The 138,492-nt window shown below is 36.2% G+C and overlaps 18 protein-coding genes and 1 long non-coding RNA gene across 32 annotated transcripts; 9 read left to right on the plus strand and 10 right to left on the minus strand.

The window, feature by feature from the left end:
* Positions 1–7,655: 7,655 nt before the first annotated feature.
* Positions 7,656–18,500, plus strand: LOC133859916 (golgin candidate 6). Its single transcript, XM_062295497.1, has 20 exons — positions 7,656–7,811; positions 8,069–8,122; positions 8,714–8,766; positions 9,784–9,911; positions 9,997–10,049; positions 11,742–11,888; positions 12,030–12,103; positions 12,191–12,260; positions 12,586–12,639; positions 12,734–12,829; positions 14,056–14,106; positions 14,181–14,267; positions 14,377–14,490; positions 14,581–14,652; positions 15,069–15,254; positions 15,365–15,468; positions 15,648–15,696; positions 15,881–15,946; positions 16,709–17,476; positions 17,727–18,500. Exons 2-20 carry the CDS (start codon positions 8,099–8,101, stop codon positions 18,276–18,278), a joined length of 2,748 nt encoding a protein of 915 aa, XP_062151481.1. The 5' UTR covers positions 7,656–7,811; positions 8,069–8,098; the 3' UTR covers positions 18,279–18,500.
* Positions 18,501–19,736: 1,236 nt separating this feature from the next.
* Positions 19,737–23,682, plus strand: LOC133859917 (glucuronokinase 1-like). Of its 2 annotated transcripts, XM_062295498.1 has the most exons (6): positions 19,751–20,074; positions 20,683–20,832; positions 21,494–21,682; positions 21,770–21,886; positions 22,934–23,094; positions 23,256–23,682. In XM_062295498.1, exons 1-6 carry the CDS (start codon positions 19,844–19,846, stop codon positions 23,497–23,499), a joined length of 1,092 nt encoding a protein of 363 aa, XP_062151482.1. In that variant the 5' UTR covers positions 19,751–19,843; the 3' UTR covers positions 23,500–23,682. The 2 variants fall into 2 exon arrangements, with proteins under 2 accessions (XP_062151483.1, XP_062151482.1); XM_062295499.1 differs by lacking the exon at positions 20,683–20,832 and having other exon boundaries at positions 19,737–20,074.
* A 2,032-nt stretch (positions 23,683–25,714) lies between these two features.
* On the minus strand, positions 25,715–27,704 carry LOC133860965 (uncharacterized). The gene is made up of 2 exons (XM_062296651.1): positions 27,177–27,704; positions 25,715–26,434 (listed from the first exon to the last, which is right to left on the minus strand). The coding sequence occupies exons 1-2, from the start codon at positions 27,570–27,572 to the stop codon at positions 26,276–26,278; spliced, it is 555 nt and encodes a 184-aa protein (XP_062152635.1). The 5' UTR covers positions 27,573–27,704; the 3' UTR covers positions 25,715–26,275.
* A 918-nt stretch (positions 27,705–28,622) lies between these two features.
* LOC133859918 (uncharacterized) lies at positions 28,623–35,188 on the plus strand. Its single transcript, XM_062295500.1, has 9 exons — positions 28,623–29,673; positions 30,327–30,382; positions 30,469–30,551; positions 30,717–30,795; positions 31,468–31,578; positions 33,154–33,263; positions 33,982–34,065; positions 34,257–34,294; positions 34,903–35,188. The coding sequence occupies exons 1-9, from the start codon at positions 28,722–28,724 to the stop codon at positions 34,971–34,973; spliced, it is 1,584 nt and encodes a 527-aa protein (XP_062151484.1). The 5' UTR covers positions 28,623–28,721; the 3' UTR covers positions 34,974–35,188.
* Positions 35,189–35,512: 324 nt separating this feature from the next.
* On the minus strand, positions 35,513–41,700 carry LOC133859919 (uncharacterized). Of its 6 annotated transcripts, XM_062295502.1 has the most exons (16): positions 41,469–41,699; positions 41,278–41,348; positions 40,599–40,761; positions 40,335–40,446; positions 40,077–40,232; positions 38,260–38,364; positions 37,328–37,411; positions 37,129–37,244; positions 36,909–37,010; positions 36,700–36,813; positions 36,505–36,628; positions 36,322–36,396; positions 36,184–36,237; positions 36,009–36,083; positions 35,888–35,923; positions 35,513–35,739 (listed from the first exon to the last, which is right to left on the minus strand). In XM_062295502.1, exons 3-16 carry the CDS (start codon positions 40,616–40,618, stop codon positions 35,626–35,628), a joined length of 1,287 nt encoding a protein of 428 aa, XP_062151486.1. In that variant the 5' UTR covers positions 40,619–40,761; positions 41,278–41,348; positions 41,469–41,699; the 3' UTR covers positions 35,513–35,625. The 6 variants fall into 6 exon arrangements, with proteins under 6 accessions (XP_062151486.1, XP_062151488.1, XP_062151485.1 ...); XM_062295504.1 differs by lacking the exon at positions 41,278–41,348 and having other exon boundaries at positions 40,335–40,506; positions 41,469–41,700; XM_062295501.1 differs by lacking the exon at positions 41,278–41,348 and having other exon boundaries at positions 41,469–41,698.
* A 2,482-nt stretch (positions 41,701–44,182) lies between these two features.
* LOC133859921 (SAGA-associated factor 29 homolog A) lies at positions 44,183–58,480 on the plus strand. Of its 4 annotated transcripts, none has more exons than XM_062295507.1 (9): positions 44,183–44,480; positions 47,962–48,055; positions 48,178–48,272; positions 55,322–55,431; positions 55,548–55,633; positions 56,386–56,439; positions 57,473–57,626; positions 57,797–57,810; positions 58,218–58,480. In XM_062295507.1, the coding sequence occupies exons 1-9, from the start codon at positions 44,363–44,365 to the stop codon at positions 58,318–58,320; spliced, it is 828 nt and encodes a 275-aa protein (XP_062151491.1). In that variant the 5' UTR covers positions 44,183–44,362; the 3' UTR covers positions 58,321–58,480. The 4 variants fall into 4 exon arrangements, with proteins under 4 accessions (XP_062151491.1, XP_062151492.1, XP_062151494.1 ...); XM_062295508.1 differs by having other exon boundaries at positions 55,325–55,431; XM_062295510.1 differs by having other exon boundaries at positions 44,184–44,480; positions 48,196–48,272; positions 55,325–55,431.
* Positions 58,481–60,175: 1,695 nt separating this feature from the next.
* LOC133859922 (SAGA-associated factor 29 homolog B-like) lies at positions 60,176–64,404 on the plus strand. Of its 2 annotated transcripts, none has more exons than XM_062295511.1 (7): positions 60,176–60,334; positions 61,167–61,276; positions 61,398–61,483; positions 62,098–62,151; positions 63,257–63,410; positions 63,581–63,594; positions 63,996–64,404. In XM_062295511.1, exons 1-7 carry the CDS (start codon positions 60,280–60,282, stop codon positions 64,096–64,098), a joined length of 576 nt encoding a protein of 191 aa, XP_062151495.1. In that variant the 5' UTR covers positions 60,176–60,279; the 3' UTR covers positions 64,099–64,404. The 2 variants fall into 2 exon arrangements, with proteins under 2 accessions (XP_062151495.1, XP_062151496.1); XM_062295512.1 differs by having other exon boundaries at positions 60,181–60,334; positions 61,170–61,276.
* Positions 64,405–71,753: 7,349 nt separating this feature from the next.
* LOC133859926 (uncharacterized) lies at positions 71,754–73,313 on the plus strand. Its single transcript, XR_009898825.1, has 2 exons — positions 71,754–72,686; positions 72,958–73,313. It is a non-coding gene; the product is annotated as an uncharacterized LOC133859926 (long non-coding RNA).
* Positions 73,314–73,315: 2 nt separating this feature from the next.
* Positions 73,316–75,489, minus strand: LOC133859925 (GDSL esterase/lipase At5g14450-like). Its single transcript, XM_062295513.1, has 5 exons — positions 75,159–75,489; positions 74,832–75,041; positions 74,586–74,758; positions 74,223–74,496; positions 73,316–73,889 (listed from the first exon to the last, which is right to left on the minus strand). Exons 1-5 carry the CDS (start codon positions 75,427–75,429, stop codon positions 73,642–73,644), a joined length of 1,176 nt encoding a protein of 391 aa, XP_062151497.1. The 5' UTR covers positions 75,430–75,489; the 3' UTR covers positions 73,316–73,641.
* A 1,845-nt stretch (positions 75,490–77,334) lies between these two features.
* Positions 77,335–79,256, minus strand: LOC133860989 (GDSL esterase/lipase At5g14450-like). Its single transcript, XM_062296680.1, has 5 exons — positions 78,971–79,256; positions 78,664–78,873; positions 78,411–78,583; positions 78,053–78,326; positions 77,335–77,798 (listed from the first exon to the last, which is right to left on the minus strand). Exons 1-5 carry the CDS (start codon positions 79,239–79,241, stop codon positions 77,542–77,544), a joined length of 1,185 nt encoding a protein of 394 aa, XP_062152664.1. The 5' UTR covers positions 79,242–79,256; the 3' UTR covers positions 77,335–77,541.
* A 3,408-nt stretch (positions 79,257–82,664) lies between these two features.
* LOC133859927 (uncharacterized) lies at positions 82,665–85,464 on the plus strand. Its single transcript, XM_062295514.1, has 5 exons — positions 82,665–83,009; positions 83,466–83,563; positions 83,754–84,101; positions 85,044–85,092; positions 85,203–85,464. The coding sequence occupies exons 1-5, from the start codon at positions 82,768–82,770 to the stop codon at positions 85,282–85,284; spliced, it is 819 nt and encodes a 272-aa protein (XP_062151498.1). The 5' UTR covers positions 82,665–82,767; the 3' UTR covers positions 85,285–85,464.
* A 1,977-nt stretch (positions 85,465–87,441) lies between these two features.
* LOC133860591 (uncharacterized) lies at positions 87,442–87,837 on the minus strand. Its single transcript, XM_062296168.1, has one exon. The coding sequence runs from the start codon at positions 87,835–87,837 to the stop codon at positions 87,442–87,444; it is 396 nt and encodes a 131-aa protein (XP_062152152.1).
* Positions 87,838–91,968: 4,131 nt separating this feature from the next.
* Positions 91,969–92,588, minus strand: LOC133860592 (uncharacterized). Its single transcript, XM_062296170.1, has 2 exons — positions 92,090–92,588; positions 91,969–91,976 (listed from the first exon to the last, which is right to left on the minus strand). Exons 1-2 carry the CDS (start codon positions 92,586–92,588, stop codon positions 91,969–91,971), a joined length of 507 nt encoding a protein of 168 aa, XP_062152154.1.
* An 8,567-nt stretch (positions 92,589–101,155) lies between these two features.
* Positions 101,156–101,554, minus strand: LOC133860593 (uncharacterized). The gene has a single exon (XM_062296171.1). The coding sequence runs from the start codon at positions 101,552–101,554 to the stop codon at positions 101,156–101,158; it is 399 nt and encodes a 132-aa protein (XP_062152155.1).
* A 629-nt stretch (positions 101,555–102,183) lies between these two features.
* On the plus strand, positions 102,184–106,150 carry LOC133860594 (uncharacterized). The gene is made up of 2 exons (XM_062296172.1): positions 102,184–103,384; positions 105,948–106,150. The coding sequence occupies exons 1-2, from the start codon at positions 102,184–102,186 to the stop codon at positions 106,148–106,150; spliced, it is 1,404 nt and encodes a 467-aa protein (XP_062152156.1).
* Positions 106,151–109,492: 3,342 nt separating this feature from the next.
* Positions 109,493–110,362, minus strand: LOC133860595 (glutathione S-transferase T3-like). The gene is made up of 3 exons (XM_062296173.1): positions 109,931–110,362; positions 109,776–109,839; positions 109,493–109,668 (listed from the first exon to the last, which is right to left on the minus strand). The coding sequence occupies exons 1-3, from the start codon at positions 110,360–110,362 to the stop codon at positions 109,493–109,495; spliced, it is 672 nt and encodes a 223-aa protein (XP_062152157.1).
* Positions 110,363–120,109: 9,747 nt separating this feature from the next.
* Positions 120,110–120,664, minus strand: LOC133860596 (uncharacterized). The gene has a single exon (XM_062296174.1). The coding sequence runs from the start codon at positions 120,662–120,664 to the stop codon at positions 120,110–120,112; it is 555 nt and encodes a 184-aa protein (XP_062152158.1).
* Positions 120,665–122,695: 2,031 nt separating this feature from the next.
* On the minus strand, positions 122,696–127,706 carry LOC133859929 (probable methyltransferase PMT9). 2 transcript variants are annotated; one of them, XM_062295516.1, is made up of 8 exons: positions 127,180–127,696; positions 126,605–126,769; positions 126,333–126,515; positions 125,482–126,076; positions 124,300–124,412; positions 123,939–124,159; positions 123,447–123,780; positions 122,696–123,040 (listed from the first exon to the last, which is right to left on the minus strand). In XM_062295516.1, the coding sequence occupies exons 1-7, from the start codon at positions 127,417–127,419 to the stop codon at positions 123,465–123,467; spliced, it is 1,833 nt and encodes a 610-aa protein (XP_062151500.1). In that variant the 5' UTR covers positions 127,420–127,696; the 3' UTR covers positions 122,696–123,040; positions 123,447–123,464. The 2 variants fall into 2 exon arrangements, with proteins under 2 accessions (XP_062151500.1, XP_062151501.1); XM_062295517.1 differs by lacking the exon at positions 126,605–126,769 and having other exon boundaries at positions 127,180–127,706.
* A 3,377-nt stretch (positions 127,707–131,083) lies between these two features.
* LOC133859930 (E3 ubiquitin-protein ligase RGLG2) lies at positions 131,084–136,736 on the plus strand. Of its 3 annotated transcripts, none has more exons than XM_062295519.1 (12): positions 131,084–131,273; positions 131,807–132,085; positions 132,685–132,769; positions 132,857–132,997; positions 133,100–133,213; positions 133,314–133,411; positions 134,507–134,586; positions 134,667–134,772; positions 134,896–135,023; positions 135,117–135,348; positions 136,007–136,063; positions 136,170–136,736. In XM_062295519.1, exons 2-12 carry the CDS (start codon positions 131,819–131,821, stop codon positions 136,248–136,250), a joined length of 1,389 nt encoding a protein of 462 aa, XP_062151503.1. In that variant the 5' UTR covers positions 131,084–131,273; positions 131,807–131,818; the 3' UTR covers positions 136,251–136,736. The 3 variants fall into 3 exon arrangements, with proteins under 3 accessions (XP_062151503.1, XP_062151502.1, XP_062151504.1); XM_062295518.1 differs by lacking the exon at positions 131,084–131,273 and adding an exon at positions 131,434–131,674; XM_062295520.1 differs by lacking the exon at positions 131,084–131,273 and adding an exon at positions 131,434–131,646.
* Positions 136,737–138,492: the final 1,756 nt, after the last annotated feature.

A 138,492-nucleotide genomic window follows, 5' to 3' on the forward strand; every position in this document is an offset into this window, starting at 1 on the left:
ACTGGTTGGTTCGTAAAGAATTTCTGTCCGTTCTTATTTCTAAAACTTTACAAACAATTTGAATAATTTTAAATGTAATCAAACCCCCTATCTTATCATATATTTTAAACATGGAAAATATTACTTGCACTACAAGCCCACGACACGGGCACAACAACCCCTCACATGAGGGTGTGTCCCAGTGTGTGAGGTCAATCCTCATGTGAGGAGTTGTTGTGCCCGTGTTGTAGGCTTGTAATGCAACAATCAAATCTCTTTTAACATTCATCTCGAAATCCATTCGCACCTTTTCTTTTAAAAAAAAAAAAAAAAAAAAAAAAAATCTCAGAAAGAATAAGATGAATGCCTCGTAATCAACGGTCATAACTAACACTGACACGTGAACTTGCTTAGCGCATACAAATGTACAAATTAAACTGCTCTTGCTTGTTTGGCAGTCGTCGTTGCTACTATTGCCATATGTTAAGAACATCGCTGAGGATCAACTCCTTTTTACGACACCTCTTAATTTCTGAATCAAGCCAAAACCCAAGGTGGTGCTGTCCAAGACAGCTGAAGTCATCGCAACATTAATCTCAACCGTCTTAAGTCATCATTATGCCTAATTAATTGGATACGTTTGTTCATCGGAATTTGTATAAATCCCACCTACATCCCCCCGAGTCTTTCTACGCAATCATCCCATCACCCACCAAATTGGAAGGGCTTATTTGTGTGCTTCCACGATTCATAATCTTGAGAAGGTTCAAGCAACTTCAAGAAACTGTTTTGATTAACTCAATTCATACCCATATTACATATACAGCAGTTTAGTAAATAATAGTAGTCTTCAAATCAATTATGAATGTATTCTTCTATATTCCTAAACCTTCGACGTCAAATTAATACAACAAGTCAACAGCTTATCTTATCTTGAAAGCAGCAATTGGAATGAACCAAAAGACTGTGTGGAGGTCATCGCCGGCGGCTGTATGTATATATATATATATATATATATATATATATATATATGGACATCTACGCCCCCAGCTTTGGCTTCTTTTCGATCGTTTTATATATGTTTTTGTCTCAAACAAATATAAAAGGTCATGCCGTAAATTAACAACGTAGTACGAATGTCAAAGTCGTTTAGGACAGCAATGGCCACCCTGTCCTGTTACTAAACAATATCTTTCAACTGTTAATCAGCAATTAATAAACTTTAAACAATCTAATGAAATCGCCTACCTAGTTGTGTACTATGTGTATGTGCATGAAACAAGCCTTCGATACCATATATGCTTAGTGATTAAGTAAAGGAGTTGCACAGCATGTTGCCAATTGCGCTTGCCCTTACACAAAGAGCATGGCCGGTCAACTTGAAGAATAATAGAATATGTATGTTTGTTAATATATTTTAGGGAGGTTTTTTTTTTTTTTTTTTTTGTTAAAAGTGTTCTGATGTGGGAGGCTTAAGCCGATTATAATGTTTTTTTTTTTTTTAAAAATAAAAATAAAAATAAAAATACATTATTCTTGTTTTGTGAGATGCAAAATTATTAATTAAATTTTTATTTGGTTATACAGCACAAACTGCACTCACAATTTTCATCAACTAATATTTAAGGCCTTCTTCTTCTTAGTTAATTTTGAAGACATTCTTTTTTTTTTACTCTTCTATTTGGGGCCTTGGGCAATGACCTAAGTGACCTACCTATTGAGCCGGCTTTGGATACGAGATAATAGTAAAAACCGTTTTTGTATTTTCAGGAATAATTTTGTATTTTGAGTATACAAACGTGAGTGTATAAAGATTGAATTTTACAAATGTAAAAAAATATCAAAAGTATAATTGATTAATATAGTATAATAGAGCTTAAACCCATAAGTTTAAGCTTTTAGATGAGTGATATCTTGGAGTCTCTCCAAAATGTCGATTTCCTTCAAATCTGTATACAGAAAAACTAGTACACATGCATTCAGCTTTTAGATGAGTGATATCTTGGAGTCTCTCCAAAATGTCGATTTTCTTCAAATCTGTATATAGAAAAACTAGTACACATACATCCAGCTTTTAAATGAGTGATATTTTGAAGTCTCTCAAAAATGTCGATTTCCTTCAAATCTGTATAGAGAAAAACTAGTACACATGCATCCAGCTTTTAGATGAGTGATATCTTGGAGTCTCTCCAAAATGTCGATTTCCTTCAAATCTGTATACAGAAAAACTAGTACATATGCATCCAGCTTTTAGATGAGTGATATCTTGGAGTCTCTCCAAAATGTCGATTTTCTTCAAATCTGTATATAGAAAAACTAGTATACATACATCCAGCTTTTAAATGAGTGATATTTTGGAGTCTCTCAAAAATGTCGATTTCCTTCAAATCTGTATAGAGAAAAACTAGTACACATGCATCCAGCTTTTAGATGAGTGATATCTTGGAGTCTCTCCAAAATGTCGATTTCCTTCAAATCTGTACACAGAAAAACTAGTACATATGCATCCAGCTTTTAGATGAGTGATATCTTGGAGTCTCTCTAAAATGTCGATTTTCTTCAAATCTGTATATAGAAAAACTAGTATACATACATCCAGCTTTTAAATGAGTGATATTTTGGAGTCTCTCAAAAATGTCGATTTCCTTCAAATCTGTATAGAGAAAAACTAGTACACATGCATCCAGCTTTTAGATGAGTGATATCTTGAAGTCTCTCAAAAATGTCGATTTCCTTCAAATCTGTGTACAGAAAAACTAGTACACATGCATCCAGCTTTTAGATGAATGATATCTCGGAGTCTCTCCAAAATGTCGATTTCTCTCAAATCTGTATATAGAAAAATTAGTACACATGCATCCATCTCATTAATTATTGGTCCCCCTTAGGAGCCTCGACCATTATTGTGATATGTTAAAGGACAAGGGTTGGAAAATAGGGGGAGACCATTGTTGTCAGCAGTGTTAGTTGACTGCGTTCGGCCAAGAATGGGATTATTTTCATTTCACTTTAAATTGAGAAAGAGTCATTTTATTTTGCTGTATATAGACCATTAAATGTAAAATCTAATCTTGACCGTCAAATACATTAAATGGGAATGGGTATTTGAAATGGAGGGGATGAGTAGACAACGAAAAGTGTGTAGAGATGGATGATTTTGGGGATGGGCTTCCATCAGATGATTGTCCATTTAGCCCTCTACCATGGGCTTCAATACTATCAATTGTTCCCCAGCCCAAATGCTAATAAGGCCTTTCATGCAAATTTGCTTGTTGAATATACACCATCCCACACCCGTTAATAGACCATTTGGATATAAGATACCCACCATGATTGGATGTGGATTTCTCTTGAAAGGCCTTAAATAAAAAGGACACCAATGAACCTCAAAAAAAGGAAAAAAAGAAAAAAGAAAAAATCAAGCCCATGCGAAAAGGGCTGCCTAACTTCATGGCAAAACATAAAAAAGCCCATAAAGTTCTTAGGAATCGGGTTCAATTCGGTGCTTGTATGCCTCACATCGAGCAACCAAGATCTTCTTCGGTTCAGATGAACTTGAGAGTATTCAGTTCCTTTTAGTGTACATTCATTTTTGTCCAAAAAATTATGAAAAGATAAAAATACCCCTACACTATAAGGATCTGAATAATCTTCGATTCATTTGAACATGAGAGGATCCGTTTCCCACATCGAGAGCACCTGCTCCGAACAAGTGAATCCCACACCACCTTCTAGCAGTTAATTGCACTTGCTCCTGATCCAAAGACCTCAACGACCCAACCTCTCATATGATCGAAAGTAGGGGTGTAAATGAGCCGAGCTCGAGCGAGCCAGTGCCGAGCTCAAGCGAGTCAGAACCGAGCTCGAGCTCATTCATCACGAGCCCGAGCCGATCTCGAACTCATTCATCACGAGCTCGAGCCGAGTTCGAGCGGTAACAATTAAGCTCAAGTCGAGTCGAGCCAAGTTTATACGAGTTTAACATTTGTTCGTTTACCATTAATTCTACTTTCCATTAAAGTTATAATTAATTAATAAGAAACATTAACTTCTCGTAGTTAATTAACCAACACTTTATTAAGGTGTATTAATTAACCATTAACTAACAATTAATAAAGGATGATTAATTAACCACATTAAGATCGAGTCTAATAAGTTGTCTTATGTGTCAGGTCTGTGGGATATTGAATTCTTACAAGAAGCACTTGCTATTAAAACAACATGTGATTCTCACATGTTAAGGGACGCATGTCAATCTTATATGTGAGTTGTATTAAATTTCCTACCTACTGGTTTGTAGGAAATTTATGTCCTTTAATTATATCTTGGAGTCTCTCCAAAATGTCGATTTCCTTCAAATCTGTATACAGAAAAATTAGTACACATACATCTAGCTTTTAGATGAGTGATATCTTGGAGTCTCTCAAAAATGTTGATTTCCTTCAAATCTGTATACAGAAAAACTAGTACACATGCATCCAGCTTTTAGATGAGTGATATCTTGGAGTCTCTCCAAAATGTCGATTTTCTTCAAATCTGTATATAGAAAAACTAGTACACATACATCCAGCTTTTAGATGAGTGATATCTTGGAGTCTCTCCAAAATGTCAATTTCCTTCAAATCTGTATATAAAAAAACTAGTACACATACATCCAGCTTTTAAATGAGTGATATTTTGGAGTCTCTCAAAAATGTCGATTTCCTTCAAATCTGTATACAGAAAAACTAGTATACATGCATTCAGCTTTTAGATGAGTGATATCTTGGAGTATCTCCAAAATGTCGATTTCCTTCAAATCTGTATACAGAAAAACTAGTACACATGCATCCAGCTTTTAGATGAGTGATATCTTGGAGTCTTTCCAAAATGTCGATTTCCTTCAAATCTGTGTATAGAAAAACTAGTACACATACATCCAGTTTTTAAATGAGTGATATTTTGGAGTCTCTCAAAAATGTCGATTTCCTTCAAATCTGTATACAAAAAAACTAGTACACATGCATCCAGCTTTTAGATGAGTGATATCTTGGAGTCTCTCCAAAATGTCGATTTTCTTCAAATCTGTATATAGAAAAACTAGTACACATACATCCAGCTTTTAGATGAGTGATATCTTGGAGTCTCTCCAAAATGTCGATTTCCTTCAAATCTGTATATAAAAAAACTAGTACACATACATCCAGCTTTTAAATGAGTGATATTTTGGAGTCTCTCAAAAATGTTGATTTCCTTCAAATCTGTATACAGAAAAACTAGTACACATGCATCCAGCTTTTAGATGAGTGATATCTTGGAGTCTCTCCAAAATGTCGATTTCCTTCAAATCTGTATACAGAAAAACTAGTACACATGCATCCAGCTTTTAGATGAGTGATATCTTGGAGTCTCTCCAAAATGTCGATTTTCTTCAAATCTGTATATAGAAAAACTAGTACACATACATCCAGCTTTTAAATGAGTGATATTTTGGAGTCTCTCAAAAATGTTGATTTCCTTCAAATATGTATACAGAAAAACTAGTACACATGCATCCAGCTTTTAGATGAGTGATATCTTGAAGTCTCTCAAAAATGTCGATTTCCTTCAAATCTGTGTACAGAAAAACTAGTACACATGCATCCAGCTTTTAGATGAATGATATCTTGGAGTCTCTCCAAAATGTCGATTTCCTTCAAATCTGTGTACAGAAAAACTAGTACACATGCATCCAGCTTTTAGATGAGTGATATCTTGAAGTCTCTCAAAAATGTCGATTTCCTTCAAATCTGTGTACAGAAAAACTAGTACACATGCATCCAGCTTTTAGATGAGTGATATCTTGGAGTCTCTCCAAAATGTCGATTTTCTTCAAATCTGTATATAGAAAAACTAGTACACATACATCCAGCTTTTAGATGAGTGATATCTTGGAGTCTCTCCAAAATGTCGATTTCCTTCAAATCTGTATATAAAAAAACTAGTACACATACATCCAGCTTTTAAATGAGTGATATTTTGGAGTCTCTCAAAAATGTCGATTTCCTTCAAATCTGTATACAGAAAAACCAGTACACATGCATCCAGCTTTTAGATGAGTGATATCTTGGAGTCTCTCCAAAATGTCGATTTCCTTCAAATCTGTATACAGAAAAACTAGTACACATGCATCCAGCTTTTAGATGAGTGATATCTTGAAGTCTCTCCAAAATGTCGATTTTCTTCAAATCTGTATATAGAAAAACTAGTACACATACATCCAGCTTTTAAATGAGTGATATTTTGGAGTCTCTAAAAAATGTCGATTTCCTTCAAATCTGTATACAGAAAAACTAGTACACATGCATCCAGCTTTTAGATGAGTGATATCTTGAAGTCTCTCAAAAATGTCGATTTCCTTCAAATCTGTGTACAGAAAAACTAGTACACATGCATCCAGCTTTTAGATGAATGATATCTTGGAGTCTCTTCAAAATGTCGATTTCTCTCAAATCTGTATATAGAAAAATTAGTACACATGCATCCATCTCATTAATTATTGGTCCCCCTTAGGAGTCTCGACCATTATTGTGATATGTTAAAGGACAAGGGTTGGAAAATAGGGGGAGACCATTGTTGTCAGCAGTGTTAGTTGACTGCGTTCGGCCAAGAATGGGATTATTTTCATTTCACTTTAAATTGAGAAAGAGTCATTTTATTTTGCTGTATATAGACCATTAAATGTAAAATCTAATCTTGACCGTCAAATACATTAAATGGGAATGGGTATTTGAAATGGAGGGGATGAGTAGACAACGAAAAGTGTGTAGAGATGGATGATTTTGGGGATGGGCTTCCATCAGATGATTGTCCATTAAGCCCTCTACCATGGGCTTCAATACTATCAATTGTTCCCCAGCCCAAATGCTAATAAGGCCTTTCATGCAAATTTGCTTGTTGAATATACACCATCCCACACCCGTTAATAGACCATTTGGATATAAGATACCCGCCATGATTGGATGTGGATTTCTCTTGAAAGGCCTTAAATAAAAAGGACACCAATGAACCTCAAAAAAAGGAAAAAAAGAAAAAAGAAAAAATCAAGCCCATGCGAAAAGGGCTGCCTAACTTCATGGCAAAACATAAAAAAGCCCATAAAGTTCTTAGGAATCGGGTTCAATTCGGTGCTTGTATGCCTCACATCGAGCAACCAAGATCTTCTTCGGTTCAAATGAACTTGAGAGTATTCAGTTCCTTTTAGTGTACATTCATTTTTGTCCAAAAAATTATGAAAAGATAAAAATACCCCTACACTATAAGGATCTGAATAATCTTCGATTCATTTGAACATTAGAGGATCCGTTTCCCACATCGAGAGCACCTGCTTCGAACAAGTGAATCCCACCACCTTCTAGCAGTTAATTGCACTTGCTCCTGATCCAAAGACCTCAACGACCCAACCTCTCATATGATCGAAGGTCTTGGATAACCACGGATACACAACCATACCCGCAATATCTGCGAATCAGGTAAACCCGGGTGTCCGAGTTTACATGTCATCCTGACGTTCTAATCAATGGGCCAATCCGTACGGGTTGGTAAAGTTTATTGTGGTACTGAAAATACCCTAGAACTCCAATGGATCCAAAAATAAAAAAATAAAAAAATGTTAAGCCCACATGGAAAGGCCCGATCTAAATTCGTGATCCGACACAAGCAAGCTTACCAAGTTCTCTCGGTTCGCCGGTTTACTCATCAGCGACAGCAACGTTAATTTTGGCGAGCTCTGTGGCTTGCGTCTGAGGTCAAAGCTCGAATACGCGAATTGGAAACAAAACCTGTCATTCAAAACGACGTGAAAGCAAAGCACAGTAAGATCTTTACGCTTCGTTTTGATCACTTTAATCGATTATCATCGCAAGCGAGTAATTTTTGAGTGCTAATTTCCCTGCATTACTAAGGAACTTTCAATTTAGGGTTTCGTTTCTTTAGTTTGTGTTTTCTGTGAGCTTTTTTTTTTTTTTTTTGGTAAAAAATCTAATAATCCATGATTGTCTTCTCGATTTTGATTTGAATAAGATTGTTTGAAATCTTTGGGCCTTCTTTTTTCTTTTTTCTTTTTTTTCAGGATTTTCTAACAATTTGGTGACCTAGGAAGATGGATTTGGTGTCTGGTTATAAGGTCACCTCTCTCTCTCTCTCTCTCTCTCTCTCTCTCTCTCTCTCTCTCTCTCTCTCTCTCTCTACAGTTTAATTTTGATTATTGCTGTAATATCACATTTATTATCAAACTTCCAAGCCTAAATTTGTAATGCATGTTCTACAGGATGTAAATTTAACACAATGAATAAGTAATCATAATATTTAGATGTTTTAGTTTTTCCTTTTCGTATTTTTCTTTGGCTATTCTACGATTAGGTCTTATCATTTTTTTCCCCCTTCTATAGCATGTTAATTAGCTGATGATTTTGTCTATAAGATTACTGGTTACTATAAATGATTGAATTTCTCTTAGTATCATGGGCAGAAAAGTCTTGAATGAGATGTAATAAATTCATGATTGGTTGTTTACTTTCTCTCTCAATCGTATGATTTTACTGTATTTCAAGTCGTGGGCAAGCATAGGTTTTTGGGTTCTATAGAGGGATGTCTTTTGGTTAGTGGGGCATTCCCATTTATTTTGAGTCAATGTATGATTGAATAGATATCGTCAATGGTATTTGTGCTTTGTATTTTATATTTGTTTGTAATTAAGCTACAAATTATCATGCAGGGGGTTGTTGGGCTTGTTTTTGGAAATGAGAATTCTGCTTCAAATGAAGACAGGTAATTTTCTCTTCTGTAGTCGTGATATTTATGAGTTTGAATAAAGTGTATGCAACTCAGATGCGCTTCGACTCTTTCTTTCCTGCCAGTCAAAGCTAATTCTAGAAGAACTTGTTATACATAATATATATATAAGGATTTGCAGTTTCAAAATGTGCGATTTAAAAAATAGTGATTTCAAAACGTGCAGTTTGAAAAAACAATTTTTAAAAACGCAGTTAAGCATTTGTAAAATCACAATTTTACCTTTAAAATTGTAGTTTAACCTTTAAAATTGTGCGCTTTTTAAAAATGCACTCCCTTGCCTACGATTTGAAATCGTAGATTTTTCTATATTTTTAAACCTCAATTTTTTAAAAATGCATTCCCAAATGATACACTTTCCACGATTTCGTTTAAAATCGCAAACATACTCTTTGACTCAGATATGCTTTGCCTTCTCATATTATATTTGTTTGATCGAATATTTGTATTCCTGTGTTGCTGTTGGTGCTTCATTAGTGTTAGGAGAGATATTGTCCATGTAATATGTCTGAAGGCTTAGGATGAGCCGTAGACTTGGACATTCTCGGTTCTGCATTGGGAGTTCTCCTGGATTATCTTATGCACGGATCTTGTTCTGGCGGTGGGTGGGGTCATGTATCCAAGGTTTACTCTCCAAGGGTGGGTTCGAAGGGCCTTGCCTTGGTGAGGTAGGCTTATATACATTGGAAAATAATGTATTATCTCATTAGAATGGGTGGTGGTTCTGGTCAGCAGTTTTCAAGAAATATGCATTTGGCTGGTTTATGGAGCTGGTAGCCTGTTTTGTATTGTATTCTTTGCTCAAATCAATTTAGTTGCTACCTTTTGCCTTTCTTTCAATTTCATTTCGTACATCCTTCTTTGCTTCGTTACTTATTTTCATGCTTTTGATTAGAAATTTGGACCATCCATTTTTATCATCACTATGCAATATTATATACTGGGGAAGTATTTGCTTATGTAATCAATCCACTGTGTGCTTTATATTGCTAGCTATGTTGAGCGGTTGCTCAACCGTATAAGCAATGGTCAACTGGCAGAAGACAGGAGGAGTGCTATGATTGAGCTTCAGTCTGTTGTAGCGGAAAGTCCAGCTGCCCAGCTAGCATTTGGTGCAATGGGTGAATGCTTCTCTCTTTTTTGATAAAGTGGGTTAGTCTTTGTGCTATGATAGCAATGTATAATATATTTGGTTTACTTTTTCAGGGTTCCCTGTAATTATGGGGGTCTTAAAGGAAGAACGTGATGATGTTGAAATGGTGGCAGTTCTTTCTTTCCTTCATATTTGTACTTGTAATTTCTTTTTCTTCCTGTTCTTAGTTCAATTTCATCACTCAAAAAATTACGTATGAAGTTCTCCATTTAGGAGAAAGAGAGTGAAAACTGAACTGTGACTTCCAGTTTTGCCCAGCTTCCTGATATAAAGTTTCTTGTAAGGCCTTGAATATTGAGGTTTAGGTAGTTTAAAAACTATTCTGATATGTTCTTCAGTATCAGCTGTCTTCTATGCTGAAACATTTTATGGTTTAATGGTTAAATTCTACAGTTAGGCAAAACCCAATGGCCTGATCCATATTTCTTTTCGTAAATTCATCTTTTGGTTTCCTCTAGTTAGGGTTAGCCTTTTTCCTCGAATTGATTGCCAAAATTCTAATATGCTATATTTTATGAAAATACCACTTATGACCATGATAGAGGAACCGTACAGATTTTGGTTCTGAACATGGACAGAGGTTGTGAAGAAAATACTCGACTATAATTTTATAAGTCCTTTTTGAAGTATTCCACAATCTACTTACAAAGAAAAAAAGAAATATTCCACTTTCTAAGAGCATTCAGATAATTGAGATGGTTCTCCAGCTGTCTTGATGGAGAATCAGATATTTTGCTCTGCTGAAGCTCTTTTGTGGCCATTAGTGGAAACTGATTAAGTGGGACGTAAGGCTTTTTTCTCTGCTCTGTTTTTTTTTTGGAAAAAATGCTCTAGAGGTTTTTGAGGTATGACTTTTTATCAAATCAATCCCTGAAGTTTAAATTTTATTGATTTACTCCCTAAGGTTTCAATTGTTATCAAATGGATTTTTCCGTCCACCTTCCATTAAATTTCTAACTGTGTTGTCATGTCATATCCAATTAGAAAGCGACTCGTGTCCCCTTTAATAAAAAAAATTAAAATTACGTATATATTAAAAAAAAACACTATAGGTGGGGTGACCACTCGAGCCACCCCCATTTGCCCATGGCTGTGCTGGCCACCCCCACCTCTAGGGGTGGCCCGAGCGGCCACCCCACCATTGGTGTTTTATTTTTTTATTTTATTAAATGGGACACATGTTACCTTCTGATTGGGTATGACGTGGTAGTACCGTTATAAATTTAATGGAAGGTAGCAAAAGGATCTGTTTGATAACAATTGAAACTTTAGGGAGTACACCAATAAATTTTAAACCTTAGGGAGTGATTTGATAAAATGTCATACCCCATCGCTTGGTGTGGCTGCAACCTCAGGTTTTTTTTTTTTTTTTTCTTCTAGAATATGTATTTATACTTGTAATTTTTTTCATTAAAGGGTTCTAATTGAGTATGATGTGGCGGCACCGTTATAAATTTAACGGAAGGTAGACAAAGGGATCTATATGATAAAAATTGAAAGTTTAGGGAATAAATCGATAAAATTTAAACCTTAGGGAGTGATTTGATAAAAAGTCATACCTCAGCCTCAAAGACCTTTGGAGCATTTTCCCCCTTTATTATTATTGTTATTATTGCTGATGAATAATAATCCACTCTTACTGCAGTGTGTTTAATTGCTTAGTCTGCAATATTGGTTGTTATATCCTATTCCTTCTTCTATGACTTTATGAATATTCCATTCTGAACAAATGCTCTTTAGTTTTATCATGTTCCAAGACTGAGTAAGACGGTGAGTTCATCCATTCTATTTGTGCCAGGTTCGAGGTGCTCTAGAAACTCTTGTTGGTGCCCTGACTCCTATTGAGCATGCAAAAGGGCCAAAGAATGAGGTTCAACCAGCTTTAATGAACACTGATTTGCTTTCCAGAGAAGCAGACAGCATTTCTCTTCTTCTAAGTTTGTTGGTGAGAACTTAAAGGGTTAAATTTTGGATCATCATGAAAATGTTGTTAATTGCATTTGGCTGGTTTATGCTTTTTCTGCTTGCTTTATGCATATAGCTGCATGATCTTTTTCATTTTTCTTTTTCTTGGGTGTTTTGACAGTCGGAGGAGGATTTCTATGTACGATATTATACTCTTCAACTTTTGACAGCGCTCCTCACAAATTCTCCAAATAGGTATTAGTTTTTTAGCTACTATCTTGCCTTTGTGCCTTAGCTTTTGGATTCTTTTAAGTTGTGCTGGTTTTCTGAGTTCCTCTTCAGGTTACAGGAAGCCATTCTGACCATTCCTCGTGGTATAACTCGGTTGATGGATATGCTAATGGATCGTGAGGTAGAAAACATGTTCATGGGATCTTGCTCATGCTACTTTTTTCTTCTTCTCAAATTTATAGTTTAGCTTCATCATAGGCATATTTCTCCACAATAGAAGCTTTTAGGTGTGATCTCATTTGGTAGGAAAAATTAAATTTTTACATAACCTCCCGAGCTGATTTTTCCATTTACAATTTCTGTCTATTACACTTTCACTTTAAAATATAACTTGCTGGAAACCTTTAAAATTTTGGCTGCTGTATTACTTTATGTAAAGGGAACACCAACATATCTTCAATGGTTTGGCTTTGTACTTTTATTGAAAATGATTGTGGTTGTTTTAGGTCATTCGAAATGAGGCCTTACTGTTGCTTACGTATTTGACCCGTGAAGCTGAGGTAAGATTTTCCTTTTACTTCTTCATTTAATTATTCTGTTGAACCTGCACTGTGTTTTATTTCCTTTCTAAGTAAAATAGTTTTGTGATTTTAGGAGATTCAAAAAATTGTGGTATTTGAAGGTGCTTTCGAGAAGATTTTCAGCATCATCAAAGAGGAAGGAGGTTCAGAAGGTGGTGTCGTTGTGCAGGTGATTCATTACTCATTATATAATGATAGTTTAATCAACTTGTTCTTGTTTGTTTGTTGAAAACCATTTGTTTATACTGGCAGCTTTGATTGGTTGGGCTTCTACAATTGAAACTTCTTTTTGGTATTTCATATTTAGTACTCTTTCTTTTTATGTGAATAAGTTGAGCTGCTTGTCTTGGATTACTAAATGAGCTTCATCGATAAAGTTATAACAGAGGTTAGAGGGAGGGCAGGGCAGAGGCCTTTGGTATCCCCTCCAGTCAAGAATTGGGCCTCACAATCACTAGCCAATATGCTTTTCTCTCATGCCTTTCTTCGTTCATGGTTCGATATTCTGGTGTCCTAGGCGTAGAGGAACCACACCAATCCATCCCGAACTTGGTGGTTAAACTCTACTGCGGTGACGATACTGTCGGGGAGGTCCTGCGAAAAATAGCTCGACGCCAGGATGATAAAAATAAAAAGCTTAACACCTCTCATTCTTATTACTTTTCAATACGAAAAAGAAAAAAAATGCCTCTAATTTGTATTACTAATTTGCTAGCTAAATGAGACAGCTCTTTATATGATAAAACTAATCAACCATATCCATCAATGTTAGATTTTGTTCCAAACACTTTAGTTCATCATGGATTTCTATAGTTATGATTCTACTTGTTGCCCAAGTGAAGGAGAATTTTGGTTTCAGCACTTTTTTTTTTTTTTGAGATTGACAGCCGCATGCTCTATATTATCTTTTGGCAGTCCTCTTGGTTACTTATTATGTTGCTCATCTGCCAAGTACTAGTTAAATATTTAGGTGAGGAGAAAGCGCGCGCACACACACACACACACACACACACATATATATATATATATATTGATAAGTGATGTCAATTCATTAATAACGGTGAGGAGAAAACATATTGAAAGACATTGGTCATCTATCATCATGATTTTGCTTTCTCTATGATTCTACTTGCTCAGACACACACTTAAATGTAGAGAAGGAAGTTTATTCTTTGTAGAGAATTTGTTAGAATAAACAGAGCCATATCCTCGTGCCTTTAAGGTCCATTTTCAAGAATTTTTGTCTGTGTCAGAACTCAGAAGAAAAAATGGTCATTAATCAAAGCTTCCATGGGTGTTTAGTTATTCCTCCATTCAGTTCTACTTTTCTTTACAAGCAATTGAAAATTTTATGAATATCTTGGTTAAAAAACTATCGTACATGTAACTGTGCAGGACTGTCTTGAATTGTTGAACAATCTTCTCCGGAGTAACGCATCTAATCAGGTTTGCAGCCTCTGCTGTCTTATTATTTATGCATGAGGTTCTTTCCTGCTGCTAATTTTTTAAGTGTGGTTCAGATACTACTTAGGGAAACTATGGGATTTGACCCCTTGGTATCAATTTTGAAACTACGGGGAAGTACTTACAGTTTCACCCAACAAAAGGTTAGATACTCAAATGTATATAAATCTATGTCATAGACCTTTGGATATGCTGCCACAGAAGCCTTACTGGTTTTTCTTCTTGTCCTCGAAACAAACGCCATGCCAGTAGACAATTATTCTACTCAGTGCATTGGAAACCATTAATTTGTTAATGATGGGAGGTCCAGAGGCTGATCCTGGAAAAGATGCGAATAAGCTAACAAATAAAACATCGTTGGTTCAGGTTTCTTACTAACTCTGTATCTGCTACAGTTAGTGCCTTAGATCATTCTTTTGGCTGTATCTTATCCTGCATTTTGTGCATTGGTTGTAGAATAAAGTATTGGATCATCTTCTGATGTTGGGTGTTGAAAGCCAGTGGGCACCAGTAGCTGTCCGTTGTGCGGTACGATGACTATTCTGAATGCTCTTCTCTCCCTCTCTCTCTCTCTCTCTCTCTCTCTCACACACACACACACACACACACACAGACTTCGACAGATACACATCACATATAGAGAGAATTAAAAGATGCGATATTACACTTTAGTAGGCATTTAGACTTCTGTTTTGAATTTCCACTACCTTGTTACTTATAAAATGGAAGGATATTGCAGATGATGTCCATATGATGGGCCTTCTCATTTGGCAGTTGCAGTAGCATAGCGTCAATTATTTTTGTGTTTGTTTGGTGGATTGCATTTTCACCTCCATGTTTTTTTTTTAACATACGATGGTGACTTTAATAGGCTATTGTTTGATTATGAGGGAGTACGAAGGTAGATCTCTGTATTACTCTTTTTGGTTTATTCACTTTATCAGGCATTAAGATGCATTGGTGATCTGATTGCTGGACATCCCAAGAATCTTGATATCCTTGCAAGCAAAGTTCTTGGAACGGAGCCACAAGTAGAACCTGCTATGAACTCAATTCTTCGAATCCTTTTGCGGACGTCTAGTATGCAAGAGTTTATTGCAGCTGATTATATTTTTAAGAACTTTTGTGAGGTTGCGTATTTTATAAGATTTTGTTTTGTACATTATTGCTTCTTGACCTTGTATGTGTAAGCTTCGTTTTAATTTGCTTTTGTTTGTTTGTTCCATCTCATTTGAATCAGAAAAATGCCGATGGCCAAACAATGTTAGCATCCACATTAACTCCTCAGCCACATTCAATGACTCAAGCTCCCCTTGAGGAGGATGTGAACATGTCATTTGGAAGGTTTGTCTGTTCTGTGTGCATTGAGGATTGCATTTTACCTTTGATTTCTCTGTTTTGAGTTTGGTCAGTATATTAGATTATCTTACATGAATTAAACATTGATCATCACATTCTTTTCATTTTAAGTTTGAAAAGGCTACTTTTGATGAATAAACCTTAAAAGTGTTTTTCTCCTGCAGCATGCTATTGCGCGGTCTTACATTGAGTGAAAATGATGGTGATCTTGAGGTAATGTGATTCTTTAGTAATTTAACATAAGTTCTAAATACAAAACTAGTACTAGCTGAATTGTCAGATCATCTAATCTTTATGTACAAAGATTACGATCTTTTTATGAGCACTAATAGAACTTAGGCTTTTATTTTGGGTGCTTGCTATGTGAGAACTGTCTAGCTAATATTTTGAAGTGCAGACTTGTTGCAGAGCTGCTAGTGTTCTTTCTCATGTATTGAAGGACAATTTCCAGTGCAAGGAAAGGGTAAGCGATCACATTTCCTTCTTCTCTTGCAGTTAGTGCTAGTATGATTAACAGATGTATCTTTTGTATACTCATGTACATGGGTGCATCACTTTTTGTGATTTAGTACTTCTTACACCTAACAAAAGAAAAAAAAAATTATTGTCGTGAGATTAAAAGTTATATGGAGAATGATTGCATTGGATTGAGACATATTGATTTCTGTTACTAATTATTTGTTTCTTAAAAGGATAATAGAAAATGTAATTTTTTTTGGCTAAACAAATATGATAATAGGTTCCTTCATCACCATTTATACTTAACTACTGTAAAATTTAATGATATTTCTATGTTAACTTTTATTTCTTTCATCTATTCCATTATGATTGCATGATAAATTGGTTCTAGTTGGGGCTAACTATCCTTCATACTTTATATGATAGCTGCAGAACTTAATATAAATTCTTTAAAATGGTATGCACCTTTAGCCTTACTGTTGAACTTTATTTACCTCTCACCATTGGTCTCTTTGCTTTCCACCTTGTAAGGCATTGACCATTAAAAGAAAATATGTTTCTGCATGGGATATAAAGTTTTGAGGTTGGTAAATCTGTGTCACTAGAGGGTGAAGATGACTATTGCACTTAAGCTATTGAAAAGGAGAAGTGTCAAGAAAAACAAAAGGAAAACCAAGGAATTTTGTTTTCTTTGTTAAAACTTCTTTGGATGGGAAAAAAACGACCCTTCACTTATGTTTATCTAATCTTATTAGAAACTTTTCAGGTTTTACGAATTGAACTTGAGGAACCGATGCCATCCCTAGGAGTGCCAGAGCCACTAATGCACCGAATGGTAAAATACATGGCTCTTGCTTCTTCTATGAAAAATAAAGATGGAAAATCAAGGACATCAGGAGATCTGTATGTTCAACCAATCATCTTGAAATTGCTGGTCACATGGCTAGCTGATTGCCCTAGTGCAGTGCATTGCTTCCTAGATTCACGTCCTCACCTTACGTATCTGCTCGAGTTGGTATCAAACTCATCTGTAACAGTGTGCACAAGGGGTTTGGCAGCAGTTCTCTTGGGAGAATGTGTGATTTACAATAAATCCAATGATAATGGAAAGAATGCTCTTGCAGTAGTTGATACAATAAACCAGAAACTCGGGCTTACATCATACTTCTTGAAGTTCGATGAGATGCAGAAAAGCTTCCTTTTTACCTCTGCAAAGTCAGCTCAGCGTCGTAAACCATTGACAAGATCTACTGCTGCTAGTTTGGCAGAGATTGAAGATGTTGAGGAGAATGATTCGTTTGATCAGAAAGATGTGGATCATCCAATTCTTTCAGCAATCTTTGATGATCAATTTGTGAACCTTGTTAAGAGTTTGGAGGCAGATATCAGAGAAAGCATTGTTGAGGTCTACAGTCACCCAAAGAGCAAGGTGGCAGTGGTGCCAGCAGAATTGGAGCAGAGAACTGGTGAAAGTGATGGAGAGTATATCAAAAGGCTGAAAGCATTTGTGGAGAAGCAGTGCTCTGAGATACAGGTATTGTTCTATGTACAACTCATGCTTTTCTATTCTTTATAATATTATTCTTCTGCAAAGCATCACATAATAATGGGAAGAATACCAGTAGGATAGTAATATAAATCAGCCATAGGTTACTCTCTTTTGTTTGTCAAATGGATGACTGGTGCTGAAAGATTTCTGTAGAACTGCACTTCATTATGCATATTTAGCATATACGGGACTAAATTGGACCTACTTTTCTTCTTCCCTTTCTCTCATCTTTCAGGACCTTCTTAGTCGAAATGCACTTTTGGCTGAGGACCTCGCAAAAACGGGTGGAGGAGGTTCTTCCCAGCCTGGGCAGAGAGTGAGTGGGGGCTTGGATAGGGTCCAGGTGGAGACACTCCGGAGAGATCTTCAAGAAACATCTCAACGGTTGGAGATGCTGAAAGCAGAGAAAGCACAGATCGAATCAGAGGCGTCCATGTATCAAAACTTAGCTGGGAAGATGGAATCTGATCTGAAGAGCCTATCCGACGCTTACAACAGTCTTGAACAGGCCAACTTCCATTTGGAAAAGGAAGTGACAGCTTTGAAGAGTGGAGAGGCCTCAACATTTTCAGATGTTGAGGCAATAAAGGCCGAAGCACGGGAAGAAGCCCAGAAGGAGAGCGAGGCAGAACTGAATGATTTGCTTGTGTGCCTTGGGCAAGAACAGAGCAGGGTTGAAAAATTAAGTTCAAGGTTGCTGGAGCTAGGGGAGGACGTTGACAAACTGCTTGAAGGTATTGGAGATGATACTGGGCTGCCTGAAGATGGTGAAGAGGAGGAAGACTGAATATATATATATGGGGAAGAGGGGGCAAATCACCCCCTCCCGAGCCACTCATCAAAGAATCTGCCTTAATCGCTCGTTGTTTTCTTGCATTTAGGTTTGCTTTTGTTTTCCCCCTTCCTTTATATGTGTTTCCTTCTCGAGTCGAAGGCAAAGCTCAATTTGCACGCTAAAACTAGTGTCTCAATGTGTAAATTAATGTGACTAATGTTAATGATTTGATCATTTTTCATGCATTATGCCATTTCATGTTCAATATTTTATTTTATTACATTTAACAATGTACATAATGCCACGTTAGTTAAAATTGTTAAATGATGTGGTAACATATTTACCACCTGGCATCATGTATATTGTTATGTACAATAAAATAAATTTTTGACCATAAAATTGCTTTTCTCCATTTTACTTGAAATGGAGAGGACCATAATCCTTGAAGAGGTGTGTGTGCCTCGTTTGGTTTTTCTTAATTATCATCCTGCATAAGCATTATTAAGTATCCAATCGTATGCTTGTTGTGCTTCATGATTAGCAAAAATAATGGATTAGTTAGTCAATCTTTTTACGTCCTTGTAAACACTACATTAGTCAATCGCTAATGTGAATGAAAAGAAATTATTTCATGGTTTGAATTTTGTTTTATTTTATTTAATAAATGTATATAGTGTCACATTATTAAATAACGTAACAAAATATACACCATTAAATCTAATTTAGACTATAAAACAATTCTTTTTCATTTTAAGTAAAATGAAAGGGACCATGATCCAGTCTACCAGAAAAATAATGGATTGACCTACCTATGGGAAGTGCTACACTTATCATTTTATTTTATTTTTTTATAAAAGTTGATTTTCAAATAATATGTATTTGAAAAGTAAAGCATTTCCTATAACAAAGTGTAGATATTTTTTATTAGTTTTGCTTTGACACTGATGTGTTGCGATAGAATAAAAAGAAAACTTAGTCTTAGCAAAAATTATATAGTACTTAAAATTACAAAAATGGACAAAAATTTGATAAGTGTAGCACTTCTCTTTTGTTATTGTCTAGTCATGTCAGTATAAGGTAGGGTTTGATTTTCACCACTAATAGTATCAGTGTGGCAATAAAGATAGCGGTTAAGGTGGTAACAGTAAATGCAGGGTTACACGAGTTGAAATTTTGTGCATAATTTTTTTTTTTTTTTTTTTTTTTTAATGAAGTGTTTGATGCACAACACTTTGCATATGTCCTATTAATGAGTCTTATTGTGTGTAAATATTATGCACCAAAGTGGTACGTAAAAATCCTTTTCCATTTTTTTTAACGGGACATGGTAAAAAAATTTAGACTTGTTATTTACTCAACTTATATACAACGATTCATATAAGGATTGTTGTGAACAACAGCACAAGTTATGCAGAAAAATGATTACACAATCCAATGAACTCCCCACAATCCAAACGGAAGCTCAATAAGAGTCAGACGATGACGTGGCACGTTAACAGATAAGACGTACACGTATACATTCGCTCACGAGGTAGCACAAGCTGGACAGAGACGTCACAGAACAATCGGGATTTTGAATGGATGCAAAAGGAGCTTCGCCGGATTCCACTTCGTCGGGTGCGATCGAGCACAGGGCCCATGCGAGGGTGGGACTGCTCGGGAATCCTAGCGATGTGTACTTCGGCCGTACGATCTCATTCACGCTCGGTAACTTCTGGGCCTCCGTGCGATTGGAGCCGTCCGATGAGCTCGTCATCAGGCCCCACCCCACCCACGATTTCGTCCACTTCCGATCCCTCGATCACCTGGTCCACCCTCTCTCTCAAATTGTACCTACATTTGCGTAATTGTGTATGTATGTGTCTTTGTTTTGGTTTGATGAGCTTGATCTGCAATGTTCTTGCTTGGAAATTGGAAGATCTATGTTCTTGAATTATGGATAATTTTGTTTTTGTTAAGGGATATATTGATTTTGGTATTGCATGCAATCTATAAGAAGCTCGAATTTATAGCTACATTTCGCTTAATGAAAGTTTCATTTTTTTTTTTTTCTCGCAAAATCGTGCTTGCGTTTTTGTTTATATTCGAATGCGTTTTAGACTCGATGAGTAGCTCGTATTTGTTATTACTTTTTATTTTGTTTTATCGAATTTGATCAAATTCCAAGTTAGATCTTGATGCGTGGGATTTGAAATGATAGAATTAAAGGTCCATTTTTTGATTTGGTGATGATTTTGATATTATTATGGGTTTGAGCGTATAGTTTTTTTTTTTTTGTCTACGAGTGTGTAGGCTTTATACACACATACATATGAAGAATATTGTGGCAGTATACATTTGTCTTAGTCCTTGTACACGATGCAAATGATTGTGAATTTTATGAGGGTTAAAAATTTGCTCTTTCCTTTGTTTACAGGTGAGTCGGTTGAATAACGAAGGTTATTATGGAGGTGTACGATTACTTATGGCAATTTGTAGAGTTTTCCATAATTATTGCAAAGATAACAAGATTGATATTCATGGGGGAAATTTCACTCTATCATATGACACTAATATCCCACGCCAGGTAGAGCTTTAAACCCGTTCTACAAGAGATCACTTACCACTTTTTGTGAAAATCATTATGTGAATTGTCATACACAATTCTATGTTTTTTTTTTCCTTGTATTCCTATGTTTGTGAAATTTACTGTTTTTTACATGTCTTTTCTGTTGGCATTGAGGTTTATGATCCATTTATTTAATTCTCCTGCTGGGTAAAATGATAAGGAGTAACAGGTATACGCCCTTAGAAAGATTGCTCGTGTTGAATAAAATTCATCTTTGTTGCAAATTCTGATTTTCTTTTGCCATGGCATTTGGTTAGGGAAGTCCAATATGCCCTGGCATCGAGATTCCCAGGAATGTGATGCCTATGAATCTGAATGTCCAGACATCTAATCATGCCATGTTTGGTTTGATTAAAAATTTGATAAGATACCATCCATACCTCAAGAACTGTTATTGACACATATTTTTGCTTGTGGAGAAAACTAAACTGCAAGTATATTTCCCTTCCTGATTTTGTTGCAAAGTTTGTAGATGACTTTTTTTTGCCCGTATGTCTTGTATTTCCTTCTGTTAGTGTAATTACTATTCTTTTCAATAGGAGTAGTAGTTGTATGGGCTTTATATTTGACTCTTCTGATATTGCAACATGTGGCTTAAGTTATAATTTTGACATTTCAGACAGGACTTTCAGGTTCGAGTGCTATTGTATGTGCTGCCCTAAGCTGCCTCCTTGACTTCTACAGAGTTAGGCATTTGATTAAAGTAGAGCTCAGGCCTAATCTTATCCTCGCTGCAGAGAAGGAACTTGGAATTGTTGCCGGTCTCCAAGACCGGGTGGCACAGGTTTATGGGGGCCTTGTTTACATGGTACGTGATTTAAATTTTTAACGCAGGTCATGCACATCTGATGGATAAAAATTGTAATGAATGGGATATTTATATTTCCTTCTGTAGGATTTTAGCAAGGAATACATGGATGACTTGCGGCATGGCATCTATACGCCCATGGATATTAGCCTTCTCCCGCCTCTTAATCTGATCTATGCTGAGAATCCTAGTGATTCAGGGAAGGTTAGCATCGAACCATAGCTTTGTTTTCCTTTCTAACTTATATATATATATATATGTAAAAATTATTATTATTATTTTAAATATTTTTTAATATGGGTCATCATTCTCATCCTGATGGATGGGGGTGGAGCTAGCATTTCAAATTTGGGGGTAAAATTTTAATTTGCAAAGGATTATAATAGTATTTTTTATGAAAAAATTGGGGGAAAACATGGTAGCTTGGGGTGGGCCCCCCAAGCTGCCATGTAACTCCGCCCCTGCATGTGATGGAGTTATGCTTAATTTCCAAATTCTCAATTGCACCTGAGATAGTCTTCATGCTAAAGAACGGGCATGCTATAGTTTTTCTTTTCTGTCACTTTTTCAGACAAGTTGCATATCCCACATTTTTTCCTACATCGCTAAGTATCTGGTTAAAGGGGAGCAGTAATCCTTGCAACTTGGTTTGATGGTCTTATCACCCATTTCAATGCTTAAAAAGGAAAAGAACTTCCGTCAAAACAATAAGTTTAATACTTTTCACATCTTAACTACTTTTTGTTTCAGTTCTCTATAATTTCGTGAGATTTCTATTTTTGTTTGTTTATTGTCTATTTTCATGCCCAATATGTAAAGAACATACAATCTTTCTAATTGGTTGATAATATCCATTGCAAACATATGCTTTTCCAGTGTTGCACTATCTTTTGATTACTTACCCTCTCTTTGGGATTTTTTTTTGAGAGAGCACAAGAGAGTATGCTATGGTGATATAATGTTAAAACTCTTGCAGATAACCTTAATGTGTAATATCACGCATTGGTTTGGTCAAGGGATTACACTGCCATCTTTCTCTGTCAACAATTTCAGTTGAAAGCTAGTTCATTAGGCATTAAGTTATAAACTTCAACTACCATTATAAGAATGCAAAGTGGAGAGTGTACCAGAAGTGAGCTAGCTGCTTCATGAAAGTGAGGTTTCTAAAGAACCCACTAGTCTATAACAGGAGTGCCTCCCCTTATGACCGTCCTGCAATTGTAATCATAGTTAACACATTTGTTAATGCAGGTCCACAGTACTGTGCGCCAAAGGTGGCTTAATGGTGATGAGTTTATAATATCATCAATACTAGAAGTTGCAAATATAGCAAAAGAAGGAAGAACAGCATTACTAGAAAAGGACTATTCCAAACTTGCAAAACTCATGAATCGTAATTTTGATATTCGAAGGTAAGAAATTTCTAAAACTCGACAGTTAAAATCACATGTGAGAAGCCACTGATTATTATAATTCTGACTCGAGATTGCCCAATTCCACCCTATTGATGCACTTTTGTTTTCATATCGGTACGGATGATGAGAGTAATATCATTATTTTGAATATTGTACAGGAGCATGTTTGGTGATGATGCCCTTGGTGCTTTAAATATAAAAATGGTGGAGGTTGCTAGAAAGGTGGGTGCTGCGTCGAAATTCACTGGTAGCGGAGGAGCTGTTGTTGCATTATGCCCTGATGGACCTTCACAAGTAAAGCTTCTGCAGGATGGATGTCAGAAAGCTGGTCTGATTGTTGTACCAGTAGAAGTTGTTCCTTCTTGTCTAAATGCTGATGAGCTTCAAACCCTAAAAAAATAGGGACTCGGAAGCAAAGGCTACCTCTAGCCTCTCCCTAAACCCTAAAATTCGTGTTGAATCTTCAATATTTTTTTTTTTCATGTTGATGCCTCATTTTTGACATATCCAATAATGAAAGAGCATCAACTCATTTCAATAAAGTAACTTAAGTAAGGGGAGGATCTCCCCCCTCCATCTGGATAAGGATTCTCTACAATTTCTTTGAAATTGTAGATTCTCAAATTATATTAATTTAAATCATTTCATGTATCACTCGACATGAAAGATGTTACCTATTAAAAATGCGACATGTTAACAAGAAGAATTTAATATATTTTACTTTGAATTTTAATCTCATTCATCCTAGTTTTTCTAAGGGGCGCATCTTCCAATGTAAATAGATGCCAAACTTTTGGATTGAAATTTCCTATTGCAAGGTTCACTTACTTTTAGCAGATGGGCCCTATATCCTAGACTGTTAGAACAAGTATACTTTGGCTGTCAGCCCTTGTGTTGGAAACGGGTCCTCTCCATTTCATTCCGGTTAGGGAAATAACAAGGGGTTAAATTGTCATTTTAATTTTTTAGACAAATTTACACCTTGTTTTTTCACTAATCGGCTCCTTTTCATTTCATTTGAAATAGAGATGATCCGTTTGCTATATCTATGGGGTTGTCAAGCAATTCGGACAACCAAATTGTAGGCTGTCTTTATCCCAAATTTTGCAGTCCCAACTGTTCAATTAACTTTCTAATTATAACGCCAAGAGGTCCTTTCACCATACAATAGCACGGAATTAAAATACTTTCCCTTTAATATAATTTTTTTTTTAATAATTATTAGCACACACTAAAATCCCCTGGAGTATGCAGTTTCACCACCGATAAATGAATTTTAGCTCAAGTAACCTTACAAATACAACGACGCAACAATCAAGGTCGTGAAAATGACACCACCTTTTCCAAACGTGGTGTTCAACAATCATGGCATTCTGAAAGTTGGAGCCAGAAATTGTGTTGAGTGAGGACAATTTTTACTAGGAAAAGAAAGGCCATTTGGAAGCATCTCATTATGTCTACTTTTCTACCATTTCTCCATTTTATGGGTGTAGATCTCCTGCAATTTGAGCGCCCGGGTTGTAGTGCTGCCTAGGATTAGTAGAACTCGCAACTTTCTTTTAATTTTGAAATGTGGATTTAAATCCAATGCTGACAAAGCAATAAAGCTACTCTATTGCACGGATCCTTAATCCCTGACGGCTGACATGGACAAGTAGTCAATACAAATCTCTCTAATGGTGTTCAACGTTGAGATCATAACCTGTATTTTACAAGAGTCACAGCACATTCCCAAAAGAATTTGTTGGGTTCCCAAACTTGCGCAAATAATCGATGGTGCCTCAAAAATCAACCTCTGATCAACATGCATTGGAAGTAATTTGTTGTGACAATAAACTTTTATAACTGGCCTCTCAATTCACAAAGTGACACCACAAATTAGGATGTTGAGTTGTAGGATATAGACGACTGTTGTTGGCTAAACAATTACTTGTAATTAATTTACTCCTCTCAAAATTGATTCTTCCACCTCTTTATTTGCTTTCTATAGAAGTCAGGCCAACGAAATTAGGATCTGAATCCCTAACAATTTGCTGCCTAGATTACTTAACAAGTGGTGGATTGCCCAAGACTTGCTCGGACAAGTGAGACTTATAGGAGGTCCCTCACTAGCAATTCGGACAACAAAATTGCCGAAAATTTCTATCCAACAAGTTCACCTAGAGATCCTTCGACATTACCTCTCTTCTTTGCATGTGTCTGCATACTTTTTGTATAGCCTTGTACTCATTTTGTCTCGGTCTTTTAGTTATAAATAAACTATCGTCCCTTTCGAAGGAGAGAGAGAGGGAGAGAATCCTTACGTCGAAGGGTTTTTTTTTTATTTTATTTTTATTTTATTTGGATTTGACCAAAGACAGATATAAATTGGAGTATGATAAGAATTCTGAAATCCCAAAAAACTGCAAAAATTACTTAATTAGTTAAAATTGAACTAGGTATACAATCTTTCACACCATGATCCAGGGAAGGAGTTCAATTTTTAGTTAAATGATCGAAAAATAAGATATGGCTTCTTATGCTTCAGTAGCAAAGATTAAGTATGCCAATTTCATAATTGTAAGGAGAAAAATTGGTTAGCCTATGGTAGCCAAACTTCCAACAAGGCAACAAGAGCTAGGAACCAATCACCATATGCCTTTTACACTATAAGATCACCAAGGAGAAAATCAAGCTGTTGCCATGAAACCTCCAAAGAACCTTATTCAACAATCATATCCCTTTCCCCATGGACTACATTGACCTTTCTAGAAAAAGAAAAAGAACCAAAACAAAAAAGAATATCTAAAAAGCTTGATCAAAACTCCTATAGAACTCATAAACCCATAAACAGCATACCACAAAGTTTGATGAGAAACTATGCTTCATTTAGGTTACTTCAGGACACAATTTTCTCACCCTAGTCTCTAGGCATTCTCCATCTTCTGTCCATTCATTAGATGGTTAATTCAATTACCAACTTCTACTAAATCACATGATCTAAAAAAAAAAGCAAACCAAAAAATCACCCTATCTGTCTGAAACTAGAATATTTCTACATGACAACAAATTACAGTAGTATGGCCTTCTTGGAGCACTAAAGTTACTGTTACAGGTGAAGATCAAACATACCAGAGGAAGACCCGACTTCAATTTTTTTTCTTCTTTCCAGAGAAGATGTTAACCATACAGAAGAAATTCAATCATCACAAAGTGATGCAATGAGCTCATGCGGTGCAGCCCAGATTGGAAGATTGATTAGAGACTGATTCAACTGCTCCTCTTGTGCATTGCACATTGCTTCTGCTACATCACATAAATTCGATACATCACGAACTATCGCTTCCTGGGCTTCTACCTGCGTTGTCAAGACCCAAGGAATTAGGATATTGTCAGAATCGAGTTCAACCAAAGAAGCCCCGGTTTTAGACTTGAACAATTTGAAAAGCCTTAAAGCAGCTCTGTGTCTTTATCTCAAAAAGACTAAATCTCTCTTTGCACAACTTTTTATCTCTGTTCTGTGGCTAACATGGTGTAAGGAAAAGAAAAGGGCTTATTTTTATTTATTTATTTATTTATTTTAATTTTGAAGAATAGTACATAATCTTGAAACTCGAAGGCAATTATTCTTGAGGCACATTTATGTACTTGAATATAAGATTCAAATTCTTGTATGACCAACATCTAACAAAGGTTAGATTTAGGGAAAATAGGGTTTAATAAAAAAAAAATTAACTCATTAAGAAAAGGACCTAATATAATAAAGAGCTCTAAAAGTGAAGGAATATGTTATCTTAAGCAGCAATTCTTCAACAAGAACAAGAAATTAGGAGCAAAATTAAACAAAACCCTAAAGATCGTGTTTGGTTGCTCAGGAACTGAAGAAAAGTAAAGAAAAAAGGGGAACCCTTTTGAATCGTATTCTCAATTTTGTTCGGTTTTCCAAAGACAACAAAAACTTCGGCTTAACTTAGCCAAATAGTAGCAATTCAAAAAACCTACAAGACCCAAATTTTCAATTTTCTTCTTTTTTCCCACATTTTCGCACCAACCAAACAACCCACAAGCAGATAACCTAACAAAAACATGAACCCTGAAACCTGCAAGAGAAGCTCGTCCACCAGCGACCCATCAACGAACTCCGGCAAAGGCAAAGCACCCAACGACGCGGTTTGCTCGTGTCCTTCTCGTTCTCTTTGTTCCTGCTGTCGAATTCGACTCTGATCCTGACTGACACGGGCTTTCTCCTCCATTGCACGTAACATGTTCGACAAACGTTCCCACTGGTCGATCTCCCTCTGGTATTGTGCTTTCAGCTTCAGCAGTGTCCTCCTCTTACGCTCCCTCCGGCTCCTTTCATCCGCCTGGGGATCCACGTTGGCTTGATCCGCCGCCGCCGGGTCGAGTCTGCGCTTCTTGCGCTTGTAGACGAAGCCATCGTCGTTATAAAGCTCCCACTCCTCGTCGGCATCCCGAGACGTGGCCGCCGAGTCCATGGCCCAAGCGCGCGAATTATAGACAAAACTACTCCATACAAGTGAAAAAAACGAGTACCCAAAATGGGAAATTCAAAAGAATAGGAATTGAGAGCGAGACCGAGAGCCCGCGGGAGTGGATATTTTGGTGTGCTTATATAAATATTAATCGCGCTTCACTTTTTTCAGTTGATAAGGCCCCCACCACTTGTACGCACCGCAAGTTTTGAAATTTTGTTTAAGAGTTAAGTAGAGTTTTACTACTTACGGTAACAAATAGTAGCTCCAGCCTTCGGGTATAAAAATTGATTGAAATTTTTTTGTGCTAAGAGAAAATATAAATAGGTTAGGTTTTTAACTCAATTTTCGTTTAAAACTTTGAGGAAACCCTTGCCACACCGCTTACTAAAAAAAATAAAATTAAATACTTTTTTTTATTTTGTGTGGTTTAAAGACTTTATTTTTTATTCTTTGTGGTTCATTTCATATCGTATATAGTATCTTGTTCATGGCTAAAGACGGAGATGATACATCTGTCCAACTTTCTTCCAAAAATTGACAGAAGCTCACGTCGCACACCTTAAAAAATCGACACATGTTTTTTTGCATAATTAAAACTAAAAAACCAAAAATAAGAGAGTTTCAAAAAAAAAAAAAAAAATTCTTGAAACAAAAAAATTAAAAAATAAAGAGGAGGGATGAAGTCACCCTCATAACCTCATAACCTGTCTGGGAGTAATCAAACCACCTTCAAATAGCAAAATGAGAGTGGCCAAAACCAACCCCAATATAGAGATGGTTCGGCCACTCTAGATCGGTTATAGAATGGTTCAAATACTCTTATTTCTTTTCTTTTTTCAAAAAGTTTTTTTTTTTTTTTTTTTTTTTGTATTTTAATTTTTAATTATACATAAAAACACATGTCGATTTTTAAAAGCATGTAACGTGAATTTGCGTCAATTTTTAGATTGAAATTGGATGAATGTATTATCTATTTCTTTAGCCATAATCATGATACTATCTATCATACGAAATGGACCACCGTGAAAAAATAAAGCGGCACCAAACGTACAATACAATTTACAAAGCATCCATCCACTGCAAAAACATGCTAAAACCCACACCCCAGACAACACCAACCTGACATTAGCATCATCATCAATCACACCAATGGCGAAATCGCTCTCTGTAATCCGCTCCAGACTCATGGCCTCCTCCTTAACGCGAATACTCTCTCTTTCACTACCCAAACCTCTCAACAAAGCCTTCTTTTCACCAACTCCCTCTTCGCTCTCTTTCTCCACCACATCCACCCCATACCCTCTTCAGTACGATATGATCGTCAACCGCCCGGCAACTCAGTCCCAGCCTCGCCGCCGACCAGCCCGAGGCGGAAAATCCGACTCACCCAACTCGGACTCACCCGAAAGACCCGTTTCGGAATTGGGCTTTGAGGACTGGGTGGATAGAAAGCTGTTATCAGAGAGTGAAACAAACCGCCCCAGTTCGGAAAACTTGGAAATGAATAAGTCTATGAGGAAGTACTACAATAAGAGGAAGAAGAGAATGTATGGGTCGGAGTCGGATGAGGACGATAAGCGAAACGAGGAGGGGTTTGTGGAGCTGAAGCCTGAGGTGGTGGAGTTCAATACGTTGCATAAGAGAGAGGAGGAATTGTATTTCTACGATACGTTTGCCTACCCGTGGGAGAAGGAGAAGCATTACAAGATGGTGTACCAGTTGGAGAAGAAGTACTTTCCTGAGCAGTGCCTCGACAAGGCGTTTCTTGAACCCGGCGAAGAGAATGCGAGTAGTGTGAAGGGGAAGGGGAAGGTCAAGGTCAAGGTCAAGGTGAAGAAGAAAGATGGGGATGGCGATGACGGAGTGGATGGTAAGAAGTTGGTATTTTTTGAAGAGGGCAGGGAGGAATTGACGAAGAAGGATGCGAGTAAGGATGTTACGGAGAAGAAGGTGGAGGAGTTCTTTAAGTGTTTGAAGAAAGTTCCCAATAAGGATGGTGAAGTTGGGAATGGGGAGCCGTTCCTCGTGACAAGGAGTGCTGGGCTTCCGCCGCGATGGGATGGTCCGTGTGGGACGGTGGTGTTGGTGAACAAACCCAAAGGTGAGTCCATAGCTTCATTGTGGCATTGGAGATATGTATGGTCATTAATTATTATTTGAAGAGTTTGAAACATGCTGTGATTGACAAAAATGTTGGAAGTAAAACTTTTGAACTCTAGTATATTTCCAAGTTAAGGGTGGTAAGTTATTGGACATAAGAAATGATAAGAGCGCTACTAATTATAGTGGGGAGTGAGAATGATTATTGTTATTGAAGAAAGAAACTATAGGGAAACTTATTGGGAGTTACAACAATTGGCCTACAACTACAAAAGTTTGAGATATATAAATCCAACTTATTATTAACAATAAAAGGTATTGGCTTCAGTTGAAGGTGCTGCGAGTGCAAGGGGAAGATGGAATGGATGTTCGTTGGGATACTAGGAAATCTCATTTGCCTATAATTTACAAGAAACTAAGGCCTCCATAGAATACGCAATGGATTATGGTCCATTCATTGTTTACCCAATTGGGGATTAACAGGCCGATTCATCTAAATTCTCAAATCTCTTAATGAGCCTGTTCTTGAAATTTTCTTTGAAGTTACAAGTAAAATTCTGAATTTAGGTATCTACAAGTAAAATTCATCTAAAATTCTCAAATCTCAAAGTTCTTTCATTATTCAGAATATAACAATATCATATTGCAAGACAGGATGGACTTCATTTACAGTTTGTGGAAAGCTGCGTCGCCTAGTAAAAGTGAAAAAGGTGCATTTTTGCTAGTACATCTACATGTAGGTACGCCTTCTGTGAATGCTCCTCTAACATCTTCTTTTTTTTTTTTTGAGTTGCAGGTAGGGCATGCTGGAACCCTTGATCCAATGGCAACTGGTTTGTTAATTGTATGTGTTGGTAAAGCCACTAAGTTGGTAGAAAGGTAAACATTTTAATGTTTCAATTTAGAATAGTATATTGCTTATTACCCGAGGGATTTTTTGGACAAGCTCCATACTTGGGTGCTGAAACCTATTATTATTTTTTTCCTCTTTTGAATTTACACTGATGAAGTTTCTCAGTAGGCTTTGGAATGTTTGTACGGCAGATATCAAGGTATGATTAAGGGTTATAGTGGAGTATTCCGCTTAGGGGAGGCCACTTCAACTTGGGATGCTGATTCACCGGTGTGTTTATCTCTTCTGGATAACCACTATTCATTATCTTCAACTTATATGCACGGTGGTATTATTTTATGAAGAGGTTGCTTTTGTTGATAAACTGCCTACTGTGTCAGCAACATAGAATGAGTGTGAGGTATAACTGAGAAAACAGAGCAAATAAAATATAACTTGTTTTTAGCTTCCATAGTAACAGTGTTCTCATGTAACTGAAGCATGTGTATTCAGTAGCAAAGAAGCCTTAAGGGTCTGCTAGATGCTTCATAAGCATATAAGACCATCAACATTAGAGATAGGAGCACATGCAAGGTAAAGATAAAAGATTTTGCACTGATTTTGTGTAAGCATACAAATGATTTGCAACAAGGACACTGTTGTGAGTTGTGACTTTCAATATAGGCAACAAGGTATTTATATGCATATTCACATTGAGAAATGGAATTCATGGACAGCCTATAATGCAATGATATCATCCAGCATGCAGAACCAATTTCCATTTTACCCATGTGCATAATTGCATCTCAACTGTGGTTAGACTCTTTCTTGAGATGCTCTGGTGGGATGATCTTCTAGTGTTTCTATAGAACATTAGAACTGTTCTTGTTTATCACTTATTGAGATTTACTTCATACTTGCATATGGTCCAGATTTTAACTCATGGATCACGCTCTTGTGTAGGTCATTCAGCGGGAGCCTTGGGAGCACATCAAAGATGAGGACATAAAGAAAACTGCTGCATCCTTTTGCGGAGAAATTTGGCAAGTTCCCCCAATGTTCTCCGCCATCAAAGTAAGTGTTTCTGCCAAAATCAGTAATGGATCTATATGCTGACAGATCCTTGGTTTTCTATTCTTATCTTGTCTTTGTTCAGAGGATATTGGATATATATGTATCTTACAAAACAGTTTGCCAGCAAGCTGAAACTTTAAAAGAATAATGCAATTATGTATGGTACAGGAAGGTGGCAGAATTTGGATAATACATGTGAGGCTGAACTGCTGACAGCATCCTCTTTATGCATCCATTAAATAAACCTGTTACTCCATTTCATGTCTGGTTCTCATGGAACTGAAAAATGTGCAGAACACACTAAAGATTCTGGGTCCTCTTCTTTGTTTTTTCTCCAGAGTTCTCAGCCCACGACTTTCAGTGGGTTTCAGCTTTTCGGGGTAGGACTGTCAAATGGTCGGAGTGAGCTGGCTCAGGCTCAGGCTCAGGTTCAGGCTCAACTGAAAACTCAAAAGTCTCCTGGGCTCAGCCCATGACTGTGGAAGACTTATGGGCTGAGTTTAGGCTTGCACAAAATTGATGGTTTCTTAAGGAATATAAAGGATTCCGAAACAACTGACAAAAATTGAGCTCACAGCTTTGATGTTTATAAGATCTACTTGACCACTAGACCAGCAGCTCTTCTAAAGGAACAAAATATTATGGAAATAACTAAGTTGTTGTATGATAAAATGGGCTGAATTTAGTGCAGCCAAGCTTCTCCCAAACTGAAGTTCAGGCTTAAAGTGCTGATTAAGCCCAGCCCAAAAATTTTCTTCGGGCTGAACAATCAGGCTCTGGGCTAGCTCACCCTGTTTGAATGTCCTATTTAGGGGAGATCTGATATGAACAACTTAGATAGAAATTCCCATACAAATGCAACAGCAGTTTACTGAATAGTATCATGCAGACTCATTTTAGCTTAACTAGCTGGTCTACACTTGCAAACTTAATTCCATATTTCTCTCCTATTATGCAATTAATTATCACAAGAATGTTAGTTCATATGTCTATTATAAAAATTCTGTAACATTATGAAACTCTCTTATGTATTAAGAGAGAGTGGTGTGTTATGTGCAAGAAGCATGGGGAATCCGTAGATCACCTTCTTCTACATTGTGACGTGGCACGGGTTGTTTGGAGTTATTTTTATAGCTTATTTGGGGTGGAGTAGGTTATGCCTAGTAGTGTTTTGGATTTATTGTGTGGTTGGGGCACCTTATGTGTTTTGTGAGGCTTGTGGCGTGAGAGAAATTCTAGGCTTTTTGAGGATGTGGAGGTTACGGTTCGGGCTCTTTGTAGAAATGCGCTTAATATGTTATATTTGTGGGTGTCGGCGCATAGCCCGGGTCGTATGTCGTTTGCTATTTTTTACTTTCATGTTCGTTTATCTCCTCAAATTAGGGGCTCTTTTGTATACTTCCTGTGTACTAGGGTTGTGTCCCTTTGCGCTTTTTAATGAAATTATTACTTATCAAAAAAAAAAAATGAAACTCTCTTATGTATTGGAGACTTTCGTGTCAATACATATTTTATGCAAATAACCTCTATGTAGACTCATAGTACAATGCTTACAAGTTTCAATTTCTTTTATAGGTTGGAGGAGAAAAGATGTATGAAAAAGCAAGAAGAGGAGAAAGCATTGAGCTTTCACCTAGAAGGATTTCAATCTTCGAGTTTAATATTGAGCGTAGCTTAGATGACAGGTAACAATAGTTTTGTTTGGATGTAGACAAACTGTGTCCTATGTGGTCCATTATAGTTGACATTGTAAAAACATTTTTGTATTTTCATGGATTCAAGGTATATAGTACACCTGGAATGTACTGCATTATTTTTCTGGTCTTATTGATGTATGTTTTCTGCATCCTAAGATGCTGAATCAAAGTGAGCTTTGCTGCTTTGTGACTTATGTGCGCTATATTGCTTCTTCTATGGAAAATCTTCTTGACATGAATTACATAATTATGGTTTTGCCATAGTTAGATTTTATTTTGCTATTTTCAAGGGGTCAAACCCATAGAGGTAGGATGCTGGTTAGATACTGTAGAATTTTGAAGGCTTGATTTTCTTATAAATATAGATGAGTAAACAATAAACAGCATGATAATCATGAACTACACCAATATAAGCACCCTTTGAACGTCTGAGTCAAATACATCCAGAAATGTATTTCTACTTTTACATTTAAGAGCTTCCTGACCTTTTGCTTTCATATGTATGGGGTGATTAGATAAAATATGTTTTTGTTGATCATGGTTTAAGAAAAAGTTGATGGCGTAAGAGCAGCCAACATAGATTTGAAGGATGTGTTTTCTAAATCATCCCAGAGAGAGATGTGCTTCATCTATTATTAATCATGAATTAGTGATATTTTCACATGTTTTAATTTTATTTATTTATTTTTGTGTTGGATCTTTACAGACAAAATCTGATTTTCCGTGTGACATGCTCGAAAGGCACATACATACGTTCACTATGTGCAGATTTTGGGAAGGCTCTTGGCAGGTAATCACTATATTATTAAGATGCAAATTCGCTACTTCCACAGAACATGCATTTAAGAGTTTTGTGTAAAGAAATGCTAAAGATGAAGGGAAGATAGTGGGAACTTAAATCTCCTGAATGAAAGTTGATGTTGGTTTTGTAATCATTAATTTTGAGTTTGAAGTTTCTCTAACATACTTCTACTCTTGCAGTTGTGCTCATTTAACTGCTCTTCGGAGGGATTCAATTGGTAAGTGCCCTCAACATTTTTACATTGCGTTGAAGACTTCTACAAGTTCAATCTGTTATGTTGCATGATATTGAGCATAATGCTACCCAAAACAAATATCTGTGAACCAGTTGGTTCTTAATAACTTATATGTAGAATTTTGATTACTTCTTCAAATTGTAAAGCTACATATGATGCCATGTCAAAGGAAAAAAATAACTTAAAATTACAAAATCGATTTCAAACCGAACCCATTGAATATCAAGTTTTCATCTCTATTCTTGTGATTTCCTAGCAATGAAAGACATAGAGCCATAGAGGGAATTTGAACATGAAAGGAAGTCTGTACTACACAAATTTTGTTTCCTTAAAAGGTAGAAATAGATTACAAATTTCTAAGAGCCTGTTTAATAGATATTTTTTTTTTAATGAGTAAATCAATTTATTAGAAAGCGCAACCTAAGTACACACGAAATATAAAAAAAAAAACTTCCGATTAGGGAGAAATAGGAGAACACAAGTCCAAAAAATCAGTAAAACTAGAAAAACGACATGTTTAATTGAAAATGATCACAGTTTTAGATGTGTGGCAATATCCATTAGCAAATTGATGACACTCTCCTCTGCAGGGGAATATTCAGCAGATGATGCATGGGACTTCAAAGAGCTGGAAGAGGCAATTACGAAAAGTTATTTCTAATTGCCAATCAAACCTGTTGCTCCCTCACAAAAAGTTTTGGAGCAACAATGATGAGCAGGTCACAGGATAGGATAGAACATTTTTAGGGCGCACAGTAACATAAGAGATTTTCTTAGTTTTCCCACTTTTGCTTTTTTGGGCGCACAGTAACATAAGAAATCTGTTGTAACATTTACAAGATATTTATGACATTCATTGCTTGCCCAATTTATCAAGGTATGCCCTTGTTACAAAAATTGTTGCCGACTCTTGGATCAGGATCCTCCAAAATTTACTGCCTAAATTGCGTGCAATATGGGCAGCCTTGGCAGGTGCGGCTGCACTCGGACTGCCCGGGTAAATGAGCCTTGCACCTGCTCATCCACAACTCTACCGTGTCCATGTGTTATTGTCCTAGGCTCCATGGCCAGAACATGTCCGTATCTCAAATGTTGCTAATTTTCAAATTTTTCACAAACTAATGAGATAAAATAGAATAGTGTAACATCACTAGCAGTCCAAACTAATTAACCAGCATACAAGGAAGGAATCAGTTAAGATGAAGTATCCAAAAAGATGAAAATATAATTGATAAAAAGTACACTGAATGCAAGTAATTTCTTCGTCTCTAAGTACAATGAATTGTTAAATTTACATGCTACTATTGTCTCCGCTAGCGAGCTGTTGAATTGGGGGGATCAATTCCCATTGCCTCAAAATAGGCTTTTTCCGCATTAACCATTCTGCCTTGGAACATTGTCCATTCTTTTCTACACCTCTCCCTTACCTGACACAATGGAAATCAGGCTTTCAATTCCCTTGTGTTAAAAAGTGACACCTCAAAATCGCCACAAGTACATGGGGGTGCGCGCACAGAGAGAGAGAGAGAGAGAGTTAATAAATTATGGATGAAGAATTCATTAAATGTTACATACCCCTTGCCAAGGTGGCTTCCCACTCTCTGCCTGTCCCTGTGTTGAAAGAAGAAAGAGGTGATTACAATATCTTTCACAGCAGATGAATTGGTGACTAGCAATTAAAAAGCTTTGAATTTACCTGGTTCCCAAGTGAAGGAACACTTTGATGAACAATCCATTGAGCATCAACAACTCCTATTTTCTCATGAGCAGGCTGTTTCCAAGCAATGATACAAAAGTGACAAGAACCCAATTATATCCTGAACAACAGCAAGGAAAATGCATGAGGCAGAAAAAGAGAAGATGCCACCAACCTCGACACATTTCCGAAGAGCAAAATCTAGACCCCATCCATGAACCAGATCATTCTACAGCAATGGGACAAAAAAAATTAAACTAGCTAGAGAGGGATTAAGTTAGAAGTGGCAACAGCTACAACAGATAATCCATACCTGAATCATATGCCAAACACAACGCCATGCATCCCGAGAAAATACAGGTGCCATGATCTCAACAAACCTGCACATCTAACAATTCAAGTAAAATTACTTTACCCGCGCTAAGGATTCCTGAAGGGGAGATTGAAGAAGTGAAACAAATCTTTTTAGTAATTGATCAGGGTCAGTTATATTTACATACGCTGCACATGGTGGCAAATGTGGATCACTACACCAACCAGGTTTCTCCTCTGTATCCCTGTAGAGGGGAAAAAAGAGAGGATATATGGTCCAGCTAAAGTGTTGGCAGAGTAAAGTCAAGCTGCAATTGGCTAAATATATCTTTCATAAGCAGTCAACAAAACCAGATGAAAAAAGTTCTGCCGCTCTTACTTGTGAACTTCACTGTCACCTCTCCTCTTTGTCATTTGCCATGTTAATCCTTTATTTGGTTCTAAACCAGGCTGCGAAATCTCCAAACCATGCTTCCTCACTAGTTTTATATATCTGCAATAAAAGAAAATCTGAAACTTTAAGAATCCTAATTCATCAGAACAGTGTTTTTCTTTTTCTAAATCAGGACGTGAAATTTCAACACTTACTCCTCTGCATCAAAATGCTCTACACCAAGATCCTCATCCCAAATAAAAATGTAGTCATAGGGAGCAACAATGTCAGGATGCAGAAAACGTTTGGCATACCACCTTGGACCAATTTTCAGGGATTTATGTGAAAACACGATTAAGTTGGCCTTAACAAAAATACATGAAAGCTATTGAATAACTTAAAACTGACAAACTGACAAAGGAGCTAATTGCTAACCATTTAGTTTGCTTCTGAGCGCTTACATGGATAGCTTGCCTTGACCATTCAAACTCATCCCATTCACTTGTCCGATTATCATAGTGAAACAACAGAATCGTGAAGTTCTCTGAGAACTGTAAATATAAATTCAGAGAGAGAGAGAGAGAGGGAAGGAGGACTGCAAAAATAAATAGAGAGAGTGCAAAAGCAGACTGACCTTTTTAACTGCTGCATTAATGTTGTTTTTCTGACCATAACCAACGGTAAAGGTAACAAGATACTTTGGCTTGATGGTGAAGTCCTGCGAGTACCACCTCCATCAATAAAATATTCAGATTAGAGAAGGAAAATGAACCCTTACAGAAATTAATCATTAAGGAACATGGAGAAGTCTTCATCGTTGTTGGGGTAAAGGGCAAATATTCAGAAGTCGTCCAATAGAAATCTTTCTTTTTTTGATAAGTGAATAGAAATCTTTCTTTGTTCTGCTGAAACCTATTTCCAAGTGCTTTTTATATATTGTGTATTCTTGGTCTTTGCTTCTGGTTTTTAAAGAAATTTTGGGATAACCCAAAATTCTTTTAATTCTAGATATCTACAAATTCTTTTTTTAGCAGTTCAGATACTTCATATAATTTCTCACATATCCATTGTCAACCTAATCTAAGCCAATATTCTTCATTAATTTTTGCTTGTACTCTATAAAAACTTAAAAAATGGCTTCTTCCTATTAAATCATTAGTTGTCCCAAAAGTTTAAGATAATAAAAAATAATTAATCAATCATTTATTTAACATTCTAACACTCTCCTTACGTGTGAGTCCAAACTCTCTCTCAATAAGTGAGACCTAACACGTAAAATGTTAATTGAAATAAGAGAATAAAATGTGGAGCCAGGATTCAAATTCAAGACCACTACTTTGATACCATGTCAAATCATTAGTTGTCCCAAAAACTAAAATTGTGGAAAATAATGAATTTTGTTGTTTATTTAACATTTTACTACTCCCTTCCCAACTGCCCCTAGTGTAATTTGCTATTTTCACGTCATAATAGTATGACTGCACATGACCAAAGTCTCTGACTTTTAATAGGGAATGACAGGCTAAATGTGCCTTTTACATTGAAGTTATGGTAGAAGATGCACACCTCACTGGGCTGACCCCATAATCGGCGGAGAAATAAATCTGACTCAGATTCTATGATACCAGGGGGTAGTCTTTCAGCCCCTCGAGGATTTGTCGGAACCCAAATCTGCATTAGAATAAAAGGTTAGTAGCTGGTGCTAGAACATAACATCAGAAGGAGCACAGCTGGTGATGTTCCTGAAAAAGCTACAACATTAGATACTAAGAATAATAAACTCTTACATGTACGTTGCGTTGTGGTCAGAAACAGAAATTAATCAGATTGACACAATACACTAGATGATACAGATTGCCACTAAATTATTTAAAAGGTGCACCTAAAACCAGGAGTCTAAATCAATGAATGCCCTGCTTCCATGCACACCAACCCCTCCCCCCCAACAACCCCATCCCCAAGGACAAAATGAGAAACTTGACTTAGATAGTTTATATGTGTGCTTGTATTCCAGTAAATACAAATTGCCCCAAATTGAAGGATGTTAAATCCCAAGGGAGGAGCAAGGAGAAAATGGATTGAGACCATCAAAAACACATGATGACTTGGCTCGTAGATGTAAGAGCATGACATTGCTTTAAGATTTACTAGGCAGTTGACCATAGAAAGTTGGGATAAAGCTTCTCTGAGTTGATTATTATTATTTTTTTTTGGATCAGTAATCGCAAGTTCATTAAAAAGTGCAAAGGCGCAACCCAAATACACAAGTATACAAGAGAGAAGACAATCAAGTAGCAGAGAAGAGATTTAAAAAACATGAAAATTCGAAAAATTACAATCCCAGTAGCCCAAAGAAAGAGTCTTAAAGAATAAATCATTTAGTTCCACTAAAGTCCTTTCGAGGTCCTCAAAACTACGACCATTTCTTTCCCTCTATAGACACCACATTTGGCAAGGCGGAATCAAAACTTTGGGTTGAATTTTGAAGTGTACTAAAGTCACAACAGCTTTGTTGAAGCTACAATATGTCAAGAAAGACGAGATTCGTGTGTGTGTGTGTGTGTGTGTGTGTGTGTGTGTGTGTGTGAGAGATAGAGAGAGAGAGAGAGAGAGTTCTACGACTTCACGAAAATGGAATAAATCAAAACTGATGAAGAGAGTAGTCAACAGCTGAGGAAGTGGGATACCCACGGTTGAAGAATTTTACTTCCATCTTTTTAGAGCATAGATTGAAGACATCACTTTTAGAATACAGAGTATAACTGAGTCCAAAAACTAAAATTATCCAGGGTAAGCTTACTGGATATTCGTTTAAGGTTAGACTGAGAAGAGCATGACCCCAGAACTATGAAGAATTTATATTAGACTTTGTGGGCTAAAAGGATTATATTTTAGCAGAAATAGACTTTGTTGAGTTTTTTAGACTACTAACAATTGTGTATATTATCAATAGTTCAAATTCAACTCATAACATTATATTTGCTTAACACTTTAAAAAATGACAGTTTTTTAGTGCAAGTTGAAAAGGATTGCTATCATTGTATTCTTTTTCCATGAGTTCTTCACTGAACAATCATTGGAATCAGGGATTATCTAGCACCTTACCCTATGCATTTTCCTCTAATATTGGATTTGAATCCAACGAAAGAGTGTCTTAATTCTATTCTTTAATAGGGAAAACACTTTTCACTCACTATTATCACAAGATGGACCTCTAGGAATGGTTATGGGCTGTTAACCCCAAAGTGCATTTGAAAAAATAGCACCATCTGAGGTTGAGATGAAACACTTGTAAAGCATCACAATTTCAGGAAAGAACAGCCTGGAAACAAGCTAAAGCCCATATCTAATGGCACAAGTAAAATGAAATAGAGATTACCTACCTTTGTATCATTATATTTGTGAAGTGGAGTGGAGCTGACTCCATCACCCTTCAGAGAAGACACAGCCTTCAGCAATGCTTGGGTTGAAAGGCCTGCATACTTGTCCTCAATATATGTGAGGTCAATGGAAGGAAAAAGGCTGGTCGGAAGATTCATCTAACAAATGTAAGCACAATCGAATAAGTTTTGGTACTCTTAGTTGACATCATTGGAACCGAATGAAGGAGAAAACCAACCATATAAATAAAGATTTTGCACCTTGCTTAATGACAGCGTTGGAAATGTTACTCCCAAAAAGAATCCAAATACAAGTCCAACAAAAGTTGTTACAACAAGCCTCATTGTCTCCTTCGGTTTTCTTATAATTCCACTGCAGCCCAAAAGAGGTCCATGTTACACATACTGAGGCCACTTTCATTGTCACCAAAACCTTACGAACTTACAAAGTATCCAGTTAAGAGAAACGGAATGAGATAATAACACTTTTTTCTAAACAAAAGAATTCTAGTTAGTAGTTCATACCAGCGTATGGGAGGTCCCATGTTAGTCAAAATCTGCCAGCTCTACAATGACAAAAGTACGAGCTGAAATCCAGCAAGCAATAGCTTCTCCAAGCACTCATCAAGTGACTAATTTTCAGAGCTTCAAAACTAAAACGGAACCCCTCATGGCGAAACAGCCAACCCTGACAGAGTAAAAACAAATTATCATAAAACTGCTGCATGAATCAAATTCCATGACATAACACGACCATATAACACCAACACTAAACTCCACCAGTTTAATGCTGCAAGGTAAATATACCACAACCTCATGTTCAAGCAATGTGTATAAACTCGAAAGATCTAATGAAATTGTGCTAAACACAAATGATGGAGAATGGGCACAAAGCACTAGGTGTGCACATTGCTACATAGGAACCAAAATGCAACTCGGACTGCCGAGGAATCCGACCGGCGCATCACCGAACCGCACCAACCGACCTCTGTCGGTTTCCCGACAGTCCCGCGACGACATGGTTCGGTGCAAAGTGGGACCCACAAGCAATCCACGGTGGTTTATGAAGCTGAAGAGGAGGATCGGATAATCCAAATCGTGAAAAATGCAAAGCTAAAGCAGCCCAACAATCTAACTAGACTCTGTTGCTTACTAAATTATCCAAGCAGATTTTCAGACCCCCAATTCAAAGAACCCACTTAACTGAAATAACCGTTTCCTTATGGGAACAACCTCAACAGCTTCGACGAATTAAGAAAGCGCCTATTGGTTTCACTGTTAAGTATCCCAAAAAGAAAAAAAAAAAGGAAATTGATGCGCTTTTATCAGACCTAATCTGAATCAGATAACCAGAAAAGGAAATTAAAATTACGAGTTAAGAAGAAATCAACGTACGTGGTACCAAACGTAGGACAATTCTTTGACTCTTTGAACGACAGCGATCACTTTGAGTCTTCGGATGTTTCAGCAGCCAAACGCGATCTTATAGATTGGTCCCCAGAGTTTTCGAAAACAACCTCGTTGAACTCAGAAATGAGATTCCAGAAAGCGTCAAAGCTGTAAGATTTGAATGTCCAAAGAGCCAATAATAAGGGCACGTTTGGTACGCAATAATGAAATTCCATTGTTTAATTTGTTTGGTTGATCATCATTCAAACGACGAATAGCTATTTTTTTTTTTTAAAAAAAAAACAACTAAATAACCAAATGTAGTAGCTTTTCTTTTTCCTTTTTCTTGTTGGGCAGTTCTTACGTGTATTACTCAGACCTAGGCTATCGAACCGAACGGTGTCGTATCCGGTGCTAATCCTCTGGGTCTAACGTGGGACCCGCAAGTAGCCGCTGATATTTCATGGTTTGGAAATATGGCACCCGCGTGCATGGGACGATGATGTACAAGCGGATGGATGGAATATTTCCTTCTTTTTTCTGTATGGTCTTTTTCAAATTCTGTTGTGACCGAAATTTGGCTAGGTTTTGCAAATTGGCCGGCCACTCGTTGGATTTACCCTTTTTAGAGCATCTCCGGCAGTTCTACTTTAGCCAAAAAGTTAAATTTAATTATTTTTGTCTTTTTTTCTTCCTCTAGCAGAATAATCATCTTTAACTCTTTTCTTAACTTCATCAACAGTGAATAGCAACTACCAGCTATTCACTGTTCATAAGTTATCTAATTTTTTTTATTATATTTTCTCTTTCTCTCACACTCTCTCTCACTTCAGTTTTTCTTAACCCAAATGCTTGAAGACGCAAACGGTTTCAATAATTCCACGTTCTCTCAGATCCCAAAGAATATTACGACTCAAATTCAACCACTCGCGCACCTCCTTGTTCTTCTTCTTACTAATTCTTCCAGCTTTAGTGCAAGATTTCTCGGAGAGCTTTTGATCCATGGCGTCTCTTAGTTTGACTCATCTCAGGGGCAAGAACACAGTGCCCGAGTTCGCTAGGACTTGCCCGAGAATGAGCTGGGCTTAGCCCGGGAGAGTTGGGTTCAAAGTGTTTAAGTCGTCGGAGGCTCAAGCTGAGCCCGATCTTGGCGAGACTGTCAATGGGGTTGCCAGTGTAACTCACACAGCCTGAGGCCGTGTAATCAACCTTACAAGAATTTGTGTTTGTTGTTGTTTTGGCCGGAAGTTAATTGGGTGTGGAATTCTACTGAACCCACTAGCGAGGAGGAGTGACCGGAGAGTGTTTTGGCCGGAAGTTGGTTGAGGGTGGAATTCTGGTGAACCCATCGGCGAGGAGTGACCGGAGAGAGAGAGGGGGGGAAGAGGGAGAGAAAGAAAATAAAACAATAAAAAAAATATTATTTAAAGAAAATGAAGTGTAGAATATAGATTATTGTTGGAGTGGTTTTAAGAAAATTAGAGGTTAAAGTAGAGATTGATACTTTTTTAGTAGCTATTTTAACTCCAACTGCTGGAGATACTCTTAGCAGTTTTAAAATTGAATAAAAAAAATGTAAAATCAGACTAAATAGTTGCTTAAATTACAAATTGTTCTATGTTGCATAGAGTAAATTAAGAAATCTCAGAGTATGCCAACAAAATAATTTAATCTATTGAATCAAATTCCGTTAAAACGAGTCAATAAAAGACGGCACATGTCACTCTTAATAAAAAATATAAATATGTATAAAACTAAAAAAAGTTAAAAAAAAAAAAAATGAAAAAATGAAAGTGGTGGTCGTGCGCCACACCAGAGGTTGTTGGGGCGGCACGCGGCCCCTATGGGCGGGAGTGGCACGTAGGTCACCTATTTCTTTTTTTAAAAAAAGAACCATAATTTTTTTAGTTTTATATATTTATATTTGTTTATTAAGAGTGACATGTGTCGTCTTTTCATTGACGTTAACGTGACACCTAACAAAATTTAACTCTATGGACTAAATTTTTTTTTTTTTTTTTTGCATACTTAAGAGATTTTGAATTCATTTTGATACAAGAATAAACAATTTGTGATTTAAGCCTACCTGTAGACTAATTTTAGAACAGTTAAATACCTAAATTCAATGTTGCCTCTCAATTGTCGCGCTCTCAAGCCCTCTACTTGTTTTTTTTTTTTTTTTTGGACATGAAAGCCCTCTACTTGTTACTATAGGCATTCCAGATCATTTGTGGACCGCTTGACAAACCACCTTTATTGGCAGCCCTCTTCTTGGTGCTCGGTCCAAAAAAAAATTGGACCGGATCAATTTTAGCCCATTTTCAATTGATCGTATGGTATGGCAGTATGGGTATGCTTTTCATTCAGCTCTGTTTCAATTGCTTTGAGACTTTGTTGTTGGGCCCCCAACCCGCTTACGGATTCGGAACACCCTCCTTGTTGTTGTGCCACGTGTTAACCACAAGACAATATTCCGTTGACAAATCCTCTTTATCCATTATTTATTTTTCTTTTTTAATCTGAGCACTTTTAGCCACAAAAATTTGCTGCAACAGGTTTTACAAACTATATTCCAAAACTACCACTAGAAAGTATTAAAACGACGTCGTTTGCCATTTTCCCCATCTATTTTTTTTTTAATTTTGTTTAATAACAAATTTTCATTGCCCAATCATTCAAAATTATAGTAAATTAGTAATAACAAAGATACTTTTCTCAGCTTTGTTTAATAATGATCAAATTTCAGTAATGATACAACTGGTAGTTTTCCCAGGTGAAAAAGCCCTTTGTTTTCTAAATTTGTTTTCTTGATTCCACTGAATAACTTTATCGTTGGAGATGATCGAAGTGAAATTGTAGAGTAAAATCGAGTTCGGAATCGAACACGGCGACAAGAAACGATGTCGTCGCCAGATATTGCTGGAATCTTGGAGCACTCGAAGGAGCTCGATCGGTTGAGGAAAGAGCAAGAGGACGTGCTGGTCGATATCAACAAGATGCACAAAAAGCTCCAAGCTAGTGAGTCCCTCTTTAACTCATTGACCCGAAAAGAAGAAAACCCAGAAACAATGGGTCAATTTGATGGTCTATCTTTATCTTTGGGTGCCTTGGATTAGTGGGTTTGTGTTGATTTTAAATACTGGTGTTCTTCCTTAGTTTTTTTTTTGTTGTATTGGTTTTATGTGTTTGAAGTTTTTGAATTTTTGTTGTTTTTTTAGATGAATTTGGTTGAAGTTTGTTGAGGTAAGCTTGGTGAGTTAGTTTCAGATTATGAGCTTTGTTGAGTACATGGTTTTGACATCCTCGAATGTGGATGTGTTTTGAAGGGATTGTTGGGTGGTTTTTATCAACTTGAGTCTGGGAAGTGTAAGTTACCATATGGGTGTTCGTTTTTGGAAAAGTCCACCAGATAGGAATTATTTGATCATAGGATTAAATTTTGTAGAGTGGGTGGACCTGGAATTGGTGACCAGATTCTGGTCAGTGAGGAGCTCACAAAATCAGTTGCAGCTTAGCTTCAGTTTGTTGTTTAAAGTAAAAAATGTGTGCTCAGTCTGTGGAGGTGCCTAATTTGGGTGATATGAGTTCATAGTAGACCAACTATAAAGGTCCTAAGAAGCTCTTCTTTGTTGGGATCCTAGAAGTGATAAATAAAAGTGGACTTAAGATGACAAGAGAGGTCGCTGTGTTATTTATTTTATATATGTCATGAAAATTACTTCTCACCCACTGAGGATGCTTGGTAGGGATATCAATTGCATTGATAATATGCATTAGGACAATAAATGAGCAGCCAGTTCAAATGCCCCGATGATTATTTGCAGGTATGCAGCCATTGTCACATATTGACAGTGATACATCTTTTACATGGACCTCTTATAGTTATCTTCAAAGATCTATTTGTCATAAAAGATATCATCATAATCACATATTACCTTTTATTACTGGTTTCTTTACATTGAACTATTTCCTGAAAGGTAAAGAATGATAACATACTACATTATAAGAAAATATTATTTATTTTAACCCAATATTAATATACATTGTTACATGTAGGAAAGACGCAGTACTGCTATAACATTGCAGTTATCCTCCATTTGGATCTGGTGTAAAACAAAGGAAAGTAATAAAAAAGTGTAACAATGCTTAAATAAGGAATCTAATTTCTTAAGGACCCTTTTCTTAAGCAATGTAGTGATTTCCTTTGCTTTTTTCTTGTCCATAGAACCATAATATTCTCAGTTTTGAATCTTTTTTGAGTCGACTACTAGGGAGTTTTTCCATATGAAAGGCGGGAAAAACCATGGGATTGATTCAGTTTCGGAATACAATTATAAAGTAGTTCAACAAGAAAAGTAGAAGGAAGATAATTGGTTTTAGAAGAGCTGTAAAAGGATAAATTTTATGCCAGTTCCAATCTTTGTATAAGAGATGTACTAGTACTTCTTGGCTCTTATCAATTCTTACAGACTATCTTCCTTGTCATGCTTTTGGTATTTGTTTCTTTTTATGAGTATGTACACTTCCATTATATGGACAATTACCAATTATGAAAACACTTCCCAGGATCTTGCAAATTGCCGGTCTTAGTATGTAAAGATTGGCACTACCATAAAAGATTATAAGCTGATGTTGGTCTATCTTTTGGATTTTAATCAATTGCAAATTCAACCAAGCTTGTGTGAAAACATCCCAGCTTAATCAGTTTTTTGTGGTCAATTGTAAGAAGTTAAATGGTTCAAAAGAGACCTTAAAGGTGACATGTAGCCAAACCCGAGTAGTTAAGATTAGGGCTTTATGAGTTTAGTGCTTAAGTTGAATTGGTTCATTTAGGAAATCAAGACATGGTATAGATTGGCTAAAAAGGAGAAGGAAAAAAAAAACGATGATATTGATTAGGGCTAGGAAAGTACAAAATACTCGATCCACAATGCTTGGTAGCCAAACGTTTGTATAACTCTTTCACACATTTATATGTGCAAAATGCATAAATAGTATGCAAACTTGACTCATAGTTGAGAAATTTAAAGATTGAACTTATTCATTTCTTATTGTGGCAAACATGAGTATAAGTGTCAACATTGTAGGATATGTCACATAAGGAAAAGGTGACAAATATTGATTCTTGTTCACTGAGCCAGATAGGAATATGTGAAAAAATATTTATTGAAAACTTCAAAATTTGCTCTGGTACTTTGAGAAATAGTTAGAGGAACATGTTTATGGTAGTTCATCTGTGTTGGTATCCTCATAAATTTTTGGAAAATGTGAAGATCTCTTCAATAAATTTAAATAAACTAAAAAAAAAAAAAAACTAAACAATTATAGAAAGCAACCAAGCTTCGAAATCGACTCAAAGGTCTCTTTTCTAAAGGTGCTCTTCCCTATATATCTCAGTAACTATGTATAAAATTTAGTAAAATTAAGTCTTATAATAGATTGTCCTGCAAACATCTCAAACTTACTTCATTAAGCATTTAAGGATACTATTACTTCAATTACTTATAAAAAAAGGATACTTTTAATGGTGAATACCTTTATCAACATTTACTTATCAAAAAAACCTCTATCATCATCAGTACCGTTATCCTGACTCTGTAGCTGCTGCTGTCCCTTGGACTGTATTTGTTTGCATGATGGCAGAGGGAAGGGATGGGAAAGAAGCTAGGGAAGTTCGGCTTCCTTTTAGGTGTTTGGTTGTCTAGGGAAAAATGAATTGGAGGAAATTATGTAGTGGGCCCAATAGCTATTAACAATTGAAACACACTCTTCTGCTCACCTCTTTCTCCATTGTCTCCCACATTGGGAGGAGAAAAATGGTGGGCCCTGGAGAGAGAGAAAGAGAGGGGAGGAGGGGTTCACATAGTTTCCTTCCTTCTACTCTTACCAATTTTTATTTCCCTCCCCGTGCCTTCAAGATGATCATAGGGCTAAGTCCACACTCTACCTAAACGATTGGCTGATGCCGAAATAATTCAATAATTTGTTACTTTACATTAATATAATTTCTACTTTTTATTATTCTTAAGGTTTCCATTAATTATTTTTCTAGGGGTAAAATCAACAACACCGCTGCCACCCCTATAATTGTTTTTTTTTTATAAGTAAGAAAATTTTATAAAAGCTGCCACCCCTATAATTGTCAGTCACTACTGTTACTGTTTCCTTAACTATTACACAATTTCTTTGCATCTAGTGGGGAACAAACTTTCCACCATCTTGTTAGTAGCCCTTAACACCGGTGCTACCACCATCCCCACTATCAGCGTGACCATCTTACACCATTATTACCATCTCAAGCTCAACCATTTACCTATTCCACCATTTCTATTGTCGTTGCCAGCCCAGTACCTGCATATCACCCCTACCATCTCAATGTTGCCATCACTACAGTACAATGCGATCGAGTATTCTTCCACAATTACAATCTAGTTCTGTTTTTCTTATGTAGCCAATTCTTATATCTTTTTTTCTTTTTTTTTCTTAAATGCTGATGCAGCTCCTGAGTTGGTTGAGAAGACTGGGGATAATTCATTAACAAAGTTGAAAGCTCTTTACACTCATGCAAAAGAACTGTCAGAGAATGAAGTGAGGTACACTCTTTCTAGCTTTTATAACTCTGATAAGTTCCACTTTTTATTTTCTTTTTCCTTTTAATTTTATACCTCTGGTAATATTAGTAAGAAGCATGTTTTGCACCTTATATAATTCTCAGTATTTTACTCGGCTGCAGTGTTTCCAACATGTTGGTAAGTCAACTTGATGCTCTACTGCCTTCTGGACCTCCAGGGCAACCAAGGAGAAGAATAGGTTTGTGCTAGAATTTCTGAGCTGTGAGATTTGTTCTTATAAAAACATTAGTGAATGTTGTCACCTTTTTATTAAGCCTTCATTTTTTAAGTTTTCAATGATAAATTTTTTTTGATAAGTAAGAAGAAAATTTTATTAGAAAAACGCAATCAAGTATACAGGGGGTATACAAGAGAGACAATTAAGAAGAAGAAGAAGAAAGCAATACAAGGAAATCGTTATAACTAATCTCTAGAGGTGCTAAATGCGCAGCCGTCCAGGAGTACAAAGAATGGAGAAAAAAGGAAATGAGCTCCTCTATGGTTCTTTCTCTGTCCTCAAACTGTCTATCGTTGCGTTCCGTCCACAAGCACCACATAAGACAACAAGGAGCCATCTTCCACACGACCGCACTACGGGACCGTCCCCCCGACCACCAACATGCAAATAAGTCTATCACCCGAGAAGGCATCACCCAATGCAAACCGAACCGGCTAAGGATGACATACCAAAGAGCGCGTGCAACCTCGCAATGAAGAAGAAGATGATCCACAGTCTCCCCGGTCATTTTACACATGCAACATCTATCAATCACAATGACACGCTTCTTTCTAAGATTGTCCAAGGTGAGAATTTTCCCTAACGCTGCCGTCCAAGCGAAGAAGGCCACTTTCAATGGGGCCTTGGTCCGCCAAATACTTTTCCAGGGGAAAAAAGAAGCTTCTTTGCAGGCAAGAGCCTTATAGAATGATCTAACATCAAAAAACCCTTTGCGAGAGAGGGTCCACCAAAGCCTGTCCCCCCCATCTTGAGCCACCTTGGATGAATACAGTAAGGAGAAAAAGGAAGCCATAACGTCCACCTCCCAATCGTGAACATCACGGAAAAATCTGACATCCCACTGATAGGAGCCACTTACCACTACCAAATGGTCTTCTACCAAAGAATCCTTGACACAAGCTATATCATAAAGAACTGGAAAGGCTTCCTTGAGGGGCATCTCTCCACACCAAACATCATCCCAAAAACGAATCCTCGACCCATTGCCCAAGATAAGTCTGGTATATCTACAAAACAAGCTCCACCCCTTCCTTATGTTCTTCCAACTCCCCACACCGTGAGACCCAAGGGGATCTAAGGAACACCAACCAGCCCTAGTAGAGCCATACTTCGCATCCACCACGGATTTCCACAGAGCTTCTCTCTCATTTGCATAACGCCACAACCACTTCCCTAACAGCGCCTTGTTGAAAATTCTCAAATTTCTTATGCCCAAACCACCTTCAGAAATAGGATGACAAACCTTGGACCAACTGACCAAGTGGTATTTGAATTCGTCGCCTATGCCACCCCACAAAAAGTCACGATGTAGCTTCTCAATGCGACTAGCAACACTGGAGGGAATAGGGAATAGAGAGAGAAAATATGTAGGAAGGTTGGAGAGAGTACTCTTTATAAGGGTAACCCTACCCCCCTTCGACAAATACAACCGCTTCCAGCTAGCCAACCGCCTCTCAATCTTCCCTACAACTTCATCCCAACAAGACTTAGCCTTAAAAGGAGCTCCCAACGGAAGACCAAGATACTTTAAAGGAAGAGAGGACACTCCACAACCCAATATGTTAGCCAGACCGTCCATATTATCCACCTCACCCACAGGAACCATCACAGATTTGGCCAGGTTAATCTTCAATCCTGACACAGCTTCAAAAGAAATAAGAAGCATACGAAGATAATGAAGATGATCAGAATTAGCCCCACAAAAGACTAAAGTATCGTCTGCGAACAATAGGTGAGAAATGTTAATAGCTTCCCTGTTGCCAGAACCCACAGAGAACCCTGAAAGGTAGCCCTTTTGAACAGTAGCGAAGAAGAACTTACTAAGAGCCTCCATCACAATGACGAACAATAGTGGTGACAGAGGATCACCCTGTCTAAGGCCACGAGAGCTACTGAAAAAACCGGTTGGGGAGCCATTCACCAGCACAGAGAATCGCACCGTAGATATACAGTGCGCTATCCAAGAGCACCATCTCTCCCCAAAGCCACATCTTCTCAACATATACAGTAAGAAATCCCAGTTAACGTGGTCGTAAGCCTTCTCAACATCCAGCTTACAAAGTAACCCTGGTTCGCCGGATTTGATTCGACTATCCAAGCACTCATTGGCAATAAGAACTGAATCAAGAATTTGCCTGCCTTTCACAAAAGCATTTTGAGGGGATGATATAATCTTCTCCACCACCTTTTTAAGTCTATTTGCAAGGATTTTAGCAATGATCTTGTACACACCACTAACAAGACTGATAGGACGAAAGTCCTTTAAATCCACAGCCCCAGATTTCTTCGGAATTAAGGCAATAAAAGTGGCGTTAACACTTTTAACAAACTTGCTTTGAGAGTGAAAGTCCCATAAAACCCTCATAAGATCTGTCTTGATCACATCCCAACAGTCTTGGAAAAACGCAAGAGAAAACCCATCTGGACCAGGTGCCTTATCTCGATTCATGCTTTTCACCACCTCTAAGACCTCCACCTCCTCGAAAGGAAGTTCTAGAGAAGAGGCCTCAGCTGCATCCAAGGTGTCGAAAGCAATATTATCCATTCTAGGTCTCCATGGGAAGGGTTCTGTAAAGAGAGACTCATAGAATTGAGCCACATGCTCTCTGATAACCTGCTGGTCGGATGAAACAGAGCCATTGATGGAGAGCGACTCTATGGAATTAGACCTCCTGTTCGAGTTAGCAATCCGGTGGAAGAATTTAGTGCATTTATCACCCTCTTTCAGCCACAGAACCCTAGACTTCTGTCTCCAACTAATCTCTTCCTGCAAGGTAGAGTTCTCCAGTTCTCTGATGACCGCACATTTCCTCTCCTTTTCTACAGAAGATAAACCTTGTTGTTCCTCCAACCTATCAAGAGTACATAACTCTTCCATGTGCAATTTTTTGCGAAACTCCACATTGCCAAACTCCTGATCATTCCATCTCTTGAGATCAACCTTTAAAGCCTTAAGCTTTTGAGTGAAGATGAAGCTAGGAGAACCCTGGAAGCGATAAGACTCCCACCAAATCCGAACCCTATCCACAAACCCTTCAGCCTTCAACCACATATTCTCAAACTTGAACGGTCTGGAACCCCATTGAATGCCACTACAATCCAGGAGGATAGGGAAATGATCAGAACACAATCTAGGAAGCCTTTTCTGAATAGACCCTGGAAACTTGACCTCCCAATCTGGAGAGACAAGAAATCTGTCAATACGAGACCAGGAGGGGTTCTCCTGATTATTGGACCACGTGAAAGTCCCTCCAGCGAGAGGAAAGTCCATGAGGCCCTGCTCGAAAATAAAGTCTGAGAACTCCATCATAGCAGCGGTAAGGCGACCTTCCCTAGACCTTTCAGCAGGAAAACGAATGACATTGAAATCACCCCCAATACACCAAGGCATCTCCCACCAAGAAGCAAGGCCAGCCAGCTCGTCCCAGAGCAACCTTCTAACAGAGTCAAGGTTAGGACCGTATACCCCCGCAAAGGCCCAAGTAAAGTCATCGGCAACACTCCTAAAAGAACAAGCGACAACAAACTCCCCCACATACACATCTAATTTCTCAACAACCCTTCTATCCCACATGATAAGAATACCACCAGAGGCCCCGCTTGAGGGTAAGTAACACCAATCAACGAAGTGACATCCCCAAAGGCGCCTCACTAAGCTGTTGGAGATGAACTCCAGTTTGGTTTCTTGCAAGCAAATAATGTCTGCTTTCCATTGTCTAATTAGGTTTTTAACTTTCAACCGCTTGCTACCCTCATTTAAGCCCCTGACATTCCACGAGAGAATTTTTGGCTTCATAAAATACCTCCAATCGCCCTCCCTTTACACCTACTCTGAGAGTTGCTTCCGCTTCTCGCATCATAATTAATAGAACAAGATAATCTATTAAGTTCTCTATTGAACTTGTTGCCCGCTTTCAGAGAAGAACCCGCTCCTTCTTGTCATTTTCAGCAAGGATAGCCTCAAACACGGCTGAAAGCTGACCTTCATAGCCATCACACGTAACCCCCACCGACTGGCTATACTCCAGAACCGCCTTCAAGAAATCCATTGGAGATTTTTTACCGGAAAGACCCCTGAAATTATCACCCGGACAGCAGCACAAAGGAGCCGGCTCTTCCTCCGGGGGCTCAATAAGCTTCATTCCATTCATGGGCCCCAAACCGGAAGGGGAGAAGAGAGTAATAGAGGTATCTACAACTTCTAACTCCGAGGGATAAAAGCCCGAAGGCATCAAAGGATCCAACGAACTCCGACCAGCCCAAACAACCATCACTGAGTCTGAACCCATCCTAACTGTGGCAGGGACTTCCGGAATTTTAGGAACAACCTCCAACCTAGAACCGGGTAGCTCAGACCCATTAAGAACCAGCGGAGAAGTTAAACTTTCCAAGGCAGGGACAACATTCAGCCCTCCGACGCAGAGCAGAGCTGGGCATATGCCGGTGTCCACCACGTTGATGAGTGGCCCGGGACCTAACTCCAACAGCTTGGAGTAGCATGCTGGAGTTTGGATATCGAGAGGAGCAGAAACACCACCGTCAGACTCTGTGCATCCCGCAGACTGAACCGCACTCCTGGCTATATCCTTTTCTTCCTTCTCTTCCCTTGTATCCGCATCTCTGATAACAGGACGAGACCCCCGCTCTGGCCTGGAGGCAGACTCGACGCATGTGATCTCCAAAGACGTGATCGTCGTAGGGGGAAGACAGAACCCGCCAGAAGTCGACGCTCCCTCCGGAACACTCTCTGGACCTCCGGAACCCGACACTGCCAGTGGTTCTGTTACTGTAGGCGTTACTATAGGCATAGCCCGATCAGCCGTTGAAACACTTGGGTTGGGCTTAGATTTCGGAACCCAACAAGTCCTCTGCTTTTTCTTCTTTCTGTTCTTTTTCCTCTTCCGCCTGTCACCATTGGGCTTGAAGCCCGGCCCAACCAACAACAGCCCTTCACGCACACTACTCAGTGCTCGGTCCACCTCATTTTTCAACTTCTCCAGCTGGCTCTGCCAGAGCAGCAGGGAAGGTAGCGTGTCTTTCCCTCCAAACTTCTGAAATCCATCGCTTTTTTCACCAAAGGAGTAGACTGACTTGCCTCGGAAAACAGCATGGGACTTTGCTTCCGAAATAGGAAAACTCCTGTCCCCCTGCATAGCGTCGAAGGCATAACGGTCATGATGGTCTTTACCCAAGAGGTGCTCCGTCTGACCCTTCTTCAACCCTTCCTCCTCCGGTCGGCGAGGACCTGTGCATAGCACTTCAGCGTAAGATGGTGCTTTGTCTGTGGTTGAACCAGTAGCATCATCAGTGCCAGCTCCATGATCGTGAACCCGCTCCATCGCAGGCGGAGTTCCAGTCCGAACCAGAACTTTCCCTGCTGAGTCTGAGAGGAAATCCCTGGTCTTACCCAGCTCAGCCAAGAAACTGCTCCATCCCCACCCATTCCGTCCTTCAGGAATGTAAATAATCCCTTTCAAACCTCCCAAGGCATAGGCTGCTACTTCGATAAAACTTCCAGCTGTGTTGCCTCCTCGCCTAACAATGAAGACCTTGGACCCCTCCCTGAAAGACCTTACAAAATCCGTCCCTGTAAACCTCAGCACACTCTCCAGGGTCGAGAGCAACCATCCGCAGCTCTGGGCACCAAGCAGTATGAGCCCTGAAAATCTCCTCCTCCTTTCCTCCACTCTTACCACCGAAGCACCTTCTATCACCGAGAAGACAAACGTTTTGGATTCCACATAGCACCACCTCTCCATTCCTAATCTACTCTAAAGAACCTCAATTAAAATTAACTAATCCCTTTTCAAATCATTCAAGAGAGACATCGATCAAATTATAGTTACTAAGATCAACAAAGTCAGACCAAAAGATGAATCAATTCCATAAGAAATCTCACAGGAAAATTTTTCAATGATAAATAACCATCTTGTATGTCCCTGGCTTTTCTTTAGCTATTCTTTTTAGTAAGTAATGAAATGCAAATCAAAGAGCAGAAAGGCGTAACTTTAGTACACATGAAGTATACAAGAAAATGCTCAAGTAGAAGAAGAAAAAAGTACAAGAAAATCATTAAAACTAATCACTAAGGGAGCTAAAAATGCAACTGTCTAAGTAAAAAGAGAGTAAAAGAAAAAGGACATGAGCTCCTCCAACAGCCTCTCTTGGTTCTCAAAATTTCTGTCATTACGTTCCCTCCACAAGTATCACATAAGGCAAGAAGGCACCATTTTCCATATGACAGCACTCCGAGAACGATTACCCATCTACCAGCATGCAAACAAATCAACCACTCGATTAAGCATAACCTAGGACATCCCAAAGCGACTGAAGATAGCATTCCAAAGATAAATGTACTTTCCAATAGATATGCTACTAGCCATGTAGAGCTACTCATCTGGACTTGACATGAAGGAATAGAACAGTAGAAAGGCACATATGCCATATATGTTGATGAGATAAATAACTCCTATACATATCAGATTGAAGTTCTATTGATTAGTTGGAGGAAGTTACCAATTCTCATATGCACTTTGAATTAAAGATATGTTTTTGTTATATTTTTAATTCCTTCTATAAAGAGAATGGAATCTAATGCAGGGCATATCATGAGAAGCTAATAACTCAGATGTGTTAATTAGTTAATTAGAAGCATAGAACTAGATTTTCAACAGCACTCTTGAATTCTGTTTCTAATTATGGACTGCGTTAAATATGCTTATTCATTGTATTGGATAGCTACATTAACAACATGGAATATGGCATGTTATCAAGTTTCGGTAGATGAATGCAAGTTATGCTAAGATGAGTGAGGAACTTCACAGAAATAAGTTAAAAATAACATGCATAATATGGCATTTAAATTTCCTCAACTCATACAGCTTAGCTAGTGGATATAAAACATAAAGCCGGTAAAATGCATATTGATGGTTGATTCCAAGAAGATGCTTGTCATGATGTTATGGAAACTCTAATCTCTGTTCATTTAACTGACATTACATAAATTCCAGAAGGCAACGATCAGAAAAGGAAAAGAATGAAGACTGATTCAGATCTTTCAAGGATAACCACTAATGTGCGAAGCCAACTTGAGGCTTATGCAAGTTTAAAGGGTGAACAGGTGTGCAGTAGTATGATAGTCATTAATACAACTATATTACTGCTTTTGGTGAACAAATTCTTTCACTTGGATGATACTTTGTGCACTTCTGTTTAATTAACGTGTACTTATTTCAGGTAGCAGCTAAAGTCACACCAGATGAGGCTGATAAGGATGAGTGGTTTGTTGTAAAAGTTTTGCATTTTGACAAGGAGACAAGAGAGTAAGTTTGGTTCCTGTAGATATGGAATTACACGTCATGATTTTATATTTGATGAAGAATTAGAGCACTTGTTTCAAGTTTATCATGATAACTGATTACCTGTTTGGGCCGGATCATCAAATGATGATTGTATTGCTTTAGCTTGAGGCTAGTTCAAAAAAAGAAAAAGAAATATGCCAAGCTCTTTTGATAACTTTGTCACTTATTTATCAAGTTTGGTTTTGGCCCCAATTCAATTGCCTGGTGATGCCTGGCTCAAGGTCAAGTTGAAGCTTTTTGTGAACTTTTTTCAAAATGAATGAAGGCCTTATGCGTAATATAGCTTTTCTAGCGATTAAGTAGAATGTGATAAAATGTTCCAAATGAATATACGTTTCTAAGTCTTGAGATATAGATGCTCCATATTCACATGCCAAAGTAGCACATGGGCCTGCTTGGGCTTTACTCATTGAGGAGAGAAGCCACTAGGGATAGCCTAGATTGGATTTGTGTAGAAACTTGAATGAGCTTGTTGTGGAGCCAACATCAGGCAGCTCGGTTTACTTTTGGCCTATTCTTGCATTTAACTTGTGTTGTCAGTAATTAGGATGGAACAAAGAGGTAAGGAGAATACTATTCTCCATCATTCATTTTAAAAAAAGAAAAGAAAAGAAAAGAAAAGAAAAGAGAATACTAGTCTTCTGCATCGTTTATTTACCTTCAGAAACTACTTTGTTCCATGCTTATGCTTACGAAGAAGCAACTCTGTGCAGATTTGAAGTACTAGATGAGGAACCGGGTGATGATGACGAGGGTGGTGGCCAAAGGTTACTTTCTTTTATTGACTCCAATTTGATGCTTTACATTTAACTTCTGTTTAGATGCTTATATGATATCTTGCTGTTCCCATGATTTTGCATGGTTGCATGGTTTACCTATGCATGGCATTTGATTCACATGGAGCACCTCCTATGACTTAATGGCTGATCTTGGGTTAATTGGTTTAGTGATATGTTCCACTGGCATAAACAAATTGTATGTAGTTATAATTACTCGCATTAAATTACATCCAAGAGCCATTTGGAAAGTTATCGCTACTTTACTAATGTGGAGCATTTGAAGAGAAATAATCGGCGCTTTTTTGAGGATCACGAGTCCAATATGCTACGATTAAAATCCTCCTTCTTGAGATTTCTTTTAGATTGGGCTATAACTTATATTCCTAATTTTTCTTCTTCTAATCTTGTAGATTTTGTTAACTTTTTAGATTTTCAACCCAATAGGGTGGTTGCTTCTCTTGTATACTTTTCGTGTACAAAAGCTTTACTTCTTCTTCTTCTAATAAATTATTATTCATAAAAAATATTAGACTGCATCCAAGAGTTTTAGTTTCATTGAAATGAAGGCAAAAAGAAAATGATTTTTTTTTTCAAACTATTCTTTTTTCTTCACCTTTTTCTTTCACCTCTTTGATTCCCCTTTGTGATTTATCCATTTTAGTGTTAAATTTGCCTTTCTTTGTAAGCAGGCAGATTTTGCATGGAGAGCTGCTATGTGGTGGTTTCTGGATAAAACTTTATTTTTGAAAATATTTAATAAATCTGGATTAGTCTTTCAGGCTTAAAAGACTGGAACATATGTGGTTCTTAATAAGCTAGGTTGCCCAGGGATCATTAGTGCTGGCTTTCTTCCTCAATGTTTTCTAAAGATTTTCTTTTCTTTGGCCTAGCAATGACAAGTGCTGGTTGTCTATCTTCTTGTTAAAATGTTTTAGATGGTTTATTTATTTATTTCCCTTTCCTGCATAATTGAAATAGCTCACCTGAGAGTGACATTTATCTTTTTCCTTGGTGCTCTTAGAAAATACAAGCTGCCTATGTCAAGTATTATTCCTTTCCCCAAGAGAAGTGATCCTTCTACCGCCTCAGATTTCCCTCCTCGAAGCCAAGTCTTGGCTGTCTATCCAGGAACAACTGCACTTTATAAGGCAACTGTTGTCAATGGCCATCGCAAGGTAACTAATCCATGCACTTTGGTGTACTTGAGCAGAAGTTCTTGTTCTTTTCCTTTGAATTCCAATCTTCTGTAAATTCTTATCCTCTGAACAAACAAGTTTGGCATGGATCTAACTACTAATTGTATTGCGCATGTTTGGCTACTCTCAACCATCCGAAATATTTTCAGAGGAAGACGGAGGAGTAAGTAATATCCTTACTTTGTGATTCATCCTTAGTGTCATGGAATTTGGAAAAAAGTACATTGTGATTGGCCTTTGGGAACCAAATAAAAACAAAATGATCACCTCAGTTTGCGAGTCTCACAGTTTTTAAAACCATAGCTTCTCATGTAATTTGATTTATCAGTATTCACCAAAGTGGTAAACGTATCACAAAGTTATAACAGATCCTTTTAACATTTTCAAGGAAACAAATAGGCTTTGTTCTTTATAGAAGTCCTTTCCTTTTTTTGAGATGTGGAAAATGACCTTGAATGATGATTGCCAATTGGGTCCCAAATATCTCAATTTTTCGTTAGATAGAAACCCAACTATTTTTCACCCAATACTATATTGTTGATATGCATATTCATGTTTTTGGTTTGGCAGTTATTTACTGGAATTTGACGATGATGAGGAAGAGGGATCCTTGCCTCAAAGGGCAGTACCCTTCCACAAGGTGGTTGCTCTGCCTGAGGGACATCGTCAATGAATTCATACTGTTTATAGCCTTGTATAAATCTAACCTGCTATGTAGCGTTTTTAACCTGACCTTTAACATGGCCTATGTTTTTTCGTTTGGTCATTTGGATATGGTTTTGTAATATATTCTGTAACTTTTTATGTTATATAGCATATTTATTCCCTCTCTCCCTCTCTCTCTCTCTGCAATATAATGGTAAGCTAGGCTATATTTGTTATTTTATTTTAATTTTCTCTAAATTACTTTCACTTTTCATAAAATCTTGTAGGACAAAATAACATCATCTTTTTTGTGCTTGACTTCATTACCTTTCTTTCTTGAAGTTTCCGGGTTTTTTTTATTTTTTTTTTTTAAAAAATGGGTTGTAATCGTGTTAGCGGGTTAACTTGTGACATGATTATAATCAGATCAGAATCGGGTCAGCCTAATTATGACTCAAACTCAATTTTTTCATATCGTATTTGCAGGTCGTGTAAACAATTTCCAAGCTTAGATCAAAGACACGAGGGATAAGAATACGGCTTTATACTATATTAAACACTGACTTTCTTAGAGTGAACAGATAAGAAATAAAAAATTTTAATTATTTAATTAATATCTTAATAATTGTTACATTTTGAACAATCACCCACGTGAAGTTTGATAGAGTGCCACGTAGATGTAATGCAAGGGAAGCAATAGAAGGAATCTCCAACAAGTCCAAAGACGTGCATTTAAGAGTGCGATTCGGGTGGTTTGGTAATCCTTTTTTTCTTATAAATAAAATAATAATATAATTTTTTTTTTATTTTAAAAAAAATGATTAATGTGATATAAAAAGTATAATGTTTTGAAGTTAATTTTTTCGGAGAAAATTTGGGAGGGTTTGTCAAACAAAGCCAAGGTTTTTTTGGTAGGGTTATGATGTACAACACAAACAGTGGAGAATAAATCAGGATACTCTCAAATTATTTGTCAAAATTTGGGAAGGTGATTATAAGAAATTACTTATAGGACACATATGATCCGATAAGAGCATCCCTAGTAAGCTCTCCAATTCAATTTTTTCATCGAAATTTGGTGAAAAATTCAAAAAAGTCTACTTCAACAAACGCTTGATAATTTATCTATTTTGGCTCTTGTCAAAATTTCACTCCAAATTTGGCTCACAAATTTCATGAGCTATTGAATATTTAATCATTTTTCTCTCATTTCACTTCACTTTTTATTTTTTCTCTCTCCTCATTTGTTACGAGTGATTGCTTAAAACCAATAAAAATTAATATATAGTTGAAATAGAGAAATATTTAGAAAGTTTGATGAATGAAATTTGTTAAAAGTAGTCGTTAAAATAATGAAATTATATTTTTTAGCTAAAATTTGAAAAAAATTTGGAGAGCTCACTAGATGCTTTAAGTGATTGAATAGTCTAATTTTTGTTTAGTTAAATACATTTCATAAGTGGTATCTAACAATCAGCTATTTGAATTCTCTCAAATTGACAAAAATTATATAGAAACCGGTTTGTAGAAAATATTTTATAACCCACATATAAGATTGACATGCGTCTCTTAGCATGTGAGAAGCACATGTTATTTAAATAGTATGTATTTCTTACATGATTTTTTAATAACATTAATAAAAAAATAAAAAAATAATAAAAATAAAAAAAAAGAAAAGTACTTTTCACATGTTTAATTTATACATGAATTATAATTTTTTTTTTTTTTTTTCCGACTTAATTTGTCCTCTCAAAGTGAGACAAATAATTTAAGAGTCTCTGATACGCGGAAAATGGGGTTGAAATGATTTTCACACAATTATGGATAAAAATTAGTTAACTTTTCAACTGCCTTTGCTTTATTTAATCGAAGCCTACATATCCTTTCGACGGTCTAGTCAACTGCGACAACTACCTATCCCATCACATACTTCCGTCACACCTTTCGATAAAACTCTGTAGCGACTAGCGAAAAGCAGCAAATAGCTATGGCATCATCAGCAGCAGCGGCAGCGGCAGCGACACCCCCCACTGCCGACCCAGGTGCGTCCCTTCCTCGTCATTTCTCTCAAACCCACTATAATTGATTTTGTTATTTTGATTGTATTCCTCTTCCTTCTCTCTTTTACCAGATAAAAGATCCCCTTCCCTTAAAACCACTCTCCATCTTGGTTTTCCTCTCGATTTCCAAAAGCTTGTGCTATTAGGTTCAGAAACAAGGGAATTGTTTTCTCGAATTTAATTTCCGCTCCTTTCCAATGAAGAATTCCCTTTGGGAATTAGGCGAGGATTACGTGAATTAGGTCTGGATGTGTGTGTGTGTGTGTGTTTTTTGTTTTGTTTTATTGTTTGAAAACATGGAAAAGTGAAATTAAGTTTGTCTGCGTACCCTAGGTTGTTAAGAAAAATGGTCTTCTTAATCAGTCCCAATAATTTCCATTCCTTTCACATTGAAATTTCCGATTTTTAGTTCTCTAGGGTTTTCAAAAGTTTATTTTCTTTTTATTTTTAATGTTTTGCGTATGTGTATTTGGCGAGTTCTGTTTTTTAAGTTGGTTCAATTTAAGATTGTTTTAAGCTTTACCCGTAGTTGAGTAAATTGAAATTATTCTTTGTTCGGGGTTATATTTTGGGGAACAAGTTGGCAACTGGTTATTTTTTTATACAAAATGCAAGTTATGCTAAGATGGGTTGAAAAATAACATGCATAATGTGGCATTTAAATTTCATCGACTCATATAGCTTTGCTAGTGGATATATATAAATCATAATGCGTATAAACTTCATATTGATGGTTGATTCCAAGAAGATGCTTGTCCTGCTGTTATGGAAACTCTACACTCTGTTCATTTAGCTGACATTACATAAATTCCAGAAGGCAACGATAAGAAAAGGAAAAGAGTGAAGACTGATTCAAATATTTCAAGGAAACCCGCTAATGTGCAAAGCGAACTTGAGGCTTGTGCAAGTTTAAAGTTTAAACAGGTATGCAGTAGTATGATAGTCATTAGTCCAACTATATTACTGCTTTTGACGAACAAATTCTTTCACTTGGATGATGATACTTTGTGCACTTCTGTTTAATTAACGTGTACTGTTATTTCAGGTAGCAGCTAAAGTCACACCAGCTGAGGCTGATAAGGACGACTGGTTTGTTGTAAAAGTGTTGCATTTTGATAAGGAGACAAGAGAGTAAGTTTAGTTCCTGTAGATATGGCATTACACGTCATGATTTGAACTTTGATGAAGAATTAGAACACTTGTTTCAAGTTTATCATGATAACTGATTACCTGTTTGGGCAGGCTCATCGAATGACGATTGTGTTGTTTAAGCTTGAGGCTAACTCAAAAAAAGAAAAAGAAATACGCCAAGCTCTTGTGATAACTTTGTCACTTCTTTATCAAGTTTGATTTTGGCCCCAATTCAATTGCCTGGTGATAAATGCCTGGCTCAAGGTCAAGTCAAAGCTCTTTATGAACTGTTTTCAAAATGAATGAAGGCCTTATGTGTAATATAGTTTTTCCAGTGATTAAGTAGAATGTGATAAAATGTGCCAGATGAATATATGTTTCTAAGTCTTGAGATATAGGTGCTCCATATTCACATGCCAAAGTAGCATACAAGCCTGCTTGGATTTTACTCATTGAGGAGAGAAGCCACTAGGGATAGGCTAGATTGGATTAGTATAGAAACTTGAACGAGCTTGTTGTGGAGCCAACATCAAGCAGAAACTACTCTTCTACATCGTTTATTTACCTTCAGAAACTACTTTGTTCCATGCTTACGAAGAAGCAACTCTGTGCAGATTTGAAGTAATAGATGAGGAACCGGGTGATGATGATGAAGGTGGTGGCCAAAGGTTACTTTCTTTTATTGACTCCAATTTGATGCTTTGCACTTAACTTCTGTTTAGATGCTTACATGATATCTTTCTGTTCCCATGATTTTGCATGGTTGCATGGTTTACCTATGCATGGCATTTGATTCACATGGAGCACCTCCTATGCCTTAATGGCTGATCTTGGGTTAATGGCTTAGTGATACTTTCTACTGGCATAAACAAATTGTATGTAGTTGTAATTACTCGCATTAGATTACATCCAAGAGCCATTTGGAAGTTGTCACTACTTTACTAAAGCATTTGAAGAGAAATAATTGGCGCTTTTTTGAGGATCGTAAGTCCAATATGCTATGATTAAAATGCTCCTTGAGATTTCTTTTAGATTGGGCTGTAACTTATATTCCTAATTTTTCTTCTTCTAATTTTGTAGATTTTGTTAACTTTTTAGATTTTCGACCCAATAGGGTGGTTGCTTCTCTTGTATACTTTTCGTGTACAAAAGCTTTACTTCTTCTTCTTCTAATAAATTATTATTCATAAAAAAATTAGACTACATCCAAGAGTTTTAGTTTCATTGGAATGGATAATCTTGTCATCATACTTTTCTAAGGCTGGTATGATTTTTGACTCTCATTCTTCCACAAAAAAAAAAAAAAAAAAAAGGCAAAAAGAAAATGATATTATTTTTTTCAACTGTTCTTTCTTCTTCACCTTTTTCTTTCACCTCTTTGATTCCCCTTTGTGACTAATCCATTTTAGTGTTAAATTTGCTTTTCTCTGTAAGCAGGCAGATTTTGCATGGAGAGCTGCTATGTGGTGGTTTCTGGACAAAACTTTATTTTTGAAAATATTTAATAAATCTGGATTAGTCTTTTCAGGCTTGAGACTGGAACTTGTGTGGTTCTTGATAAGCTAGGTTGCCCAGGGATCATTAGTGCTGGCTTTCTTCCTCAATGTTTTCTAATAATTTTCTTTTCTTTGGCCAAGCAATGACAAGTGCTAGTTGTCTATCTGTTTGTTGTTAAAAAGTATTATATGGTTTATTTATTTATTTCCCTTTCCTTTATAATTGAACCCATCTGTGAGTGACATTTATCATTTTCTTTTTCCTTGGTGCTCTTAGAAAGTACAAGCTGCCCATGTCAAGTATTATTCCTTTCCCCAAGAGAGGTGATGCTTCTACCGCTCCAGATTTCCCTCCTCGAAGCCAAGTCTTGGCTGTCTATCCTGGAACAACTGCACTTTATAAGGCAACTGTTGTCAATGGCCATCGCAAGGTAACTATTCCATCCACTTTGGTGTACTTGAGCAGAAGTTATTGTTCTTTTCCTTTGAATTCCAATCTTCTGTAAATTCTTATCCTTTGAACAAACAAGTTTGGCATGGATCTAACTACTAATTGTATTGCGCATGTTTGGCTACTCTCAACTATTCAAAATATTTTCAGAGGAAGACGGAGAAGTAAGTAATATCATTTCTTTCTGTTTCATCCTTAGTGTCCTGGAATTTGGAAAAAGTGCATTGTGATTGGCCTTTGGGAACCAAATAAAAACAAAATGATCACCTCAGTTGGTGAGTCTCACAGTTTTTAAAACCATAGCTTCACATGTAATTTGATTTATCAGCATTCACCAAAGTGTTTACACGTATCGCAAAGTTAACAGATTCTTTAACATTTTCAAGGAAACAAATAGGCTTAGTTCTTTACGGAAGTCCTTTCCTTTTTTTGAGATCTAGAAAATGAACTAGAATGATGATTGCCAAATTGGGTCTCGAATGTCCCAATTTTCCATTAGATCGATACCTAACTATTTTTCACCCAATACTATATTGTGATATGCATCTGGTTTTTTGTTGGGCAGTTATTTACTGGAATTTGACGATGATGAGGAAGATGGATCCTTGCCTCAAAGGACAGTACCCTTCCACAAGGTGGTTGCTCTGCCTGATGGACATCGTCAATGAATTCTTGCTGTTTATAGCCTTGTTTAAATCTAACATGTTGTGTAGCATTTTTAACCAGACCTTTTACATGGCCTATGTTTTTCTTTTCGTCATTCAGAGATGGTTTTGTAAGATCTTCTGTAACTTTGTATGTTATGTAGCATATTTGGGGATGGTTTTGTAAGATCTTCTGTAACTTTGTAGGTTATGTACCATATTTGGGGAGGGTTTTGTAAGATCTTCTGTAACTTTGTATGTTATGTAGCATATTTGGGGATGGTTTTGTAAGATCTTCTGTAACTATGTATGTTATGCAGCATATTTGGAGATGGTTTTGTAAGATCTAGTATGTTATGTAGCATATGTATACCTTGTTCCTCTCTTTCTCTCTCTCTAACTTTATGCAATATAATGGTAAGCTAGGCTATATTTGGTAAAAACAAATTTTATTTAGTCGCTTATTTTATATTTTCACTTCTCAGTTCTCATCTTGTAGTATAAAATTTCAAGGTCCATGCACTCCTAACTGGATTGTTTGTTTTTTGAATTCCATGGACTCCTTAACTGTTATTATCAAATCCCACTCTATTCTCAAATAGTTTAGAGTAATGCTACTCTTCATACATATTTATTACATTCATTTCCCATCAGTTGACATGCATAATGTGTTTTAAGTGGAGTATGATTCTTACATACTAGGACCTTATTCATACGAAGAAGAAAGGCTGAGTGGAAGAGGCTCAGGGCCTGTCAACTAATTCTTTTTCTCTGAGATAGATATGTCTAGAAAATGAGATGTTACATCAAAGGATCTAACAAGATGCGGAAAACAGATTATTGTCTTGTTTGCTACTTTTTTGTCGATATAACACATTGGAATTTAGGGTTTTTTTTTTTTTTTTTTTTTTTTTTTTTTTTTTTTTTTTTTTTTAATTCTAGTGGAATAGTTGTATTTTAACAGGAATTTATATTAATTATTTGATGGAAAATGTTGAGGTCTTGAATTTAGAATGAACTTAAACTTGGGTCTAAAATCTATCGAAGTTGAAAATTGAGGTCTTAAAATGAGAAATGATAAAAAGGTGAGGGGATCCAGACCTGATTTCTTTAAAAGATTTGATAAAACTAGTATTTGGAATTTCTTGTCCTCTCAGTCCATGGAATGAAGATGAAAATGTAACAAACCAACCCCTCTATCCCTTTTGGTCTACGCTTTCTGACTTTCTAAATTAAGCTGCGCTCGGCTGATTATTAAATATTGTTAAATAAACTATATAACTTTAAAAAAATAAAAATAAATGATGTAATGATTATTAAATATATAATTATAATACTTATAACATATAATAAAGTGATTACATGTCATATGCCACAATGTTATATGATCATATAATCCTATTATATTACATGAATAATATGATTAAGTATATGGATTGTCATTATCTATAGTATAATTATAAATTTATAGTTGAGTAAACTATAATTAATAGGACTTGCAAGGGGGTTATGAGATAACTAGAAACTCAAAACTTATTGGACCTAGGTTTTATATCTCTTTCACTAAAGGGATGGTTGGGCCTGCTTTATTAAGACAAACCTTTTTTCTTTTTTCTTTTTTTTTTTAATCTTTTCTCATTCTACACGAGAAGAAGAGAAAATAAAGAGAATGGGGAATAAGATGAAAATATTTTTGGAGCGTTCTTTGTGAAAGTTCTGATCTTCGCTTGATTCTTCGAAAGGTAAATGGTACAAGTTTTCGTTGTCTTTTACACTATGCTTTGATTCTCAAAGAAAATGAGTACAATAACATTATTAGCACGAGTTCTAGTAATATTGAATAAAATTATATACAACAAGGTTCTCCCTCAATGTCTCTCTCATATAAATAAATGTAATTACTCCAGCCAAGTTTCTCCAAGAATACATTGAGGATGAGCAGCGACGTTACAATCTTTACAGTAATAGAACCAATTTTCGTTCATTACTTCTTCGCAAATTTCACAATAATAATCTTCAGAGTTGTCTTCGGCGGCAGTGTAAGTGAGATGTCGGAGATGTCTATGCCTAGCTACGAGTGGAAGAGTAGCGCATTTAATACACAAGCGGAACCCACAAGTGTTGCAATCAAATGTCATAGCGTCACCAGGACGTTGACCGCAAGCATTGCACTCTGGTTGTTTAAATTTACCAAGGAAGAGGCGGTGCTGGTGACCTTTATGTTTAAAGACTTCTGGAATTAAAATACATTGAGCATCAAATATTGCATCATTACACAAATCCTTGAGGCATCTGTAGCTGAAGCCACTCCGAGTTCTGTCGCAAGCCCAACATTCGAACGATCGCACAATATTGGAATCTACATTATAATGTAGGGTGAGCGGGTGTTGGTGATATTTAAGTCGCCTAACCTCTCGGGGTAGTTTAGCACATCTTATATGGAGGGAGAAGCTACAGGACTCCTCACAACCTTAAAATGGGAGCAACGTTATAAATTGCATACACCCTTCACAACGCTTGACATCCTGGAGCTCTTCATTTTTAAGGATTAATTTATGTTGAAGATGACTAGGATGCTGCTGGATCTCCTGAGGGCCAGTTTTTTCATCCTCTTTTAGATCGCTGCCCTCGACCAAATGAGTAGCATAGTCAACGGAAACAGTACCGGTTTCACTCACGTCCTTCCTAAGCCAATAAGCACACCGTAAATGGGCAATGTAGTCACACTTGTGATCATCACAACAGTAAGTTGCATACTTGGTATCCACCTCTTCGTAACAGACTTCGCACTTGTGCTCTTTGCCTTGACTAAGAGAGAAGGTGCAAGTGAGGGAGTGATCGTGTCCTCTAATTTTGATGGTGCCTAGAAATTTAGCACATTTTGAGTGAATCAGAAGTAGACAGTTGGTACAATGACAGGCGAAGTCACTGAGTTTCACACCACACGCTTTGCAAGTGAACTCCATCGGATTTCGGGTGGGGAAGAATGCGCGTGTGTTACAATTGTCAGCACTAATATTATTGCGCCAACGAGAAGCACATTTGATGTCGAGGATATATTCATCATATTTTGTACAAGATGGCGTGGAGAGAGTTATCAAGAAAAACAAAAGAACAAAAAAAAAAAGGCGGAAGAAGAAACGAAAAGAAGAAGTGGAAACGAAGAAAATGAAAAAGTAAGAGAATAGAGGAACGTGTACATAAAGAAAAGAAGGTTTAGAGGCAAAGGAAACAAGAAAGGAATAATTATGTTAATTATAAATTAACCATGTCAATCACAGTTTTGGAAGCATACCAAATATTTTGTATTTTCTATCAAATCATCCTTTGTGTTGAAACCATGCACTTTCAATACTCTGTTTCTTTCAATACTCTGTTTTCCTACTCTGTTTCTTATAATACTATGGCTAAAATCACGGGTGTTTTCCCAATGAGGCACTTCTTCGTGCTCTCTCTGGCATTGAATGTCAGTTTTATCTTGAGGACTATGTACGAGAGGGAACAGGGCCTTATTTGCTTCCGTTCTGAAACTCAGAAAGGCCAAACTACCCAGAGGACGCGTTTGTCCTCGTCTTCTTCTTCCTCTTCCACGGCCGCTGCTACTCGGACTGAGGCTCAAGATGGCGTGGAGAGAGTTATCAATCTCGACCAATATGATTTCAGAAATATCACTGACATCACCTCAGATTTCTGACATTTCAAGGACCCCCTTGGATTTGAGATGCGATCATTGCTTACCTACTACTTCCCCCATCCCAAAAGCTGGCCAATTTGGTAGACAATTATGCCCCTGGCCTAAAATTTGACTGGCAAAGGATAAAATTCGAGGACCCCAACAAGAAAAAAAAATACAAAAGAAGAGAACTTGACAAGGTAAATAGCCTTGGAATCTGCCAGGTTGGTAAATGATAATACCAAGAACCACAACGGAGGAGGTCAGTATTATGATATGAACTCAAGAAACACAAAAACAGATCATATTAACTAGCTCCTGTTTTTTTTTTTTCCCCTTCTGAGCAACAGAGAGCATCACATGGAGGGGGGAAGATATATTAAACTGAAAACAAAAACACTCTTGAACTTACTGGTCGAGATTGATAACTCTCTCCTCTGGGTAGTTTGGCCTTTCTGAGTTTCAGAACGGAAGCAAATAAGGCCCTGTTCCCTCTCGTACATAGTCCTCAAGATAAAACTGACATTCAATGACAGAGAGAGCACGAAGAAGTGCCTCATTGAGAAAACACCCGTGATTTTAGCCATAGTATTATAAGAAACAGAGTAGGAAAACAGAGTATTGAAAGAAAGAGTATTGAAAGTGCATGGTTTCAACACAAAGGATGATTTGACAGAAAATGCAAAACATTTGGTATGCTTCCAAAACTGCGATTGACATGGTTAATTTATAATGAACATAATTATTCATTTCTTGTTTCATTTGTCTCTAAACCTTCTTCTCTTTATATACACGTTCCTCTATTCTCTTGCTTTGTCATTTTCTTCGTTTCCACTTCTTTTCGATTCTTCTTCAGCCTCTTTTTTTTTGTTCTTTTGTTTTTCTTGAATAGTTTTTTTATTCTTTTACTTTATCTTTTTCTTTATTCCTACACCTTTGTTTCTTACAAGTTTAGATATTCATTACATGACTCACCAAAGTTAGCATCCAATATTATTGAAGTTAATCATCCATGACTATTAGGCCTAACTATCACTAAGATGGTTTACAAAGGATGAAATTTCTACTTTTGTAGACAAAACAAACATTTGCTATGCCCCCAAAACTATGAAGGAAGTGAGTTATAATGAACTTAATTGTTAGTATTTTTTTTTTCTTTTCTCCAAAACTTCAGCTTTGTTAGTTAAAATTTTTGTTGTGTTTTTTATTCTCTTTTAAATACAAAAACATTAACAAACAATCAAAACACAAAAGTTTACTATTTAAAACACGAAACCAATTTTTACATTTATATCACATCAAAACACTCTTTTAAACTAAAAACAAAAAATACCACCCAAAAGACATTAACACATAGAGCTATCATTTTTTTTTTTTGTACATCCTCCTTTATTCTCTTGCTTTGTCCTTTTCTTCGTCTCTACATATTCTCTTTCTTTCTTCTTCCTACAATTTTTTTCTCAAAAAATAAAATAAAATTACACAGCTCATTTATTCTCTTGCTTTGTCTTTTTATTTATCTTCACACTTTCTTTTCTTGGGAGCTTAAATGTCTATTGCAAGCCTCACCAAGTTAGCACCAATATTGAAGTTTATTATCCTTGAGTACTTGGCCTAACCATAATGGTTTATAAGGGATGAAAACTCAATTTCGTGGAAAAAAAAAAAAAAAAAAACCAAAAAACAAAATTGTTACGCTCCCAAAACTAAGACAGAAATTGGTTATAATGAACATAATATTGTTATAGAGGGCAAAATGAAGTAAGAGCAAGGTCAAGATAGGCATTGTATGAGGAGTGCATGAAGAGATAAGAATTACAAAATAATATTATAAGAGGACAACAACAGCTCAACGTTTGAATAAAGCTTTAACTATTTAGCCATTCTTCTTTGTTATTGGTATCATTCATTTATTATTATCTTTAGCTAGCTATCACTCATCAACCTATGAAGATGAGTTGGGAAACTATTGTAAAACCTGATTTATTTAAAGACATGGAGTTTATCTATACATGCTCCGATTATTCTCTTGCTTAATCATTTTTTTTATTTTTTTATCTCTATACCTTATTTTCTTTGGCACCCGTAATATTTCTTTTTATTAATTGTTTTGATCATCTCTATTGAATAAACTTCACATCATTTTAGTATCTATCTCTTGATAAAAGATTTGGTACCTTTACCATTTATCTTTCTTGCGAGTATAGATATCTATTGCAAGCCTCACAAAATTTAGCATCCCAAATTGAATTTTACCTTCCTCGAGTACTAGGCCTATACAAGTACCCGCCACCAAACCGACCAGTTAACTCCTGATGGAGGTCAAATCGACAATCAAAACCTCCATTTTAATTCTGACTAAATATCATAATTCTAACAAACCTCATTGTTTTACTTCAAAACGAAACTAGCAACCACCCAGTGACAACTGGACTTCCAACCCGTCCTTTGAGTCGACGCTGTTTGTGTCAACTCAACTCAACTCGAAAGTTATAAGCTGACTAGTTCAATGGCTAGATAGATTCATATAGTCGATGTAACATTGAAAGAAGATTATTGCAAGAGCTACCACTGACATGCATCTTAACCACTCTTTGTTTTCAATAAAGTTGATAAACTGTAAGTTAAATTAAATACCCCTCTCCTCTAGCCCTCTATATTGCTTAGAGAAAAAACAAAAAACAAAAAAGCTAAATTAAATTATCAACTCAAACCAATGTGACATTTCTATTATCCATTTCTTGAGGAATAATGAAGCCTTTAGTTCAGTGCACAAAATAAAACCAACAAAAAAATATATTTTTTGTGGAAAGTTTGATCTCATATTTGGTTTCCCCTTCTTGTTTCCCATGATGTTTAATCTATTTGGAAATTGGAGTGAACCCGTTTTGATTACTATATGCACCTGCCTATAAACAGTTTCCAGAAGCAAATGTTGTTGATAATTCAGGAACAATTCAACCAGCAGCCCAAACGCTTGAATCGTTTGCTGGTTTTATAATAGTCATGACTCAATCCAGCAGGCATAAAAAACAACATTTAGATATTTAAAGCATATTCTATCATCATTTGACTGGACATATGCATCAGATTCACAATGCTTTCTGACCCTTGAAACCCGATCTAAGTTTCAAGAAAAAACAATTGGCAAGTAAATCTATGAATGAATGAACTGATCGAAGGGAAAGAAAAAAAGTGAGAAATTTGATAGAATCCAATAAGAATTTTAACACAATTCATTCTGCAAAGAAATAAGTCAAATGATTTTAATAATTACAACAATAATAATCCCCATAAGAAAATGATTCAATGATATCCCTACCCCTCAAGTTTCTCATGTAGAAAACCAACCAGAACATTGGAGCAACGCGCGCACAATGGCAACAATATCGGTTCTATATTTGCCACTTTACATTTTTAAGTAATTGTATCTAAGTAATAAACCAAAACAAGAAGAATAGTCTCACAACCAAAACAAGAGTAATAAACCATACTCTCTCTCTCTCTCCTTCGTGTATGTCTTTTTCCCTCTCCCACTTTCTTCAGTACATGCGTCGGCACATGAAAAGAGGGTAGCATGTACATGTGTATACAGTGCAAGCATAGGAAAAATTTGTGTACGTACAGCAGCTCTCAAGAAGATTCTGATTGGTGTAATCAGCAAAAGCATGGAAAGATAGTTGCTTTGGTCTTTCATTATTTGGTGGTTGATGGGTGATGCCTTTGAGCTATGATGGAATGCGTTCACTTTATGCCTCATGTAGACCACCTTGAGAGAAAATTTTATTCTAGAACTTCACTTCTGAAGCCATCAAGATGGCGGTACTTTAGTTGAAGTTCCTGTTTTTGAGATCACTTTGGAGTGGATGCGAGAGGGCTCCAAATTGTATCTCGGCGCGCTTCTTCTTTTGGATTTTGTGGAGGTTTGTAATTTTAGTATTTAATTTCAGGTCTCTCTTGTATATTAGCTACCTAAAAAAATTTTATGAATCCGATCCCAAAAAGATGGTTCTCTTATTGCTTAACATTTTTCTATTGCTTATATGTCTCTCGTAGCGTACTCTCTGCCTCTCTGCCTAGCGACAACGCGTGTGAGCGAGTCAAGCTAGGTCCCTCCTACGTTCCATCTTCCAGACACTCAGGTCTGTGTTTCGTGCTTCTAGTGTTTTCTTAGGTCACTCCACTTGGTTAGGCAGGGTAGTTAGCTGGTGGGTTTTGCGACTGGGTGGCTGTTTTCTCCAGCAAGAATGCGTTCCTACTCTGGGTTGGTTTTTTGAGCTTGGTTGTGCCTCGAAATGGAAAGGAGATTCCTTGTGGAGTCGAAATCCTTTGTCCTCTCGGTCTTGGGGGGGGCGTCAGTGTTGCGGGTGGAGGAGAAGAGACAGGGCTTCTTTGGCGCGGTCATCCTGAGCTCCCAATGTTCTGCGTGGCTTGTTTCGACGATGGAAATGCTCTTGGGCTTTCCTGGAGAACAAGAGTTTATCAAGTCATATAGGGAAGGACCGAAGATCTTGATTGCTAGAAGAGGTGGCAACAAAGATGGCCGGTTCTTAGAGGCGATAGTGTTTGGGCTGGGCGGTCGGAGAGGGTTCATTCTGATCCCTGAGGGTCGCGGAAGTTGGGCTGGCGCAAGTTTTCTAGCAAGTTGAGTAAGATTTCTGCCTTTCTCTCCGCTACGGTGGGCTGTGGGAGTGAGTCCTCAATTGTGACGGTAAATTTGGGTGGGAAGGAGGGGAAACGCTGGGTTTATCTTTTGATAGGTCGAGGCCTTCATATGCGACAGTGGTGAGTTCAGTTCCGGTGCCGGCCTCGAAGGTGACGCCCATCGTGGCGGGTCGGCTACCCAGGATGAGGGACAGCAGAACGGCGGGTGACCACTCTGTGAAGGAGATCCCCTCGGTTGTTCTGTTGGATTTGGAAAAACCTCATTGTCCGATGGGTTAGCAGCTCTGTTCTCCTAGTTATCTTAAAGAATAATGATTCACTGCCACCTAAAGATACAACTTTTCACCACCTTGCCACATTGGCAAGGTGGTCTTCTACTACTTTTTGAATTTTTTTATTTTTTAAAAATAAATTAAGATGAGGGACCACTTTGCCACATAGGTAAGATGGTGAAAAGTTGTATATTTAGGTGGTAGTAAATCATGACTCTATCTTAAAAGTTTAAACCGACGAAAAATGGTGAAATTAATATTTTAACATTCTAGGAGACCGGGGTTAAGATTGTGGTGGAGCTTATAGTGCCGGTGATTTGTGTATGGGTATGCTGGTTGCCCATCAATATCATAGAGCCAATGATTGAGTTCAGAAGCTGGGTCTGTCCCCTATGGCTTTGCACAAATGGTCCCTTCTGGTGGACGATGGGGCGAGTGATTTGCTGTGGAAGAAGTCAGCGTCCTCGGCCAGTGAGGTGGTTTTGAATGAGCATAGGTGCTGTCGCAGGGAGATGATCATGACACAACAATAAGCATGTTATGGATTCCAAGCATGATGCTGATGATAACTTGTTTTACTTCCCAGTTCAAAAAAGCATCAATAAACAAGAGGCTGCTTGACAACTTAACATTAGCACAATGAGCAAAAGTAATGCAAGTCTCAGACTAGTTTTGGCATTTATGTTATCTTAAGCATAATAATGGAACAAAAAGAAAGTAGCACAGTAGAGATCATAAGACTAAATCAGCAGCCCATTTGCAAATACTGCGATCACTTTTGTTTCTTCAATTTTTGATCAGCAACTGAGGCAAATGCCATGATTTAAAAACACAGTGAATGAGCTTAGTTTCTGGTTTCTATCTGGTAGTAGCTAGAGATTGAACTTCTCAAGACTTTCAATTTTTATTCTTGTGATACTCCAATAGTACTAATTCCCGACATTTTCACTCTGATGCCTAACGCCTTTGACATGCTTGGGTAATTGGAATTGGTGGGTCTGACAGGGAACCATTAAGTATATGATTAGCAAACCATTGACTAGCTGCCTCAGAGTAGTGTACGCCATCCCAGCTAATATACTGTGAAGGATTTCCACAAGAAGCACCATAGATTTCAATCCCATTTATGCTTTGTTTTGTCCCACACCAGACATGGCTGTAGTTCACATGATACCCACAGCAGACCTTTTGCGGATCGGCAAATCCTGTAAAAGAAGTAACTTCTGTAAAATAATCGTCCCAGAGTCATGGTTTCAGCAGTAGCCGTGACATTGACCCTTTTCTTTGAATGATTGTTACAATTGCCTAAGGTAGAAACCCAGATGCTAGCTTTTACTGTAACTACTAGTGATTTTCTTTGTCTTCCAGGCTTTAACTGCATTTTCTTTTTCCTTTTCAGATCGAATACTAAATTTGGTAGTAGCAAAATATTACATATCTTAAAAGTAGCATAAAATGTAAGCTTAAAACGATGTCATAGTAAACTTGAGAGGAATATAGAAGTGATTAAATAATGTGACAATGATTATGATAAATACCTTCATTCTTTGCATTGCTGATTAGTCCATACTTCGCAGCATAGACATCCACATAAGTTATTGCGGCATTTGGTAGCTCTGCCCTTAGTTTGATCACTCTGTCCTTGAGCTGCCTGTTGAACTCTACAGCCATGACGTTTTGATTCTTGACGCAGCCATGCTCGTCAAGATAGCCAGGCGCTGGATTAAGATTGTAAAACATGTTCACTGGCAAGCATCCAAATGGCCCTGTGTTGTGTATCCAAAATGTCCTCCCCCCTTGTTTATATATGTGCTGCAAGCAGTCAATCACAGTCACAGCCATTAAAAACATGCTCAATTCAGTCTTCTTTTTTAAGCAATCCTTATAGAATTGTTACTCACTTGGACTGCTGTGGCTAATTGGTTGACAATGTCTGGCATTGCTGCACGAAGTTGGTCGAAGTTCATCTTTCGAAAACCGACGGAAAGATCATTCTGGCCGATATCAAATGTGTAAAGAGCCTTGGAGAAGTCCTCAGGCCTAGGTAGCTTGCTTCTTTCCGAGGGTGTCTTGGCTGGAGATCGATCATAAACAAGTAATATTAGTACCAAGAAAGATAGAAATTGAAGCATGTTTAAGGGAATGACCTTGGTTGTAGAGATCACTAGTGCGTGCTTTGAACTGTTCAAATTGCACAATCTGGATGTCAAGAGAGAATGGACTAATCCCATATTCGAATATGGTCTCGTTTTGCCTTCTTATGGTTGATCCTCCCGTGGCAAAATTTGCACCATGTCCGTAATTTGTTGCAAGTGAATTCAAGTATGCACTCAAGTATGGTAGCCTTAGATGCTCAGCTGCGCATATAATTACTCAATTTAAGTGCTTTATCAGAAAAGAAAACTGCCCTGGCCTGAATCTGTATTTTTTATTAAGTAATGATAGAGAGGGAGATGATGTAGAAATGTTTGTACCTATGAAGTCTATGAGGAGGCGGCCATCTGAGTCCCTTCCAGCTGGTTTATGAAAGAATCCCTCACCATATGGCGCACGAATGGGGTCAAAAGCTGCTGATATGCCGCCAGTGTCCGAATTTGAGTCCCCAAAGTTGTAGATTGCTGGAAACTCACAAGGCGCTGAGCCTTTCAGCACCTCACCTCCCGCACCCAGAACACATAAAACCAAGAACCCACTTACCAATGCTCTCCTAAACTCCATTCTTAGTTCAGTCCAACTGTAGCTCATGCTAGACCACTCTTATTTATAGGGACCAATAACCAGAGGCCTGGCTTAGTTTAGGACAGGGTTTACTGTTATCCACCTACTTATCTTCTAGATATGGGACAAGCAGATATTCCTGAGCGTCACGTGCCCTCGGATTTTACCACTGACTTTACCTCTTTAATTTGTGATCTTTTAGCAGTTAAATTTGATCCGTTCAACAGGGTTGACCAACTTGTCCTTGCCCATCAAATGTTCAAACACTTCGAATACACTATGAACTACTTTGTTACGTGCAATAAAACATTTATTGCACGGGAGGTAAAACCCACTTATAAATCTATCAGTTATAAAAACTGGGAAGAACCTTTAGTTATTATTTTAAGCTACACCCTCCAAAGCATCTACTGCTAGAGTGCCTAAAATGAAGTGAGCAATGGTGATAAACTTTGCATACCCGACATACTGATTGATGTTAACCTCATGCGGCTTCTGATTAATATTGGAATCAAGATCCGAGATTGGGGAAAAGGGTGACAATGACTGTGGCTAACAGGACAAGCGTAGGCCAACAGATGTCCACTAAGATCTTCGGGCTATGAAGAAGCACCGTCAAAGAAAGGAGTCTTTTTTCTCACTGGGGCCAAGGAAAGAAAGAGAAGTCGGTGATGGGTGTCTCTGTCCTTGTGCATGATCGATTACCATAATAGTGGGCGAAGGTTGTCGGTATAGGCAGTGAAGTGGACAAGAAATGATGAAAAAAATCTTGATTTGCGCAATCGGCGGGTAGAGTTGAACTCGCCTGTTTTCTACTTGGGCCATGCAAGTAACGCACCGTTTTTGTAGTCAAGGCTGAAAGCCCAAGATCCAGTGGGTTCCATGTCAACCCTCTCATTGTTGCCATTAATTATAAGGATAATTGCATTATTAGTTTTTGAAGTTTACCATAATTATTTTTCACTCTCTGTTGTTTAATAAGTTCATGGGAAGTCATTGTGGTAAACAATAATTACTAATCACTTCTTGAACCAATTTTTCATCTATTAGGTTAACAGATTCCGTTAATTAGTCACGTTACATTCAATAGGAAACCGACACATGTCTATTACAAAAAAAAAAATATAAAATATAATAAAAATATACATAAATAAAATATAAATATTTGTTTTTTTAAAAAATAATAATAAAAAAATAAAACAAAGGGGTGGTTGCTCATCAACAGCCAACCTCAGAGGTGGCCGGGGGTGGCACGCGGCCACTCCCATTGGCCGGGTATTTTTTCATATTATTATTAGATTCAGGTATGAGTATTTTTATAAATTCCATTAAATCTTAACCAATGCCTAATTTCTTAAAAAAAAATCAGTTTGTTCTTAAAAAAAAAGAGTGGTATTTTAAGAACTTTGACACCCATCTATTAGGATTTAACTGAAAATTCTAGCGGATGAGTGAAATTGAAAAAATTGAAATATTGATACATTAAATTGACATTTTTTTTTAAAAAAAATTTGTGGATATAATTGTAAAAATAATGAAAGATCAAGTGTAATCAGTGAGATTTTTCCTATAAATAAATAAATAAATAATAATAATAATAAAAAAAATAGCTTTAGGCCAGAAATATGAAAGTTTTAAAAAATTTGGGAGCCCGAAGGCCGAAGCATAACGTAGGTCCGCCCCTAATCGTATATTGAATTAACCATGTTCATTATTAATGAGAGAAAACAACTAAACAAGATTGGTTATCAAAAAAAAAAAAAAAACAAGAGACTCCTAAATTCGAGTGGAGTGGAGGGTATCGCTTCTCTCTCCCACTATGTCTCTGTATTTTTGTAATTTTTTTTTTTCCCTTTTTGGTACTGATATTTGCTTAGCTAGAATTCCCATTTTTCCTTTACATTTTTTCTTTGGTTGGTTGCCAAGAAAGCATAGGAAAACTCCCACAGAACTCATTTTACATTAATCAACCTTAAACACCTCTTAACAATTTGAATGAAAATTTTACACTCTTCGAATACAGGCTAACTCTGGTAGGCTTTCTAAGGCCATTTGGCGAAAATGAACTAATGTTAAATCAATCTAACTGTTTCTCACGTACGTCAATACAAAACTTGGGTGAATATACATAAATTTTGATCACACAGATTGACCCTTATGACATGCATGTGTGATTGGCACTGGCGGGTCCGAGAATGAACCGTTGACTATATGATTAGCAATCCAATGATTTGCAGCCTCAGTGTAGTGCACGCCATCCCAGCTAATATACAAGGAAGGATCTTCACAAGAACCGGCATACACTTCACTTCCATTTATCTTTGCCTTGTTCCCACAATACACATGGCTGTCATCCTCGAGATAGCCACAGCAAATGTTTCTTGCATCAACAAATCCTGCAAAACCCCAACACCTATATCATTGGGGTTTCTTTATTGTTTATAGGATGGTGGCACGTCATTTTCATGTGACAAGTAGCAGATATTATATTAGTTTAATAAAGGGATGAGGATCCCATGTTTTTAGGCTGTCCGAACAGCCTACGAGAGGGAGGTTGTCTGAGTTTCTGTAAAATTCGAGCAGCCTAATAACAGAAGATTGCAACAAAGGATTATGTGATTTGCCTATAAACAATATCAACGAGTATTACCTTGCTTCTTTGCATTGCCGATTAGTTTATACTTTGCTGCAAAGACATCCACATATGTTAATGCAGCATCAGGTAGCTGTTCCCTTAGTTTGATGACAGCACTCTTAAGCTGCCTATTGAACTCTTTAGCCATTTCATTTTGAGCTATGACGCATCCATGTTGGTCAAGAATGCCAGGCATTGGGCGGTGGTAGTAGTGTTGGGTCACTGGCAAGCAGCCAATGGGGCCTGTGTTATGTATCCAAAATGTTCTTGCCCCATTTTGGTACAGATGCTGAAAAAGATACAGTTGATTTTCAGCCATAACACACATTAAACATGTTTGATCAGTCTCACAACCTTTTCTAATATAACTTACCTCAACTGCTGTTGCTAATTGGTCAATTATGCCCGGGATTATTGCTTTCAATTGTCCATGGCTCATTGTTTGAAGGCCAGCGGCAATATCATTCTGCCCAATGTCAAATGTATAAAGAGCCTTTGAGAAGTCCTGAGGCCTTGGGAGATTTCTTCTGTGGGAGTGTTTCTTGGCTGCATATTACCAACAAACAAAATAAAGGAGACGAAAATAGCAGAAAAGCAATTTCTTTTCAGGTGATATTTGATGTTACCATGGTTGTAGAGATTGCTGGTGCGTGCCTTGAACTGGTCAAATTGCACAATCTGGATATCAAGAGAGAATGGGCTTTCCCCAGTCACAAAGAAAGATGTGTTAAACCTCCTGATCCTAGCTCCTCCTGTGGCAAAATTTGCACCATGCCTGAAACTGGTTCCAATTGAATCTAAGTATGCACTCAAGTATGGCAATCTAAGGTGCTTGGCTGCATAAAAACATGAAAAAATCATTTAAGATCTCTATGAAGTTTGATAGTCATATATATGGTTGCTGGACACAGGACAAATTGATATGCATATTACCAATAAAGTCTATTATAAGACGACCATCAGAACCTCTTCCAGCAGGCTTATGGAAAAAAGTCTCACCAGACGGTGGCCCTGCTGGGTAAAATGCTGCTGAATTCCCACCGGTATCCGAATTCGAGTCGCCGAAGTTGTAGATTGCCGGAAAATTACAGGGCGATAAGCCTATCATCTCTTCACCCAACACACTCAAAACCCATGAAACTAATATCCCAGCAGCAAAAACTATTACAACCTTCATTCTCACAGCACCAAAACTGTGACTCATGTGCTGGACAATTAGTCTTCCCTTATTTATATAGGCTCTGCTCACAGATGTCTAGTCAAAGGCAGATATCTTTGTAATATAAAATATGTATTCATGTGAATCATGTGCTTTCAAAGCAAGTGGGAAAAAGAAAGAAAGAAAACAAAATATGAAGGAATCTTCTGCTATCTCAATCTACTTGCTGAAGATTCCTCTGCATGCACTTGGTCTTGTCCTCTGCATTTGCTTAAACCAAGAGTACCATTTGTTCAAGTATTAATTTAAATGATTAAATTTATCACTTCTTATAAGCTTAAGTTCTTAAAACAAATGGTGATTTAACATGATATCCGAACAGAAGTCCTGAATTCAAACCCGGTCTCCGTCAATTCACCTAATTTCAATTAAATATTTCACGTGTTGGACCTCACTTATTAAAAAGAAAGTTTGAGCCCAACGTATTGATTTAAATGCTTAAATTTATTGCTTCTTATAAACTTAAACTTTTAGAACAAGTAGTGATTTAACATCATTACCTTTTATTTAAGGCATCTCCGGCTAATATCTCAACTTCATGCAGCAAACAAACACTTTAGTGGCATCGTTATCCTCTGACTGTCTCAGATTGGTGAGCCAAGTTGTCTATGAACGTAGTTCACGACTGGCTATGTATTTGTATTTATCATAACTGATATATCATATATGGTAAGTGTCTTTGAATGGAAGATGCCATTCTTGTTCCATCTTAGCTCCTTATTTTTACCCAAAATAAAAGGTAAATATATGAGAAGACAAAATGGTGTGGGGTCTGTATGACGTGTGCTGCAAATTGCCTAGGCTGAAGTATTGCATTATCGAACAGTCCAAGGAACCGTTGTTCAAGCATTAACGTAATACATCATATAATCCAAGCTACCATTGCCCTAGACCCAAGAAATAAGACATCAAATAATACAACCTACCATTGCCCTAGGCTTTATCAAAGTGTATGTCATGTCTCAACCAAAAAGCAGTAAAAAAAAAAATTATTATTCTAAAAGCTTAAGTTGATTCTAACACATCCCTCACGTGTGTCGGTGTGAGCTCAAACTTCTTCACAACAAGCCAAAGATTTAGTCAAGATTTGGGATAAATATTGGAATCGAGATTCAAAATCATGACCTTGATTAGGATACCATGTCAATCACGGGTTGCCCCCATAAGCTTTTTCTAACAAAAATAAACAAATAAATAGCTCATTTGATGAACTAAAAGAGGAAGAGATCATGCTAAAGAAAAGTGCCATTAGATCCAACAGTATATGGATATGACATAGAGATTAAGATTGTAGATATTCTTCTTCTCAAGTGGAATTATTCTTTAACACCATGAAATGAATTGGGGGTCATTTTCCACTAGCCAAATTGGTTTCTTTATAGCTGAGTAGATGATATTTATTGATTTCTTTGTAGATGATTACAGGGCTTTTTTTTTTTCTTTTTTTTTTTTTTGGGTCAAAAAAAAAATCATAACTGCTGGATGGTTGGTGCAGATAGAACAAAAAAAAAGGGGGGATAGAATTTGAAAACGTGACTCATTATTTTATTTTAACCTTATAAATAAACATCAAAAAGCACTATTGTCTTCCTTATTATTTCGCTTTCTTCCTTAAACCCTGCCTCCGATTATGGATCCATCACTCTTAATTATAACGTCCCAAAATAATTGATGCCACTTTTGTCCAAAGCCAAAGATACCAAATTCATGCGCATGATTTTTTTTTATTTTTTTTTATTAATGGGCAAGATTAATATCATTAACTAAAACTAAGAAAGAAACATAGAGAGTTAGAGTTTTTCTGCAACGACTCTAACTCAGTTAATCTAAGTGCAAATCTTCCTGTTGTGGCAACCATCCCACAGCTTCAGCAAATTGCTTAGTCTTGTTCATTTTCAGCACAAGAGCGCTTGATTAGCGAGTTATTACGCACTATTTTAAGGGTAGCTGTTTCTATGCAAACCTCTTTCATTGCTGCCCATGCTACTGCAGGTGTGTCTACCAGCAACCAATTTTTCGGTCCGCTACAAAAACTGCTTTTTTTTTGTGATTATTTTCTTAGTCGGTGAGCCAAGAAACTATTGAGACATATTATTTATTTGTAGAGTGGTGTTGCACTATAGTCAACTTTGTCTTTCCATATTTTCTCCTTTTACTTTAAGCTTTGCCCATAATTTTGGATCAAAAGCACATTTTTCATAACAATCCATGCCAAAACTTTTTTGTCACCAGTCAAATTAAAGATGTTGAATTGCTTTAGAAATTAGAGGTCCAATAAGAAAGTTTCTTCATGGCATTGTTAAACCTTTGAGCCACGCCATGATATGTATTAAGATGGCGTGTGAGAAGTGTCGCTAAAAGTTTGAGCGCGCGGAGGAAGACGAAATGAGATGTCGTTTGCGAGTTGCTTCCTGGATTATGGAAACGGCATGTAGTTCCAACTTTTTGCAGTTTATTAACTTGCTTCCTCGTGCAGTGAATTCATAAAGTTTTAGGACAAAGTTTAGTGAAAAGATTATTATTATTATTTGAATTTAGTCTAATGTATGTAATTGCTAAAATAGTTTTTAGCTAATACCAACTAATTTGCACATGCTAAAGAGAGAAAAAGTAAGCAATAGAACTTGCGGGGGTACTGGAAGAGAATAACTTCGATAACCCAGTCAGTAAGGTATTTAGGAGAAAGTGATTTACTCGAGATAAAGTAGAGTTTTGGGAAGAGACCAAAAATCCATTTTATTTGGTCGTGGTTTCCTTCCATAGTGACTTGCCTTTATTGTTTCTCGTCGATTTTTGCATGATCTTTTTTTCTGGGGTAATTCATCTTATGTCCACTTGCATTAGTGTACATTTTATCCTTGAGATTTGGAGCACACAGTTCTATTATAAATTATGGCCCATGTGACAATTAAATAGCCATGTGGTGCGACAATGGTATGGGAGTTGATTCCATGATTCGTGTATTCGGTAACCCTGGGTTAATAGGTCAATGTTTGAACTAAATGAGTTTGATGTTTCAATCATGCAGGCTTGATAACCCATAAACTCAACAATGATTTTCATATGCTCTATTAAAAATATATATAAAAATTATATGCATTAATTGAAATATTTGAAGGGAAACTTTATTTCAAATTTTATGCATATAGGCCTTATAATAAGGTTTTAAATTTTTTAATCATGCCCTACACAGTATGTCATTTTTTTATTAGGTACACAGTATGTAATTGTTCGTATCAATTATTGTATACACTTTTTAATCATACCGAGGGGGTACTAATTTAGAATTACGTGTTCTCTCTCAAAAAAAAAAAAAAAAATTAGAATTACGTGTATCACATATGACTAATTAATAAACTGCATTAAACTACAGGATGAAGGTGCAATCTACACAAAAACGACTCAACGACGAGCCATTTCATTGCGTTTAGCTGTCGTTTTAATGTGCTAACACATACGAAGGTGCTCTCTCTCTGTGTCTCTCACGCTAGGGTTTTCAGGCTCTGTAGCAATGGCGGCGAGCGAAGAGCAGGGGTCGAACAAGGAGAAGGAAGGGGCCGACTTACTGGGCTCACCGACCTTCACGGAGCTCGAGAATGGCCGCTTCAAGTGCGTGGAGACTGGCCACGAAATGCTTGCCAAAGACAAAGAGTCCTATTCTCATTGCAAACGATGCCGTTTGGGCCTCATCGACTTCGCTTTGTCCCATCACAAACCCCCTCTCAACATGTTCAAGCAAGACCCTCTCTCCCGGTACCCAAAATTTCCTTCTTTCTTTCTATAATTGCAATTCAGGGTCTCTTTTTTTTTTTTTTTTTTTTTGTATTTTATATTGTAAAATAATCGTATTAGGAAGCCCATCTTGTTATATGGTTTGCGTTGGCTATGGTTGGTTTGGTTTTCTGAGCACCCAGGTGGTGAATTAACTTGATTGTGTGCAAAAGTTTGTGTTTTTGTTAGTACAGTAAGATTATGAAGAAAACTGCATATCCTTGGGGTACCAAATTAATGTTTGATGGGGGTTGGGGAAAGGCGAAAATTCTCACCTAGAGGAAGCCATCTGGTTTTGTATTTGATGCTTTTGATTGGAGTCATGTGCTGAAAAGTCTGGCATTCAAGATGTTTCTTTTTTTCTCAACAAGAAAACAGTAGTTTTGAGAGGAAAGAAAATAGGTGTGCTTATGCTTCATCCATTTGATCATTTTTCAGTTCAAAGTTAATATGCAAGCTGACAGGAGATACAATCAATAAGTCCGAGGAACATATATGGAAGCACATCAATGGCAAACGATTCCTCAACAAACTAGGTTTGTGCTTTTTGTCAATTATTTTCTTTGTATTGTTAATAATCAATTATCTTGATAACCCATATGCATATTATAGTGTCTTGAAATTGCTTCTGAAATTCTGAGTTTACAAGAATTATTTGTTGCAAGGGTGCCTTTGATGTTTATGGTTATTATTTTTATGACAAAAATATCGAATTTCTGCAAACAGAGGAAAAGGAAGCAGGAAAGATAATCTCCAATGGAACAGTTGAAGAGCAGGGTGAGCAGAAGGTGCGAAAAGCCTCTACGACAGATGGTTTGAAGAAGAAGAAGAAGAAGAAGAAGAAGAAGAAGGAGGAGGAGGAGGAGAAGGAGGAGGACAAGGACAAGGACAAGGACAAAGGAGTTGATGAGATTATCTCCGAAGTTAGAAGTTTGTCTGATGAGGGCAGTGATTCAGAAGAAGGTGATTTCTGGAAGCCTCCAGCAGGACAACGTTGGGATTTTGATGATGGAGGAGATCGATGGGGTTCCGGTTCAGATTCGGGGGAGGAGAGTGACGAGGATGATGGAATGGGTATGTTTTGCCTCTAATTTGTAATATATGAACCATAAACTTATTCTATTAAAGATACTTTAAGATAGTCCTTCACATAAATTGCTTTGAATGGGTAAATCAATTATTTGTCCTATTAATTCAGACCCTTTTTTATTGTTGAATTAGAACCAAGACAGAAAAAAGAAGTGCCTCTGTCGAAGAGGCTAGGATATAAAAGATCATGATGATGAATATAAGGACTTGAAAAATAATTCTGGGCAGTCTCAGAAATAATTGGACGATACATTGAAAAATTCCTTATTTGAAGAACACTCATGTAATCATCAAATTCTAGAATTAGGTCTAGTGACTAGGCTGCACAAGCTAAAAGTGTTCACTTCACGGCAAAATCTGCTTACTTTATGGTGGAACTCATCTCATCAATTGATCTTTCCCAGTTCCAAGTGAGACTTTATAAATTGAAAGTCACTTTGCTCATATATGCTAGACAGCTTCAGCCAAGTTAATTGTGGTTTAACCCTGCTCATTGTGTCCACATCTCTCCTCCTCTTCCTTTTGTCTCTGCTGACATTAATGGAAAGATCATTTAATACATGAAATATATTGATCTAAATTTTTCTGAAATTATAGTGCCAACAATTAAATTGGTGGGGCATAGAGAGAAATTTTACTGGCTGGGCAAATGTTTGACCAGGATGTCCAATAGTGATCATTAGATTTGGTGACTCCTGGAACAGGTCATGGGACTAATATTGTTAAGTTGGCTTGGTTTTATCATCTTTGTAAGCATACCTTTGGAGCCGATTTTGTCACTTAATTAAGTTGCCTATAGCCAAACCACCAAAATATGTTTTTAAATTGGATTAATTTTCTTTTTCAACTGTTAATTTATTGGCTTTCTCAATATTGTTATCTCCCTCTCTCTCGTTACTGAATTTGATGGTTTAATATTATTATCAGATGGTTTAGCTGAAGAGGGTGGAAAGGAGACAGAAGAGCTCTCTACACGGTATGCTTCTTCAGCATCTCTTAGCTCAATCATTTTATTTTTAATTGAAACACAATGTTTTTTTGCCGCTGAGGATCTTATCTTATTTTTCTTCTTTTTTTGAGATGCAGGACAAAGAGAATGTCCAGAGAAATTGGACCCAGCAGTTTTGCTTCAAGGAAGAAGAAGAGTAAGAAGAATGACACAGATTAATTTGCTCAACAGATACTATTGCCAGTAAGTAGGTTTGGTAATATGGAGATTTCCCCCTCAATGTCAATTAAGTTTGTTCAGTAGATTGTATGAAACAAACAAGATTGAGTTATTTTCTAGTCTGAAGTTTTGTTGGTAAGCCATCTATCAAATTTTGGACATGATTTTCTAATCTGAAAATGACCCCACTCTAAAAATTATTTTCCAAAAAGCCTCTTTTTTTTTTCTTTTTTTTTTTTGGGGGGGGGGGGGGGGGGGGTGTTAAGAAGAAAAAAGAATTTGTCCCCATCAGTGGCAAGGGGTGGTGTGACCACCACCAATGCGCCACCACCCCTGAGCGCAGGGCCGCAGAAAGTTCTTGGCAGCCATTCCAAGACCACTGGAAGTTCTTAACAACCACCACGTAGCCGCAAGAAGTTCATGACAACCCCCACCATGTTGTTGAAAGTTCATGAGTTTTTGGTGGCCACTACGAGGCCACCAAAAGTTCTTGGTGGTCACCACAAGGTTGCTGGAAGGTCATGACAGCTGCCTAAAGTTAATGTTGGCCATCGCAAGCTGTTGAAAGTTCTTGACAACAACTACAAGGCCACGCAAAAGTTCATGGTGGCCATCACAGAGTCGGACAGACGGTCATGACAGTCATCGTGAGACTGTTGGAACTTCATGTTGGCCACCACAGGGTCGTCAAAAGGTTATGGCGGCCACTACAGGGCTCTTAAAAGTTCGTAGTGGCCATTGTAGGGCCGTCGAAAGTTCATGGTGGCCATCCTTGGGCTGCCAAAAGTTTCCTAAAGGTCTTCGCAGCCACTGTGTGGCCGTTGAAAGTTCTTGGTAGCCATCACAAGGCCACAAGAAGTACCTAGCAGCCACCGCGGGGATGCCAAATAGAGTTCATGATAATAATTTTTTAAGAAGTGTTTTGTGTGTTATTTTTTGAAAAATGTTGCATTATGAGAATAGTTTGTTGGTTTGTTTTGATAAGTGTATTTGGATAACTAATATTTGAGAAGCAAAAAAGGCTTTAGAGAAGTTTTCAAAATAGACCTTTCAAGTTTTTATCAATTTTCCCTTCGTTTACCCTCTTTTTGATGGTAGCCCATTCCATTAATTTTTGTTTATATGTTTTGTGCTTAATATGCTTATATCATGCGTAACAGTCTAATGTCTTTCAGTTGCTTCCAAGAAAAAAGTTACATTGAATCATTGTTGTACGAATGCAAATTGCAATGAATGTAATAGGAAGAAAGGATATTTGTGTTATTTACAGACGTAGAATAATATATTCGTTTGAGGTTAATTTGCATGGATCATTTTAGTGTTAACTAGCTAGTGGATAAAAGTGGAAGATTTGTCAGCCAATAAGTAGCTCTAAAAGTGGAAGATTTTAGTGTTAATTTGCATGATGGACTATTTATAATACCAAGCCAATAAGTAGCTCTGCCTCTTAGTTTCTAGCAACGTTAGAATTCCAAGATAAGTATCTGAGATCGATGAGTAGTAGTAGAGTAATAAACAACAACACCCAGTGAGAGTAAAGCCTGGGAATGACACAGGTTCCCGCTTGCTCGAAACAGCCATTTATCCTTCTCCTGTGTTAGTCACTGATTGGTTCGCATCACCAACTAAATGAAGTGGATGATTACAGAACATGTGAGGAGAAGAGGAGTTAACGGCGTTGTATGTGCATAGAAATTGGACACAACAACTGGTAAAAATTCCATCAGATCATTGCGGGGCTGTAATGCATTATGGTCGGTTGCATGAATGAAACAATTTCTTATATAACTTCTTAAAGATCTAGGAACTGAAAAACACATTAGACAAAATATTCCCATATATTAGAAAATGAAAGATGTTGAAAAAATTACAAAATATAAAAAATAATTAACGTCTGCCAAGATCATTGCAGAAGTTCATAGGTTCGTCTGAATCTGCTGCAAACAGGACGTACACAGACTTCGATGCTAGCATGGCAGATTTGATCCCTACTCAGCTCACTACTACGCCAATCACTAAAAGCAACATCGATCGGCTAATTTAACCAAATTATTGAAACGATCCTTATAACTCAACGAATCCATCCAACACTGTAAAGTAAAAGAACTTGCGATAGGAATAGGACTATTTCTTGCAGCAGCAAAAAAATCACCAATCTCAACGACAGCATTCCGGCATTGAATCCCATGCATAATCCCTTGTGAGATCACACAGGTTCTGTTTGATGCCGACACCAACAACTGTTATGTCTGAAACATCAAGAAACTTAGCAAGACAAGTGGGTATTTTCTTCAAGTGAATTAGGTGGACAATAAGGCAATCATTTCCTGCACATAGTTTCAACACTGCAACTTTCTCACTCACAGCTCCATCTATAGTAGTACTACGGAATGCCTTCTCTATGCCAAAACCGACAACTCTGTGAAAGGTTCTAGGAAGTGGCTTAATATTAGAAAACAGCCATTCGTGGGACCTTTCCAGCTCTGACTCATCGGTTACAACAGTTATTCTGATCTCGTCGGACCCTATTTTGAAAGTAAAAGACTCGGACATCTTTTTGAAATGAAAAAGAAGAGGAACTATTCATTCAAAGAAAAAAGAAAACTATGAAACTAGATTGTAGTGAAGGAACTATATATATATATATATATATTCATATATGTACGTAGCCAAAATGTAGAATTTACTACTACTGAGTAGCTCTGCTACTCACGTTCTTAAGAAAACATGTGATTATTTTCTAAACCAAATCCGGAGGCCTGAAATCATTGTGGGAAAGGCCGAAAGGTGGGATCGTGCATATTCTACTGAAGGATCGAGGTGTGGGTCCAACATAAAAAACTATTGATTTCGTAAAAAAATAATTTGAGAGAAGAATCGGATAATACTAGCATTTACTCCTATTCAAATTCTTCAAACATACAACAATATCCTCACATAACAATGTCACATGTTAAATTACACAGATATAGGAAACTGAAAAACACATCGATCAACATAACGACCAAAAATGGCATACAATAAGATATATAAAGGAAAACATGCATCTCAATTAATAAAAACTGTCACATAAAAAACTATTGAAATTGCAACTATATATTCATACCCATTCTGGTTTGGCAAAATTTCACGTTCAATCACATAAATCACAAACTAATTAAGTACCTAAAGAACATAATTTATTGGCAACCATATAGGTTGCACAGACTTCCATAGTAGCATAGATGATTTGTTCATCACTCAGCAAACTCGTACCCCAATCACCAAAAGCAACATCTTCTGATTTAGCCAAACTGGTAGTCAGATTATTACAGGTAAACCAATGCTTGTAGAAATCCACAAAGGTAAAAGCTGGACTTATGCTATAACGAGGATTTTTAACAGCAGAAGCTAAATCTGCAACCTCAACTACAACATTCCTACATTCAACACCATAATCCCTTCGGAGATCACACAGGCTCTGTTTGATACCTACACCAACAACCGTTATATCAGAAAGATCAAGTAACTTATGAAGGAAAATGGGTATTTCCTTGAAGTGCAAAAGGTGGACAAGAACGCAAAAATTTCCAGCACATAGTTTCAACACTGCAACTTTCTTAACGACAGCTCCGTCTGCAGTAGAACCAAATGACTTCTCTATACCTAAACCAACAACTCTATCAAACTTCCTCTTTTCATCACGTTTTTTGTCAATAACAGAAAACAGCGATTTAAGAACCGGCTCCAGCTCATAATCTTTGTTTACAACAGCTGTTACGAACTCCTCGTACCCTATTTTAACAGTCAAAGACTTGGACATCTTTTTGAAAATGAAAAAGAAGACGAACTATTCAGTCAAAGAAAGAATAAAACTAAGAAACTAGATTGTATTGCAGTCACAAAGACATGAGGGGCTATTTAAATTAAATACCAAGCCAATAAGTAGCTCTGCCTCTTAGTTTCTAGCAACGTTAGAATTCCAAGATAAGTATACGAGATCGATGTGGGATACATTCAAAGTAAATCGGAAAGCTAAAGTACCATCTTTAATTTGCCTACTATTGGGAAGCTATACCGTCTTCTAATTTATCCGAACTCGTGTACCACATGACGGTTGGAAAATGAAACCTGCACAAATCCACATAACAGTTTGAATCATTTCCCTTCTTTCTAATAGTAGTTGATTAATTTTACATTCTGGTGGTAATTGGTATACAATTCTAATTCAGCATTTTATCTCGCCTTCTTGTGATCCTTTTGATTTCGTATAATTTTTCGAGATCTGAGTACGTACGTAAAAACATATAAAATACAGATTCACCAGAGGGTAAAAAAAATATGGTATAATGCATCAAAATATTTGAAGTAATATATATATATATATATATATATATATATATAGCTTTATGCTTATATAAGTACTTCGTACGCTGTTTCAAATGATTTTTTTTTTTTTAAGTAATTTATTGAGAGCTAGCTACCAGTCTAAAAATTACATTAACCAAAATATTAAGAGAATAACCCATATACTATAATAATGTCTATAAATGTGTCTATAAATGTCTAATAATGTCTATAAATGTGTTGTAACACTGCAACTTTCTCACTGACAACCCCATTACTAGTTGAACTGAATGATTTCTCTATATCTAGACCCACAACTCTCTCATAGCTACTATTACCTGCATAATTGTTCTTCAATAACTCTGCGTCAATAACAGATAGCAGCAATTTAAGGCCCCCTTCCAGCGCTGACTCACTGGTTATGATAGTTGTTTTGATCTCTTCCTCTCCTATGTTTAAGGTAAGAAATCTAGCCATCCTTGACAATGAAGAAGAATTATGAGAAACTGGGCTGTACGTATTGGAATGATCACGTACAAGACATGAGGTGGGGCTATTTATAGACATGCGTGTAACTACTAATTAACTAGCCATCTTTAGAATTTAGTACTAAAGAGCTCTTCCTCTTCGATTGTAACAACCTTAGAATCGAATTCCAAGATAATTAAGTATCACGGGATACATTGAATGTAAATTGGGAAGCTAAACCTAAAACCCTCTTTCCCTGCCGCATTAACCTTTGAAGAGCAAGACACGAGTCTCCCTTAATGAACGTAGTACGTACGTAACTGGTAACGCCAGGTTAATTTTTTTTCCTTTGTATATTAAATTGATGTTTGTCCTTAAAATTAACATGTAATTTTCATGTACATTTTTAATAAAATATGTATTTTTTACATGCATTTTTAATATATACCTATAGCTAATCATTTTGTACATGTTGCTTTAGCTTAGAAAGTCGTTAGGCGGCATTCTCGACAGTGAAAAATACAGACGGCAGGACAGATTATATTAATGCAATTCCTCTCATTGTATAAGTTGAATGATACTATTTGTCACACTCGATCATTTATCGCAATTATGCCATACCGACTAATATACAAAGGAAGCATTATCATTTTAACAAGGTCCCACAACCCACTACAAAAAATGACAGTCCCATCGTCTACAAAAGGGTTCAGCGTAATTTTTTTTTTTTGTCGTGAGGTGAATTTTATAAGTAGTCTTTCAAAATCGAGATATGATATGTTGTCACCTTATGGCACAACTATTGACTTTTTTATTAAAAAAAAAAATAATCACAACCATATAAATAGGTTGGGGGTCTGGTTTTGTAATTTTTTTTAAACAAAATAAATAAAAATTAATAGTTGCATGTGTCAATAGTTGTGTCTTTAAGTGGCAAAATATTATTACTCTTCACAATCACATATCATAATTCTCTCAAATTCAAACAAATAATTATAGCTGGTTGTATTTTTTTTAATTGAAATATTGGATTGAAGGAATGGGAATAATATTTGATGGATAAAATTGGATATAAACTTCCCCCCTGCCTCTCAAACCCTAATTATATGATCATCAAATCTTATAGACCCCTGATTTTACTCTTTAATATACTCCTATATTTCATCTTTTGAATCCTCTGTCATGTCGATCATGTCCCTTTAATTCATCTTTACTCGCATGAATCGTCTAACAGTATTTGTCCTTTTGGGCAAAGCCAAAAAAATAAAATAAAAATAAAAAAATCATTTATACATTTATGCTTGGTTATTTAACTTCAATTACTCACTAAGATTCTAAGAACAAAATAATTATCTCTTAAAGAGGAAAACAATGTAAAATATGTAACAGATTACATTATATATATATATATATATATATATATATATATATATATATATATGTGATCTCTTATTTTATTTATGTTTTTTTTTCAAGTACATGCATTCAAACCAAACAATCAAACCAGACACAAACAACAAAGGACCTTGTAGCCAAAACAGATGCTAAGCCACAAAGGAGGGGGGTGGATCCTTGCCACTACATAAGGAGAAAGAAGGGAGAAAGAAAATAAGTGAGAATATATACAGCCAATATATGCCACCTGATGATCTCTTATTTACCTTCCTAAAGATCGATCTAGGCAGCTGAAAAACACATTAGTCAACATACGCATGACAAAACATCCCCATATACTATAATAAAGAAACATGCATGCATGCACCACGTTGAACTTCCAACTACGTACATCGAATTATATGTACCCGATCAAGTGCATATATTGGGTTATATCTGCCGCAATCAGGACGGATGCATGGACTTCCATACTAGCATGGAAGATTTGCTTCTCACTCAGCTCACTGCAATCCCAATCACTAAAAGCAACATCAGCGGATTTCACCGAGTTACCGTAAAGCACATCATTTTTTTTTTTTTTTTTTTTGAAATGAAAGCACATCATATTTACAAGTACCGATGGCGATGAAGGTCTGAACAAACTTGTACAAACTTGGTAAAGTAAAAGAACTTAGAACAGGATTCTTTTTAAAACCAACAGCTAAATCTCCCAGCTCAAAAACCGCATTCCTACATTGAATCCCATAATCCCTTCTGAGATCACACAAGTTCTGTTTGATGCCGACACCAACAACCATTATATCTGAAACATCAAGAAACTTAGCAAGGCATATGGGTATATGCTTGAATTGTTGAAGGTGGACAATAAGGCAATCATTTTCTGCACATAGTTTCAACACAGCAACTTTCTCAAACATAATTGTGGGTTCATTACCATAAGTTTTACTACTGAATGACTTCTCTATGCCTAAACCTACAACTCTATGAAAGGTTGTTGGAAGTGGCTTAATCTTAGAAAACAGCAATTTGAGAACACATTCCAGCTTTGATTCATCGGTTACAACAGTTGTATTAATCTCGCTGGACTCTATTTTAAAAGTGTAAGACTTTGACATATTTTTTTTTGGAATGAAGATCGAAGAAGGGGAAGAAAGAAGAAAACTATAAACTAGATTGAACGCATGGGAGTCACAAAGACATGAGGGGCTATTTATACATTTACCAAGCCAATATGTAAAATTTAATTACTATTAAGCAGCTCTGCCTCTTCATTTCTAGCAAACGCTATCCTCGGCATCCAGCATAGTAAATTTGTTCTCTAATTTAGTTAAGAAAACACATTTTTTTTAAAACATATATATATATATATATATTGCTACTCAGTTTTTCAAAATTATCCTTTGTATTAATTAATTAATTAGTAGAAAAATACTATTTTTTATAAAAAGAAAATTTAAAAAAAAATATAAGGATAAATGCAGAATCAATCTTTGTGGTTGGCCGAAATTACAAATCGCTCATAACGGTAGAAAAAATAGGACAGAAATTTCCTACAACCCATGTATAAAAATAACATGTGTCTTTTAAACATGTGAGAAGCACATGTTTTTTTTATTAATGCTATTAAAAAAGCATGTAAAAAGTACACGCTATTTAAGTAACATATGCTGCTCACATGCTAAGGGACACATGTCATTTTTATATGTAGGTTGTAGCAAATTTACTACAAACCGATTTGTAGGAAATTTATGTCCTAAAAAATAATTCAAAAGTCCTCGTGGTAAGCCAAAATAACAATTTAGTCGGTGCAGTCAAATTCTATCAAAACACTTTATGGATTCCATAAGTGTACAATGTGTTATCACCAATAAAATGATGATAGATGTCACTCTTTTTAAACAAAAATAAACATATAAAAATTAATATTTATATATTGTTTAGAGATTATATAAAAATTAGAGAAATGATCCCTACACTCATTTCTCACAACAGCCCCACAACAAGCTGACGTGGCTGGTAGTATTTTATTATTTTTTTACAAAAAGAAAAGAAAACAAAACAAAAAAAGTAATAAAATATTACCAGCCACGTCAGCTTGTTGTGGGGCTGTTGTGAGAAATGAGTGTAGGGATCATTTCTCTAAAAATTAATAAAAAAGAAATGTGAATGGCTCGCAAGCCACGCCCCTCCCCAAAGAGGGTGGTTCCCAAACCAGCAACTACCCCCTTTCTTTTTTTCCTTTTTTGCTTTTTTTTTTTTTTTAAAAAAAAAAAACAAAAATAATTATAATTTTTGGGTTTTGTATAATTATATTTTTAATATATTAAGTTTCGTAAAGCTAAATAAAAAATAGATGTTAATTCAGGGAGCCAAAGTATATTTATCTCATAAGGGCAAAATGCGTAGAATTTGGCCCATGTGGTCACGTGTCACGCACATGACCAATTTTCCATCTAAGTAGACGACTTCCTCTAACAGAGTGTCCTAATTATAACAAATTGGCAGTTTGAATAGTAAAATCATGACACTTGTTAGTTCGTGATGACTTATAAAAAATGAATGTTAGTTGAGAGGGCTAAACAAATAATATTTATCCCCTTTTATGTATTTAGTAAGTGAATAGTGCTCACCAAATTTGGTGATTAATTAAATGGTATGACCAAGTTAATCTTTTTTCATTTTTAACAAGAAGAGTTTATAATTTCAAAATGTACAATTTGAAAGCGATATTTTTAAAAACACAGTTAAACATTTTATAAATTTACAATCTAACTTTTAAAATAGCACTTTAGTCTTTAAAGTTGCGTTTTAAAAAATATAACACATTGCTTGCAATTGAATACGCAGATTTTTCTAGGTTTTCAAATCATAATTATATAAAAACACACTCTAAACAATACATTTTTTACAATTTGATCTAAATTGCAATGCTAATTCTACGATCTCTTTAAAATTCTTTTACATTAACTTGTTTACACAATATTTGTTTTATTGTCCCTTTAATTTGTTCCAACTTCCAAGCATTCTTTGCTTAAAGAGAGGGTTAAGTAGCCCCGGGAATAAATTAAGCAAAGGACGACGGCAGTATCGCGTTAAAGTTAAAGGATTGCAACCACTAGCGTTTGCATTCCCCCGGCCCATACGCAAGAAGGATTCATGCTTCCTGCAGAGTCTTAAGGATTATGTAAATTAAACGAACAAGAAAAAGAAAAGAAAACAAAAGCAACAAGCTTCATGCTTTAATTTATTCCACCATAAACCAACATCTATAGATCGAAGTTTGCTTTAATTTATTCATAAAGGATTACAGTGGAGTCAAGACTCAAAACAAATGTTGCTTTTTGGATACTTTGAGTGTCTCTTGAAGTTTGGTTTTGTCTAAATTCTTTGGGATAATTGCACCATTGGTCCCTAAAATATGTCATATATAATTACGAATCACTCCCTATAATTTAAAAAGTTTATGAGAAGTCTTTGTGGTAAACTATAATTACAAATTGATCCCTAGAGTCAAATTTCGTTAAAAATTTTGACAGATTCTGTTAAATGCCATGTCAGCACCACATCAAACCAATAAGATGGCGACACATGTCCATCTGAATAAAAAAATAGAAATTTATTAAAAAATAAATAAACAAACTTATTTTTTTAAAAAAACAAAAATTCAAAAAAAATTCAAAAAAACAAAAAACCAAAAAGGGAAGGGATAGCCTTCAGGCCACCCTTGGACCTTCTAGGGGTGGGCTGATGGCCACCCCCAGCCTCTGGGGAGGCCGCGACCACCCCCAAAGGTGGCCGGGGGTAGCGGGCGGCCACCCCTTTCTTTTTTTGTTTTTTTTTTTTTGTTATTTATTTTTTAAAAAATAATTTTGTTTATTTATTTTTTAATAAATTTATTTTTTTTATTAAGATGAACACGTGTCGTCATCTTATTGGTTTGATGTGGCTTTGACGTGGCGTTTAACAGAAGCTGTCAAAATTTTTAACGGAATTTGACTCAAATAATCGATTTGTAATTATAGTTTACCATAATGACCTCCCATTAACTTTTTAAACTATAAGGAGTAATTCGTAATTATGGCATACCCCAGGAACCAATGATGTAATTATCCTAAATTATTTTCTTTTCACCTTCCAATGGAGATCCTGAACCCCTCGTGATAAAACATTTTCGAAATTAATATATATGTATATATTTATTTTGTGGTTTGGAATTGTTTTTAATTAATTATACGGTACCTTAGCTCAGCACTTACACTTTCTCAATATGAACTGCGAAACTGCTATATATAATATGCTCTTACATAAATATGTCAAAATAAGTACACACAAAGTGGTCAATCTGTGTGCCCTACAATCAGAAATATGATCAATTAAGAAGCACCACAACCAAACATGTTATCAGCTTCTTAATTAGTAAAAATTAGCAAGATCGAGTCGAGGGAATTTCCTCAACTATAGTATCGGATTAATTCTTTCACAATCATGACCAACCATGGACGTCCATACTAGCATGCCAAATTTGATCCCAGCCTAGAATACTTGCACCCCAATCACTAAACGCAACATTGGTGGATTTACCAAAAGTCTTCTCCCATTTAGGAAACTTGAAAACATACTTGAACAAATCCGGCAAACTATAAACTTCAAGGATAGGCTTGTTTTGAACAGCAGCAGCAAGAGCTCCCAGCTCCACTGCATTCCTGCATTGAACTCCATAATCCCTTCGAAGATCGCCCACATTCTGTTTGATGCTTATACCAACAAATGTTATGTCTCAAAGATCAAGAAACTTGGCAAGGGAAGTGGGTATTTTCTCCAAGTGTGTAATATATATGGACACTTTCTCCAAGTGGGTAATAAGGTGTACAATATATAAGGCAATCATTTTCTGCGCATATATAGTTTCAACACTGCAACTTTCTCACTGACAACTCCATTACTAGCTGATGAACTGAATGATTTCTCTATATCTAAACCAACAACTCTCTCATAGCTACTATTACCAGCATAATTGTTCTTCAACAACTCTGCATCAATAACAGATAGCAGCAATTTAAGGCCCCCTTCCAGTGCTGACTCATTGGTTATGATAGTTGTTTTGATCTCTCTTCCTCCCCTATGTTTAAAGTAAAAAACCTAGCCATCTTTGAAAATGAAGAAGATCGAATATGAGAAACTGGGCTGCACGTATTGGAATGATCACAAGCCATGCATGAGGTGGGGCTATTTGTATTGTATACATGAAACTAGCCATCTTTGGAATTTAGTACTAAATAGCTCTGCCTCTTCGGTTGTAACGACCTTAGAATTCCAAGATAATTAAGTACCAAGTATCATGGGCTACATTGAATGTAAATTGGGAAGCTAAACCCTCTTTGCCTGCTGCATTAACCTTTGAAGAGCAATACACGTGTCGATCTCCCCCCAACGTAGTAACTCGTAGGACCAAGTTAATTATCTTCTTTCCTTTGAATTAATTATAGAAAGAAAAAAAAAAAGAAAAAAAAAGAAAAAAAAAAAGATAAATTATACAAGGGTGAAGGGGATTGTCATGATTACAATTATCAATTCAAGTTTTCTTCCAGACAAAATCGGAAAAAAAATTCTTGCTTATTAATTATATTAAATTGATGTTTGTCCTTAAATTTTCATGTACATTTTTAATAAAATACGTAATTTTTACATATATTTTTAATAAGAAAAATAGTATTATTGGTCCATGTTGTTAGCCTAAATGACAAATCGTTCATTGTGATATCAAAATGAATTCAAAGATATATCGTCTCAATGGTTAGCCTAATTTACATATCGTTCACTGAAGTCGTTAAAAATTTTGACAGATTCTGTTTGTGCCATGTCAGTGCCAATAAGATGGTAACACATGTCACTCTTAATAAAAAAAATATATAAATTTATAAAACTTAAAAAATTATTTAAAAAGAAATGGAAAAAAGGAAATGAGTGGCAAAATTTAGAAGAAAGTTAGGCGGCATTCTCGACAAATGACAATGAAAAATAAAGACGACATGAAAGATATTAAAGCAATTTCGCTCACCATATGAGTTGAATGATTGTATTTTTTATGCTTATTTTATTTATCCTTTTGAGAAGGTCCCACAACCTACTACGAAAAATGAGAGCCCCACTACAAAAGCGGTTCCATCATTTTTCACCATATATCCCCACCAATATTGATTTACATAAAAGAAGAGCCCATCAAGTGAGCTTTGACAATTCTTCACCTTTACTTTGGAAGCTTGGAAGACACGCACCTTGGGCCTCCTTGCATTTTTTAGGGCATTGACACATATTATAATCCCTTCAAATTATTTGTCTGAATTGAAGAGAATTCGAACAAGTAATAGTAAGAGATCGATCACTCATGAGATCTATCTGACTAAATAAAAATTAAATTATTTGACTACTTATCCGATTAAATGAGTCTCGGTCATAAGTGTTCTCTCACAATCACCAGCCTTTTGAAAGGATCCTAATCATCCCATTGACACGTCCACAAAATAAATAAATTTAGCAAAGAGAAGGATATTATTGCCACAAATTCTTTCATGGGGCTTCCAAGAAAAAACTTGCATTTAAAGAATTAAATACGCACTAAGATTCTAATTAAGAACAAAATTATTATCTCATGCATAAAGAGGAAAACAATGTAAAATATGTAATAGATTGATTGCATTATGAAAGTAAGATGATTTCTTATATATTTAAGGGAAAATTGCACCGTTGGTCCCTGTGGTATTCCATAATTATTTTTTACTCCCTGTGGTTTAAAAAATTACTGGGAGATCCTTGTGGTAGACAATAATTACAAATCGATCCCTGGCGTCAAATTCTGTTAAATTTTTTAACAGATTCTGTCAAATGCCACGTCAGCGACACGTGTCGCCATCTTATGGCGACACGTGTCCATCTTAATAAAAAAAAATATAAATTTATTAAAAAATAAATAAAAATACTTTTAAAAAAAAAAAAATCAAAAAAAAAAAAAAAAAAAACTGAACGGTTGGCCACCCCCAAATGGGTGGCCAACCGTTCACTTTTTTTTTTTATTTTTTTTATTTTTTATTTTTTTAAAAAAAAAAGTATTTTTATTTATTTTTTAATAAATTTATATTTTTTTTATTAAGATGGACACGTGTCGCCATAAGATGATGACACGTGTCGCTGACGTGGCATTTGACGGAATCTGTTAAAAAATTTAACAGAATTTGACGTCAGGGATCGATTTGTAATTATTGTCTACTACAAGGATCTCCCAGTAATTTTTTAAACCACAGGGAGTAAAAAATAATTATGGAATACCACAGGGACCAACGGTGCAATTTTCCCTATATTTAACTTCTTAAAGATGTAGCAAGCTAGCTAGGCAACTGATAATTAAAAACACATTAGTCAACATACTGACAAAACATCCTCATATACTAGAAAAAGATCGAAACATGCACGTACGTACGCACGCACGTTGAACAAACTGCAAAATATCAAAGCTAATTAACATCTGCTATTAATTTAATTAACAACCCAATTAGTGAAAACGTTCCTCTAAATTTGCCGCAGTCCGGACGGATGCATGGACTTCCATACTAGCATGGAAGATTTGCTCCTCACTCAGCTCACTGCTACCCCAATCACTAAAAGCAACATCAGCTGATTTAATCGAATAATCGTAAAGCACACCAGATCCACGGCTAAAGTTGTGTGACCGAGCAGACTCGTACAAACTCGGTAAAGTATGAGAACGTACGTCAAAATTCTTTCTAAAACAAGTAGCAGCTAAATCTTCAAGTTCAACTACCGCATTCCGACATTGAATCCCATAATCCCTTCTGAGATCACACAGGTTCTGTTTGATGCCGACGCCAACAACTGTTATATCTGAAAGATCAAGGAACTTAGCAAGGCAAGTGGGTATTTCCTTGAGGTGTGTAAGATGCACAATAAGGCAACATTTTTCTGCACATAGTTTCAACACTGCAACTTTCTCCCTCATCATAAATCCATCATAACTGAATCTGAATGACTTCTCTATGCCTAAACCGACAACTCTTTCAAAGCTCCAGGGAAGTGGCTTAATATTAGATAACAGCATTTTGAGAAAGCCTTCCAGCTCTGACTCGTCGGTTACAACAGTTGTTTTGATCTCGTCGGACTCTAACTTAAAAGTAAAAGACTTGGACATCTTTTTTCATATATTTGAAGAAGAAGAAGAAGAGGAGGAGGAACTATTCATTCAACGAAAACAAGAGAGATTGAATGCATGGGAGTCACAAAGACATGAGGGGCTATTTATATATGTACCAATTAAGACAATATGTATGTAGATTTGGGTTTACAATTTAAAAACGTAATTTTTAAAAATACAATTAAATATTTGTAAATTCACAATTTGATTTTTAAAATTGCTCTTTCTTTAGTATTTAAAGTTGTGCGTTTTAAAAAACACAACTCATTGCCAGTCATTTGAACACATTTTTTTTCACCTTTTTAAATCACAATTATATAAAAACACACTTATAAACAATATATTTTCTATACTTTAATCTAAAATCTCATTGTAAAACGTACTCTAAATTCAAAAAAAAAAAAAAAAAAACCAAGTAAATGATAAGAATAATGCGCGCTGGACCTACAATCTCTTTAAAATTCTTTTACAACCTGATGAGTGTCCCTTTGTTCCGAGCTTAATTTCTTTGCTTAAAGAGAGGTTGGCCCCAGGAATAAAGCAGAAGGCAACGGCAGTAGTGGGTTAAATTTAAATAATTGCGACCACTTTTGATTCGTGCTTCCTGCAGAGTCTTTATTCTTGAAGGATAATGTAAAATAAATAAGAGAAAAGAAAACAAATGCAACAAGGACTCATGCTTTAATTAGAGAAATGATTCCTTTCATTATGGTCTTTTCCTTCTTTTTTCTTTTTTTTTTTCAAAATTACTATTAGATCGACCTGTGAAATCTACGTGAATTTATGCTTAGCAAAACTGGTTGGTGTATCGGATTCGAGTTGACCCATCAACCCGTTAGGATTAATCCGCTGGCACCCTAAACCTGAACACGACATGTTAATTTGTTGGATAACGTATCCGATACGACACGACAGATCCGTTTAACTAACAGGTCATGCCAGTTTGACACAACCCAATCCATTTTTTATAATTTTTTTTTTTTTTTGTAATAACAAAATAGAATCCAAACAAGAGGATCCGGTTATAGAAGTGAAAATAATAATCTAGCTAGAGGCCACTGTCAAGACGAAGAACTATAAATTGAACACATACGGGTTGTGCAACAAATCTGGTCTCTAATATTGAAGTGCTCTCTCTCTGTAAGGCCGTTCGTGACTCTCTGAAGCTTCAAATATATATGATCAAGAAGCACCACAACCAAACATATTATCAGCTTCTTAATTAGTACTAAAAATTAGCAAGATCGAGCCGAGGGAATTTCCTCAACTATAGTATCGGATTAATTCTTTCACAATCATGACAGTTACGTACGTTAATTGCATGGACGTCCATACTAGCATGCCAAATTTGATCCCTGCTTAGAATACTTGTACCCCAATCACTGAACGCAGCAATGGTACATTTACCAGAAGTCTTCTCCCATTTTGGAAACTTGAAAACATACTTGAACAAATCCGGCAAAACTATAAACTCAAAGCCTATATAGGCTTGTTTTGAACAGCAGCAGCAAGAGCTCCCAGCTCCACTGCATTCCTGCATTGAACTCCATAATCCCTTCGAAGATCACCCACATTCTGTTTGATGCTTATACCAACAAATGTTATGCCTGAAAGATCAAGAAACTTGGCAAGGGAAGTGGGTATTTTCTCCAAGTGTGTAAGGTTCACAATAAGGCAATCATTTTCTGCGCATAGTTTCAACACTGCAACTTTCTCACTGACAACTCCATTACTAGTTGATGAACTGAATGATTTCTCTATATCTAAACCAACAACTCTCTCATAGCTACTATTACCAGCATAATTGTTCTTCAACAACTCTGCCTCAATAACAGATGGCAGCAATTTAATTAAGGCCCCCTTCCAGTGCTGACTCATTGGTTATGACAGTTGTTTTGATCTCTTCCTCCCCTATGTTTAAAGTCAAAAACCTAGCCATCTTTGAAAATGAAGAAGAAAATGAGAAACTGGGCTGTACATATTGGAATGATCACAAGATATGAGAGCATTCCTAATAGCCTCATCAAATTTTACTCACCAAAATAGTTAAAAATCATTTTTTTCTATTCTGGTGAGCCACTTTTTTAAAGTTCCCCCAGCAGCCTCACCATTTTAACTAGTCAATATTCACTATTCCATTTAATTAATAATTTTTCAATTTTTTTTTTATTATTTCTCTATTTAATATTTTTTGAATGTTTGTCTTTTCCTAACGGTTATATTTTTGAATACTTGTCTTATTCTAATGGTCATATTTTTAAAAAGTTGTCTTTTGCTAACGATCATATTTGTGAATATTTGTTTTATCCTAACAGTCGTATTTTTGATATTTCTTTTTTCTTTTTCTTTTTTTGGTTTTTTGTTTTTTGTTTTTTTTTTGTTTTTCTAACGGCCATATTTTTCAAAAAAAACTCTATTGTATGCTTTACATAAATAAGACCATTTCCTCCACAATTATCATTCACCCCAACTAATACTTATTTCCATTCAATCTCTATTTTTACTCTATGGCTCATTTTTTCTTTAAGAGTCGCTCTTTTCTTCTCAAAATCCTTCATGATGACTCTGATGATGATTTAGAGATAATTACGAGGGCGTTGGAAGAAGAAGGATCAACATCACATCGTGGTAGTACCCAACATCGTAGGCACATCGTGCGTAATCGGTTGCAAGGCCACGAAAGGCTTGTGCTCGATTATTTTGCAGAGTCACCAATATACCTTCCTAGACTATTTCGAAGGAGGTTCCATATGAGGCGTCCTCTTTTTCTTCGTATTGTATCCGAGGTTGAAGATTACGAGCCATACTTCGTCCAAGAAAGAAATGCAGCTGGAATACTTGGTTTTTCTTCCCTTCAAAAGATTATTGCCGCACTCAGGATGCTAGCATATGGAGTAACTGGTGATTATGTGGATGAATATCTAAGGCTTTCTGAAAGCAAAACAATGGATAGTCTAAAACTGTTTGCGCAAGCAATGGTTTCTCTTTACTCCGATGTGTACTTGAGGTCACCAACAAATCATGATATTGCGAGATTGCTAGCGAAGGGCCAAAGTCGTGGTTTTCCTAGGATGTTGGGGAGCATCGACTACATGCACTGGAAATGGAAAAATTCCCCCACATCATGGAGAGGTATGTATTCTGGCCATAAACATGAAGCAACTATTATCTTGGAAGTAGTTTCTTCATATGATCTTTGGATATGGCATGCATTTTTTGGGTTACCTGGGTCTAACAATGACATCAACGTGTTGGATAAATCTTTTATATTTACTAAGCTTGCTCAAGGGCGTGGTCCTCGAGTCAATTACTCTATTAATGGTCATGACTACACAATGAGATATTACCTTGGCGATGGTATATACCCGCGATGGTCAACATTTGTAAAAACAATCTTAGCCCCACTAAGAGCCAAGAAGAAACATTTTGCTGCAGCACAAGAGTCTGCAAGAAAGGACGTAGAGCGTGCATTTGGAGTGTTGCAAGCACAATTTACAATTGTGCGTCAGCCTGCACGATGTTTCAAAATACTTGAGCTCAAACAAATTATGAAAGCATGCATAATTCTCCATAACATGATTCTTGAAGATGAACGAGATGAACAAGACACTTTGGACTTCGATTATGAACAACTCAATGCAAATCCTCCTGAACCACTGTCACACAATGAAACAGATATGCTTTCGAAGTTTATTTGTATTCGTCAACGTATTAGAGACCGAGGAAATCATTGTCAACTCCAATCGGACCTCGTTGAGCACTTATGGCAACTACATGGCCAATCGTAGGAGCTTCAAATGAATGGTTAATTTAATATGTATTATTTAAATTAAGTTAGTCTTTATTTATAATTTATTAAGTTAGTACTGATAAGTCTTGAATTATTCGATTCAAGACCCATTAATTTGCATTTGTTAGACCTAGTTCTTGTTGTATATATAACGTGTTGTTGTAGTTTTTGTGTTTTGTCTTATTTTCAGGTCTTAGTGAAAATCTAGTTCAAAACATTTGAATTAGACCTGAAAATACATCAATGACATTTTGGTCATTTCTAGAGTTCGAGGCTGATCCTGAGAAGATGAAAAATCGGTCAAGGCATTTTGATCGATCGATTATTTGTACAACCAATAATTCGATCGATCGACTTTCAGTCGACTCAACTTCGATCGATCAAGATGCGATCAATCAATTTTCAGAGCAAAACATTTTCGATCGATCGACATATTTTCGATCGATCAACTTCGCATCTTCCAGAAGGTCAAAATATTTCCAAATCTTTGTGTGATCCAAATCAAAAGTTGAGTTTAATGGACAGAAATGGACGGCGACCAGCTCTGTTTGTGGGGCTAGAATTGATCCTTGATGAGTTCCTTGTAAATTAAATCTCTATATATATGAGATTAGGGTTTTAGGTTAAAGTATGCATCTTTTGGGGATTTGGATTTGCTCAGGTGTATCACTTCATTTCTTGTTTTTCTAGCTTTCTTTGATGCACGTTTTCTGGGCTTAGTTCCAGAGAACAACTTCCTTTGTTAAATTTCAAGTTCTTAGTTTAGTTTGTTTTTCTTTTTCTTCCTTTTCTTGTAATCCAAATTTTAGAAGTTAAATATAGTTGTTGTTCTTCATTTCTTTCTTGTTTCTTTACTGTTTTTGATTAATTTGCATGCTTAGATTAGCTTAATTCATGTCTAGCTTAATTCTATCTTAGGGTTTGATCAAAATTCTCTCCAAAAACCATGAAGTGTTCTTGATGTTCTTGAGTTTTTCTTGATATGTTTGATGATTGTGTAAGGCTAGAAGATTTCAAAACTCATGCTAAAAGGTTTTGTTTTCAAGATTCCAATCTAATTATTCATGAAAAAGAGTTAGGCTTGTCTATGAGTTTTCTTAGATTCATGAATAAAATCAACATTTTTGAAAGAAAATGGTGTCTTGTGCAATGATGCTATTTGACATGATGTGTGATTTCTCATTAGAGTCACTTTATAGGGTATGCTAGGGAACACCAATCATTTCACACATTTGGTAGTCTAAAATGTTTTTCAATTGTAATTTAAACTTTATGTGAAATGATTTGGTGTAAAACTAGATATTTTATCACTGTGGCCTAATTAGGGTTTTCATGTATTGTGTATACTTATTAAAATGTGTTGTAGAGTAGTAAGTTAGGGAGCATTAATCACTCCACACCTTTCGTAGTGTAAATGTTTTTCAATTATAGACTAATCTTTACGTTGAGTAGATTAATGTAAAACTAGGTACTTTATGATTAGGTCTTAACAAAAGTGTTTTCACGTCGAGGTCGTCGTAATGGTTGATGCCCATTACGCGCTCATATCATGCATGTTAGGAAGAACCATATAGACTTTAAGCATTTCATTGGTTGAGGATTAGATAAGATCAATACCCTAAGTTTCTTTTAAGTTTGTTTCATTTTCCGTCTTTATCACTTTACTTGTTGTAACTTCAATTCTACAACCTTTACTTTGTTTTTATTTTTAAGTTAAGTAAAATACGCTCTTTAATATTCCGTTACGCAAAACAACCAATAATCTTTGTGGTTCGATTACCCTTGCTAAAGTACAATCGATACGTACTATTGCGAATGGTAAACTTATAAATTTAAAATCCACGTAGCCGGTTAAGTACGCTACAAAGTACTTATTTATAGTTGGAAATAAAAGCTACTTTTGTAAAAACCAAAATTTGGGTTTACTTCTAGCAACTTTTGTAAAAACCAAAATTTGGGTTTACTTCTAGCTAACAAAAGTGTAGTACTAGTTTATTTTTTATTAGGGATAACTTCACAAAAGGGTATCGAACTATACCGCGTTTTGACAGAAGGGTATTGAATTATCATTCCTCTCAAACCCGGGGTTTTAACTATCAAAATGAGTCCCAAAAGGGCATTCCGTTTGGTTTTGGCGTTAAAACGTGACAGAAGTCGAGTCACGTGACTTACATGTGACTTTTTTAATGCGTTCTACTCATTTTGCCCCTACCTAAACAAATAAATTACATCTCTTCCCACCTTCCCCGTTTACTCTCTCTCTCTCTCTCTCTCTCTCTCTCTCTCTCTCTCTCTGTTAAACGCACTTAAAAAGTTTCCCTATCTTTTTACTTGCCAAATTCAGTGGGTGTTCTGTCCATGCTCAACACCTCACTACTACTGATAACTATCTATAGCTCGATATACATAAGTACATGTGTGTCTCTTAATATTTTTAATGTTTATGCTTTGTCTAAATCTTTCATCTTTGGACATATCCAGAGTTTGTACTGGATTTGCATGCTTATCCTTTTCCATACATTGTGTTTGTTTTTATGCGTGAAAAGGCTAGGAAGTATGCAATAGTTAAAGAGCTTGATGAGCATGTGAGTCTAAAGGATGGAACTGTTGTCCTCCAATTTGAGACCCAGCTCCAGGAAGGGCTTGAATGTGGTGGTGCATATCTCAAATATCTTCGACCATAGGAGGCTGGATGGAAACCAAAGGAATTTGACAATGAGTCACCTTATACCATAATGTTTGGACCTGACAAATGTGGGGCCACAAACAAGGTTTACTTCATTTCATATCTCTGTACGCATGTATATTCTGGGAACTCTGAATTGCATCTACTCAAGATTAAGAGTATCATTTTGCTCTGTTTTAATTATGGGACAAGATTGTAGATTTTTTGGGGAGTCCTGCTTGTTTGATACGTACTCGCTTAGGCGCTTAAACGCCATGGATGGTAAATTTGAAGCTCGGCTCAGTGATGACTCAACTCATGATGCTAAAGACAAAGTACTGATCCCAAATTGTTTCACCTCATGGGAATAGGTTCCATCCTGGTGTAGAGGCCTTGTCGAGCATAGAAGATAGAGACCCATCAGGCAATGCTTCAGAGTCTGGAAGTTGTAATGCTCCATTAGAGAAAAATGATGCTATGAAAGTGTGGCAATAAATGAAACAAAATGGTTTCCTCTCGCTACCTGCATGCAAACCAGCTCCAAGAAAGGATGTCACGAAGCGCAAACATGACATGGCTAATAGAAAAAAGAAGGTTGCAAAGATAGAACAGGTTAACAAGTTCACTAAGCTTGCTGCTACACCAAGTGGGTTGCTGGGAGAACTGAACCCTGGGATCATAAACCGCTTAAGAAACAGTAATCAGGTCTATTCAATAATTGAGGCCTTGGTTAGAGGTGAAAAGTTAGAAATACTCAAAGCATGCAGAAAAGCCGGTTTAAAAAGGAAATTAGGGATAATGATGCGAATGAACGTTTCAATACTCTATCAAGGGGCAGTCAGGTCAATGCACACCTTATGTACCCCTGTAGGCCTGTGCATATCAATTCAGAACGCAAAGGAGTGGTGGTTTGTGATTTGAGTGTAGCGGTGAAAAAGGGTGAATATCATGGGGATGACAAACATGAAGTAAGGAAGCTAAAACAGAGGAAATCCCACATGGCTCTGTTACACTCTGTTTTAGGAAGCTAAAACAGAGGAAATTCTTCTGCTTTGACGTAAGCCTAGATTCCTGCATAAGATTCTTCTACTTTGACGTTGAGATAGTCCGCAACCCTTAGCATGCATGCAGCACAAGAAATCGTATCCTCTGATCAAGAACACTAATAACGGCTTCGACGAGTTCATTGAGCCTTTTTATCCCATGGCCACGCTCGTCTACTTCCACGTTCATTGAGCCTTTTTATCTCAAATTCGTGATGATAACCTCGCCGCAGAAATAATTAAAGATATGAGCAATAGCTATCCAGAGGTATCAAATTTGTCGGTCTGTTATTACTTCTTGGAATAGTATCGAATGTCAAAAACCTAGTAGTGATAACATATCAGATGCAGGGATCCAGAAATGTCATGCTCTTTTGATTCAGGAACTTTGTTAGTTGTGACTCGTGAATATTTGCTGTAATCACGGTATTTTTTAATGATTTCAGTTATTGTTGTATGTAAGTTAAAATGGTCTATGTAAGCTCAAGTCTTGCTTACCAAAGCTTCTCTCCGGCCGGGTTGACGACGACGACTACAATCTTCATGTGTGAGTGGAGAGTGGGTCCAGCTTGAGGAGTTGTGTTTACATGCATGAAAGCGAGGGGCAAAACGAACAAATGGCATTAAAAAAGTCACGTGGAAGTCACGTGAATCGACTTCCGTCACATTTTTAACGCCAAAACCAAACGGAATGCCCTTCTGTGACTCATTTTGATAGTTAAAACCCCGGGTTCGAGAGGAATGATAATTCAGTACCCTTCTGTCAAAAAGCGGTATAATTCGATACCCTTTTGTGAAGTTATCCCTTTTTATTATTATTATTATTATTATTATTATTTATGAAAATGGAAACTTTCATTCAACAACTGTGACTAATACAAGCAATCAGCCAATCCCAAAGTTGTGGGGAACACAACAAAGCTTTTGACTTGTTGAACGTTAGTGGAGAGGAGATTTTGACATAAATATATAAGCATAAATTTGTAAAATACTGAGCAATAAATATTTTTGTTTCCATATCCCTCTAAAATCATAACAAAGTCTCATCAAAAGCTGCTCCTGGCTCCTGGTCTAAAGGCCAAAATACATGAAAAGCATAAATTTATTTGAAAATCCTGAATTGTGCTCTCCCAAGGCCACATGAAAAGGTTCAATTCAATTTTCTTAAAAAAAAAATAAAAAAATAGAGAGTAGTACCTCACAGTGACAGCCATAATAGAATCTCCAAGCGCTATAAAATTATAAACATATCATAGATGATCATCCGAATCCACCAGTACCATTTGAATTCGAAATTTCCCAAAATTTGATTCAAACTTGAAATTAGTTGTAGAAATATCTGGAACGGAAACAAAGACGTACCTTAACGCTAGTAGGGCTGTTAGGAACTTTATTAAATTATGTCTTAAAACCTATGTCTTAAAAACTATATAGGAATGGCACCTGCTGAGCCTGGTACATCAAAGTTCTTCAATAACAAGCTTTTATAGATCATGTTGTCAATATAAATGATTGCTTTTCCTTACAAAATCTAACAAGTGTTTGAAGAAATGTTAAAGTGAAGAACAAAGAAGTGGAACTACAGAGTGTTAAGACAGAAGAAGATATGGTTTTACAGGCAGCTTCAAATGAGGATCCAATTGGTAAAACTGTCATAAAGGAGAAAGAAAGTAGTTCTTTTGAGCATGGAGAGAGTTCCTCGACTAATAAGTCAACAACTAAATATATTCAAAACCTTTAAGAAACTTCACAACTAAAACAAAACCAACTAAAACAACTAAAAAGTATAAACACAGAACCAAACAGCAAAAATTACGCACCAAACAGAGTGTTAAAACCAGCAACTACACGGCCAGAAGTGTGCATACAGGGACTGAACATTAAAGCACAATAAGAGAATTACAACACAACAAAGAGAGTACAAGAGCAAATCATGTCAACTTTCTTGATTCTAGACACTCAATAATTTCATTTTGGCATGCCTTTCAATATTGTTGTTGTAGTTCGGTCATCTTACTTGTATCAAGAATCATTGTTCTCTCTTCGCGATCCAATTGTTCCAATTGAAGCTTTTTCCTTTCAATATCCATCTTCTCTTCCCGCTCCAACCCTTGCAAATGAAGCCTATTCCTTTCAAAATCCATTATCTTTTCGCGATCTATTTGTTCTGCTTGAAGCTTTCGCCTTTCCATATCCATTTTCTCTTGCAACTCCAACTCTTGCAAATGAAGCTTTTTCAATTCAATATCCATTATCTTTTCACAATCCAATTGTTCCAATTGAAGTTTTTCTTTTTCCAAGCGAATTATCTCTTCTCCTTAAACACGCGCTTCCTCAATACATTCTGTTTTTCTCTTCATGAATTCCACAACATCTTCGGAGGGACCCTCTTTCCTCTTTCTTTTTGCCTTTTCGGCTTTTCTGCCTATTGGTCTCTCAAAGTCTACATTGTTACCATGCGACACATTATCCCCCTCATCTTCATTTATCGAATCTGGAGTATGAGTGACATTAACAGATGTTTCCATAGATGATCTTCTTCTTCGTTTCTCTTTGTTGCCATGGTGCAACCACTTCTGTTCCCCTTTAATAAATTCCAACAATGTTCATATGGAAAAGCTACATTGTTATTCTCTGAGCGATACACACACTTTGCCTTTTGAATCTAAAAATTAAAGTAAATAGAAAAATAATTAGTATCTTGTAACTGTTGGTAATTTAATGTATTGAATACATGCTTTTAATATAAGCTATACCCTGTCATGCTCAGTAGTACCACTTTGGTTGAGATGTTCAATCTGAGATAGGCACGCAGTAAACTTAATAACTAATTTTTGAATGGTTGACCACCTATTCATTAGGGAGGAATAAATTCGGTCAAAAGGGAACTCCTTATGTTCATTGAAATATTTGTGAACTCTTTCCCAAAATTGGCGATATTTTTGGTTAGCCCCTTGCACTGCATCCATGCCAACATTTAGCCACGATGATACCAATAGCTTGTCTTCCTCCATAGAGAAGTTGGTACCCCGTTGTGGTTTCTTAGTGCGAGCCATAACAACTTGGGGTTGAGAGTGATCAATGGACATTGAAGCTTGTTGAGATTTATCCAAAAATGAGTTGTCCATGTCAGCATTTCCTTGTAAAAGATCTATGAATGACACATCTCCTTGAACTCGGGAATCCATCCTAAAATCACATATCAAGTATATCATGCCTAATTACACATCGAGTATGCAAAATAATGATTTCATGTAATAATCTCATCCCCCTTTTTCCTACAATACGTGGAACCATGAAATTCAAGCCAATCAGTACTTATACAAAAGTAGCAAAACATATTACTTTTGTAAGAGAATGTCAAGGGTAATCTTTTGTTCCTAATAAGTGAGAGTACATCTCAAGATCAAGCCAACCATAATGGGAAGGTAAAAATTAAACCAAACGAGGTTGAATGGGAACATAATTTATAAAAACAAATTAAACAAAAGAGTTCTGCAGCAAGTCTTTAATTATAATCAAGCCAAATAGTTATACGCGTATCTCTTTATTTTCTTATCTACAAGCTGACAAAGTGGCTAGTGATGCAACTCTAAACAGGATCTGCTAGTGATGCAATTCTAAGATAATAAGCAAGCCAAAGAGTTCAATGAAGATGTAATATTAAGGTTGGAGAAACAGAGGAGACCAAGAGATCACATTCAGGCCTTTCATCAAACATTTTCTGCATGTACATTCGTTTACGTTGTCATCTCCTTGGACCATTGTAACGCCCCAAATTTGAGCCAGCAAATTCGTAAGCAGAAACCTCCGGTTCCCACGTGACGTTACTACATCAGAGATAACTCTCGCAGTGGAATATATTTTTTCCTTCTCTAAAATCTTAGGAATTGATAGCATAACACGTTAGAGCTAACTGAAATACCTCGATACATCGTCATAATTATTACAAGCCTTGAAATAAAACACACAAAAATATGTCTAACAATTTCTAAGCTAGCACATATTACTTCGGTAATAGTTTCAAAAACCATTAAAATTGGCATATGGGTCCGTGCCTTCCTCTTCTAGATCTGCATCAGTAACTATGCAAATATGACGTCATCATATTTACATAAACAAACAAGTAAGTCATCCATTTTCATACCTTAAGTTACCATCAAACTAATAACAGTTCATAAAGAATGCAAATGCGAGGGTTGTATGAGTATGCATCGTAGTAACCATTTAGTTTGATATTTTATGATCATCTTTCTTCAGACCTCTCATTCTAGGTTATCTGAACCCGTTCACGTCCTTTGCCTCCCACTTAAAGTCTTACCTATTTGCACTGGAATCCTACCGTTCCCAGCATTAGTTATATATTAGGACTTCGGACACCCCTGGGTCACTCTGAACCCCCTGCGTCCACTGATTAGCCTTCCTTCCACTTGCTACTACATCAGCTCATTGATGGCTATCTCCTCAGCCATTTTATTAATTGGACATGGCATGCAATGCATGAACAAACACCCACGCAATGAACACACACCACACAATCCTAATGAAACATAGAATCATTACTCAGTAAGTATATTCATACTTACTCTCTCCTTGGTGTAGTTCCTTAGCTCCTTTTTCTGCATATAAATCAATCCACACAATAATATGTATATCAATTACCTATCAGACAAATCATTGTTTATAGACCATCATCTTTTTATATTTATTATCCATCACTTCATTATGTTTTAGACGATCACTTATAACAATCTTAAAACCTTAGTTCATAATTTGATGAAGAGGCTATATGACCAATACCACCAAATATGAACTTGAAGGATTAAAATATATCATAAGGACAATAAGAGTAAAATAGATCAACTCATAAAAGTCATGAGGACAATGAAATATAAAAAGAAAATATAAATACGATCAACTCATGAAGTCATGAGGACAATGAAATATAAAAAGGAAATATAAATACGATCAACTCATGAAATATAAAAAGGAAATATAAATACGATCAACTCATGAAGTCATGAGGACAATGAAATGTAAAAAGGAAATATAAATACGATTAACTCATGAAGTCATGAGGACAATGAAATATAAATACGATCAACTCATGAAATCATGATGACAATGAAATATAAAAGGAAATATAAATACGATCAACTCATTAAGTCATGAGAACAATAAAATGTAAAAAGGAAATATAAATACGATCAACTCATGAAGTCATGAGGACAATGAAATATAAAAGGAAATATATATACGATCAACTCATGAAAGTCATGAGGACATTGAAATATAAAAGTAGTTTATATTACTTTTTATTTTAATTTTTTTTATCTCATAAGCTTATTGGGTCTTTAAACAACTCATAAAACAAGTAATGAAATCAAAACGTATATCATCAAATTAATGAAACTAATGATTGGAAGCTTACCAAAATACTTCCTAGCACACACTTCAAGCCTTGAACCACACAAAACTACACAAATCCTACAATTTTCTCTCTTGGCCTTAGGTGTGTGTATGAGTGAAGCTTAATGGGTATTGCATTTTCCACCTTGGTTCTATTTATAACAGAATGAATGGTTATGGTCAAGTAGACACATTTTGATCCAATTGATGGGAATTTGTGCATCTTAGTCTTATCTCCAAGGCACATGGGTTTCATCATTACTAAGGTGGTGCATTCTAAATGTGGGATGTGGGCAACACTTATGGTGATGAGTGCACAAATTAGAGGAAGTGAGTGATGAGTTGTCCAATCAAAGGAAGTATTAAGTAATGCTATATAAGAATCTTCGTCCAAATAGAGGTCAGCTTACTCCGAGCAACTATTTGATGGTCAAACCTACTCCGATTGACGTGAAATTTTGAGGGTAGATAGACAACTTCAATACAAAAACTTTCTCTTTTTCGTTCAACTCAATCCGAGTTCGTTATGACTCAAGTCCAGGCTAGTCAAAGTTTCAGACTACTTTGACAAGTTAAACCAAAATATTGTTTAGACTACTTTCATTTTATGATTACTCTAGGTTTTATTCTAGACATCTTTTATTATTTCATCATAAGGGGAGGAGAGAATCAATGTAATGGGGGTTGTACTAGGTGTTGAATCATCATATCTTCCACTATCCTATTTAATCAAATCTAAGTAGGATGATTTATTTAATGGCATTCTTAAAGCATAAAATATAGGTCTTCCACATGTTGAGTTGGGTGATAACACATGTAATAATCATGACTATAGGCAGATGACATGTGATAAGTGGGTTGGGTTTGTGGATAGCAATTGGAATGGGTTGGGTTAAGTTCAAAGATGGCCCATTAATGAATAATGTGAATTTCCGTTTAGAACAGGGGTGGTATTTTCACGGGTGTTTTCATGCCCTAAACGGAGTTCAAAAATTATAAAATTTGGAGGGTAGCTAGAGGACTTCAAAACGAGCGTCTCAGTTTTTGATACGACCAAAATGGAGTTTGTTTGACCCTGTTTCCGTTATTCCAAAGTTTAAAGTCTGTTTTGAGTTTTTATCATATTGCAACTATAAACGTTTCTAAAAACAAAATTACACATTTATTTTCATAAATAATCGTAGTTATTCTTTTTCGTTATTAAAAATGTTTTAAAATTAATTTAAACCATTATAATTTATATTTTAAAATCTGAGGCGCTACAACCATTCTATTCAGAAAAAATGTTTTAAAAAACCACAATGGAACATTGTAGCTCACATTCAAACAATCATTCTAAAATAACCCACAACTCAAGAATTGTTCCAAGGAGAAACGATAGTGGGTCTTCCCTGAGCTCAAAAAATTTCTTCTTTTCGAGGATCAGAAATAGAGAAAAGAAATTATATATAGTTCGTACCAGATATGGCACACGAAGGGGTTAGATCTGCGAAGAAAGTTTTAGAGTCAGCGACAACGTTTCTTTTGAAATTTCTGGATTTGTGAGCAATAAAAATAAATATAAACCTTGCCAATGAGGTCTACATCCAAAACAAAACAAATATGAACATTGATACACAGAGAGAGAGAGAGAGAGAGAGAGAGAGAGAGAGAGAGAGAGAGAGAGAGAGAGAGAGAGAGAGAGAGAGAGAGAGAGAGAGAGAGAGAGAGAGAGAGAGAGCTCACTGAGATGGGGCGGAGAGGAATCCAAATAGAGGAAAGAGGCTTGATGGAGAGATGGTGTGGGACTTTACGGACGGGAAGGTGACGACGTGGGCTCGTTGGACGGTGACGTTGGGGTCGACAACCTTGTGGTGATGAGCTCAGGTATGCTGTGCGTGAGAGATGGGAGAAAAAATGAGAGAAGAAAGACTAGAAAGTGTGCTTGCGATCGTGGGAGAGAGAAAATAGAATTAGAGTTGGTGAGTGAAAATGCCTCATCTAATTTGGTGAGTAATTTCAGTCATCAATTTTTTTAAGTTAAAATGGTGAGGCTGCTGGGAGTGATTTTTCACTGTTTTCATCAAATTGGCTTACCAAAATAGCTGAAAAACTATTTTGGTGAGGCTACTAGGAATGCTCTGAGGTGGGGCTATTTGTATTGTATTCATGAAACTAGCCATCTTTGGAATTTAGTACTAAATGGCTCTGCCTCTTCGGTTGTAACAACCTTAGGATTCCAAGATAATTAAGTATTAAGTATCATGGGTTACATTGAATGTAAATTGGAAGCTAAACCCTCTTTGCTTGCTGCATTCACCTTTGAAGAGCAAAACACGTGTTGATCTCCCCCAACGTAGTAACTTGTAGGACCAAGTGAATTATCTTCTTCCCCTTTTATTAATTATAGAAAAAAAAAAAAAAAAAAAAAAAAAAAAAGGGGGGGGGTTTAATTAGGTTTTTGCACCATGTGGTTTAACACCTTTATTTTTTGCACCCTGCAGTGAGGAAGACGACACTGGACCCCTGTACAAAGTTAATTGAATTTTGAACAAATTATGTGGCATTGATTTAACACATAGGGCGTATTATTTTGCATCTGAGACAGGTATCGGCTTTTAAAGGGGGTTTAGTGGTATTGATATGGACTTCCGTCAATTTTTGAACGGAAGTACCATCTTCGTCTTTCGCTATAACCAAGATACCATCTGCGAAATGAAATGAACCGCAAGGAGTAAAAAATAAAGTTGTTAAATCACATATGGTCAAACCTCTATTTAACCCACCAAAACATAAAAATAATAATAATAATGATAAAAATAAATTAATTAATTAAAAAAAAAATTAAAAAAAAAAAAAAAAAAAAAAAAAAAAAAAGGAAGAAAGAAAGAAAAATTAGATAAGGGGATTGTTATGATTACAATGATTAATTCAAGTTTTCTTCCAAATAGAATCTCGAAAAATATATATATATATTCTTATTATATTAAATTGATGTTTGTCGTCCTTAAATTTTCCTGTACATTTTTATTAAAATATTAAATTTTTACATGCATTTTTTATAGGAAAAATTATATCATTGGCCCTGTAGTTAGCCTAATTAAATGACAAATCGCTTACTAAGATATCAAAATATACTCGAAGATTAGTTGAATAAATTAACTGCAAAATATCAAAGCTAATTAAAGTCTGCTATTTAATTAACAACCCAATTAGTAAATATATTCGGCTAAATCTGCCGTAATTAGTACGGATGCATGGACTTCCACACTAGCATGGAAGGACCTGGATCCTCTCCAGTTGGGTTCAACTGGCATTTAGTTATACACAAGGGTATTTTGGTAGTTTTCACATCGTGTGAAATTACTAAAATACCCTTACTTACAACCAACTGGCTCCTCTCTAGTTGAAGTACAACTGGAGAGGATTCTAATTCAGCATGGAAGATTTGCGGTTATCAGCTCATTTAACTACCACAATAGTTAAACTGAAAATACTTGTACAAACTCGGTAAATTAAGTATGTATAAGCATCCACATCAAGCTCTCCAAAATTTCTTTCAAATTTAACCTAAATAATTTACTTTTTATTTTATTTTATCTCACTTTTAAACCACTTCCTACATCAAACTCTCTAAATATTTCTCTATTTAATTAAATATTGTTTTTTATTGATTTTAAGAGCAACCATTTTAGCTATCATGAAAAGCAAAGTTTCCTACTCAAAACGACACCTGGAAGTGCATGAAACGCACATGACACTATACTCTTACGCACCGTTTTGAAAGCCCAAGTGCTTCCTAGCTGTGTCGCACGTATTCCTTCTACTCAAGCTCCTTCTGCCGTGTGGCACCACAGACCATCCACTTCTTATCTACTCGCTTCTAGACTCCTCTTCGTGTTTCTTCTATTCTCTCCTTTTCTATTTATTATTAATTTTATTTAATAAATTTTTGTATAATTATCATATAATTAAAATAACGTAACACTTAAAATTAATTCTTGTTTTTTTTCATAAGTATTGATTAAAATTTAATTTGTACAGTCACATTATTAAATTGTATAATAATTATTAAATAGCATTACTTTTTTTTATTTAATCCTTTTTCGGTCTACGCATATTTTGGATTCGAGGCCAGGTAGAACAAAAGTAAAAGATTTATCATAGTAAAAGCTTCTGTTTAATTAATGCTTTTCCTTTTACTTTTTTTAAAAAAAAAATCAAACATATGGTTTAATAACTTAATGGAAAAAGTACACATAACCCCCTCAAACTACCACCTCATTGTCAATGTCCCCCCTAAACTACCAATTGTGTCAATGTCCCCCCCTAAACTACCAAAAACTGTCAATGTCCCCCTAATGACAAAAATACCCTTCATAAAATTATTAAAATAAAATAAAACTAAAAAAATATTTTTAAAAAAATATAAAATAAAAAAAATTATACCAAAAAAAAATTAAAACTGGTTTTTCTTTTTCTATTTTTTCGTTTTTTTTTTTAAAAAAAAAAAAAAAATTGTTTTTATAAGTTTCAGTTATTTTTTTGTTTGGTTTTTTTTTTTAAAAAAATAAAATCATTCTTTTTCATTTTTTTAATTTAATAAAAAAACTGGTTTTTCCTTTTTCTTTTTCGTTTGTTTTTTTTTATAAAAAAAAAAAAAAAAAAAAAAAATTGTTTTTATATTTTTCAGTTATTTTTTCGTTTATTATTTTTTTTATATAAAAAAAAAAAAAGAAAAAAAAAAAACTTTCTTTTTCGTATTTTATTAATTTTTTTTTTAATTTTTTTTAAAAAAAAAATTAATTTTTTAGTTTTAGTTTTAGTTTTGAATTTATAAAGACATTTTTGTCTTATTCAAAAAAATTTAGGGTTATTTTTATCTTTTTGTTGGTCTTAGGGGGAATATTGACATTTTTTGGTAGTTTGAGGGGGGCAATTGACACAATTGGTAGTTTTGGGAGTACATTGACAATTGGGTGGTAGTTTGAAGGGGATATGTGTACTTTTTCCTAACTTAATATTACCTGCAAACAAATACTTTTTACGAATTTGTTTAAATATTTCTTTAAATATATTCTCAAACGGAACACTTTCTTCAATTTTGTTTTAAAACGGACTTATAAATTGCAAAATTGCACGTTCAAACATGATCTAAATATGACAGGAACAACGGATATTTGTAGCAATTGTACAGAAGGATTGGTAGCTATGATGGTCGACGCAAAGTCAAAGAGAAGCGGAATGGATGAAAAATCGATCAAGTAAAAAAAACACACACACAAAGGATTGGTGGTACTCGTATGAGTTTTTGGGAACTATAATACTATATAGAATTTCATAATAAGAAAAGAAAAAAGAATTAAAAAAATAATAATAAAATAATAATAAAATAAAAAAACATAAAAATTAAAGTGGTTCAGCCTATAACCTATACGTCTACACATTAAAGTATTTTTTACAACATCTTTCTTTGATCATTTGATTGAATACTAAACTATATATATTTATTAGAATTTTTCAAGTGATTTAATTATTTTCAAATACAAGCAAATATATACCTCAAATCAGGGAAAACCAATCCCTTAATTGAGGAAATTTTACAAATCACCACTAATCATATATATATAAGGAAATGTGACTAACATTAATTCTCTTGAAATTCTTCGGGCACACATGAATCACTATTCACTAGCCATATATGTGACATCTGGTCCATTTAATACGTTCGGCGAAAAATCCCGCAATCAGGACGGATGCACAGACTTCCATACTAGCATGCTGGCATGCATGGATTTGATCCGTCAATCAATAAACGCAACATCGTCTGATTTAACCAAACCATCGTAAATAGCATCGTCACATATATATTGTATAGTTTTGTCCCGCCACTCATTACGATACTCGAATAAATCCAGCGAAGTAAAGCAACTTAAGATAGGACGCTCTTCAACAGTAGCAGCAAAATCTGCAAGCTCAACGTACGACAACATTCCGACATTGATCCCTTGTGAGATCACGCAGGTTCTGTTTGATGCCGACACCAACAACTGTTATATCTATCTGAAACATCAAGAAACTTAGCAAGGCAAGTTGGTATTTTCTTCAAGTGCATAAGGTGGACAATAACGCAATCATCTTTTCCTGCATATATGGTTACAACATTGCAACTTTCTCACTCATAACTCCACCTATAGTTGAACTGGATGACTTTTTTATACCTAAATTAACCTACAACTCGCCGAAAGGTTTCAGAAAGTGAACTAATATCAGGATACAGCACTTTGAGAGCCCCTCCAGCTTTGACTCGTCGGTTACAATTACAACAAATGTTTTGATCAATTTCAACCCTATATAAAAATTGAAAGAGTTGAACATCTTTTTTTCAAATGAAAAAGACGAACTATATATATATATATATATATTCAGGGCAAAGAAAGAAGAAAACTAGAAACTAGATCGAATTGGAGTCACAGAGACATGAGGAGCTATTTATATGCATGCACCAATAAGCATACCCTCCGTCTAGAGGATTACTATTATTATTATTATTATTTCTAATTAAAAAAGATGGGAAGGGACAACCAGCGTAGCTACTGTCCTTGGGCATAGGACTTTCTACCCGTTGTAAAATGTTCGATTTAAGTCATAACTGCTGCCTAAAAGATGAACCCGTCACCGCAACCCCACCAATGCGCAAATTAGTAAAACCCCTTACTGAATAGTATCTGGTTCACATAACCACTACTGCAAGCGGATTAGAATACGCAACCGCTAAACAGAAGAGAAGAGAGGATCGAACCAGGTTCTGACTACGTTACCAATTGGGCTACCACCTTGGTGGTTCTAGCTCACTTGCCCACAATGCCAAAGCACCAAATATGAAATACCAACCTTTTGCATTCCCCCATAAGCCAGAATTGATTCACGATTCCTTCGGAGCCTTAAGGAGAATGTAAAACGAATGACAAAACAAAAGCAACAAAGATCCATGTATGCTTTCATTTATTCCACCGTATACCCCATAAACGCATCGGACAAGAATTCTCTTTATTTCATTGTCCAGATTTAAAGGTGGTAGATATAACGGGATGACCATCATTCCACAGCCCATTGCAGCCCCATTTCAACGTTGATTCAACGAAGGTTACTCGAGAGGTCAAGCATAGGAATAATGCTTAAAGGAAGATTTATATATGTCGTCTTTGAGTCATCTTAAAACTGAATTTAGTTATGCAGCAACCTCAGCACATGCACCATCCTAACCCCCTCCCCCCTTTTTCTTCTTCCATTGTTTTAGACTGCAGGTAGTTTAAATGCTTTATTCAATCACCATTTCAAAGATCAAGGAACCTTATAAACACACACACACACACACACACACACATATATATATACACACTTTAAGATGAAGAAAAACATGCATGTTAAATAATAACAAATTATTGAACTTGCAACAGATGGTCCAACCTGCACCCTAATTTTTTGGCAACCGTGAAGGTAACACAGACTTCCCTAGTTGCATAGACGATTTGTTCCTCACTCAGCTAACTCCTACCCCAATCACCAAAAGCAACATCTGCTGATTTTGCCAAACTCGTAGACACATTATATACACCAAAAACAAACTTGCATAAATCCAGTACAGTAAAAGAAATTGCAATAGGACTCTTTTGAGCCAAAGCAGCTAAATCTCCAAGCTCAACTACCGCATTCCTACATTGAATCCCATAATCCCTTCGGAGATCACACAGGTTCTGTTTGATGCCTACACCAACGACTGTTATATCAGAAACATCAAGAAACTTATGAAGGGAAGTTGGTATTTTCTTGAAGTGAATAAGGTGGACAATAAGGCAAAACTTTTCTACACATAGTTTCAGCACTGCAACTTTCTCAATGACAACTCCATCTATAGTTGAACTGAATGACTTCTCTATACCTAAACCCAAAAGTCTCTCGAACCATTTGTTTTGATAATGTTGTTCGTCAATGATAGAAAACAGCAATTTAAGAACACCTTCCAGCTCTGACTCATCGGTTACAACAGTTGTTTTAATCTCGCTGGACTCTATTTTTAAAGTAAAAGACTTTGACACCATTTTTTTGAAATGAAGAAGAAGAAGAGGAGGAACTATTCATATATATATATATATATATGTACAGTTCTACATTTCATGTACGTAGCCAAAATGTAGAATTTACTACTAATTAGTAGCTCTGCCTCTTCGGTTCCAGCAAAGTTAGAATTCCACGATAAGTACGTTAGATCGATGTGGATTACGTTCACAGTAAATCGGGAAGCTAAACCCTCTTACTTTGCCTGCTATATATATATATATATATATTGGGAATCTAAATCGTCTTTTGCCTACTAAATGAACATTATGAACCTATGAAGAGCAAGACACAAGAGTGGCCCCCAACGTAGAAACTGGTAGGACCAGATTAATCTTTTTTCCTTTGACACCCTCTCATCATATGTCAACAAATGTCAATAAGTTGTAAACATGTAGCATGTTGTAAAAAATTTGTAGAGAAATTGTAGATCTAACATTTTTCAACGATAAAATTAGTAATACCGTGTTGTGATAAAAAAAAAAAAAAAAAAAAATTGACCAAAAGTATTGTAAAGGGATTGTAATCCCAATGATTCAGATTATGATATGATATAGAAACCCAAGTTTGTTATTCCTACTTTTATCCTCTTTCTAGTGGTTTATTAAAATTATGTTCAGAATTGCGATTTCGTATGCAAAAAGTATGATTTTAAATCAAATTGTAAAAAATGAATAATGTGGGAATTGCATGTATAAAAAATTGCGATTTGAAAACGCAAAAAAATTGTTTTTTCAAATCGTAAAGGGTGCTTTTTGAAAATGCATAATTTTAAAGGCTAACCTGCAATTTTGTCAAACGCTTAACTGCGATTTTAAAAATTATTTTTTTAAATTGCACATTTTAATCACAAACCCAAACAGACCCTAAGCATCATTACTGTATTTAATTATTTATGTTTTGTGCTTATATCATATGCAATGTCTTTCCAATTATTTCCAAGAAAAAAATAGTTAGCAATTTAAAAACGCAATTAATGAAAAAAAAAAAATAGTTTTTAAAAATGCAAATAAGTATTTAATGAAATCGTCATTTTACTTTAAAAATAAGAGTAACGCTATACGCTCTCCCCCACCCCCCAGAGCCTATGTAAGTGTAACAACGTTGTCTCACATACCATTGGTGTATAAAAATTGGTTTTTTGGTTGAATGACCATTCCACTTAGGCCTTTTTCTTTTCTTTTTTCTTTTTCTTTTTTTTCTGTGAGGGGTGATGAATAGAATTACTTTTAAAATTGTGAATTTTTAAAAACATACTCCTTAATTACGATTTGAAAAACATAGCAATTTTTTTTTGAATGCATTCCAAACGGAATAATTTCTACAATTTTGATTAAAAACACATTTTTAGCCAGCAAAATTATAGAGGCAAATAAACTCTTATGTTATAGGAAGAAATGATATTTGTGGTATTACAAACCTGAAATAGTTTATTAATTGTTTAGGATTTGGAAGCATATGTGGTGCAGTTTTTTAACGATCCGGATTTAATTCTAAATTTTAAGTGGATCATCTAGCTAGTGTTATTTTCTGAGGCTCCCATGGATCATCTAGTTTTTTTTTTTTTAAGCAATTCAGGAAAAGGGGAAACTACACAAGCAAAAAAGAGAAGAAAATACACGAGAACTACAAGGATAAATCCCAAAAGAGTTGTTGGTCGCTGCCCATTTAGCCAGAAGATGGGCCTCTTTGATTAGCTTGCCTATGCACTTTAGTAGCCTCCCAGGCTGAAAATCCAGTGTTAACAGTGGACCATTTGTAAGCCACTACAGTACTCCACGTATCTACAATTATGCTTATTTTTTCTTCAATTACTCACTAAAAAAAAACCAAAACCATTTATTCTTGTCCAAAGCGCAATATTTAATACAAAACTCAATTTTCACTTTGTTTAAAATCAATTCATTTCAACTTAATTATGATATACTTTGGTCCATTGTGTCTCTAATTGTGGGTCTCTAAAGTGGAGCCGTGTCAAGCAATTGCTGCAAATATTCCCACACAGGATACACGAATGAATAAATCGAGTTAAATTGAGGTTAAAAGTAACCTATCTGTAGGTCTATGTAACAATTACAGATTAATTTTAATCACGAAAAATCACATTCCCAATAAATACAAAAATAATCTCCTTATGCATGTATGCTTCTACTTTTCATGGATGGTATGGTTGCCATTGGCCCTAGCTGTATCTTGTATACTTACACATTCCGCAGGATTGTACCTCTATATGCTGTAGTCCCATTTTTTACCTCAATATACCTGTCCCAAATAGCGACTGAAGGGCTTCCAGGCTCTTGGCACCCCATAGTTTCTTTTCCATGGTAGCTTAGAGACTCCCAAAAGTGCAGCTCGCATGCCTTACAAAAGAAAGAACTTCTTATTTATATCCTTAGCAAGAAACAGAGTACCCCAGTAAAAATTTCCAACAAACAGGTTAAATTACTTTTTACTATAGTTCACTAATCCAAAGTTGACCAATTTTAGAGGATAACAAAGTAAGTTCAAATTCACACACATCATCTTCCATGCAATGTTTCATGATCTGACTGCTCAAAAATGAAAACTTGTTATCAAACTACTCATCAGAATATCCTACCGTATCCAAATTCTTAGCCCATCCCAATCAATTGATGCATACAAGTAATGCAAATGAATTGGCATAGAAATTTCACAGGAAGACCAAAAGATATGACCACGAGTCTTGGACATTATGACCTAACAACTGTCATGTCCTTTAAAAAAGAAAATATGCAGAGTACATACCTGATCACAGAAGCAGATTCACATTGTCGCAATCCCCTCATCCCCCAACTTCTTTCTTGCAATCATAACTCTTTCTTCAGTTGAGGAGAGAGCATCAATCCTAGGCTCTACTTCTGATACCCAACCATCCCACCTTAACGCAGTCACAAACTTCCTAATATAGTTTATGACAGAGGGTTTGTCTCTAATGATGACAAACCCATCTGGCCGTAGTATTCGATCCATTTCAATTAGTAGATCCTCTGCACCACATCCATGCTCTGCAATCTCTGAGAACACTGTCCAGGCATGCAGAAGATCGTATGTACGTGGATATGTAGAAAATGCTTCACACCTGTAAAAAAGAATGCGTGAAACAGACAGTCAAAACTGAATAACAGGAAAAGTTGCTGCAACTAAGAAATACAATGTTATACTACTTGTACATATTATGATGACAGATATATTGGGTACAAAGATAGTCGCAAGCATGAAGGAAGATTAGATGCATACCAGTCATGAACAGTTCCAATTAAGCCCCGATCATATATAATCTTCAATCTGGCAGATGTGCTGGCAGGAGCAACATTCATCACCCAGACATCTTTATCACTAAGGGCAGCAGCAAACCCACCAAGATTTGAGTTCATATCCATGACATTTCTGATGGAATCTTTCTGTATAACAGATTTCATTTGCTTCCAGTATTCAACCACTCTAAAATGCCAAATGCTCTGCAAAATGTAATTTTTTTTTTTTTTTATTTGTATAAGGTAGAATATAACTCGTAAAGATAGTAAACAGAAACACTGCAGAGGGGGGGAGGAGGATATAACAGCATCATGCACATTCTCTTGAAATTCTAGAAACATACAGCGTCCTCTTGGAATTCCTCAGTGCTCACACCAATTTCTTCCAGGCGAGGAGGTGCTGCAGTAAGCCTCTGTGGCCAAGGAACTAGTCCACTCCCCTTTTCCTTGTGCATCTCTGTTTTATATAAAAAGTAGAAAAGTTTAAGAAAACAGAATTACTGGAAACCCAAAATCACTGCCACAAGAAAAATAAACTGTTCAAGCAGGAAGACCGGGTAAAACAGTGTATTAACCAGCCTGCCTAAAAAAAATGACAACAATCAGCATGTTCAGCAAAAAGTAATTAAGTAAAATCCTGAGCATTCAGTCCTAAGTGATACGCTATTGGTAACCATGTGTGCATCTTGCTCATCTCAACTATTGTGAATACTATTGCAGGCACTCGTGTAAAATTAAAACTAACGTCTCTAAGGGAGAGTTGTTGTGTATCTAAAGAATGTCTCCCACGCACTACCAGGGAGTTTTCTGGGTCACCAACCTCCAAAAGCTGCAAAAACAAATTCATATTTTCAAAGCAAGATTGAGAACCCATCGTATTACTGCCATTTTGTGCAATCGATCAAGAACCAGAGAGAAAAGGACTAAATTATGGCTGGCAACTGATATAAATCTAAACCTTTTTCGGATCCATTAAACTAAAGACTGCCACAGTAATGGCTCCTCTAGTCCTGACTTCAACAATGGAAACATGTTGCAATTACAGGGCCTCTCACCAATCCCCACACACACACCAAAAAGAAAAGAAAAAAAAAAAAAAAGAAGTTAAAACCGACACCCCTATAGTGTCTACTGAGTAAATTAGCAGCATTTATTAGAAATTTCATATATATTCTCAGGGGGAATTCAGGTGTAACGACAAGTGATATCTTGTTTTAGGTATGAGAGAGGTAAGCACAATACAAGTCATGTCTTCGAGACATTGATAACTCTCATCAATGTAATCCCATTTCTTAGTGGTGATGGAAATCCTTCAGGTCCTAATTTCTAATTCACAAGGTTAGAGACTACTTTCACTACATTGATCAAAGCAAAGTGACTGAACATTAAAATGCGATGCTTCCGTACACAAATGCCATAATATGAGAATAAAGACATCAAGGCCACCAAACACCACAAAAATCAGTTCATTGGAAAGTTACCTGCAACATTCATTCTGAACATACGTATATATCAATGCTACTTACTTGCAGAGTACGGGGAGATGCACGCCTTCATGGACACATTCCAAGTTGCATCCGGTTCATCCTCAGAACTGCACAAAGGGGGCAATGTCCCAGGTTCTCTCTTTGAATAACAGCTATTCGTCAATGGCTTTGCCCATATAACAGTCTGGTCATGTTTTGCAACAACTTTCCAGCACATTCTTCTTAGAAGATTGGACATAGCATTCCAGATCCTTCGATTTTCTGGATCCTGTGCATATGCTTCAGGAGAAGAATACACAAAATACCCTCCTGGTCTTAGTAATCTGTCAAGTTCTAATAAGAGAATTCCATCTCTTTGAAGCCAATCAATTCGACATCGTGAACAATGAGCCAGTTCAAATGATCTGCTTGGATAAGGAAGTCTTTTTGTAGCCAAGACACCAAGGGTTGCTGGAATCCCCCTCTCCAGGGCAAATTGTATTTGATTCTCATGTACATCATTAGGTGCAAGAGACATGGCTATAATGCTATGGGAAAGAAGATAGGCCCCAAAACTTGCAACACCACAACCCACATCAAGAACATTTCGGATATTGCCACCATTGTAGAGTTTATCACCAGGAAACTTAAGCATCTGTACCAATATATTGATGAAATTAACATAATAGTAGACTTAGAAAAAACACGTTACTAATGTTACATAATGCTCCATTAACTTCTAAGTTAAATCATCAAGTCCTACTGAGTGTGTGTGTGTGTGTGTGTGTGTGTAAATTACCAATCGGGGAAAAAAAAATTCTAGTTAAATCATTGTAAGAAAAATGAAATTAGGATTTTCAGATAAGTTTGCTAAAGGGAACCAATTAAGCAACCTCAAGAATATCATATACCTTAGCAAGAGCAATGATGTACTTGTCAGCTCCGTAATGGAAATGGGTGCCTCCACCGGGAAAATTTATCTTCTCCCCATTAACAACCATCCAATTCTGATCTGATTTCTCTTGTGCAAGATGAGTGTGGGGTATATTCGCCTTCCACACTTCGTCCCTACTTGCTGGCCATCTTATAGGGATCTGAAATTCTAATACCAATTTTGTCGGAATCAAAACTAAACAAACCTAAATAAAACAAAGTTTTTGCATGTGTAATGCCAGTCACCAACCTTATAACCAACTGGGGGCGGAATGAGGCAGTTATAACGGCGCTCCGGAGGTGGGCAGTGCCGTTCGTAGTGCTCCATTAACGCCAAATTGGGTTTCAATTTCAGTTGGTAGATAAGGTTCCTATCTAAACAAGGTATCAACTCCGAAAATCTCAAATCACAGATCTGTAAAGATCACCATTTTTACCATATCAAACACAAAACAAATAATAATAATAAAAAAAAATTATAAAAAAAAAAAGCTCAATAACCACGTTTTATCAGTACCCTTTCAGCATTTCAAAAATAATAATCAATTAGTAACAAATATCTCAAGTCAAATCATTTTTTGGGATTCAATTGCGCTCTTTGCCAAGTTCATAATCAAAATCACACCCAAACTTTGAAACAGAAAGCTCAATTAATATAAATTTTTCAGAAACGTTACTACAAATCATTTACGAGTTCAATTACTACAACTCGCTACTAAAGCATGTTTTTCCTCAAACTAAACAAAGACGACATTCTTAATGAAAGCAATGATTTTTACACATTGAAAAGAAAAAAATTAAAATTAACACAAATGCGTTACTCACAGGAATGCTCTTGGGGACCTCAGGATTGTGCTCTTGGTCCTCAAGCAAATCTTCGGGATCGTGGTTCAGGACGAAACTGCCGAATACCTGGTCGGATCCGTCCTCGTCGTCCGATCTACGCGAGCCCGGAGCGAAGTACGACCCGTAGTACAAACAGGCCAACCCGAGCAACGCAATGAGTCCGACCAGGACGTACTTGACCAGCGAGGTGGTGGAACTCGGGTCGCTCCTGTGCCTCATTTTCCCGACCGGAATCTGCTGGATCCGAGCCGGTTTCGACTCAAACACTGTGTAAAACCCTAGAGCTCCAGTGGCATATCCAGTTGTAGATAGACTGAGAGCTTCGTTGGATTTTCGCGGGAGAGAGAGAGAGAGGGAGGTGGGGATTCGGTGTGTGCGTGTGCAGGGACAGGTTTTGGATGGACCGCTGATTCACCCTTGCGGTCACGGCGTCAAGCACGATCCCCCAGATTGACCTTTGAACTATTTCGTTGGATTATCGTATGCGGTCGATTACACCAGAGCGTCGACTTACTGTGAGGTGGGTATGACCGTATGAGGAGCTTTTTTCCCTGTCCAGTCTCCTTCTAGGTCCCCATTTACCAAAAGATAAATTATAGATATTTCTACTCAATATTTATCTTGTATTTTAGCAAGTGTTTTTTTAAAAAAAAAATTCTGATGTGATAAAAAAAATATTTTGTATTTTGAATTATTTGTTAATACATTTATCTCGATAACAACAAATAAAAGTATTAACAAACATGGCATCTCCTAAAAATTATCGAGATACCTTGCAATATTTTTTATTTGGATTATATTATTCATGTAGATGTTATGGTGTTTTGTGGATATTTTAGCTCATAATGATGGCTCCTACCTTGTATTATTCTGCCTAATTATAGTCTTATATTTACTCTGAAATAATGCAAAAATAAAAGAAAATAAAATACTAAGATAGGGTTTATTATACCTTCCTTGGATACCCACTCCCCTGTAAAGGAGCTAGACTTGAATATTGGCAAGGCAGGCATATAAGGCACCTTTATGCAACAAATTTCCCAACTAGACACTAGCTAGGTTGCCATCTCTAGTCCACAAGTAGGAAAAACTTTGACTTTCATCTCACCTACAATCAATTAGTGAACCAATTAGGTGCTCTATGCACATGAAAGTTGGTTTATTTGGGGGAATTAGGCATCATTCTTCATAAACAATTGAACATCATGTAATGCCCTAAACATTGGCTTAATTTGTGTACCTTACTAATGACCCGAAAAGAGTGAAATTCCAAGCTCTATCTAATTAAGTTTGTAGGTAGAAAGCGTTAGTCATGTTTACACTACCATTCAAAAAAGATTAGCTAAATTACAATTTGAGCTTTTTAAAATAACCGTTTATAAAATTCAATTTTATCTAATAAAAAATGTGAAACTTAATACCTATGAGCATCCGTGAGCTTCTTTATAATCTACTAATTCAATGTGGATAATCTACTCACTCAATGTGAGACGAAATAGGATCCACTACAGAACCATTTCATAATTCATATTAAATTTTACAGCATTTAACATGCATCATTTAAAATATTTAAAAGACGTATAGCCCCCGTTAAGTTAAATGCTATGAAACTTAATTATGAAACAGCTTCTTTTCATCGGGAGACTAACTTTTTGGATGCCACAATAGGCTTTTAGGGAACATTAATATGGTTGTGGGTTGACGAGTTCATTAATGGACTGTTGGAAGTTTGAGGCCCATATTTAGGCCGTAGATCAACTCAATCTTCTATATAATTGGCCCCATGAAAAACGAAAGGAAAGAAGACAAAAGGGACCCTGGTTATTCCATTGGGAACAAGCCGAAGGCTCGTGGCTCGGGGGCCTAAAGATAGACAGAAAGGTTCTCTCTTTACTCTTTAGGATCTTGAACATGGAAAATCTGAATAAACAATCACTTATATTAATTTGTTGCAGTCGTGGGAATCTAATAAACAAATTATCATGTTCTTGATTTTGTTGCATTCACACTGCTCAAAAAAGAATATTTGGAAAGTAATAAGGATTAATTTCTTTTAATTTATATCTATTGATTCTATTAGTGATTCTTTTTTAACCGAATATATGATTTTCATGTGCACTTTTAAAACCAAGTATAAGAATCACGTTTATTTTAAATACACGTAACCTTAATAAATTTGGATGAAAAACAATTATTTTTTCAATTCAACGATTGGTTGATTTATATTTAGAGGCACAAGACTCGCGAGATTAGGAATAAATTATTATTTTTACTGAAGTCAATCTAATCTTTAGGCAATCCTATAACATTTCAAACAATGTTACCTTTCACTAAAAGCAAGAGTAAAATATTTACCTTGGCATTGAATTGTACTGGTTAACATGAAGGAGGTCATTTTCTCAACCAAAAAAAAAGAAATAAAAAAATACTTGAAGGTGGTCATCATGGCCAGCACATGCATACCTATGGCATAGTGTTTGGACTAGTCTTGCGAGGCATAATATGCAATGACTCGGAAAAAAGTGTTAATTATTAGTCGTACTATCATTTCAAAACGACTAGTTAAATTATAATTAAATTTTCATGAAATTACTTATAAAACTTGATCTCACTTAATAAGAAATCAATGTGGAACTACCACCTGTAAAAGTTATTCATATTCCCAATGTGGGATTGTAGTGTTACAATCATGCCTAAATTTATGACATTCTTGCCATTGATATACAGTGCTTCAATACTATATAACATTACTATGTTGCTTTGATACCATTTATAACAGCATAAGGAAAACGTTTGTCACATATGTGCTATCACTCTAAAATGACTAATGAAGTTGCAATTGAAACTCAACTTCATATAATCACTTATAAAGCACAATATCTAATCTATCTTAGATCATGAAAAAATGTATTAAAGTCAACGTAGTAATATCATGTGGTGTTGGTACTTTGTAACATGGCATGAATTCTACCGAAGACGTTAGGGTTTTATGATTTTATGAAGTTATAATTATTATATTGGCCAGTTATTTTGAAACGTATTGAAAATGTGGTTAGCATTTTTATTTATGTCAATGACATATATATGCTATGAATTTGTGTATACAAAAACTTAAAAAGTGATTTAACCATGATCTCGATTGTTCAATTGAATATATTGTAATAGGATAGTCTTATGTGAGAAGTTGTTCGGGTTGATGTTACTTTCAAAGGCTCTCCAACGGTCCGAGCAAGTGAAATCCAATTTGCTCAAATAAGTAAGGCTGGAAATATATCTCAATGCATTATGCTAAGGCCGGAAATATCTCTCAATGCATTATGCATCATCAATTCCATTACCTTCCTTAATGGAAGCTAAAGGGCTACTCCATAATTTTTTACCTTCCTTTATTTTAAGTTTATTTTTTTTTATTTTTTTAAAAAGGCTTTATTTTCCTTAATATTTTTTTAAAAAAACATTTAAATGACATAGAAAAAGAATAAAAAAAATATATTGTAAACTTTATTTGAAAAAAAAATAATAATAATAATAATAATAATAACTTAATACTCTAAATTCTTTTAAAAAAATATAAAAATGAAACTATCGGTAATGCTCTTAAACGAAGCTGCCATATTGCATGCAGGGAATCTAAATCCCGTGACCTTCTTGTCACCGATCCCGTGAGTATCTCACGCACCGGGGACGCATATCCATTTGTCACCCACTTCCGAGGGAACCGTACACAGTGAAAAAGAGAAGAAAACAAATACCTAAAATAACAGCTATAATTGCAATATCGAGAATTTCCATGCGCCATCATTTCCTCAGAGAAGCGAGTGCGATTCAGACTTTCCAGGCTTTTCGATTACTTTATTGAAATACCCTGAAGAAGAAGAAAGTAAAAACAAAAACAAAAAGGAAGAAGGGACATCCGATCGACCGTCGAACCTCTATAACGTACAAGTTAACGTTGAGACTCTGCAACACCCTTTCCAAGACAATGCTTCAGGGCTTTGCTAAGCTATGGGATCTCGTTGGAATTCAGAGTCTCTTTATTGATTAAATTTGGGCAATTTTCACACATTTAGTAGGTATATATTACTCGCTTTTTCTTTCTTTAATTATTTTTGGAAGAGTCTAGTAAAACGTAATAAATAAGTATATAAATCAACGCGCCGACGCCGTGTGTTGATTGTTTCCCAAGCCATTTCCCAGTCAGCAATATTTGTCAACTTGGGAGTTTTGCTTATAAGTTAAAAAACTTAACGAACGAGTTTATCTCCAAGTCGACGAAGAGGCGGTTACGTGAACAAGTTGTATTTTCAGGCCGAGAAGCTGCCACTTTTTGTTTGGCCGCTAAGAAAACTACGACTTTTGTTTAGGAACTTCACGTGGGAAACGGTCACCTATTACGTGTTTGGTCCAATCTAGATGTATCAAGGGGTTTAAAGAAGGATTTATTTGGTGTGTATTCACAGTGGCTGCTTTTTAGGTTTGAGTTTAGCCTCTTGCATTGTTAAGAATTTGGGGGTCTTGTTTTGTTTGATTTGTGGGTTTTGGTTTCGATTGGCTTCGTTGTTTTGTTGTCTTGCATTGTTAAGATTTTCTGGGGAATTTCTTGTAGAGAATTGAGTTAATGGGGGGTAGGAGTTCAAAGGAGGCGAGTTGGAGGCAGACTTCATTTCCCCGTTCGAATTCTTCTTCGCCGAGTGGGTATCAACCACCATATGGCCAAGAAAGTTTCAATTATGCGCCCCAACCGTCATATTCGTCGCCGCAGGATTATCCTTCTTCCCAAGAGTATGTTTCACAAGATTATGGTGGTGGGCAGGCCCCTGATAACAGAGCGAAGCTAGAGAGGAGGTATTCAAGAATCGCCGATAATTACAATTCCTTGGAGCAGGTACAAATACCATGAATTATGTAGTAGTTTTTCTTTTGTTTTTGTGGGGCGGAGGGGGTGGGGGAGCGGACTAGGTATGCTATTCCATTTTATTTTATCGATGAATCTCTCTTTGTTTTTTCAGGTCTGTTCTTCTTTTGTACTTTGCACCTCCAAAAAATATTATTGTTTGGTCCCATAAAAATTGATTTTGTGGGTATTTGAGACCATTACAATATACTCAATGGCAAAGAATGTGCCGAATTGGTCTATGGATCCAATCTCTGTTTAAGTTGGTTTTAACATTTTGAAGTCCTGATATATTGCCAAATGCCATTTTTGAGGAAGACATTGTTGTACTTTTGACTGCACTGGGCATTTTACTTGAGAAATAGTCTATTCACATATAGTTGGGCTTAGTGATTTCAGTATTTTACAAACTTTGTTATCTTAAGATTTATATGGGTATTTGATGCTCATCCGTTATACATGAGACAACATAATGATGGTATTCATATATGTCTTTGTAAGAACTACCTGTAAATGATGGCTTTTCCAATGATATTAACCCTATACACTTTGCATAATAATGAGGGAAATAAAATGTTTCTTCCTTGCAGGTGACGGAAGCTCTTGCACGTGCTGGCCTTGAATCTTCAAATCTTATTGTTGGTATTGATTTCACAAAGAGCAATGAGTGGACAGGTTAAGTCTTATTTCTAATCTACACACACGCGCACACAAACACATGGTGTCTATGGCGGAACATGCTGAACTTTGTTTCTTGAATAGGTGCAAGGTCATTTAACAGACGAAGTTTGCATCACATTGGAGATGGTCGAAATCCCTATGAACAAGCAATATCCATTATTGGGAAAACCTTGATTGTGTTTGATGAGGATAACTTGATACCCTGTTTTGGATTTGGAGATGGTATTTTCTTATGATTTAGTTAGTTCATTTGAAATTTTATTATTTTTATTTTTATTGTTGTTGAAATGTGGGAGTGATAGTACTACTTTTATGCCTTGGCAGCATCGACACATGATAAAGACGTCTTCAGTTTCTATCCAGATGAGAGATTTTGTAATGGATTTGAGGAAGTGTTGAGTTGCTACAGGGAAATTGTCCCGCACTTACGACTTGCAGGTTTGAATTCTACTTTGCGATTGCCTTGTTCTTGTTTGAGATACTTCTTATATTTACATAGTTGGTTTTTGTAGTTCATGCGATTGCTATTTTGTTGCAGGACCAACTTCATTTGCGCCTATAATTGAGATGGCCATGACCATTGTGGAGCAGAGTGGTGGGCAGTACCATGTTTTACTAATAATTGCGGATGGACAGGTATTTTGCCTCCAGTATGGGATAATTCTAGTTGAGTAAGCTTAAGGGGTAGACATGTTACAAAAAGAAGATTGAATTATTTTGACATCAAAATTTCAAATTTTAAGTTGACATCGACCTAAAATACATGAGCTTAGTGAGACTGGTCATATGATTGCTGTGTAAGATGGCAAGATCTGAAATCTGAATACAGCAAGTTTCAGTGAAACTGCAATAACAAGAAAGAAAGCAGGTGGCTGGCTTCTATGAGAAATGCTCTTGAGAGTAGGACTTAACAATAAATAAAATGGCTTGGTGGAGCTGGATGGTGAATAAAGGCTCATGTGCTGATAAGTTGATATTAAGTTTAAAAATATAATCAATTTTTAAGTTGTAAAATTAATCTATAAATCACTGTGAGTAGTTTATGTTTACAATCATAGTAATAACATGAAAAAATTTCAGTATAATTTAACGTTTTTCAGACATTGTTTGGACATTCTAAAGTAACATCATGAACATATGTTGCAGAGGAGCCAGCTACATTGCAAGCTCTTTAATTACCTGGAATTCTAGCATCTATGCAGATTGCGACCTGCTTAGACTTATCATGTGTGTAGTCGGAGTTTTTGTCATAGTCTAGGTATTGTGGGATGAAGTTTTAAGTACACGGGGCATAATCTGCAACTTTGTTGTATACTTCTATTACAGAAAGGGCTGCACTTTTCCTTGCTATTGTCAATGCTACAGTTAATCTTGCTTGGCACCACTATTCTAGATGTTCATGGTTAATATTTTTTTTAATTTTTTATTTTATTTTATTCTGTTTTGGTGGGGCACAGCCGGGAAGGGTGGGGGGGGGGGGGGGTGGGGGGGTGATTTCATTACACTGATTTGTGTAGCTAACCGGCTTCTGTTGGGATCAGAGGTTTAGCTGTCTTCTGCTTATGTTGACATGGACAGCAAATAAAAAACACAATGCTTTTCCTCATGTTGGAAGGGAATGCTCAACGTTGAATACTACATATGAAATAATGCAAAAAGGATTTATTGGTGTATCTTTCTCTATGCTTTATTTCTGGAGGGTCATCTCACTTAAAATGATGGTTGCCTCAGGTAACTAGGAGTGTAGATACTGAGCATGGCAAGCTTAGTCCGCAGGAGCAGAAAACTGTCGATGCCATTGTTGAAGCAAGGTGAATATTGGGTAATTATATTAGTTCAGTAATTATTTTTCCCTACTTTTTTCTTGTCTTATATGCTTATTTTGTTTCAGCAAGTTCCCTCTATCGATTATATTAGTTGGTGTTGGAGATGGACCTTGGGACATGATGAAGGAATTCGATGACAATATCCCTGCTAGGGACTTTGACAATTTTCAAGTAAGTTCTGGCAGACATTTTCAGTTTTCAAACTTTTAGTGTTTTTGCCTTTTGTATATTGTTATTGGGAAATGCTTGATTGAAAACATTATTACCTTTTTTTCTTTTCTTTTCCTTGTTTAGTTCGTGAATTTTACAGAACTTATGTCCAAGAATGTGCCTCAATCCCGAAAGGAGGCAGAATTTGCTCTTGCAGCCTTGATGGAAATCCCTTCTCAGTACAAGGCAACTATAGAGCTTAATTTGCTGGGGTAAATCAATGATTCTCTCTATATGTTAATTTTTTGAGGCTTTTGAATTCCTTATTTTTTGACATTCTGCATTTCTTCTTGCTTGTGGAGTAGCGGTCAGAAAGGCATTTCTCCCCATAGGGTTCCCCTCCCCCCACCTATCTATGGTGCAGCATCTTCCAGCAACTTGAAGCCTTCTCGTCTTTCCAGTTTTGAACCAGGTGTTCCTTCTTATTATGGAGACAGCAAGCCTGTTAGCACTGAACCAAGTGTTCCTCCTTATTATGGAGACAGCCGGCCTGACAGCACGGCTCCACCTGTTACTAGTTCCACTTATGATAACCAGGTATTTAGGCTTTTGAGCAGTATGATCTCTGTTTTATTCATCATAATTTTTCCTATGACAAACTTTTGTTGCTTGATAGTCTTGAGGCCCTGAGGGGGGTTATGAAAAGCAGGAGGAAGAATGCCATATCCCAAAGTGAAATAGGAATAGAGAACTCTTAGTTTGAGCATATGAGAAACACATAGTTTTCTCATATGTTAATTAAAAAACCATGTGTTTCTCACATGCTAATTAAAAAGCCATGTGCTGCTTCTCACATGTTCAAAGGATACATGGCAGTATTTTTAAAATCAGTTTGAAAGAAATTTATGTCCTAAAGTAAATAGGAAAATTGGGTGTCTAAAAAATAATTTGTCCGTACTTTTTGTTAAGGCAAAAAAGAAAAAAGAAAACCTCTCATCTGGAACTAACTTATCATGCTTGGTTTGAGGGATTTAGATAATTGCTAAAGTACCATGTTCTAGAGTCTGTGTACTGTTTGGGATATCTGTACCCATCAATTTTGATAGGGGAGGTATGATTGCCTGTGACTTATTGCTTGGATGCTTAGGCTTTTTAGTATGTCCATGTGCCTCAAAAAAGAATTACGATAACTGTTGTGTCATTTTGATTGTTGGTGAAGAGTTAAGATTGACATTTTACATGGTTTTGGACACAGCTTTGCCCCATTTGCTTGAGTAACCCTAAGGACATGGCCTTTGGTTGCGGGCATCAGGTACGTTTTCTTCTTCTTTTTTCTCAATTTCTTTTGAGGAGATGAGTGAGGGAAAGCTATTCACTTTTAAGAAATCTCTTCTTACGTTGTTGTCTTTATATGGCAGACGTGCTGTGACTGTGGAGAAGACCTCGAGTTATGCCCAATATGTCGAAGACAAATCCTGACCAGAATAAGACTCTTCTAGCGGCATTCTATCTCTTGACCAAAAATTCTTTGTAGTTCTGCATGGAAAGTCAATCTCTTTATTCGTTATCCTCTGTAATTATTTTAATTGGATTTTACCTTTTTGTAGTTTTCTAAGGATGCCTGTAAAAAATGTTTTGCTTATGCCAAAAGCTATGTACCTACAAGGATCAAGTGAAATGGAGCAGATCTAACGGTGTATATGTTGTCAAATTTTAAATGATGCGACATCATATATATCGTTAGATATAAGAAAATAAAATTTGGACAATAAAACAGATCTTTTCCATTTCACTTGACCTGTTGTCCGAGAGATTATTGGTTGTTTAGGATATGAGGTTTTGCTGGTGAGACCTATAGTTTTGTCTGGGTGTGAGGTTCCTTGGGTTCTCATCCAGTTTCCATTTTTTGATACATTTATTCATTTTTCCCTCTCCCTCCCAACAAATATTTATTGAATATATGTTTGGATGTGGGCTTGGAATCATTGAGCAAATGTCTCTCCTATTTATTTATTTATTATTATTATTTTTTTAAAAAAATTGTTGGAAAAATACGTGTGGGAGACTACAAAAGGATGTGACAGTTTACTTGCAGTGTACGTTTTTTAATTGTTGTAAGATTCTCACCCATGGAAAGGGTGTCGTGTCCTCCACATATTTCTTCTTAAATATGAAGATCTGAGTGGGTGCTTTAAGTAGGATCGTAATCTGTAATGTCAAAGGTCCCACTCTCTTGAATAAATTATGCAACTGTGCATTTATTTTAAGATTAAGATCTAAATTCCCACATGCCATTGTCCATTTTTGTTAGATCGGTTTTGGGCTCTCCACGTGTATGGTAAGGTCCTTCTCGAGCTTAAACAGATATTCCTTCCGATATACGACTGAACGGCTTGCCTTGTCCATGCCACTTTCTGGATACTGTGGAATGTGGATGATGGGGTCCCTAAAATTAAGGATTTTTGTGTATCTTTTTCAGAAAATGTAAAACCAGTTCCTCTTTATACTTTAAAAAGTGACTTAAATTTGTCATTTCAGTAAATAAATGACATATATTTTTAAACTTCGGTTTAAAACTTTGACCAAAAACCGTCAAAATGCTTCATTAACAATAATAAAAATATGACATGTGTTCCTTATAAAAAAAAATATATAAAAAGTATAAAGGAATATAATAAAAATATATATATATTCTAGGAGGTGGTTGGACCACTCTTAAATTGGCCAGAGGGGGTGGCCGAACCATCCCTAATGATTTGGGGGTGGTTAGACAACAGTTTTCGTCAAAATTTTAACAGAAGTTCAAAATGAGAAGTTATTTGTCATTTATACTTACCATAAAGAGTTTTAAGTCACTTTTTAACGGGGGAACTCTACTTAACCCCCTGAATTATTACTGCTTTATCAATTACTCCCATAAACTTTAAAAACTATCAATTTAGTGTATACATCTTTCATTTTTTTTTTTTTTTCAATTTCACCCCTTCGAATTTTTCGTTAATCCTGTCAAAATTTCAAAAATACATTTTTTTTTTAAAAAAAAAAAAAATCCAAAGATTTAAGTGTGAGTATTTTTGCAAATTTCGTTAAATCTTGACCAACGCCTAAATCCTTGAATTTTTTTTTTTTTTCCTAAAAGCAATTAAATGTATTTTGAAAACTTTGACACTCCCTCCATTAGGATTTCGTGGAAAATCCTAACAGGTGGGTAAAATTGAAAGAAAAATTGAGATTTTTTTTTTTAAGTTTAAGGGAGTAATTGTAAAAGTGATAAAAGTTCAGCAGAGTTAACTAAAATTTTCTCCTTTCTAAACTATAAGAGCATCTCTGGCAGATGCTCTACTTTAGCCAAAAAGTTAAATTTAACTATTTTTTGCCTTTTTTCTTCTCCAGCAGATTAGTTACTTTAACCATTTTTCCTTAATAGTGAACAGTAAATAGCCAACAATGGCTATTCATTGTTCAACACTACAAACATTTTTTTATTAATATTTTCTCACTCTCCCTCTTCGTCCCTCTCGGTCCTGATGCCCTTCTTTCCTCCGCCCCTCTCGGTCACCATCGCTGCCCTTCTTTCCTCCGTCCCCAGCAATGTCGTTATTCTCACCCAAGACCTCGCCGATGAGCTCGTCCTCGTCGACACCAAGCTCGACAAGCTTCACGCCGAGATGCTTGACCTCCAGCACGCTGTTGCCTTCCTCCCTCACAACAAAATCCACGCCTCCGTCGACTACGCCGTCA

Source organism: Alnus glutinosa, chromosome 2 (genome assembly GCF_958979055.1).
Source record: "Alnus glutinosa chromosome 2, dhAlnGlut1.1, whole genome shotgun sequence".
NCBI lineage: Eukaryota > Viridiplantae > Streptophyta > Magnoliopsida > Fagales > Betulaceae > Alnus > Alnus glutinosa.

What these genes read in the sequence shown, in the direction of transcription:
- LOC133859916 (XM_062295497.1), top strand. Translation starts at nt 8,099, where the DNA reads ATGGATTTGGTGTCTGGTTATAAG. An exon ending in ATTTGGTGTCTGGTTATAAG is followed by an intron (nt 8,123 to 8,713) that starts GTCACCTCTCTC and finishes ATTATCATGCAG; the next exon opens with GGGGTTGTTGGGCTTGTTTT. An exon ending in GGAGTAACGCATCTAATCAG is followed by an intron (nt 14,107 to 14,180) that starts GTTTGCAGCCTC and finishes AGTGTGGTTCAG; the next exon opens with ATACTACTTAGGGAAACTAT.
- LOC133859917 (XM_062295498.1), top strand. Translation starts at nt 19,844, where the DNA reads ATGGATGCAAAAGGAGCTTCGCCGGATTCCACTTCGTCGGGTGCGATC. An exon ending in ACACTAATATCCCACGCCAG is followed by an intron (nt 20,833 to 21,493) that starts GTAGAGCTTTAA and finishes TTGACATTTCAG; the next exon opens with ACAGGACTTTCAGGTTCGAG. An exon ending in CGTAATTTTGATATTCGAAG is followed by an intron (nt 23,095 to 23,255) that starts GTAAGAAATTTC and finishes AATATTGTACAG; the next exon opens with GAGCATGTTTGGTGATGATG.
- LOC133860965 (XM_062296651.1), bottom strand. Translation starts at nt 27,572, where the DNA reads ATGGACTCGGCGGCCACGTCTCGGGATGCCGACGAGGAGTGGGAGCTT. An exon ending in TGGACGAGCTTCTCTTGCAG is followed by an intron (nt 26,435 to 27,176) that starts GTTTCAGGGTTC and finishes TTGACAACGCAG; the next exon opens with GTAGAAGCCCAGGAAGCGAT.
- LOC133859918 (XM_062295500.1), top strand. Translation starts at nt 28,722, where the DNA reads ATGGCGAAATCGCTCTCTGTAATCCGCTCCAGACTCATGGCCTCCTCC. An exon ending in GCCACTAAGTTGGTAGAAAG is followed by an intron (nt 30,552 to 30,716) that starts GTAAACATTTTA and finishes TTTGTACGGCAG; the next exon opens with ATATCAAGGTATGATTAAGG. An exon ending in TTTGGGAAGGCTCTTGGCAG is followed by an intron (nt 34,066 to 34,256) that starts GTAATCACTATA and finishes CTACTCTTGCAG; the next exon opens with TTGTGCTCATTTAACTGCTC.
- LOC133859919 (XM_062295502.1), bottom strand. Translation starts at nt 40,618, where the DNA reads ATGGGACCTCCCATACGCTG. An exon ending in GCTCAGAAGCAAACTAAATG is followed by an intron (nt 37,011 to 37,128) that starts GTTAGCAATTAG and finishes AATTGGTCCAAG; the next exon opens with GTGGTATGCCAAACGTTTTC. An exon ending in GGAAGCCACCTTGGCAAGGG is followed by an intron (nt 35,740 to 35,887) that starts GTATGTAACATT and finishes CCATTGTGTCAG; the next exon opens with GTAAGGGAGAGGTGTAGAAA.
- LOC133859921 (XM_062295507.1), top strand. Translation starts at nt 44,363, where the DNA reads ATGTCGTCGCCAGATATTGCTGGAATCTTGGAGCACTCGAAGGAGCTC. An exon ending in CTGTCAGAGAATGAAGTGAG is followed by an intron (nt 48,056 to 48,177) that starts GTACACTCTTTC and finishes TATAATTCTCAG; the next exon opens with TATTTTACTCGGCTGCAGTG. An exon ending in GCAACCAAGGAGAAGAATAG is followed by an intron (nt 48,273 to 55,321) that starts GTTTGTGCTAGA and finishes CATAAATTCCAG; the next exon opens with AAGGCAACGATCAGAAAAGG.
- LOC133859922 (XM_062295511.1), top strand. Translation starts at nt 60,280, where the DNA reads ATGGCATCATCAGCAGCAGCGGCAGCGGCAGCGACACCCCCCACTGCC. An exon ending in ACCCCCCACTGCCGACCCAG is followed by an intron (nt 60,335 to 61,166) that starts GTGCGTCCCTTC and finishes CATAAATTCCAG; the next exon opens with AAGGCAACGATAAGAAAAGG. An exon ending in CAAGTTTAAAGTTTAAACAG is followed by an intron (nt 61,277 to 61,397) that starts GTATGCAGTAGT and finishes CTGTTATTTCAG; the next exon opens with GTAGCAGCTAAAGTCACACC.
- LOC133859925 (XM_062295513.1), bottom strand. Translation starts at nt 75,429, where the DNA reads ATGAGCTACAGTTGGACTGAACTAAGAATGGAGTTTAGGAGAGCATTG. An exon ending in TAGTGATCTCTACAACCAAG is followed by an intron (nt 74,759 to 74,831) that starts GTCATTCCCTTA and finishes ATCGATCTCCAG; the next exon opens with CCAAGACACCCTCGGAAAGA. An exon ending in AATTAGCCACAGCAGTCCAA is followed by an intron (nt 74,497 to 74,585) that starts GTGAGTAACAAT and finishes GACTGCTTGCAG; the next exon opens with CACATATATAAACAAGGGGG.
- LOC133860989 (XM_062296680.1), bottom strand. Translation starts at nt 79,241, where the DNA reads ATGAGTCACAGTTTTGGTGCTGTGAGAATGAAGGTTGTAATAGTTTTT. An exon ending in AATTAGCAACAGCAGTTGAG is followed by an intron (nt 78,327 to 78,410) that starts GTAAGTTATATT and finishes TATCTTTTTCAG; the next exon opens with CATCTGTACCAAAATGGGGC. An exon ending in CGGCAATGCAAAGAAGCAAG is followed by an intron (nt 77,799 to 78,052) that starts GTAATACTCGTT and finishes GGGGTTTTGCAG; the next exon opens with GATTTGTTGATGCAAGAAAC.
- LOC133859927 (XM_062295514.1), top strand. Translation starts at nt 82,768, where the DNA reads ATGGCGGCGAGCGAAGAGCAGGGGTCGAACAAGGAGAAGGAAGGGGCC. An exon ending in TGACGAGGATGATGGAATGG is followed by an intron (nt 84,102 to 85,043) that starts GTATGTTTTGCC and finishes TATTATTATCAG; the next exon opens with ATGGTTTAGCTGAAGAGGGT. An exon ending in ACAGAAGAGCTCTCTACACG is followed by an intron (nt 85,093 to 85,202) that starts GTATGCTTCTTC and finishes TTTGAGATGCAG; the next exon opens with GACAAAGAGAATGTCCAGAG.
- LOC133860591 (XM_062296168.1), bottom strand. Translation starts at nt 87,837, where the DNA reads ATGTCCGAGTCTTTTACTTTCAAAATAGGGTCCGACGAGATCAGAATA.
- LOC133860592 (XM_062296170.1), bottom strand. Translation starts at nt 92,588, where the DNA reads ATGTCAAAGTCTTACACTTTTAAAATAGAGTCCAGCGAGATTAATACA.
- LOC133860593 (XM_062296171.1), bottom strand. Translation starts at nt 101,554, where the DNA reads ATGAGTCAGCACTGGAAGGGGGCCTTAATTAAATTGCTGCCATCTGTT.
- LOC133860594 (XM_062296172.1), top strand. Translation starts at nt 102,184, where the DNA reads ATGGCTCATTTTTTCTTTAAGAGTCGCTCTTTTCTTCTCAAAATCCTT. An exon ending in GTTTATTTGTATTCGTCAAC is followed by an intron (nt 103,385 to 105,947) that starts GTATTAGAGACC and finishes GGACATATCCAG; the next exon opens with AGTTTGTACTGGATTTGCAT.
- LOC133860595 (XM_062296173.1), bottom strand. Translation starts at nt 110,362, where the DNA reads ATGGATTCCCGAGTTCAAGGAGATGTGTCATTCATAGATCTTTTACAA. An exon ending in GTACTACTGAGCATGACAGG is followed by an intron (nt 109,840 to 109,930) that starts GTATAGCTTATA and finishes TTTAATTTTTAG; the next exon opens with ATTCAAAAGGCAAAGTGTGT. An exon ending in AGCTTTTCCATATGAACATT is followed by an intron (nt 109,669 to 109,775) that starts GTTGGAATTTAT and finishes CTCATACTCCAG; the next exon opens with ATTCGATAAATGAAGATGAG.
- LOC133860596 (XM_062296174.1), bottom strand. Translation starts at nt 120,664, where the DNA reads ATGGTGTCAAAGTCTTTTACTTTAAAAATAGAGTCCAGCGAGATTAAA.
- LOC133859929 (XM_062295516.1), bottom strand. Translation starts at nt 127,419, where the DNA reads ATGAGGCACAGGAGCGACCCGAGTTCCACCACCTCGCTGGTCAAGTAC. An exon ending in AGGTCCCCAAGAGCATTCCT is followed by an intron (nt 126,770 to 127,179) that starts GTGAGTAACGCA and finishes TGATCTTTACAG; the next exon opens with ATCTGTGATTTGAGATTTTC. An exon ending in ACATCATTGCTCTTGCTAAG is followed by an intron (nt 126,077 to 126,332) that starts GTATATGATATT and finishes ATATTGGTACAG; the next exon opens with ATGCTTAAGTTTCCTGGTGA.
- LOC133859930 (XM_062295519.1), top strand. Translation starts at nt 131,819, where the DNA reads ATGGGGGGTAGGAGTTCAAAGGAGGCGAGTTGGAGGCAGACTTCATTT. An exon ending in AAAGAGCAATGAGTGGACAG is followed by an intron (nt 132,770 to 132,856) that starts GTTAAGTCTTAT and finishes TTTCTTGAATAG; the next exon opens with GTGCAAGGTCATTTAACAGA. An exon ending in CCTTTGGTTGCGGGCATCAG is followed by an intron (nt 136,064 to 136,169) that starts GTACGTTTTCTT and finishes TTTATATGGCAG; the next exon opens with ACGTGCTGTGACTGTGGAGA.